Source organism: Diprion similis, chromosome 6 (assembly GCF_021155765.1).
Source record: "Diprion similis isolate iyDipSimi1 chromosome 6, iyDipSimi1.1, whole genome shotgun sequence".
NCBI classification, from domain to species: Eukaryota; Metazoa; Arthropoda; class Insecta; order Hymenoptera; family Diprionidae; genus Diprion; species Diprion similis.
The window spans coordinates 1,172,809-1,309,206 of record NC_060110.1 but is presented as its reverse complement, the minus strand read 5'-3'; the positions used below and the strand labels follow the sequence as shown (position 1 = coordinate 1,309,206).

The following is a 136,398-nucleotide window of genomic DNA, read 5'->3' as shown; positions in this document are numbered from 1 at the left end:
ATTTTATTTCACCAATGTAGAAGGAAATTTTTTCTCATTATAATTTATAGTCATTTTTAATCGATTAAAAACAGTAACCTTATTTATCTAATTTTGAAACGCAATTCGAAAACATTAACGTAACTATTCAAAAATTGATTGATTTATTCTTTCTTATAGTAAATTGTAACCAGTTTGAAAATTCTTTGCAATTATTATACTGGTGATAATGTATGCATGAATACGTATGCATTCAAATATTTTTACATGTTACTTGAAGCAATTTATTAACTTATAAAAAAGCTATCTGAAATTCTTCAAATCGTGTCTCCCACTCGCATGGGGAGGAGTTTGACATCCTCATACTTATATTGCAAAGATCATTTTCAAATCTGATATTTCCTCTTTAAATATGCAATCAAATTATAGTGTATTTCAAACACTACTCAATTTCATCTGTTACAATTCAGTACAGAATTGTCCATTTAAGATTGTGAACGTACTATATGAAATGTAATAACGGAAGATTGTATCAAGAATTCAGACAATAAACTTGATCACAATCGAATGATGACAATCATGATTTGTACGTCAGGTTTAATTTTTCATCTCACGATAATAATCGTGGAATCTGCGTAATCCTGTAAAAGTTTTTGAGAATCATTTTCTTCCAAAATTTCCATACAACTCTTGAAAATGGGATGTAAAATACTTAATTTTTGAACGGATGATCACATGATTATCAAGATCAAAAAAAGAATATCACATGGAACTCCACATTTTCACGAATCGAAAAAATAGATTGAATTTTTAGTCAGTTAATTACTTCCAAGTTAAGGGAGGTAAAATGGAGTAGCTGACTGTAACATATCGGTAAATCCTCAGTGATTTTTGGTTTCAGAGTTAGCGAAAGAATTCGGCGGATTTGGGGAGTTCTTATCCAATCCAATCCAATAATTATATCGATCCGAAAAAATCGAGGTTCATTTTTGCCACAGGAATAAAATTCATTTAACCAAAGAGGTACAAAATCAGAAGTTATTGGGTTGAATGATCTTCGGTGATTCATGCGGAGAATAAAATATTTCTTTTAATTGAATAATGCGAAGAGCTCGTGAATACATCGTCCAATTTACTTTTCTATCTAATTGCAAATGGGCATCGCAGCTTCACCCTCATCGATTGAAAGTCCTAATTGAATAATTATTCGATTGAATTTTCCGCGGCATTTGAATATTTACTTTTCCGTGAACGATGGATATACCCAAGTATAACTCCTTATTTTTAATTCAGGCAGAGAATTGAACGCAACACCTCCGCCAGCTGTAAAGGAAAAAGAAAATTATCAATTTTCCTTTATTCCTCTTCCACCCATCGATCATTATTATTTGAATGAAAAAACGAATCAAGGCGCAGCCGACTATATATACATGTTGCGGAGTGACAGAGAATTGTAATTTGGAATAAGCTCATTTCTCCAGTAATAAAAAATGCGGAAAGACTCGGTGATTCTAGAACTCACACCCAATGTACTGCGAACTACGTGCATAATAATAATAATCGTATATATGGAAGAAAAAGTAAACTAATAGTAAAAGTGAAAAAAAAAAATAAATAAACATAAATAAGAATAGAAATCAATCGATGTTAGACTCGAAATAAAAACTTGTACACATATTATACTCGGATATATTTGTACATATTTACCACCCAGAAGCACTGTAATATACACCAAAGATAATCGAACGTCTGTGTAATCATCTGTCAAGCATAATTATACATGTATCTTATTAATACGAAATAAAATATTACAAAAATTGAAATTTGTGAATTTGGTAAATTCTAATGGTTCGTCATTTGCGCCTTTACCCGCAAGCCAATCACACAGATTCCGAAAAAATACCGGAAAGAGAAAAATCTTACCAATTTATGTTTCTCGTGCAGGATTTATACCGGACCGATGATGCGACCCGAAAATTAATGTTTCGCCTGAAGAACAGGATCCGTACAAACGACTCAGATTATATTCAAACGCGGATTTCCTCTCAGTCGAGATCACGCGAACCAAACATTTCAAGGCAAACTATGCAGAGAAAGCCTTAGCGGGAACAAGTCTCGCCGCCATGATGATAGAGAAGCATTTCCCGAATTCCGGATGTAACGAAATAATGCTCTTCCGCAGCGTTTGAAGGTAACGTTACCCGATGCTTTTGATCATCCGAGGCATACCCCGTACGCTCAGTAATGATATCAAATATGCAATAATGCAATGGCGTTAGGCCTGGATCTAAATCGAATTACTCCTTTTTTTTGCCTGTTTTATGGCAGAATTTTATCTGAGTGAATTCTCAACGTAAGCTTGTGAATGTTCTCAGATCAGGTCCGCCGCAAATGTACAATTAAAAAAATCATGTACGAAGTTTTTATGTGTAAGGAATGATGGGGAATATTTCTAATCCTACGTACTGCTCAGAAAATGTTTTCGTTACAGAATCTGTGCCTCACTTTGTCGGCGAACAGTAATTTTACGCAATATTGTTATAATTTACGAGTCGAGTTTGAACAATGACTTTTGTAGGTAATAAAATCGGCCAACCTCTTCGAATGTTTAACAGTGCTTCTACCTGATAGGAGGAACTAGAAATACATCAGCGTTAAATCTAATTAATAATAACGTCGTGACGGAAACCAAAGATGATATCACATTTCATATTTATTCTTTTTTGATTTATTCTACTAATAAATGAATTTCTGAACAGAACATGTTCACGATACTCGAGAATTTCAAATTTAAAATCGGCGTACACCTAAAACGATAAACTTCGAAATAACAAACAAAAATAAATAAAAAAACGTGTGACCTGATCGTGACCGAAGCTATTGCAAATATTTTCTAAGAATGGAATATTCATTATTAGAATAAATTTCGATCAGTGTTGGTAGCTTGAAGAAGAGAAATACATCGAAAAATGGTATTTCCAAATTTCGTTGTGAACTACGCGTCCTTCACATTCACAATTGATTTATAAGCACAATACATAAAATCATGTTGATTCTGAAGAAAGTACGACCTCGAGATAGACGCCGAATTAGATGTTGGTTGAAAAATTACGTAGGTAACCGTTATACCCTGGGGTGAAATAGGAAAAGGGAATCGAGTCCTTTTGGGTGGGCAGCTTATCTGTCTCGAATCGGGGCTGCCCACCGCACTCTGCACCCAACACACTCAGAGAAGGCGATCTGATCGAGCGATATATCTTCGCTTTCTCCGCATTTTCACCTGGTTACATCGACAATTTATGACTCGATTTCGATTCCATTTCGAGCCACCGCGGTTTGTTTACTTATTGGCACCTACAGCTTGCACATGTAGGATCTCGGGTTATTACATTTATATTGAATCACCGACTGGGGAACGATCCATCATTTATAAAGTGAGGAGAAATGTACATAATTCATATCCAGTTGTATATTCCCTGTGCAACGCGTCGTCGCGTTTGGTTGGACAATTTCTAATCTCCCAATATCCCCGCAAGTGCTATCTGCAACCCGGAAATGCGTTTGTTATCTGAACTCTGTTCAATATTTTCAGCACTTTACCGATACGTCAAACCGCGCTTAATCAACTCCCTTCTTCTACGCTAATGCACCAGCAGCGATACGAACATCCGCTAATCTGAGTCGATACTTGATACAATGTGAGGCCCTATTATCATCCATTTCGGATCAAGATCGTGCCGTCATTGAGCCCTAAAAGCGATTTCAATCTATTTTGTCCAGACGGTTCTGATTTCGGTTTTAATTTTTTTAACAGATTAACAATCTTTGATCGCGAATCCATCATGTTACACTTGACTTACCGTTCACAGCATGGAAAACACGACCCCTCTATTGACGCGCGACAAGCACCAGTGATTGACTATTGAAAGCCTATAGCCTGTCATACACGAGCATCCGGCCAACAAGATTTGCGACGGTATTGAGTATTTGTGGATACCACTTCCAGGCTGTGCGTCAACAGCCTTCCATTTCCGAACGCGACTTGATAAGTAGGATAGTAGCTCAAGTAATCTAGGATCAAAAGGGTGTTACTATAAACGAAACGCCGGTTCCAGATGCAATTAGTCACCCAGAAGCATGTTGAACCTGTCTTTCCAACACATTTCCGGTCATGGTATTTCACCTCGGCACGGTATTGTGTTCATATAAAAAGGGTGTTGAGAGTCCCAAACATTGAACATATTATTATAGCATTGATTTTTTCATGGAGAGAATACGCCGTGATCGTAGGTCATAATATTTCTGTAATGAAATTTCCAGCATACAAGTATTTACTTGGGTGAATTATTGTTTATGCCAAGCTTAATCAGGAATCTAAAGGTTACTCGTCATCCTTGGAGCCGACGCAGTTAGTATCGACCTGTAGAATTCTTCTGAAGGACTATGAAGCGTGTTATGTGACAAATCCTTTCAAAATTTCTGATGCTAAGGGTTCTCACACATATGAAAGGGTGTCAAAATTTGGACGTGCTATTCGTCGATTCAGGTAAATTGCGCTACCTGCAAACAAGCAGTAAATACATTGAAACGACACGATTTTAATTAAAGGCAACACGGAAGTCTTTCTCTTAGTATCAATATAAGCATTCAGCCAAATTGGCATTATACCGACGGATGGTACTTAATAATCCATTTTGTTTCGTAATTTCGGTTGCTGGTAACAATCTGCAATACCGAGGGTAGAACTTGAATCTTATCAGCAGATGGTAAGCCCGTTTGACCACGGAGACTTCCAGTGAGCCGAAGTTCGCTTCTATCGACCATAACGAATATCTAAAGCCTTAGGGCTCTGGATTATTTCATTACCACGTTTTTATTAACTTGCTTTCTTGACTTTCTGTTTGTTTGTTTGTTTTTTGTTTGTCTGTTCGGTACAAATTTTGCAATATATTTTATTAAAGTATGAAGAGACGAGCTGACGAGCTAACGAGATACGACGACCACCGACACGGCTGACAGAGCTGATCTTCACTCGGTCTGCCGCGTGGCACCGCCTCCACCCATATTGAAATAAAGATTTAATCAAATTAACTTTGTTTGCTTCTCGATTTTATTTTTAATGAAAATAACAATTAAACAGATTGGTATATTATTGGTAGGTAGGTACAACAATTTTCAATTTCAGATTCAGATCAGGTGAATAGACTCTTAAAGAAACATGATATTCGCTAAATGTCTTTGACATAATTTCATCTATATGTTTGAAATCGATTTCAAAATTTCACACCAACTAGACTAAAAAGTAGAATATAATAATTTGGACATTTTTTTTTTTTTAATTTACCACTTTTTTAAAACGGACTAAAAATTAAAAAATAATTTACTACTTGTCGTCATTGCTGTCGTTTTGAAAACTCACAACAGTTCATATCATTCTTAGTGCAATGAAATTGTTAGTGATTTGGGTGAAATATTCATGCATCAATTATCTATTGCATGCGCTGCACGTTTTTCGTTTGAAATTTTACAAGTGTTTTCATAGCTATTAACAATTCATATTCACAAATTTTATGGACAATGTCTATGGGGTTAGAAATCTGTATGGGGCTATCCTAAATTATTTTTTACTTTTTAGTCCATTTTTAAAAACGTTGTAAATTTGAAAAATTTATTTTCTCCAAATATGTTTCGTAACGGTTTGGCGGGCTTGGGCGGGTTTCGGGGTATTAGCAGTTTCACATATTATCAACCAAGTCACTGACCACGCCGGTAAAAAAAGTCCTTCATAACCAACAATTATCGCGCGCTGGTAACATACCATCGTCATTGTGAAATTGTAATATTAGGAAAATATCGCACAAAACTAAACTTTAGACGACTTTGAAACATATCTACTAGAATCAATTCTTTTATGCACTATATCGAAGTAATTTTGCAAGAGAAATTTCCTTCGTCATTTTTCTGCTATTGGTCCCACGCTCTTTTTCATGTCTACTGTGCGTTCCTGAAGATCCAATTAGTCCCGAAAGCGTCAAGCAAATCGATTCTGAATCTGAAAATTCCGATTTCGGAAAATCCATTTTCAGCTAGTATCAGTCGTGAGGATCTTATATCGAATTTAGGATTATATTTAATTTATATCACTTCTCAAAAAAATTTTATGAGTGTAACTTGGGATTGACGTGCATCAAATTACGTCAAATTTTTATTTACTTTTCATCAGTGAAGTTCATCCAATAATCGGATTGATACTGTAACTTCTTTCTCTCGGACTTTCAGCATTTAACTAGTAATTGTCTGCCGAATTGGTCAATGAATGATCTTCACTGGCGTTTATTCATTGCAATTTATAAATTTCACCTCCTCAACGGTTAGAAAATCAGTAAGCTTTCAACTTTAGACGTTGACAACGAAATTGCAAGTTATATCGCTATTGCTATATACGGAGAAATTTCTTGTAACAAAATTTCCCCCACACGTGGAAAAATCGGTGAAACTTGATATAAAGTATCCAAGAAGAAGATACGTTTTCAAGTAAACAAAAACCACTAAATGGCCGTTTTTCGTCTTAGCAAACTCTTTAATTTCAATATTGTATTACTTTTACTGTCATGAGATACAGATCTAGAAATAGCGGAGTAGCAGAAATGAGACGGGAAAGTAAAAAGTAGATTCATAGTGATAGAGTTTGTATATTCATATAAATGTCATTCTTCTTCGCTTAAAATTACAAATTTTGAAAAAAACGAAGATGAATTATTTGTCGACATATGACAACATTTCTTATCCAAAACCATAAAAAAAAAAAAAAATGCATGGCTTTGTAGCATATATGTATTGTAGGACTAGAATTTCACTTGCGGCCCACTTAATAACAGTCGTGTATTTTTTAATTTCAAATAAGTATGTGCAAATACCATTTCTATGTGAAAAAGTCTGAGTTTGCTGATAAAAATGCACTACCTAAAATGAAGCATGAAAGATTGATTTTCTGTATCAGCCCACTTTTTACTGGCAAATAAAATATTAGTCATGTATCTTATTGTTAAAATTACAAGTACACAGATTACTCATTTGGCTTTTATCCTATTGTTTAAATCAAGAACCGATTCTCAACAGTCAATGGTGTATATCTATATTATTTACGTTGTGCACGTATTCAAATAACATTATTTTTGTCGATGTGACTGAGAAGCAATTAGATTAACATTGCTGAACTTTCCTGAAATGAATTGTCTTAAATGAATTTGCACAGCTGTGGAGGGTATATGGCGTCTATACGGCGATACACGAAAATTTCAATCAGCGATCATTTCATAGTCGTAATAATATCCGACACTGCATCATCCATCTGAATACACGTGATGGTAACATTAGTTCTTGTTGTCTTTAAGTACCGACCGAGCAGTTCTCCCCTACACGACCGAGTTGCTCGTGCAGGGGAGAACACAGATAACGTCACTGCCGATGAATTTCTCTCGTCCATTTTCGGTCACGGAAAGCCTCATTAGGCAGCAGTCTTTATACATCTTCAATCGACACAAAAATGTGGGTTTTCACCTGAAGCGACGGCGCTCGGTAAGATTATCCATCGTCGGTAATATCGCGTACTGCATAACCACTCTTTTCTGATTGTACAGTAGGTACAGTAGTCTAGTTGATGATGGCTTTACTGGTCTACAATTCGGAAAGATTGAGTGGCTGTTAATGGGTAGTAATAGAAAAAAAATTTATTCATGCCCAGGTGTACAAGGCGTGGAGTAGACAAGGTGAGATACAGTACAATTCATGTATGGGCTTCTCCACCAAATATAGAAACAGTTCTTCGTACAAAAAAGTGCAAACATCGCACAGACAATGAGAATTCTCTAAACTTTTTTTTAGTAAACTGAGAATAGAGTTAGAAATGGAGTCTGTAGCTTGAGGCTTTCATATCCCATAAATAGTCGCGATATCTGGCCTTGAATACTAACAATTAATCGCATGTTCAACTACACTTGGCAAAACATTTCAAGGCAGATGCAAGAACGGTACATACAAGGTTTGTTAAATACAGGTTCGATGTTATACGAGGGTAGACGTGGGTACGCGGTATATGAGTGCAATGATTCTTCAAGCATTGTTATACTAAAGGAATAATGAATCTTGTTTCAAAACCTTATAGAGAAGTTATCATATCCAATTCGAAAATTACATAGGTCAATGGGATATTATAACAATTTGATAAATAAATTCGACATAGGACTGATCACACTTCATTACAAACAACACAATCTGGTTACAGTACCAGATTTGGCTACTTTGGTAAGACTCTGTACCCACTAGTGTAACTTTTAATCCATTCAATTACTCACTTCAAACCCAAAATCTTACTTCAGGCAGGCCTTGGACTGAATTTTTGAATACTCTGTACGTTTTTTTGTCTGAAAATTTGTGTTGCACAAAGAGTGACCAAAACCGGTAGGTCTTCTCTAAGGGTACATACGTAAGATAACTTGGAGTGTAGAAGTAGTGAACATGATCAATTCTACTATAAAAAGTGACTGCCTATTCATATATATATCTGACGTTAGATCCTATAAATCATTGTTCGCAGTTGCTCTTGAATTTCTGATGGTACCTATGAATTGACACCGGATGAAATTGCGACGCCCCCTGTCCGGAAATTTGATATTTCACAATTAATCAAAGTTTACAGTCAGTCTGGAGCCAGCTACAGAACGGATCGATCGACGACTGAAGCAGTAGGACATGTAGTCAATATTGTTTATGTACAGTGCAGAAGTTGGTGTCAGTTGACCGCCCGATAGCATCAATAATTTCCAGAACTCGTAATCACCTGATAGTCCAAGTGCCAGAGCACCGAGTCATAGGGGTGGAAAAATAAAAAATCCAGATAACAGATTTTCTAAGGTTGTAAAACCAAGGTTTGGTCACCTCAGGACGCGAGCGTTAGCCATCTTGGAAAACGCGTTTATATCAATATCTTGTAAACGGTGCGTCAGACGATGAAAATGACAAAAACTGTTTTTTCTACAGTAGATCTTTTTCAAGATATAGTTAGTTGAAAAATTCCAAATATTATTTTTATTAAATATCTCGTTAACAGTTTGAGATAAAAAAAAATGTTACGAATCAAACTTGAAGAGCGCAAAATTTTCTACAAATTGCATTGTAAGCATCCTTTTGTGAGATCAATTGTTAATGAGGTATGCTGTGCTGAAATCTCAATTGGTACGTATATCACTGCTCAATAATTTGTACCGATTGCATCGGTCAAACCTGTGACAATAAACCATCAATATCATACGGCATCAATGACGATGAGCTTGTCGCTGAATGCTTCAGACAATCTTTTTCTTTGAATGACACGATGACAGAGGAAACGCGTTTTCAAAGTAATGAAAATCGTCCTTCGTGTTTAAAGCAAGCAAGATTTTTTTATTTGTCCATGATTTTCAAAATTGATTTTATATTGATTACTTTTCAATGTTTGAAGGAATTTTCATTTCATTTTCAAATATTCTTTATTCTGCGCTTGGACTATGGGTGCCAGAATCCATATCAGAAACAATTGCTTAGTGTATCGATTGCAACTCAATTGTACTACATTGTACTATATTTCCATTGCTTGCATTCGGTTAGATACTACACCCGTTACACGGACCAGTAGTGCAACACGTTGTCAGTGTTTACAATTAGTAGCTTGGGTCAACAGTGACATGCGATTTCAATGTGAACCTAATTCTGAAATTGATTGAGATCAATCAAATCACTAACAATTCACAGTACAAACCAAACAAGAAATGATGGTGATCACACACCGTTGATCAGCCTCACGAATCTTTTTTTGTTTAATCGGAACTTACAGAGCAAACAAGTAGAAACATAATTCCGTTTTATACTGTTAGTGTCATTTTCCATTTGAACAGTTTGATTGCAGATCGTGCCTATCTGATAATGGAACGTAGGTATGCTCGACGAAGCATTATTCATTGTCAAGATGATGCAGACCGAAATCTAGGGATAAAGTTCTTCGGAACTTCTGGCTTAATTGAACATTCCGCTCTTCTGTCTAACCAGCTGTGGTTCCCATGATCTCTGAATCGATACGTTTTTTTCTGTGGAAACAAGCTTGATTAATTATTCCACCAGTCGTTTACTTAACAAAAAATTTCTCACTATGCTGGACTGGTAACGTACCAAAATCATTTTCTGGGAAAGAAAGTTTCGTTCTTAGTATTTTCAATACAGTTGGAGTAACTTTTCTAGGAATGATGTGAAAAATCCTTTGATTTTGAACATTTTCCCAACTCCGCAAACCATCGCATATAATATGAAGACAGAATCAAGAGGAACCTTACCTGCAATGCAGAATGTGAAAAAGAGGTGCAGGAGTTACTTCAAAAAAGCAAATTCTGGCGACACGTAGTTAGCGTCAAGGATTTATCCTGGAGGGAAATCTTTATTTTCATAAACAGAAGAACATGGATAGGTTTCCATAACCCAAAGAAAATTTCGATGCAACATTGCCGAAGGTATTTTCCTTTTTCTTGTATCTCCCAAACCTCCTCTCATTCCATCATCCTCTTCTCTCTCTCTCTCTCTCTCTCTTTCTCTATCTCGTGCTCACTCTCCAGAATCTCTCGGTCGTTTTTTAGTTAATTTTCGTTCGTTCCCGTGACGCGTCCATTCCCCTGCTTAATTCAGGGTTTCCTGTGTTGTTATTGTCTGTTCTTTTTTCTCGTTTTTTAATTTCTCCCAAGCCTCCCGGCCACAGCACGTGCAAATACACGCGTGAACTTTGCCCCCACACACAACAAGCCACACCATGTATAAACGTATTACTTTTATCCTCTCGCTGGCTTACCGCCCAGAAAAGCTACACAGAAGCACCCTCTTCTCGCCATGGCGCGAGTCCTCGAGTCTGGTTCTAGGTTTAATTTGGCAACTGTTTATTTGCACACAGTGCGGCTGAGGCCTCGGAGTTTCACCTGCGAGCAACCAGTCGTCATAACTGGTTCAAGCCAAGTCAGGAGCTCTCCATGTCTTTTCTACCCCGAGTGTACAAGTCTACATGTATATGTATATTATAGAAAATGAATTTTATTTTTTGTTGAAACGTCGTTTCCTTCGTTTTCACCTTGAATTGAAAAGAAAATCGAATTTTACCAAGACGAACTTTCTTTTTGATTTTATTAATGTCAATAAGTAAACATCGTTCAAAATCAATTCCAAGACAAATTTTTTGTTGAAACACCAAGTTTCAAAAAAAAAAATATAGCTATATTGAGCATTTTCATGCTATTTTCGAATTAAGACGAAAAGATGAGTTTTCGAGTCCCTGATTTTACAAAAGTTTCATCAATTTTAAAAACGTCCATCTTCATGTATCAACGATATTTCGGGCTACCACATTTTTACAAAATGGCAGACAGAATTCAAAAAATTATAAGTATCATTTTTGACCAAAAGAAACCCAAAAATCCATTGGACGTCAGAACCTCAGGGGGTCAGGCCGATGACCCGTTGGTTTGACGTAGAATGCCCCATATATATACATGTATATATTTACCGAGAATAGGGGACGGAAGGGGGATAGTTGGTGGTGAGGTGGAGCCTCCCCTTTATCCCGACGACAAATACCGAGAAAGACAAATAAAATGAACCCTTTGTCATCTCGAGCTGCGTGCGAGGTTTGAGCTCGGTTCAACTCGGTTCAGCCACGGCTACGAGCAATTTCCGAACAGACTGCGCCTTGGGCAGTAAAACAGCCAGTGGCGTTCGGGAAATTTTGGTGTTTACCCCGTTAGATGCGAAACTTGGGTGGATGAGATCGCGCTCACGCTAGGTGGAGACAGCTATGGGGAATTGGGCGATATTGTCTTTTTTACGCGGACCCTTCATAATTTCAGTTTCTTTCATTAGACGTTTCCTCGTTTTATCGCTCCTGATTGCTGTGTTAAGGATACACCTTTTTTATTTCCTTTTCGCTCAGATTTCTCTTCATCCAATCGCTGGAAGCCTAATTCGTGAATTATGTGTTTGAAGGGATACTATTTTCGAAGCCTGATTCAATTTTCTTCTCTTCAATCAACTCGATTAGAATGAACACACAGATTTTTTTGATTAAATTCTAGTAATGATTCAATGTTAAGGATTTTCAAGACACACTCAGGTTGAAAAAGAGTTCGAATGAAAATTTACAAATTGTCGCTAAAGCTATTCCAGTTCATGGTGTAAAATTTTTAATGAAGAAATAATACTTTGACAGTTAAATTAAGTTTTTTAACAAAAATTTTTTACATTAAGAAAACAAAATTAATCAGTAATGGAAATGCCAATGCATAATAGTATATTGTGTAGCTAGTGCGTGAAGCAGGCGATATTCGACGAGTGTGAAGTTTGCAGCACGAGCCGACAGGCGAGTACTGCAATCACACGAGGTAGGTATCGCCTTCACGCACTAGCTACACACGCTATTTTTTGTAACACATGCGTAGGAAAGTGTTATTTGAGAGGCAAACCAACGTCGAATTGTATAGAGTGCCGCGCGAGGCTGCCGTCGACCGTGTTGTCGGTGACAAGAATACGCTGCACCGGGAAATAGAGCATATCGAATGTGCGCATGCGCTACGAATCTTCCGCACCGGGAAATAGAGCATATCGAATGCGCGCATGCGCTACGAATCTTCCGCACCGGGAAATAGAGCATATCGAATGCGCGCATGCGCCAACTCTATTATTCAGGAATAAGGCACTTCACGCACGCTACACGACCCTCGAAAATGACACTTTCCATGCAGGTGTTACAAAAAAATCTTTTTGTAACACCTGCATGCCGTCGGCTCGTGCAGCAAACTTCACACTCTTCGGATATCGCCTGCTTCACGCACTAGCTACACAATATACTATTAATGCATTATTTACAACCCTGATCCAGTTGCGTTATATAACCAAATAAAATAACCTCAACAATATTATCTGGAAAACATAATTAACCTAAGAAAATTGAAAACACTGAATTTTAAATGTATACCTTACCGTGTTTACAACCTCTGAACAATAACGTTATTCCATATTTTTTCATCGAAAAATCTTCATTGCTAAATTCAAAGTTTATCATCTTTTAAAATACCACGATTGTAAATATCAGATTTTCTATACCAAGTGATGAGCTCAAGAAAAGATTTAGATGAAACGATTTGCAGCAAGTTTATTTTAAAATAAAATGAGCTATCGTTAATGAAAATCGAATGATGTGTATGAATTTCTCTGTAAAAAATAGTACAATTATATGATTTTGCTGACGTTATTAATACTGGTATCTTTACAGCCGAAATTCAATGTTGAAACATTTTTTCCCACATCACAGGGTGTTTTTTCTGCTACAGTATTCAATTTGATGAGGTTAGTTACACTTTTTGAGACTCTGTTTGGCTACGTTTTTGTTTTATTCGATTTTCAAGCCAACTGTACCATGCATTCCAAATTGAAATTCAGTTCGACATTTAATTCTTAATTAACACTAGATTCCCTTGCAAATTTCTTAACATCGATAATCATTCAGATCTTTCGCTTGTCTCGATTGTTCTTCTCGAGAGGATTCGGCATGTCGAAATCACACGTAAATCTTATCACATCAACTTCCACTTTATGTTTAAGATCATTTTCGAATTCCATGCCATAAACACTGTGTACCAGTGACATGGTCAGCTCCAAATCAGGAATCATTCCATCGATTATTTGAACCAACATTTCAAAATAGACCACGCAATGGTAAGAAAGAGGGGTAGAAAAGTAAGAATATAGAATCAGGCACAGAAACGAAAGTGTATGAAAACAACGCGATACTTTCTGCGTAGCTGGTGTCCCATATGGATCCAACCACCCGTTTTTCCCGCAACCACTTACGAAGTATAAACGTATGGTATACAAATTGGGAAGAAAGCGCGGCAAGGGGCGGGTGAAAGGGGGACGGACAGATAAACGAAGGTAAGAACGGACCAACGGCAGAAGAAGAAGGGCAAGCAGGCTGCACCCAAGAGGGAGATGGCGCCGTTATTAGGCTTACGTCGGCGCTGGCAAAATTGAAAAATAAATTGTTGAGGGACCAAGAGGCCCAGGGCATGGAGTTGCACGCCCGTTGTACGCAATATTTACAAAAGCTAATAGAATACCTTATACACTACGCCATGTATAACTGTAACAAAGCCCTTATCATAATATATTGCCTGCTCTACTCATGTCACTTCCAAGAGAATAGCATATTGTGTAACAAGGCGGCAAACTCGATCCTTTCGGGTTGTGCTTGAGGTGCATATAAAGACCTGTTGTACATACACCTCGAAATGGCGGGGATGCAAAACTCCTATACCGCTCAAGCGATCAGAGTGAAACTTGGGCAGTCAATGACTTATTTTGGCAAAAAGTGGGCGTCTTTTTACTTTTTCAAAATTGAAAAAAAAAATTTACAGATTAGTTACCACCCACAGAAATTGGCCAAATTTTCACAGTTACACTGAATTGATCGAACTATCGGGTGTAATGCCACTCGGCGGTGATGAAACACACATTTTGAGCCCAGTCCCATGAGATTTGATGGTGAATTGACGAAATGGCAGCTAATCTGGTTTTCGATTACGAAGAACACCGAAATCTCATTTTGGCGACATTTGTTACCGACCTGCATGCCGGTAATTTCTTACCGACATTACACGCATACATTACCGGTATGCGCGTAATATCGGTAACAAATGTCGCCAAAATGAGATTTCGGTGTACTTTGTAATCGAAAACCAGATCAGCTGCCATTTCGTTATTTCACCATCAAATCTCATGCAACTGGGCTCAAAATGTGTGTTTTATCACCGCCGAATGGCATCATACCGGATAGGTCGATCCATTCAGTGAAACTGTGAAAATTTGGCCAATTTTTGTGAGTGATAACCAATCTGTAAAATTTCTTTCAACATTTGAAAAAGTAAAAAGACGCTCCACTTTTTGCCAAAATAAGGCATTAACTGCCCAAGTTTCACTCTGATCGCTTTGGCGGTATAAGAGTTTTGCATCCCCGCGTTTTCGAGGTGTACAACGGGTTGTTATATGCACCTTAAGTTTGCAATATCAGTCGTAGGTGAGCCGAAGACGAATATTGCAAATACGCGAGGTGAAAAGACCGTTGCCTCCCTCTTGCACGCGTTCTTTATATAACGAGAGTGTGTTACGTGTTTTCTCACGAACTACGAAATTGAGGTTAGGGTCGCGTAATGTGAGATTTTTGCGCGACAAGGCATTCGCGCAGTACGGAAAAGACCACTTTTATATCCAAGGACATAAAAGTGGCCTTTTCAGTACTCCGCGTATGCGCATTCACAGACCTGCTCGACCTTGATAGAAATGGGTACTTTATATGCGGAAAACGCATGGAAAAACGCGTAAAACATACTCGCGTTTTGTAATAGTACATTTTGTAACGAGTATAGATACAGTTTTTTGACAAAACGTCGAGTCAAAAAACTTTGTCCGTACGAGTTTCAACCCGTAATTTTAACCACGAAAACTGAAAATTAATTTTGAGGTTAGAGTGCTAAAAAAGTGATTTCGATACCCAGCGCGCCCTGCTGGCAGCGCTTTCTTTGTTTCCAAAGGGCGCCGGTTGCATGCGAAATAAAATTTCAATCTCAGCGCCTAGGACACCTTCAAAGAGCCCCGAGTAGGCGTCGTGATTAAAATGGAAACAATCTGTAATATTCTCTAGCTTTACGCCGCCGTTATCACGTCGCAGGACGGTTGAAAGCCGAGGTACACTACAAAGCGCCTTTGCCCTGAAGTTATTCGCAAAGTTACTAGATCGCTGTGTATCGCCATTCACTAGGAAACCCTGGAAATGAAATACGATTCGGTTCAGCGGTTATCGCCTCACGCGGACGTATTTGAATCGAGCTTGTGGGACTGATATTGCAGTAAATTCGAATTAATATCCTTCGACTTGTGTTCTAATTACGGTTCGTTGTCAGAATTCAGCTCCATGATCAGAACCCGAGTTCATGACGTTGTATCCTGGGTACACTTCAGTTTATGGGGGTTGAGTCATTCGCAATTTGATACGTGTATATATTTCTTTCAATTTTCGTTATAGAGACTAAGAAGCCTCTACAAAAGTATTTGATATATCACTTTACCAGTAGAAATAAACCATTGATAGAACTTCCGTAACAAAGGAAGTTAAAAACCTCGTGAACTATGGAACCGTTCACCAAAAATTACAGATTGTCCAAGATAAAACTTGGGCAATGAGATTTAAAAATTGCAACACCCTTAAGAAAAGCAAATTATTTCTATCTATCGAATACGTGTTTTGAACGATACAATGAAGCATGTTTATTAAACACGCATTATTCAAATCAATTAGTCCCCAGCCCCTATTTCAAATCATATTGTTGGCTGTATTATATAAACCACTTTACGTCTTCACTAAACACGTGAAATGAAACACTAGTTTGAGTTTTCTGAACCCCGATGATCACATTTAATAAGAAGGTTTTCACACAGACTCAATACGTGTAATGTTCAATCGGATTTAAAAAGAAATTAATGTAATACGGGTAAAAAAAACGTCGATGACAATATATTCAATTTCCGTGTTAACACCACTTTTGTACCTTCTATTTTGGTCGAATACACGGAAATTCAGTCTTCTTGTGTTTATTGTAAAGGCGTCAAATATCAAACTCCACGACGGAATAAATGCTTTCGGATAACGCGAAATGGCACCTCTTTTTTCAGCTTTAATTAAGTCTTACGTGATCACTCAGCGAAACTTGTTACGTCGTAAGTCGGTCAGAAATATTTCTGAACAAATATAACGATTTATAGTTCTAAGATAATTTGTCACCTACAATTTCGACCATGATCTGCAGCATCAGGCTGGCAAAACGTGTTCTGCAAATGTACGAGGCATTCATCGTTTCATGGACTGTCCAGTCATTCAGTTTAATAGTAAGAAATAAGTTTGAGTTCAAAGAAATATTCCGTATCGGTAGGCGATGATTTGAAAATCGTAGAAAAATAATTCTACTGCTAATGACTTTCGTCATCTTGAAGAATTCATGAAACCATCTGAAGTTGTCCTACTTTATTAAATTGTGAGTGCAATTCTACAGAGTTCTACCGAATTCACACAGCAGTTATCAAATATTTCAATAATTTCTAAATATTGAACTCAAAACAAATTTCTCTCGTCACTTTCAGAGTAAACTATACTTCGGCTTATCCGTGATTCAAGTAACTCTGCACACATTGTACCTAATAGAAGGTGAAAACAATTCAGGGTAAAAGCCCTCGGCGTATTGTGGGAAGCTTTTGCGCGGTCAATTTTCACACACGGGTGTATTCACTATTTCTGCGAACCTGCATAGGTACTAACCCTTTGGCATTAAAATAATACAAGAGCCAGGCAACGCGGATGGCGAGGCCGTGTTTATGCCTGAAAATTTCAGCCCCGTCCGCAACCAATTATCGACAAGTACACAGGGACCGACAATTACCGGTTGAACACAGGGGTCGGCGTCCCAAACAAGCGAATAGCAACTCGAATTGTACCGCCAACCCAGCGTAATTAGTCTCACGTACCGCTTTGGTGTCCCTCCTTCTTCAGGGACGCCGGGATTCTCTGCTTGACGATCCAGAGTCACGCGTCCCGGAGTGTCTGCCCAGGTTCTGCGTCTAAACAAGGGAAGAAGTATACCAAGTCGATCTCTCCGATTTGATTTCATTTGTAATACATTATAGTGGACGGAAAACTAAATGAGACTTACTTTTTTTTATCTGCCATTGAAAACTTTAAGGGGGTAAAACCGCCCTCCGAAGTAGGAAATGTCAAGGGCGATTTGGCGGATTGTTTTTTTATTGAGGAAAGTACTGTGACGTGTCAGGATTCGATCACTCTATTCACACAATGTCACTTGTAATTGGTAGAATCCGCCCGCTCAAGTTACATAATCTTGTCAATTTGTACAGTTTGTTGATACTCGGAACCACAAGTCCCAACATCACGGATCGTACTTCGGTCTTTCTGCCTGCCAAAACCCAATATTTTTATCAACGTGTCCTGTGTTTGATATTTGATACTCGGGACCACAAGTCCCAACATTACGGATCGTACTTCGGGCTTTCTGCCTTTTAGACCCTTTTGAATGACGAGTTAAATCAACAGTGGTGTCCGCGGATTGACTTCGGTAATTCATGCTCGCTAATCTCAGTTTTATATCATTTGCCCAGTAGAGTAAAATACATAACTTCGGGAACAACATCTTGTTGCGTTCCATTCAACCGAGAATAAAAATATCACGTTATCTTCTTAATTGCAATTTCAAAGTTATCAATCGTCAGTAGGTCCTCATAAAAATTAATAGGAACAAACCTAACGCGAAATTATTATTTATTCTGTATGTTTCCATCCGATAGTAGAGGCCTTATTTTCATTATATTTCTTACAAGTTTCGAATATTGGAAGTTCGGTATTACTCATTTTTACTTTGCAATGCGTAACTACATATATGATAGCATAAATATATCATAATATATAATCATTCGTATATCCAGCTATTCAATTACCGAAGTGGACTCAATTCTAAGCACTCACCCAGTCCAAATACACTTAAAATTGTGCTAACTCCTAGATATCCAACATCCTTACTCCAACCAACATATATGTATTCCAGTTACCCTATGAGCGTCTTGAATAAACGAATATTAATTTTTTACCGCGTATAAATTGTCTGTCTTATATGGTCAATTCATTGTCCACGCTCATTCAGCTAACCTAAAGTCCATTCATAGCCCATGGTATGGTGCAAACGACCTGAAAAGGATCCTATTACTCTCCGCTTCTACATTTTTGCTTTGTTCTTGAATATTATTGCAAAAAGCAATTGGCGCCCAACATAAATATATTTTTAATAAATATTTTTCACTTCTCGATATGAGAAAAGTTTTCCAGTTGGATTGGTTAAAAAATATTATGTTCTTGTGGGTGAAACTGCCAAATCGCTCCTTGACGTGCCTTACTTGGAGAGTGTTTTCACCCCAAAGTGTTAAAAATTAAACAAAGTGTTCAGTGTTTTTTAGTTTACTATAACAAATTACGAAAGAAATGAAATCGGAGACTTGGACCTGGAATACCTTCCTTATAAGTATAGTTGTAGGTCGGTGTTACGATCAAGGAGGTGCTAGATCAAAAGAGCGTTTACTAGGGCAGTTTTTATTTTGGAACGTTTTCGAAATTTAACTAGGACATACCGCAGATTCGATCCAAATGAGTAAATAAAAATCTGCTCCGAAACATACTCTATATTTAACTCAACCCTAAGCCAAGTCAAAATTCTAAAAGGTTAAAAATCAAAACCATCCACGCAGACCATTTTTCGTTAGCACCCTCTTTTTCCTCCCAACTTCTGTGAGGGACGGCTACTGGGTATCCCCATGCAAACACAACATGGCAGGGCGGTCATGATTAAGCAGCCGGAAGTCAGAGCAGCTTCTACCACTGATTTGTTTTTCCCTTGACTGAGGATGGGGGTTCAGAACACCGGTGGACGCTGCAAGGAAAAAGGGAATTGGTTGAGTGCCTGTGGGTTTGACGGCGATCCTGAACGATATAACCTCGCCTTAATTTCGATTCGAGAATTTCACCCGGATTCCTGATATTGCCCGGAGGGTATCACTGACCCCCGATGATTATTTTTTTAGGCGCGATCCCGAACTCGAGTGCCTATATTGTACCTGCCATCGCGGAAAACGTTCCTTCGAACTGTTTTCTAGAATTTATTGTGCAGAAAATGGTATATACTGTCGAATTTACAAGCCTCTTGCCACTTCCGGTTACTGAATGCGCGAAATTTTAAACTTTTTAATATTCATTTGATCTATGGATCCACCGACTTACCCGAAAATTTAGCGATAGGCACATCAAGTATTTGGTAGAGAGGTAACAAAAATTTGATACGTTTACTGCTCAGTATCATGTATGCCTTGAATCGGAAACAAACGGTGAAATCGATTCAAACGAAATTTGTAAGTACACAACTATTCGATGGAGATATGACACAATATTTTTGAATTTACTTGACATCCCCTTACAAAATGATGATAGTTCTAACGTCAAAAAAAGTTTCATTTCCTTCTAAATCCTTTAGAAATCTCTCTTTTTTACCGTTACTTATTCGAATATAATAAATTACCAAATCTTGTAAGTAATTTTCAAAATTGTTTCTTATATTCACCGTTTCGAAAATTTTCTTGAGCTATTGAGTGCTAGGAATGCGACCGGTGATCGTTGCTATTGCGTAAGTAGAGAGATTTTTTTTCAACCAATTTACATATGTTTCGTCGTCAATTTTAATTGAGCAATAGCGATCGGTAATGTTCGTTCACTCCGCGCTAATTAAGGGATGAAGGGTTACGTTCCTGGTGCCAACAGATGCGGTTTTAATACCGTACCACTCGACGCCTCATTCAAACATCGATGTACAATCTCGTATACGAGAAGGGGTTTCCCTTAATTCGAAAATCACTCTGCGAGGGTGGAGAGATTGTAAGTATTATGCCCGAAATAAAATCTGACGCCAGAATTTGCTCTTTATGATCCTGCTTCTGACATGTATATAACAATAATAAACCTCACGCAAAACAATCGCTGATGAATAAATTCACCTATTTAGTTTGCAGCGTAACCTTTTACTACCTTCCAATCAAATTTTCTCTCGCAACTCAATTTCAAACGAATTTTCAACAAAATTTCGAAAAAAAAATACTTAATTTCTATAACCAACCAAATCAAAGTGGGCAGGAAAAACGGCAATTTTTTATTAATTCTTTGAGCAGTTGATAGCTTGTTTCAGTAGTTTTGATTTTTATTTAATATTCAGAATTCAATATATCTTGTCAGAATAATAATTATCTTGAAATTTTTGTTATAATTCGAAAAAAATTCTATATTCTGCAAAATTTTTTTACAGTCATCTCAATTCTTCATTTTTCAATTTTGATTCAAATTTCGTGATAGTTGTATCAGGAAAGATATTGTTTCGTCCGGCGCACTCTTTTTCTCACACCAGTCACACTTCAACACCAACTTCCGTGGAATCAACTTCAGTTCCATCCTCCATCAAATAGAGTCCAATTCCAACATCCAAACGATCTACTTCGTTCAACTATTTATTTAAATTCGTCAGTATTCCAATAAACATTAACCTAAAAGTTCAACTATTTATTCAAATTCGTCAGTATTCCAATAAAGCATTTATCCATACAATCATAAGCCTTATATCAATTCTTACTAGTTCCTCCATTCCTTGACTCGAGAGCAGCGGCGAGATCGAACCCAAAGGTCAGGCATGGATTTAGGGCCGCCAAGAGTGCCACTCATACTTCAAAAAAAAAATTTGAAGGCTCTTTCAAAACGGATTACTGAACGAAATTTATTCAAAATGATAATCGATAAGGAGTTAGTATCTTTTTTCCAAATACGTTTATCATTTCAAGATTATCGTTGTCAATTCCCATTGCCATTGTGAATCGAATTGTGAAGTGGCTTTTATGAAAAAAATAAATACAAAGTATGTATGCAGAATGATAGACTATGAAGATTATATATTCGTTGCATTGGAAGTGTTGTACCAAACAGTATCGATCACTCTTAAATCATTGAAGATTTCGCCAGCGCTAAAATTCAAAGGAAAAACTTGTAGGCAAAGCATTTCAAGTTTTATCTCATAGTGGTGGATAATTTTATCGTTTTTTTATGATCTCCGATCTCTGATGCTCTGGTCACTCAAAAACTATTACATAATATGAAAAAAAAAGTGCTATGAATAAAAATGCGTATCAATCTATCAATATCTCCACTCTATCTCGTAACAATATATTAAACAGTGAAAATTCGAAAAAAAATCAAAATTACTATAAAGAGTTATCTTGTAATTAGTTAAAAAATTAATAAAAAAATTACGTTATTGAATCAGCTTTTATGGTATCGAATCATGTTGTATCCAATGATTATTGATTTACTGACAGCTATTGGGAGGATTGAGCGGCCAAAAATACAATTTGTAAATAAATACCGGATATAGTTCTCAATTCAAAAGGTGTACAATAATTCGATAGAATAAACATAACATAAAGCGAGTAAAACTTATGAAAATATTGCCTTCAAATATCTGTAAATCTTATAAATCTCATTTTGCAGGCAAACCCGGGTCGGAAATATAAGATATCTCCTTATTAGTAAGTTTTCAAGGACTTCGAGAATTTCATCGGACGCAAATTATACATCACTAGTGTAAACCGGGCTCCAAGATTGATTAATCCCTGCAAGCTTTCGACCAATATACCGAATCCTCGAAGTTCAGTCCATCGATCCATATAGCAGGCGGTAAAATAAGCCAATCACAGTATTTTTCATGAATTAAAATACGATTTTCTGCTGCCACTGCCACTGCCACGACCTTTTCTGTGGTCGTCATCTCGAAAACGGTACTTATCAGACTTGGACCGTGCAGGTTTTAGTAATTCAAAAGCATAAAACCACGCCCCACGTACTTGAAATGCAAGACTACGCGAGATGCCTGAAAGTAGATGCTTCGCGGCTGTAATGACGTTTATTGATCAGGGGTAGAGAGGCTCGATTAATAAAACGAAGAGACAGTGGATTCGGGCAGGGAAGCAAGGAGAGTAAAGGGGAGGCGGAAACGTGAAGCCTGCGTTTAATAAAACAGCCCGAGGAGACGAAAATACCAACTGGATGAAGGAAGCGAGCATGGAGAGCCTGGTGCCGGAGTAATAAGGATCGGGCGGGGCGCAGGGATGAAGGGAGCGAGTGGGGGAAAGGGGGGAGGGGGGAAATAACGAGGGAATCAGAGGACGGGGATGACTGACGAGAACGGAAAAGTGAGCAACGCATCCCCGACTTGGGGTTGTAAAACAGTTTAATAGGAAACGATATGCAACGCGAACATCAACCTTCCCCCCCCCCCCCCCCCCCCTTGCTGCTCACTTCGCCGTTTCGCGGACATAACTGCCTACAGAGAAAACGGTTCGAGTTCCAGGGGCCCCGTCCGTTCAGGGTGTTCGAGGAGGCACAATACCGGCGATAAATTACCCTGAAAATGGAGCATTAGAATATGCCGGATACACCCTTTATGCGGATTTCTCGCTTAATTGAGCCTTACAATATTATAATGCGACGAACACTGCTTTAATATATTGTTCTCCTTCGTACCTCTCTCTCTCTCTCTCTTGCTCTCGATCTATTATCTCACATTACCCAACCAACCCCCTGAGCTGCCGCACTGCAGAGCCCTTATACAAATGACGAGTTCTTATCCTCGTATCCCTGGACAAAACTCGGATTACCACCCAGCGCCACCTACTTCTTATACATTTTTCCTGCTTTTCTACCTCACTGCTATTCTACGGATGATAAGAAATGCAAAAGCTGTGTGGCGCTGCTGATTGCTCTCGCTGTATATGAAAATCGTCGGACGCGTTCATGATGCGAAGTGGAGACTCCGTTTTTGTAAAACCATGGAATAAGAAAAAATAATATAATTTAATTGTTGAACAACGATGTATATAACAATTGGAAAGAATATTTAAACAATCGCTTATTCAGCATGAGGATCTACGTGATACACACATGATTATCAGTAGAACTTGAAATTACTCTCCTTACTTGTCGCAGGCCAACAAACTAGACCTGATAGTCTACTATTAATCCGAAGATACAATAAATAGTATGCGATAAACAAAAAATTTCAGTACAATTATCATAAAAGAACATGAAAAACGAATAAATCGGCATCTCAGACAGTATCGTCAAAATGTATATTAAATCCTTCAGCGTTTCGGAGAATATATATAGACACAATTTTAAGGGAGTACGATTGTATATCTAGAGTGTGTGTTGTTCATTAAATCACGTGATTTTCTATGTTTATTATTTTAAGTGTTGTCGTATTTGACATCTTAATTTGTTACCTGATCAGGATCCACTTTTATGACACTTCACAGGATTTTCGTTCTACACTTCTGAAATCGAGCTCTCACTTTCGAACGTGTAGGCTTAGTGATCCACTTCGATCGTCTGTCCTCACCATGTTATGAATAGATACGGAACATATTATCAAGAAATTACGTCGTAGAGAATGCTTAACGTGGGAAATTCAGAAACAAACTCCGTTTGGATAATCTAGCAATATAAAATTTACCTTTTGTCGACTGATCTGTTTCGCAGAAAATTCTCCGTTAATTGTGAAATATAATCTTTATAGATCGCTGAAGACTGTCGAACTTTTTGATCCTAGTTTATTTTCAACAATCGAAGTTTGTGCAAAATTTCGCTTTTCAGCGTTGCTACGTCCGTCCGGTGCATACGTCGTACGCGAAATTTGTTTGAAAGTTTTGAAAAATGGTACGATACAATCGGTATTAAATTTTCTTCTCAAAAACTTGTCTCTCCCAGCTTAATAGTTCTGGGTACAGAAGAAAAACGAGATATGTAACCGTAACCAGAAGATCTGGCATGCGTGGTAATTTTTTTTTGTTATAATTAATCGTACTATATTTTCTTGTAACTACTGCGATTATCTGATTTTGGTAAAACCAGAAATATTTGCTATTAGACCTGACATTATTTGACTAAAAAATGTAAAAAACCAAACAAACAGTTCTGACGTTTCATTAGTTAAACGTAGCATAAACTATAAGGACACCCACTTTAATAGAATTTTTAAATAACTATAAAAAATGAAATTTTCTTCATTGTATAATCCGGTGGCCTTCGAGCCTGGGACATGGAAGTGTAAAATACACAAACTCCTGAATAGATTTCCAACGGTTGGGCAGCTGGACGGAATTCGTTCATAGCCAAAACACGAATGAGCGTAGGTTGGCAGTTCGTTCGATGTAATTTGATCCTGAATGCAGGAGAGACGATAAAATAAAAGTGAGAGTAAGAAATGGAAAGTGAGAGAGGGGCAGGGAGAAAGTCGGATGATTGTGGGGCTTAGGAATAAGAAATTTCCCGGAGAGTGATTTATGCGTTGTGTTCCCAAGAGAGGTTTTAAAGAGACCGCGAACTAACGACTCGCGATAAATTTTACACCAGGTGTACAAATCATTTATTCGTTATTTATATTATAAATATTCATCTTGTGTGTTTGTTTCTGTGAAGCCTTCCTTCGGCTCGAGAATTACGGAAAGGTAGGTTGGTACATGTAACGCGGAGTGTAGGTGTGGAGGATCCCCTTAAAACTTTTCCCCGAGTTTGCGACGAAGTTTAAAAACTTTGTATATCGTTTGCCACAGCGAAGGCAACTACAGCCTGCGGGTCCTGGCGAAAGGGGGTTGTTGATATATTTTTGAAGGGACTCCGTCGTCCGTATTTAAGCCGTTTGTCAAACAAAAATCGAACGTGAATCTCGTTAGCCGAACGTGGACTTTGCCCTCCGCAGTTTTGTTTGCCAACTTTCGCTCTTATCCCGATGTTTATTCTCCGATTTCTAGTTTCCCAGCGCACCCTGCGATTCCCTTGTCGATTCTTCCCTACCAAGGAGAAAAAAACTGACGGAAATGGCTCGTCTTGAGCCATTTTAGTTCTCTCCTGAAAGCGAGTGGGCTTAAGTCTGACACGTCCGGATGGGATGCGCGCTGGTTAGCCTCAATCCTCTTTACTCTACCTCTACCCATTAGACACGTAATTACATTCCTCTTAACACCTGCCAGCCAAACGACCCTTCGCCAAATTCGATAGGTGTACTTCCCAGCTTTGACTAAGAAAATACTAGCAGGACCTCGAAAAAGAATTTCTACCGATAAAATGCCACTCTTTTTTATCTTCAAGGAAGTACAAATCAGCTACCGTTTCTCGTATGATCAGGAAAAATTTCTTCTGGTAACGGGAAGGCGTGGATTTGCGAAATGTGTACACACGATGGAAAATTAAGACAAGAAGAAAATTCTTGTTTCGCTTTCAGTTACTGTTGATATGTATCAACGCAATATCTTTAACATTCTTCTACGGCTGGGACTTGCATGGAAGGTAGATCCCGAGCCAGGTCAAGCCATCTAGAAGATGACATCTTCTTCCATTCCAAATGGAATTTTTCCAAAAATTGATTCCACAAATAATCCTCAATTAAATATATTCATTCTACTAAAGTCTCATGCAGGACAATACAACTGTGTTAAAACCCGACACCATGCAATACTATATTTGATAATGAATTTTTACTACTATAACACTCTCCCAATTTAATAAGTCAACAACTTTCAATCGTATTGAAGCTTGACTTTTGGAGATGAGACAAAAAAAATCAGTCGATACTAAGTATGTATTGATTTTGCGATAATAATTTGCAACCCGTCAGTTCAAACTGCTCTGAGGAATTACGGCGTTTCAGTTCTGAGAGTCGTATTTAGCTCCGAAATGATAATAGAGTTCTATAATACAAATAGCCAAAGTTACGAACAATGTTATTTTCAATTATTGAACATTATGTTTCGTGAAAGTAAATGGTTAAGATATCGTGAAATCCCAACGAATGAAAACTCATTCATGAAATAAACTCCAAAAATTAAACATAATCATTATTATTCCGGATAACTCTACGAATAATAATGCATACATATTTTAAAATTCGTTATTGTGTGTGAATATTTTTTACTTGTTTGTTCCTTCGTTGAATCATAGACGTTAATTAATTAGTGAAACTGTAATTATTTCATCGGTTATCTTCATACTCGATCAATTTTGCAATTATTACACGCAATTTTGACATCCTGAATAATTAGAAGAGGAGAATGATCACGTTTTCAATATGCAATAACGCTAAATCGTTAATACATGGACGCATTCACCCCGCGATAATATCATGATTATGTACGATCAGCCTACCACTGGCAGTTACGAGTATACCTGCCCACGTGGACAAAGTATTTTCCATAATTTTGGCAGGGGAAGTTAATTATCCTGATAATACGTAGGGATTACACGTATGATGACTGAGCGTAATTTGCCGTCATTTTCACTTGTCGATATATCAATCATTCTCTCTCTCTCTCTCTCTCTCACTCTCTCGTAGAGCCCGTCAATCAGTGGCAAACCAAGAGCAGGACATTAATAAGGTCATCAACTCGGTTTCAACCACAAGGATTTTTAGCTGTGCAGTTGACACAGTTCGCACAGTTTTTCCTGACTCTGAAAGCAGAATCACTCTTACATAAAAAATCGGAGGCTTAACCCTTACGGAGACTGGAAAATCAAAAAAAAAAATAAAATAAAAAAAAAAAAACGGTAGGCAAACTACCAATGAAGTTTCCGAGACTTTCGCTACATTTGAACACGCCTATAACTTCTCATAACCTGTCAAATTTCAGTCTTTTGTCGAAACAATTTTGTTTGAGAATCTGTTCGCTGATAATTTCACCTCAGAAGGAGATGTTGCCCATCTAGTGCTCGACCTATTTAGTAGGATCGCCCGCCATGAACGTGAAACAACCCTCGACAGAAATCAAGGATTGGAATCTCCTCTCCTAAAATTAAACTCGAGTGTTATCCGTGTTTTCGGATTCACCTGCAACTTTAACTTTATTCGCAGCTGATCCCGATAATCGAAGATGAATCAGTGAATCATTTCATGTCTGAAGTTTTCGGTTTGAAATTAATGAAAAAAATGTAATTCATGCCAAGTTGAAATCCTTTCGATGCCTATCAATCTGAAATGTTCAGAAACGAGATTCGCCGATTCATCCTCGGTTATTGGGATTAGCTGCGAGTGTTACTCGTAAGATATATTTTGCCTCCCACAAGTGAGAGTTACAGTGGAATGACCTATATCGTTTTGCACCGAACGGTCTTCTCACTATGTTAAAATAAAAATTGGCCTTCATTAAGTAACGCAAAATTATGAACATTTCACAAAAGTGGGATCTTGGCAGAGGAAACAAACCATTTAAAAGATTGTCTCCAAATTCGAACTAAATCAGTAATCGTTTCTGAAATATATGTTGAATAGAATACATTCCAAACGAATTGAATAACTGGTTTTGCGTTTATAAGTTTTCAAAACTTTTGAACCTTTTGCGTCGTCCAATAGTTCATTTACAGGCCTCTTTCCCGTTCTAACGTCTTGAATAATTCCTCAAGTCCTGATGACCGGAACTCACTGGAGATCCAGTAACTCCAATTCCAACAAAAGGACTTCCCGTAGCTCCACGAAATACTTTGTCTCAGTACAAATTTGCTCAATAGGGAATTGAATACTTGATTTCCAATTTCGCGTGTAATCGACGTCCGCTTCTTCTCTCCCGACCCACTCCTGAGGATCTTGAATCATCTTCTTCGTACCAACGAATCGTCGCTTCGACACGGCGTTCGGCTAAATCCCGTAGATTCCACCCTCGATCTGCGCGTTCCCCAGCCATTCGGATTCGCACCCTCTTTTACCTTTGATTAACTCGCTCATTATTAATTCGCTCCAGATTTATTTCTTCCCGCAATTCCAATTGAGTTGATCTCGTTTTTAAATTTCTGAGATTAAGCTTTTCGCCACCCCAACAGACTTCTCCTCTAATCTTAATCCACATTTCAGATTCTGATAAGAGATTATGATTTCGCGTACCAATTGAACCCCGGTCATCTTGTCTCGTCACGAATCAGCGACCCACGAATTTTTACCATACCTATCATTTAAAATCCGCTTTTTTCTTCAGCTTTCGCATCTCTCTCGTGAAATTCGCAATCACGCAGGTAACAGCCGGCGAAATTCAGCTGCTTGTGAATTATTTCACGAATCAGAATACGTAATGAAGAAGAAGAAGAAGCAGCGATATTGGCTTCCCTTTGGCGGTACAATTTCCGCCCCCGCACAGGCAGTAAGTCTCTTCCCCTGAATAATCGCCCGATCAAACAAGGGGTTTTGCAGCGTTAGGCGGAAATATTCCCGATTGCATTGCGGACGAACCGACGGTTGACGCAAAGTTAATCAGAGTGAAATTATCGCCGCGCTTAATTACCGGGCTAGTTATTGGCCGCGTCTGCAGCCCGTTCTGCCTCCCGACCCGATGGCCCCTAATTTCAATTATTACCCCATCCGTTATTACCAGGGCCCGCCTCTTTACAGGCCTGTTTGCTCTGCCAGCCACACCGGCGGCTTCCAGCTTCCCTCCTTGTATATAAATAAGGCAGCGGCAGAGAGCCGCTCGCGAATAAGTGCGAGGGATGAACCGGCGCTCAGACCGCGGTCCGTGTCTTCCTAAAATTCGTATGAGGCTGTCAAGTGAAGAGCGTGTAAATAAGAGGCGGAGGAAGCTCTCCGTTCCTGCAATGCAAGAACCAACGATCGAGTTGACCGTCGAGCAGAGTCGAGAAAAACTACCCTGCAATGGTCTATGAAATTTTAAAAATACTCGGAGTAAGCTCGGAGGGAGGATGATTACGAAACAAATATATATGTATATACCATGTTTGCTGCGAGTTTATATACGATGTGTGGTAGACTGTTTCGAATTCGAGAAATACTTTGGTTTTTTTTTTCAATTTTTTTGTCGCTGGAACAACGTCTGAACGTCAGTTTGATCGCAGAGAAAATCCTCTCGAAGCATAAAATTTTTAGCGCAAGTTTAACAACGTACGAAATGTACTTGACTGACTTTTCTCATGTCCCGATATGCTTTAATACATAAAAAAAAACATTAGACATGTATTTTTGGGATGTTTTGATTCGGCTGTTCAAAGAGTAAGAGCCGTCCCTAAATATTACTCCCAAGGTAATAAGTTTATTAAAATTTCTCCAGTCTTCTCTGTCCAGCTTTTGTTTCTGTCCAAATTTTTAATTTGTTCTTTGTGCAGGAAAGTAGGAAATAAGGCATTTCTTAGACTTATGTTGAGAAGCCCATATTACTTAAGGAGCACTTCGTTAATTCGGAAAACACTAACCTTGTATCAGCAAAATAAGAAAAGACATTGCCCGAATATAAAACAGTTTAATGGGATGATAATCGGTGTTCACTCCTATTGCATATTAAGTATCTACCACACAATAATCCCTTCTATTATTTTGGTTAAAGAGATTTGACTCTTCGCTGAATGAACTCTCCTCGTCAAATATTACCTCGAGTGTTACAACCCGGCTCCACGTGCGGTTTCCGGGTCGTCTTGTTACACTTTTTGTGTTGAAATTTTTGAATCTGGATCTCGAGTGAATAAGTGAGACCATCATGGGACCAGACTCACCATGTTTGAGAGAAAGACGAACGACAGCAGGCGATTCCAAATTTATCGAGGTTCTTGCGACGACAAGACAGTGTGGGTACGCTTCGAGGTGATGGATTCGAGACGTAATATTGGACAGGTCTGCGGCGTGCTGGGTGAAAAGGCCAATGCTTTCCGAGATAGACATCTCCAGACAGCCACTGACTCGCCCAACGGGATAATAAACGACTGTTTTACGAATAAAGTTGCCACGGAATGCCTGTCTGCGTCGAAGATCGCTCGCTGATGCCTCGGCATCCGCCTCACCTTCACCTCGTCTTACATCCTACTCCAACATCTCGCCACTCCATATGGTAGCCGTCTATACCTATATTCACGGTGTACACGAGATGGGGTGCGAGTCATTTGTTTTCTATGATTAGCATGGGGTGACATGCCTTCTCTTGGAATATGACAAGTCGCCATGTCTTTTCGTTATACACATTGAGGGAATTGGTCTGGTCGCTTGTTCTGGGACTTCGAAATACATTGCAATCGAGTTGGCGGGCTAGCAGATCAAACGTGGCGGGCCAGGAAAATAGTCCTGCATTTGAAGGGATCCGAATTGAAACCCCGAAGGTATTTCCAAACGGGGAAATACAAGCCAACGTTTAATATTAGGATTTCAATATTTTCGAGAACGGATGATGTTGACTGTAACGTGATCGATTTCTCCGACGTTTCCTTTTTTTTCGCCGCTCACCTCGCTTTCTTTCCGTATGTATACATAGCGACGGCTAAATCCCATCCCAAAACGACCTTGGGTACCTCTGCTCGAAGGATTTGAGAACGGGAAGCGAAAAATTTAAAATTAACAACTGTATCGTTTTCTGGAAAATTCGAAGAAAGAAAGGGATTCTGAGGGAACAAGGGTACCCGAATCGACCGAATACATCTCTCTTCTCTGGAATTATTACCTTGCCGACAAGACGAAACACGCGTCATTGTCCAAGTAGATAAATATCGGATGGAAACAGTCTGTGAAAAAAATGACGAAGGTAAATTCACGGCACATTGAATTCTGAAGACTTTTGCGAATTGACGGTGATATGTTATTTGATGTGTAAAAGTGAATTGAATCGTACTCACTTTAAGCTGACAAACTGATTTCGACCTTCAAGAATCTTGGAATAAGGTATAGACAAAAAATGGGAGACTGTGTCCAAACACTTTGAAAAAACTTCTGTAGCGTGAAGAAACTTTCAAATGTTTATCTTTCGCCCGATCTTGACTCGTCAAACTGTACAAGACAGTATCACCCTTAGGCCAAGGGTTCTGGGTGAAAAACAAACCATCGATAAGCACCGCGATAATCAAATCAGCAATAGCAAATCCGACCCTCATTCCGTCGTTCCATGTCGCCGACTAACGTGCAGTCTTGGTTTCTTCTCGCTTTTTCCTGTGGCTTGAATTGCAGGAACGGGCAGCTTTGGTATTGAACGTTTAACTAACAGGGGAAAAAATTTCAACGACTAAAAGTCCGCAGCCTGGTTTAATATCAAGTTTGAAAGAATTTTATGCAGTCATTACGCACACGTTGTACGGGCAAGAATCTAGTTTCATTTAACCGTAGCCTCTTGCTCACCTCTTGGGGGTGATGAGGTCACCGTTATTGAAGCGAATATCTCATACGCGACGCAGACTCACTGGAAAAAACACAATTCTTAAGATCGAAGTAAGTATAACTACTCTCTTCGCTTAACTAGAATACGTCTCATTCTCGTCCAAGACGAGGATCGTCTGGTACTAATCAGTTTTACTCGTACCTGTAATAAATGTATTAATTTGTTGGACTCAATTGAATATTTCACTGATTGTGAGTGAAACTATGCAAGTTACACTGATATTATAGTAAAGACTGTCGAAAATTTAATATGAATTTGTCTGTTAGAATTACTTTTTTCTCGGTACAATCGAACGTTTAACAGAATTAAGCAATGTTCATAAATGAAAAACGAATAACCCGATTACAACATGTATTTAATCGTACTAAAATAAAATTTAATAAGCTCGACTGATTTCAATAAATTTTCAAGATCGTATAAAGCTTTATCTAAATCGGACTTTAGTTAACTTTAATCGTAATAAAAGCCAGTCAAGAAACAGGATCAAGTTGTCCCTTGGAGATCAGGCTTGAGCTGAACTGTTCAAATCTATAACCTCAAGGCTTGCGCCGTTTTGACGTTGCGATTTATTTTGTACAATAGTTTACATTGAAAACTTATTTCCTGTTAAGTAATCGGGAATTTCGGAAAAATTTCGGTATGTTTCAGCAAAAAAGATAGCATGAACTTGAGAAACATTATATTTTCTTCATTTTTCAACCATTATTTCATAGTGAAAATGAAGAAAATCGTGAAATTTGACACAACTAATATTTAACCTCAAATAACTCTTGAACCAGTAGAGTTACGAAAGAATTGCAACAGACCTTTTTTGTAGATCGTTTAATTACCTGCAAAAATATGTATTGTTCTGTACGATACGCCAATCTGTTGTTGAGTAATAAAATTCAAAAAAAAAAAGAAAATAAATATTTCAAGTGTTATTTAAACCAGAAATGCAAAATCGCAAACAGGCACCTCATAATATTAATATGAAGAGTTCAAACTTTTAGAGAATTGTTTTTCCGTCATCTTGAACGATATTTTCACGGTGACTGAGATGAAAAATATTCGTTTTTTGGCCCGCCTTAGTGTATATACACGTATACATACGAACACATACATATATAACATATATACGTATATAAAACCCCTTAAAAAGTTTTAAAAAGTTTGTAATTGAAGTTGTCGTTGGCTTTCCGGAGCAAAGCATATCCGCCGTTAACGTTCCCGTCTCTCCGGACACGAGAGCGATAACAAAAGAGGAAGAAGGAGAGAAAGAAAGAGAGAGAGAGAGAGAGAGAGACAGAGAGAGAGAGCTGGCTCGCTGGAGACGCGGAGAATAACGCCTTGCTGATCGCCGCTCCGTCCGATCCTACGCTTGACATTACCACTGTCATTTTCGCCGGGACGTCGGCCGACCAAACGCCTCGCTATCACTGATTTCCCGTGGCACCGAGGCTCGGCCAATAAAAGTTCGGCTTCTCTGGCGCCGAAGGAAAAGCGCCTAAGCGCGCATGTTCGCGCACCGCGCATGCGCTCCCCTCCATCCGCCCTTTCCGCGCCGCCGCGGCCCTTTTGTTTTATCTATAAGGCTCGCACCCCAGACTGCGGGTGGTTAGTATCAGCCTGAGCTGCCCTGAGCGAACGTTTAGTACGCGGGTGAGCTCGTCGCGAGGCTGTTGTTATCGTAACGAGGGTTCGTCGGGCTTTTTTAAGGGGTACTGAGGTGGATTTAGGAGCTTTAAAAATTGAAATTGTGCGTCGACGAGTCGTGTAAAACGCTGACTCGTGGGTGAAAAAAAAAAAAGATTCGTTAATCAAGGAATGCGTAAATTAATCTGAGCACATGTAAATTGGACAGAAGGTCTCGGAGCGCTAGATTGATAATGAGCTCGAGTGGAGCGATTTTTGCAACGTGAGTTTTGGTTCTGTATTGCCACTCAATTTCGCGGAGAAGCTTGGGTGTAAGAAATACTGAAACCTTGTAAGGATCATGGAATGATACACGAGTCGATCTTCTCTCGACTTTTTATCCGATCTTTGATCCCACCCTCTTCTGTCTCTCGCCCACTTTTCTCGCGTGTGTTTTCTTACGGAATTACGGTATCTGTGGCGGACCGATGTTACGCTTGGTGGTGGTAAAAACCTCGAGGGATCAGTGAAAGCAAGCCAAAGCAAACCGTCGGAAGTGACAGCTATAAAATGGGCGTTCCTGACGTCGAACATGCCAAGAGACGTCTCCAGGATATTCTGAGACGTGCTCAGAAACTGGAGGTGTCAACACAGGAGGTTATTTCCACCAGGACCGCACAGAAGCTGCTGACCAGGTCCAAGAACGCCCTCGCCTGGAGTATTTGGATAGGAATCTTCCTGCTGACACTATCGGCGGTCGTTTATTCTCGTTGGCCAGTTCAAGAGGTCGAAACTGTACGCACGGTACTGAGGAGAACGGTAAGCCTCGATTCTGATACGTGCGATACAAAATGAAAAACTGTAACCAACTCACAACTCGTTACTTGTGACTACGACTTTTGCAGGAGAAAATACTATTGTGATCTAATAACGAACCAGTCAAAATCAATTATTTCGAGTAGTTCCCAATAGTATCTTCTTTTTTCTACAAGTATTCGTCATTGAATCATGAGCTTGAAGCTTCCGTAACTTATAGTCACACTTTAGAACTCTTGAGTTCACTTTACGAAATGGTTCTGATCCTCATCGTGAAAATTTGGTGATGAAATTGTAAGAGTTCAAGTTTTTTTCCACCGTGCCAACATACATAAGTGGGCTTCTGGAAGAGAATTTCGCTCATCAAGCCTCTTCAGATCAGGGCACACTTCGGCTGGATAATTATTGTTTGCATGCTTACGTGAGAGATTATACTTTTCTTCACCCTAGAGGATTTACCTCCGGCCATCTTTTTGTATGCTAATTTATTCGAGAGGATAAGTTTGCAGGATAGACAAGCACAGCATTTAATCGAAATTGATTAAAGCCACGTATCGCTCTTTGCCTCTCTCTCTCTCTGTCGTTTTGGTGTGGTTAAACCGTTCAATCCAAAGTTGTTAAACTCCAATTGAACCATGTGATTGGCTCTTCCGTAAAGCCGCAAAATATACATACACCTTGTAAGAAATGGGAGCGATCGAGTTGCGTCTTTCGTTCCTCTTGGTCGATATTCGTGTCTCCTTTGATACCCTCCTCGTCGTCGAAAATAGCAGCTTGTTCTTCAATATCGTGAAATTGTTATTTCGGCGCGTCTTTATGAGCCATAAGTCCAGATGCCGCGGCTCGTACCGACATACTCAATGAAATTGTACATGCAGCAAGACGATTGGGCAAAAGCTCTCGCAAAGGATGCAAAAGCCGTTCGAACAGACGAAGCTTGCACTCGCCGAGACTCGAAAGTCACACGTGTTCGCAAAACGCTGATCGTCGATGGAGGGAAAGGAAAGGACCGGAAGTTCAGCCGGAAATTGCCATCCACAAGGATTACAAGCGACTTATTCTATTCCCTCCAGCTGCACTCAATCGCCACTTTGCACAAGATTAGAGAGCACTCGATGCAGGCGATAAAACTACGCTGCGGGGTCCAGCGGGACCAAAGAGTTTACAAAATGCGTTCGAAAAGCAGTGTTCATCCCCAGGAATTTTCTCGGCATTCGGATATTTTACGGCTTCGAGCTTCCGCGTTGATCGCCAACTTCCTATTTACCGGGGGCTAAGCTCGCGTCAGGTATGCTTTGATCTTCCGCCCGTTACATTCAGACGCTTTGTTGCCCCGTTTGGGTCCCACATACACACACAGGGACGACGGACAGTTCACGAGGCAGAAAGGGGAAGCGGGCGTGCCTTTATTTCTCCGCAATTTCACTGGAGTTGAAATTGTGACCTTTGACATATATTTCAATGCGTAATTTAAGGCAGTATGAACAATTTTTTGCTGACACAAAAGCCAAACGTTACTTTTCGCTGTACAAAAGTCCCAACCGAAGCATAAGATCTTTGGCTCAAATCTAACAAGGAAAGTACTTGAGATGTACTTCACCGATTATTTTTTTTCTTTGATATGTTTTCGTGAGCAAGAAAATATTTGACACGTGTTTTTTGCCACGTGTCAATTCAACTGTTCAAGGGGTGAAAACCATCCTTGAAATTGACTGAAAAAAAATATTCTCCTTACGATTCTTTGATAATGACGCTAAATTTCTTCATCAAACCAATGGGACGTTATTCAATAACGCCAGGCAATAATATGCGCAACGTTTCTACATTTTGAGATTGCATCCCAAAGTTTTTGGAACATACTTTCTACTTCTTGAACGGCCGAATCTGCACGCAAAAAATCCGTATCTGATGTGTTTTATGTAGTACATGAGTACATCAAAATGAAAGAAATCGCGGAAGTACACCCTGGGTACTTTCTTTGTGAAATGTGTAAAATAGCAAACCGTTTCAGTAAAGTTTACAAGTTTCCGGCGCATTCACTAATTATCATCACTACAGGAACGAATTCGCGTTTTTTTTTCCTTGGCCCATGACTTTCGTGTGCCCACGAAGCTTGGGCAGCTTTTTCATTAATAATTTCGTCACCGCCTTCCCAAAAAAAAATCCGGCAATTCAGCACCGTTTTCTGGGCAATCAGGCTACTACATAGCCGAATACAGATTCACAATAAGTTAGATTCTGGCATTTTTTTATATCTATTCTGGTTCAATTATATTCTGAAAATGTTGATGATCATTTACGATTGAAGAAGTGGTCAAACTTTGTAAAACGATTCACTCAAAAGATCGAAAAACGAAATTATAAAAAGCATGTTTCTGGCAAGAAAATACCAATCATATGCTTAATTGTTCATAAAATTTTCAACAATCTATAATGTAAGTAACGTGGAGATTGAGAATGGACTGAAAAATTGACAAACAGGTTAAAAAAAAAATGGTAGCCCCAGTGGGACTTGAATTTGATTTTCTCGGAAACGGCTGTCCGTTCGGAGTTTTTGCTTTGTGGAATTCAAGTTCGAGTAATTTCATTGAAATCAGTGAGTAACAGATCGTAACGTCTGCTTGTCAGTGCTATTCAACTGAGAATCTCGTTCAATTTCAATCATGCTTTTCAACTGTTTGGAAATGAAACCTTTAACGGATGGATACCCGAATGCAAATTTTATCAATTGCAATTTTCGAAGTTGATGATGGGGTCGTTGAATATCGCGAAAGATTTTCATTTCAAAATTAAAAAATTAACGGGGTGCTTGAGAAAAAGTCAAATGATATGGTTTATTGAATAACGTCGATTATTGGTCTAACCTGAGATTCTCTATTTCGAAATAAGTATTATCAGTATGTGGTACTATGCCAAATTGATATAGTTTTACTTCTCGATGAATCATATGCCTCAAAATTGGTCGAAGAATTTCAATTTCTCCCAAAATATAGATTACCCCTGTATGTTTTCCCGTTTCATGGCGTCCGCTTAACTAATTTCTTGTAGATATGTTTCAAACAATAGTGGATACATAAGAGAAATCGAGTGATTGACGCAAATTCATGTCATACTAGTTACGCTATTCGACGGGTGATGATTTCCCGATTAAACAAATGTGGAAATAACGACCGAGTACGTAAATCAAATTTCACACTTCATCTCCTCTGAAGCATAGAGATCGTTTCAAACTTTGAGAACCTTTAGAATTTTCCAGATCAGTTTTCAACCCTGTTTGCAACTCCGCTTGCATTGACGATGATTCATATGAACAATTTTCTGTACCTTCTACACTCTTGTTGAGAACAAATTGACAGTAATTTTGGACCATCACTACCGAGCCCTTCACTGCCATAACTCGAAGCAAAAGGTAACGTAACAATTTCTCTTGCTTCGCAACCTATTCGCAACTTATTTCAACATGAAGTGGCTTGAAAAAGACATAGAATCTTCGGATTTTGGTAAACAAGTTAGAGTCCAGGTGTCGATAAACGATAAAGATGATTCAGATTAAAGAAGTATTTTTTGTCTATTGAAACAAGGTTTAAATGCTAGTTTTTGCGGATCTGCCTACTGATGTATAGGATTTTTATTTGGGGTTTATAAAAGGTGCTTCAAATAATCGTGTAGTACACTTTGATGGTTAAATTGGCCTCGTTTTAATGTTGATAATACATATTTGTTTATTTGAACCTTAGAACTTCTGCCTCAATTCGCCACTTTCATAAAAAGCTACAAATAGTTCATAATTTTTTAACACGTGGTGTTTAGTTTATATATCCAACGTGAAAAAGGCTAGCATCAATTCTATCATCCCTACGCAATATCACACGCATATAAAGTCTTGAAAAATGTTTGTCCAGTGATTAGTTTTTTAACCCGTTATTTGAATGAGAAAATATTCGAAGCTTTTTCCAGTATAATCAAAAAAAAGGTAAAGGTGTCGCCGTGAATTTGAAACAGTCCAATCTACAGCAGGAAAAGGGTAACAAAACCTGTCGTATTGACCCATTCTCGGCTTCTCTTGTCAGCGGCTCGATCTACGGCTTCCGGTGTTTCGAGTTGGGCAAAACGCAGACATGATCGTTCATCAAACGCGGTGCGGAGATCAAAGCTTCGCGATAACGCATCGTGTTTTGGGTTTTGATTAGAAGTTAAATACCGTCGTTTCTCCTGCAGCAACAGCCCACTCCAACAACTTTGTGCTTTCGTACCAACCTTGACCCGAAAATGGCGTTTGCGATGAGCGAGTATTTTGTCAGGGTTGTAACTTGATGACTTGCTGCCTGCGCTGGGATGAAACGCGGCAGGGGTTAATGCATTTTGGTTATGGCTTAGCGGCGAAAGGCTGGAGGAAAATGGCACAAAGGAATACACAGGCATTTAAATTGTCTCCTGCCGTTCGTTCCCATTTGCGATAACGCGACGTAATCTTCCAACGAAGGTTGGCCAGGCGTGCGATTCCGGCTCCGGAAGTCGGGAAAAATGAGTCTCGGGAGCGGCGTGAGGGGCGAAGCGATTAACGCCGGAGCACCTCACCGAGGATCTTTAATATCTTCTTCTCCTCGTCTTTTGTTCTGTTTGTTATTTCCTCTTTAACGTGTTCCGACGAAGGAAAGGAAAAGGGGAGGAGGAGAAGAAGAAGAAGAAGAAGAAAAGGAGTGAGTGGTGGAAAGGTCTCCGTTATCTCGCAGATAGCGGAAGCTCTCGATGAGGGAAAATGCGTCGGGCCAATATCGCCCTGAATTCTTTATTCCGCCTCTCGAGATGAAATTTATTAATGACCTTTACTTCCCAAATAAAATGGCGACCTGTATACAGCTCGTCGTCCTTCCGCGGAGAAAAGTAATTCCCAATAATTTACAACCGCGAGAATGGCCGCCCCTTATACGCGGTTGCGGTTGCTTATACGCTTACTTTTTCCCTCCAAGACTTCCATTTCGAACTTTCCAACTGAAACCTGTATTATTTACGTCCTCGCTGCGCTGATCGTCGTTGGTACGTTGAACCCTCCGCAAACTTGTATTATCCTACATCAGGAACTCGGGTCACCTCCACTATATCGGTCCCAATCGCGGAGGTAATTTCCTGCAGGATATCCCGGATAAATTTCTAACCTGTGTATACATGTATCCACGCGAGGGCAAATAACGAAATAAATGGGAATAAGACCCGCCGAGCGGGAAAAGGCTGCTCTTTTTTTTTTTTTTATATACAGGAAAATAATCTAAGCGAGATAGTCGCAATTGAATCGCCGTGGCTTGAAATTCAATCGAACTTTTTTATGCAGAGAAGATTTAATTGGAACCTAATTCTATCGAAACTTGTTGCGTGTGTCGTGAGCTTCGTACGTGCTTGCGATATTTTTTTTCGTTTTCTTTACTACGCTTCGTCGGGTATTTTCAATTTCGTATGTTTACCAACGTAGCGAATATAGTGAAATTCCTGGGCACATTCTTTTGAAATGAGCTGCGAAAAGATCACGGAATATCGGTTGATGTAACTCGTGGAATTATGGGATTACACAATTACCTCAATTTTTATACTTCTGTTTTCGATTGTCGTTACTTTACTCGGGTAAAGTAACTTTCATCCTATAGTGTAGTACAAAAGCTTATGCCTCGGACGTATAATTGGCAAAAATACTGTATCATTACGGTAGACGTGGATTATACAGGGCGTTCCATTTTAAATAATACAGTTAAATATCTTGAGAAGCAATCGACATAGAGAAAAATGTTTCGTATAAAAGTTGTTGGTGGTGATATTGGTTACCCTGTAAGTGAAAGCGCAAAGTTCATATGAAGGTCAACTTCGGTTTTATCAATGGATTCGTATGTTTTTCATTTCTTTATCCGATTAAGCGTTCAATAGCCCTTGGTTAGAGTTTTTGGGCCAGATTTGATCAAATTTGAACGAATAGTGCGCCACGTTGGATCCGGCAACTTGAATTTTCAAAACCTGATTTCAGATGCGTAATCAGCGACCCCGAAAACATACAATTCATGTAAAACACGTGTATGGGTGGAGGAGTAACTTTCTCGGAAATGAATTATGTCTGCAATTTTGAGCATTTTTTCAATAAAATTATTTCTAACAATGAGAATTTACATTATATCGCAATAATGACTTTCAAGTATCGAAATTTTATTAGCATACTATCAGAAATAGTGAAAAGCATGCAAAAAATGGATATAAGACAGGTGAAAAAAAAACCTCCCACTATGAATCAAAGGGTTAAGACAATAGAAACTTAAAAACACCATGAAACTAGATGAATTCATCTAAACAGCTAAACGTCGGCCCTCCGAAGGTTAAAAATAGGCTGCGACTAGGTATGTATCAACCAGGAAGGTAATGTGTTCGAGCATCCTATCAATTCAAGATGGTTGATTGTTCGTCGACCGACACGCACACGCGCTCAAATATGAGTGTTCAAAATATTACTAAAAATAATTGTATATCTTCGGAACCATTCTTGTTTTAGTGTTTTTTATGTAAAATTGAACACTGAATCGGATAAAGAAATAAAAAACATACGAATCCATTGATAAAACAGAAGTTGACCTTCATATTAACTTCACGCTTTCACTCACAGGGTAACCAATATCACTAGTATCTGCCCCTCTTGGTACCCTACAACTTTTATACGAAACATTTTTATCTACGACCATTGCTTCTCAAAATATTGAGCTGTATTATTTAAAATAGGCCACCCTGTATAAGTAAGGATATGTCAAACAGGCGTACAGATTTGATGTTTCTACCCAATTTTTTTTTGATACCTGTATACAAAAAGAACGAAGCGAGGCCTCGATTAATTTTCGCATCGATTCGCAAGACAGTGAAGAACGAATATGTATACTATATCACTTGGTTTTCTTTTGTCCCACGTTGAAGGCTCTCCGCTTCAGTTTCCTTTTTGTTTTCCTCGATATTGTGTACGGCCAGATTCCATTTTGTCGTACACATAATGAAAACACGTTAACCGAGGATTCAGCCAAGCATTATAAGATTTCGTTCTACTACAGCTTCGATACTTCTCCGTGAAAACAATTTTCCTTCTCTACTTATACGTGTGCCTGTGTAACTTCGAGGATCCTTTTTGCGAGAAAAAATCGCTTAATTCTCACTTTGATCAAACTCGCTGCGTATGTTGAATATCTTCCTCTGGTTTCCCGAGGTAATTTATTCGTACTTTATACCGACTTGCTAGAAAATTAATTATCACGATAGAATCATTCTATTTTCTGTAATCATATATATAAATGAATCAGCACATTTTTAGGATATTTTCAAACGTCGCCTTCTATATTTTTACATGTAACATGTACATGTAATTAATGTAATTAGTAATTACAACATCATTTCATTATTATTTTTATATTACACTATTATTATATTATTACATCATTATTTAAAGGCAAGCTATTTGTAATAATGATGTAATATTATTTTGAACAGTTCAATGGTTGAGGCTTGATAACTTCGAAACGGCTCGCCGTACGCAAATCTTCATTCAGACTGTTTTTATGGAGCGTTCAATTCCCTACAAAAATCCATCTAGCTTATCATTGTACACTGATTCATTTACGAGTAATAACATTCCAAAGTTCAGAAAAAATTTTCCCATGTTATTTAAATGGAAATGGAAAATTGAGAATCCTCATCTTCAAATAATAATATTAAGGACTCATATTTTAACATGGCAGGATCTTTGTTTAGGCATAGTCTGGTGATTTTTCAATGTTGTTTGAAAGAAAAAACAGTTTATTTTTTTGAAACACTCCAATGCATATGTATTATACTGAAGCTTATATAGTTTTTCACAACCGATGCTGAGATACTAAAAACAAATTTATACTTGCACACTTTTCTGCATGACTAGTATATATATATATAACCACCAACTTACCGCATAACATATTATTATACCAATACAAATTTTACAGCAAGTAACGTACTATAAATATGTATAATAAAAGTGCGGAGCGTCTTGCAAATCTATCATAAAGAAAATCTTCACCACCATTGCTTGAGGCGATTGCGAATTGTGCGATACACGCGATAAATCCATATGGAATTTGTACGAAACGCTGGATTTATGTCAAATATATACATGTATGTTTTGTGTACACACACATATATACTTGTCATATGTATATATATACATCTACTTCATATACGCTCATATCGAAGTATGAATCGATCCAAACGAGTCATTGTACGTATAGCGAATCGGCCAGAACATGTCAAGAGTGGACAATAATGTTTTATTACCAAAGCCTGAATCTTGTCCTGCAGGCTTGTGGACAGTCTGTGCGGAATTGCCGAGGTGTAGAATTGCGCAGCTGGATAATTTGAGGCTTTCTTCATTTCGACTTTTATTTGGAATGATTTTTCTAGGCGAGTTTGACGTAATATACTGTGCTTCGTGTATACGTACTTTTAGTTGGTACTTTTTTCGGTCACATTGCATGCAGCGAAAGGTACCGTACACGTACTTGCAATATAAATGAACGCGTACAACATCGGCCGAGTAAGCAAGATAAACTATGTTTTTCTTTCTACAACCGACTCGACCATGAGAAAATTGCACTCCGATACACAATGAATCTCTGTCAAACTTAGAAAGCGTTGAATTTACTCGAACGCTGCTCAGAATCCGGTTCGATCAACCTGCAGACTAGCTCACTGTGTGTTTCTATTCTCGATGCTCAAATGCTTCCGCAAACCAACGATCTTCCATTAATCTTTTCTTTATTTCGTTTCCTATCTTTCTTTTTTTATTTATTTATTTATTTTTTTGTTCAATGAAGTACCTCCTAATTTTTCTATTCCAATTAAATGCTTCCTAATTTGAAAAAAAAATTTGGTGTACAGTACGATTCTTAGAGAATTGACTCGATCAACAGATTTTTATGAACAATGTCTGAAAAACCACGTTTTCGGTGCGCATGCGTATCGTGAAATTTTGAAAACTTCCTTCACGACTTTAAGGTGCAAATTTTTGATAATGGTTTGGCACCTTTGAACCAAACCAAACAACCGATTCTTCAAAGCTTGAAACGTGAGTTCTTCTTTCTTTCACTAATTTGTATTCAGCTGCAAGATAATTCAAGATACCAACGAAGTAAAGAAAGGAAAACTCAACTCGCTACAATACCTATACGGTGATGATGAATAGATCGTCAATACACTGATACACCAGTATCAGACGATGCGATGGAATTAGCAGACCGGTAATCCGGTCGTTCAGACTCCCAAGGTGAGTAGGGTGAAGATGATGTGGTTTGAGGCTCCGTTTCCATTCCGTATAAATCCGGCTAATTGTTTGTCAACATCGTGGGAGGAATTTGTAGGAGAGATGAAGTGGCGATGATGAGAATAGAATAAAATTTGAAAGAATAATCGAAATTCTTGGTAGTACCTACCAAGAAAACGAATAAATGGGTGAATACCTACAAGTTCCGGCGAAGCTCCGGGCGTCCATGTTCGTTTGACGAGGAACAAGTTGGTTATAATCGCAACCAGTCGATCAATCCCGGGTGAATGGGGTCCGCGACGTTTCGCGTTTTGTACCTCCTCGTAACCGGCGTCGCGGGGAACGACGGCGAAGCTTCCCTCCCTGGCAAATAGCTGTTATTTACTACCCTGGAGCCACACGACATTTCCATTACCGTTGTTATTGTTATTATCACTACCGAGGTTACCGCGCTCTCTCGGTCCTTTTAGCATTTAAATAAGTGCGCGCACCGTCTCCTCCTCGTCCCAACTCCCTGCACCACCACCACCACCACCAGCAACCCCACACGTCAAGTTATTATGTGATGCATAAATACGCGGTCCCTACACATTAACATTCCTCATATACCCGGCTTTGGAATTACTAATTCACGACCATATTTTAAACGCCTCATACACGTTGCTGCCATGCCCACGTCACTTTTATTATTAACGCATACATGTATATCTACGGTTATAATTACATGCCCGATGCTTCGAGGGTCGACATATACACCTTGAACTAATAAATTTGATGTCATTTTCCAAGAAACACAGTCGATAGGAGAATAAATTTTATTTATTGTAGTTTCACTCTAGTTTAGGATCATCTTTGGGGATTATTTCCATGGTTAAACAAATATCCTAACTATATTTCGAAGAGCGGTTCAGCCCTGGAGAGGTGCCGTCGCGATTTTCTTTCTAGATCACATTGCGCATAACTGCGATGCCATATTTCATCTGAAATGATTGGGGTTTTGCATGAATAAAGTAAACAGTTATGCGCATGGATTCCACCAACAATATTCGGAATTTGACCATTTTTTATCATTTTTTTCAGCCCATGTTTAGCAGAGTACTTCTAATCGCTGTGTTTGTGACCCTAAACTAGGGTGAAACTACAGTGAATAAAATATGTTCTCCTATCAACTGTGTTCCTTTGAAAATTACTTCGAATTTATTAGTTTAAGGTGTATATGTCCCCTTGACGAAAAAAAAATGTTCAGCTAATTGGGTCTCAGCGTCTCTGGCTTCTCACCCTCACTTATTGCTTCAACCTTTAATTAATCGAGTTGCTCAAAAACGAACACGAGGATACCGCGAATACTTTATTTTTCGCGATGAATTTCTCGCCATCTATCCCCGAAAATACTCAAATTATCACACCCCTCCCTGAAAGCTTTTGATGGTAAATATATATGTATACATAAAATATCGACACTTACTTCAACACGCGTTTCAATTGAACCTGTATTTTTCAATATATTTGTATAGTATAAGTATATATATTAGACTGTATCAAAAAAATTGACTATTTTTTTTTTCAATGGTATACTGAAAATATTGTTCAAGACAACGAAAAAGAAATACCATAAAAATTTCAGATTTTAATATTGATATTTAGAGGTGCCTCATCGCGATTTTCTACTTTCCATAAGAATAACATGGCAAAAATGGTTCTTGCTCCTTGCGATTTTTATAACTAAATAACGACGCGTCGTACAGAAAATTCATAAACATGTTTTTGTAGGAAATTTAACGTTCTACAAAAAAGGTCTCTTGTCATTTTATGATAAATCTACTCCTTCAAAAGTTAATTTGAGGTCCTTTGCTGATGTTTGACCTCAAATAACTTTTGAAGGAGTAGACTTATCGTAAAATGACAGGAGACCTTTTTTGTAGAACGTTCAATTTCCTACAAAAACATATCTATGAATTTTCTGTATATGGGGTTGGAAAAGAAGGTTTTCTAAAAACCTTGTTGATAGTCGCGTTCTGACCCCGCAGACTTTCGGGAGACCGAGACAACGTCGAGCCGGAGTTTTGTCCAGGTATTCGAGTTGAATACACCCAAGGCTGTACACGGTCTGCATATGCATGCATGTCTGTATAATGCGAGTAGCATCGCTGCATCGTCGGGACACCGAACGGATGGAATAAGGAGAGGAGAGCGAGTCTGGAAGCCGGTATGAAAACCTGCGAGGCTTTTGGAGCAGTGCGATGCTTCGGGGAGATTTTAATTAGGATAACCACGAGCCATGCCACTGAATATTACATTAGCACCGTTCGCTGCCTTTCCTCCTGCCACATTCGGACTCCTGGCTGAGCAAACATTCTACCCTGTTACGGACAAGTAGAAGGTGGAATCTGGCGCTTGTGCTCTTTTTCCTCATCCTTCTCCTCTCCTTATCCCGTCGAGCTCGTTTGACCGACGCTTCCTTTTCAACCAGAAGCTTACTTTTCCTACGCGAGCGTTAATTCCATTCGTCAAAGAGCCAGAGGAGCACGGACCTCGCCAACTTTACCGAAAACTTTGTACAAAGTATCGGATGAGCTCTGTTCGTTGAATGGGATGAAATTCGATACATCTAATTGTAAGTAACTTCGTGACCTTTCGTCGTTGTGGATTTTGGGTTGGTACCCATACTGTAGAAAACACAGGAGTTCCATTCTCATATTGTGTATCCATACCAAAAAACTTGGCGATTGATAATTTATTGAAGGACAGAGTGGGTGTTCAGCTCGCTCTTGTACCAAGGAAAGGATTCGGTAAAAACCGATAAGATATGGGCTTCCGAACTAAGCCTGGAGAAAGAATGGACAAAATCATTGGCTTCAATAAGCTTACAAGAGTCTTGAGGGTCTCGATTCTTAAATCAAACCAAACTTCTGCAAAATAGATCATTACTATCGTTTCACTAAGGAAAGCCAGCGTGACGTCAAACTAATGAAAAAATTCAGCAGAATATCGGCGAGAGTGTGAGTTTTTGCCTGGAATGAGGCAATGACTGTTAATAAACCCAAAGTCGAAGCTGTGTCTTCAAAAATGTCGAGATCAAAATAAAGTCGGAACTAAAACTTGCAGAACTTGCAGGAATTCGTGGAAATCTGGTAGTTACCGAAATGACAAAGTTTTTCTTGACTGTTTTTTTTGATGACAACAAGTTAATTCACAAATCGATTTGTAGACTGTTTGCTGTAATTTAACAGCCTGACTTACCGACATACAGTCAACTACTGGCTTAAAAAAAAAAGAATTTTTCATGAATCTTTGATTACACTCGACCTCATTTTGTCAAAGCAATGAGTCAAATATGGACCGAATACCCGTTACTCAGATAAATTCTTGTCCAATTGAGGCTTCCGCTTTAAACGTCCGGTGAGTTGTCGTAAGACCTGGGCTAAAAAAACACTCCACTACTCACACAGGAAAAAACGCAGAACCCGAGTCCCTGATCCCGGTTCTGGTCTCCATTCCCAGTCACGACTGCCGGACATCCCCCAGGCGCAGGAGCCGAGGGAGGAAAAAAAACGATAAAGAAACAGAGCGAGAATCCGTTCTTCCGAATGACCCTCCGCCGCCATATAGTAATGAATGTCTCCGTAAGTCGAGTCCATAACTGTCAACTCAGACCTGCTTGCGTATGATATATGGCTCTGGTTTTCGGCGTGGTTACACGCCGCGCAAGCGAAAGCTCGAACCGCCCTCCGGATCGGCCGACACCCTTTGGTAAAATCCCTTGGAACTTGCACCCCCTCTCTTTCGTTCAGCGAAGCCTGGCCGAAGTTAACTGCCATTAATTACGCCATTGTGCGTTAGATTAGGGCGAGTGTGAACGGTGGTCGTATCAATCACTCGGTGACGCAACGTGCGTGGAACTGAGCCTATGGGTCGGTTTAATTTTAAGGGGTTAACTGGAATTTAGGCGGTGTGAAATTTTGGGGAAAAGTCAGACATCCGAGTGACTGAAACGAACGAACTCGAGCTCGCTCCGCGGGGCATCCCCCTGATACGCGAGGGATTCCCCGCGCTTTAACTGACACGCATGTGCCTTACGTGCTCTTCGGGTACCGCAGATTTTTTGCCAGCTTCAACTCGTTCCGACGAAAAATAACGCAACCGAATTAACGCAAAGCGACAAATCGAACGATAATCGTGTTTCCGGGTGTGTTTGCTCAAGAATTTAACGAAAGAGAAATACGCGTGTAAACCAAAGTTTGAAATGTTAAACTGAAAGCTAATGAAGTTGAAAATACTTGAATATGTTTTTGTGATCCAGAAAAAAAATTTTTGCACTGAATTTCTAATTTGAAAATCCTGTTGTTAAACAATTGTTTGTTTTGTTCTTTCATCAAAACATTCATGTGCATACAAGTTTGTACGATTCCGATAAAATACAATTCATTCTGTTCATAAATGAGTTCTCGACGAATCGTCTGATACCGATTTTTTTCTTGATATAGCTTGTCGGTTTTGATAAAAAAAACTTATTCACAAGCTTTATGATTTACGGAAGATAAACTTGTGACTTAGCAATAAATGTAATGTAACTGTTAACCAAAGACTAACTCGGGCGATCTATGGAGAATTTATCTGCGAAGAAAATAAGCTATTGCTGTGGATTAATCAATCGATGTGGATAGTCGGAACAAAAATAATATAATAACGTTATTTCTTTGAAGTTTTTCCTAACTTGATTGTACGTCCCACACATTCGTGTACGATCTTCGCATTTTACACGCATCATCAACAGTCAAAGAATTAAAAAACGATGATCATATTGTTACGTACATTAGTTCATAATCGTAATCGTTGATTTTCACCCTTCAATAATATGAACAACAGACAACATTTTGACTACTAAAAATTGTTTTTATCATTCCAAATTTTGACGCTTCAAAAATTTCAACACCGGGAATGATTACAATTCGGGATTTCGACACACACATGTTCAATGACCAAGTATAGATATATTTGAAACATATAATACGTCCAAGCTCTAAATAATTCTTCCAAGCTCTATTCGTCGATATTCGCAATTTGATGCTCTCTAGTTCGTATTGGAGCCAATTTAAGTTGTGCTTAAGGACTAGCTTAACGGCGCTTGGAATTTAGTCTCTCTTAACTTTGGCGCAAGATCTTTCCTCTCTTCCCTTCCAACTCCTCCCCTAACTGTAATTGAAAGATAAAATCAAGCGTGCATATCCGGGTACCAGATCTCTACACTACAGCAATGCACGTACAGTTTCCCTCGGATTTCCCTCTCCGCGAGTCTATTTGGCATGTAGTCTGTTTGACGGAGACATGCAATCCCTGCGACTCGGTCTGCAGTTCCGCCTCCTGCTATCTGAAATAGTAATCACACACGTCGTGAGAATAATTAACAAATACGCCGTAGCCTCGAAACGCGGGCTTTGCTGCGGCAGCGATGGTGACATTCGGCGTAAAATTTAGAGCCTTGCTCGCAGAGCGTAAAGTGTTACGAAGTTTCGAGTAAAGGGTCTCCTCGTCCAGGCACGTCTTTGTACCCCAGTCATGTTTCCCGGTTGCTTTGTAAAATGACCTGCGATTCCCACCAGCAGGTGGGTGAAATCCTCTCAGTGTAATGTGGATTTTACCCTTGAACAACGATCCGCGCAACCCTCTGTATCGAGAGAGAGTTTCATTGCGCAATAGCTGCGCTCAAGCCGACCGTAAGCAGAAACACGACCGTCAAACGTTGGGCTGGGCAAATACCGATATGATTAAACACGAATCACGTGATCTTCGACAAAGGGTGGAAAGCCTCAGTCGCCCATCTCTACTTGCGACTTACCTTTTCATCTTTAATATCACCGCTTCGGGCGTTTCGTTCAAATATTCAAAAGTAATGGTGTCGGTTGTACAAAGTGTACAATACATATGGATACATGCACGTATACAAAGTAATATGTATACCTGGTCGGACGCGGAGAAAAGCTCAACTTTGCTCACCGTCAAAATTACACTCGTCCTGCAGTTCTAGAGCTCCGGGGGAGGCTACATTGTCTTGGATTGTCACTTTCGTCCCTCAAGGCTTATATCTTTAAGTTTACGCTTCGGAGAATATTATTCCCTGTTGGTTGAAACTTCTCTCACCTCAACACCACAAGACAAACTTCTATTTTTTGGCACATCTGCCATGTGAGGATTACATCCATTACACACTGTCTACTCTACAGAAATATTTTATTGCACTATTCTTGATAGAATTGAAATTATCTTCCTCCAAATATTAGTAATTTCGAAGTGCAGACATCATGTGAATAGTTAAGTACTGAATGAACCAGAACCAGAGAAGAAAAATTGAATTCCCTTGATCATCATCAACTATCGATTATAAGGTAAAAATTATTCACAACTCTTCCTTCTCTCGAATCTTTAGCAAAAGTGTTTCAATTGCAACGGAATTTTTTTAACAGATCACAGCAAACTGCAGTTTTATTTAAATCACCAACATTTTTTCAGGAAGAAAAACTCGCGAGCATCGAACAATTAATCGTTCAAAAGACTTTCCGGGCTGTGTTTCAAAGTGTTGGATACTGTAAGAATTGAAATACTCCAAAAATCTGAACTTGAAACGACATTGCTACCATAAATGTTAGACAAGCAATAAAATATAAAAATTAATTCGGGAAAATTTGAATTTCCATTTTTATCAGTAATTTGTCAGTTGATATCAGCCTTCACGAGGTATTCCAGAAAATAATTAAGTCACTGTATACTGAGCTTACTCATTTTTCCAATTTATCAAAGTTAACTCGTATTGATCCCCTTAAAGACGATAGACGGGTACAGCAGAAGGAGACAAGAATAAGAGATATCAGGATAAGCGAAAGAGGGTGCTGATCACCAGACTGACCCATTGTTTCAAAACAATGCGGAACAAATCACTTCCAACTACGGGTTCAAATCAGATGGGTAAAAAAGATATCGCAAAAGTTTGACAAACGAGAATGAAGTCAAGATCGCGGATTGCAATCTCCAATTTGACTGGTCAGATAACCGATCACAACTGCTCACGATTCCAATCACCACCACTTTAAAATTACTCGGCTTCGATATATCGCGCACATATTCCGGTTGCACAAGTTATCGTATATCACGCTCCAGGGTCGACCCAAATGCTCCTCAAAATAAGGGGTAACACTTTGCACGAGACCCCATACATAACATTGTATAAAATACAAATGGATCGGATCTCATAAAACAGGCTCCAGATACGGGAATATCGTCTAAAACACGGAGGGTTGCCAATTCTGTGTTGATCTCCGAACCACGTGACCGTCGGGGCGAGGGTGGGGGCTCTCGTTAAAATGCATCGCCGGGAAGACAACAAGTGACTGTGAAGAAGAACGGCGATAGGTCGAACAGATAGCGTCCCGGCGCTCCATTGTTCGGCAGGCAGCTAGCTTGCCGATTGGAGATTAGACAGTTCTCCGATTCACGGGTTACTCGGGCGCAGTGCGTTATCGGTAAAAATTATTCAGGCTAGACGTTCAGAGGCTCGATCACCTTTCGTATACAGCAAAGTGGTAGCCATCTTAATTAACATCTTATCTCTTTTGTTTAGGCGCGTGGCGTATCGCCGGCAGCTCTCGTGGAGAGTTGTTTCATTTTCATTAGGATTATTTGAAGGGTGCTTACTGGGTGAAGGGGTGAAATGCCGGGGTGAATGGCGGAGGGGGGGGGGGGGAGGGGGGCTGTTAAACTAACAGATACTCTTCTGTCGGGGAAGGGATACCCGCTTAATGATAACAACCGAAAATTTAGAGAGAGAGAGATACGCCCTGCGTTGGGAAGTAGCGCCGAGGGTGAAGGGTAGATAACGCTTAAAGTTATGGCGGAAAAATAGCTAATTACACTTCTTTGAAGTTGAAAGTCGTTTACTTCGTTGAAAAATTCAGCTCTCTTCAATGCAGGTTTTGTGTTGTTATCAAATTCTGATCATAGGTACTCGAAGAGTGAGAAACTTAAAACGTTTTAATTATCAATCAACTACTTTGACGAAAGTTACTGCCAAGAATAGTTCCTTCCGAATATCACAAATCATACGAAAAACTATCATAATGGCTGAATTTGATGCTTTGAATATAAATTGTATATTATTGGGTTTGCCACTGGTCTTTTGACTCTTCAAAATTTTCCAAACGAAAATGTAATTTTTAAGATACTCTTTACGTCTGTTAAAATTGACGTAAGGAACGAAAACATTAAATCGATTGTTAAAAATCATATTTTATTAATTTGAAAAGTCTTATGCCAACTATGAGTGTTTGATTAAAATTGCAATTTTCGACACGAAATGAAAGCTCGTATTTAAAATTTTTATTTTTCCAGAAATTCGAGTAATTTCTGAGACTTTCTCAAGATGTGTTTTGGTAATACAAAAATCCTTGACTATTCCAGGTCTTCCAATAAATTATAAATAATTTACGGTAATTAAATGAACGTGTTCAGTATTAATATCCAATTTATTCACATTGAAAATAAATATAAGTTTTTGAAATCGTATAAACTATAAATATAAGACACTCGAAACTGCCAGGGCTTAAGATTCAATTGTTCCATTTTCATTCTGCAATTGCATATCGGTCTAATTAATTTTATCTCGTGAAAGCGAATGATATATTTTTCGTCAATCATCAATGATCTCGTATAAACTCAACACACTTGCTTGCACAGTTTAATCTTCCACTTTGCGATACTAAAAGCGAGCTCTCGACTAAATTTTGCAAAAATTGAAAGATGATCTTCAACCCGATACGTCCTTTTAAGACTGCTGCGAGAGATTCTCTTTGTGGGGTCTTGTTTAATCCGAGCATAAAGTCAGGTGGTTTCATTTTGTCATCTTCCTCGCAGCCCGGAGGGCAAAAATATTCGGCTCATCCCGCTTTGAAATTAAATAATGAAACATAATCGCGTTACGAAAAAAAGCGAATTAATCCCAACGAGAGACGGCACACCGGATCCATGGAATGCGAGGGGGAATTAGAATGCGGCAAAAGGAGATCCGCTGAGGGCGTTCGGATGCTTGGCAGTCTTGACAGTTCCGAGCTAGTGACACAAAGCTCTGCAAGCACATTCGATTGGTTCTTACAAGCGATTGGAAAGCGCTGTGGAAAACCTCATCGATGGATCGAGTTGCGTTAGCTGAAGGCAAAAATCCCAAATTCCCTCGCCCCTTAGCCGCCCCTTTCTCGTTGTTTCACGATCAGCTCGAAAGAGAGAACTCGAGCCGGTAATATAGTGACTACGGAACATTAGGACAAAGGTGAGTTGGACCGGAGGCACATTAGCGCTGGTCTGAAGTGGGTCGCGTCACGCGAGGGTCAGACTTTGAACATTTCTGGCTTGACGCAAGTCCATTCGACGCGAAATTAGCCAGGCTTTTACCTCCGGTCACGGTGCGCCGTAAGCCAAAGGATCTCACGGTTCCCACGTGTGTGTTCACCTACCGGCACACAAATCTAGATAGGCTTACGTTTACCCACCTACTTTGAAAAGGGTCGACCTGAAACAGTACCTGCATCTTGTCCTGGGATCTGTAATGCAGCCGGATTTCGAACCGGAGGAACCGAGCAGCGGAATTGGTGTAGATATTACGAGAAAAAAGACAGACTTGAAATGAGAAAATTACACGAGTACGAAAATTGTATTTATTTGTTATAGATTGTATAATAAATGTATTGTTATGAACTACTGGTAGAATTAGAATTCACTTGTTAAATTAGTCTGTAATTGCTGCTACTTAATGACTCGAAGAAGTAGCTTAATCCTTACGCGGTCACTGGAGACCCCACCACATCAAAAATCATTTCGTAGAAACAGAGATTCTGGAATACTTTTTAACTATTATATTTCAAGGCAAATTAGTTATCTTTGGCGGAACGAAATTTCGAATACGAAAATTTATATAAACAACAAATTACCGGAATATGGATCATTTTATTGAGAAAAACGTAAATCACTGCATTTTCGGTATTTTGAGCTGAGAATTGACTGAGAAACTCTCAACACACAGATATTGAAGAAAAAAAATAAGGAGATGTAGGGCGTTAAAAAAAGGTATTAATTTGAATGAGTGGAATTGGATTTTTGAAAAAAGAATGAAATAACGATTTTTACGATATTTCATTAATTATTATTTTGGATCAAATCAGATTATTTTTCATATCGAATTCACGGTGAAGATGCCGTGGGGTCATTTTGACCTTAGTGTGCAGCGCAAGGGTTAAACTATTGGAAATTTCTACTTCTCTTTAAGGAGTAATTATAACCTACGTATCTGCCAAATATCAGATGATAACTAGATCTCAGAAAACCGAATTCTCCTTGCATTTTTCAATTACTTCGTACCGCGATGTTGAGTTGGTTGAATCCCTGTAAAACGTAACTCAACTCATCACAGGTCCGTATATTTTATGACGTACTCTTTAATTGAAATAAATCGAAATAAAAAAAAAGTTTATTAGTTTCAATTCAGTTTAAATTACGCAAATAGTTACTCTAAGCCATGCAAATCTATCCTAAATATTCTGTATTGAGGTGAACTGATGACGCGAAGTTATCGGAATTATAGTCATTTGGATTCTTTTGAAATTTTTCGAATCAACAAAGTCAGTAGAAGTGTTGAAGTCAGTTGAAAGTTTTACTCAAGAAGGGTTAAGTCCTCGTAATAAATTCATTCCACTCAGAACAAATTGTGACAACTTCATAAAGATGAGCGACATTCTCGCCGTGCCACCATTACTTTTCTGCTACAAAAGTAATGAATGTTTAACTTAAATTTCTGCATACTTATTATTTTCGGTAGTAGTCAGTAAGTTGACGAAAATTTAACAGTTGCTCTGAAATTTGACAAAAGTATAAGTTAGCGATGAGTGATTAAATACGGTTTTGAACTAATGACAGGACGGTTGAAAAACCAACTTGAATGAGTTTAGGTGCGAATCACTCTTTTTCATGCCTCATACAGTGTTCCTAAAAGTTTTGCTTATACTTGACCAAAAATGTGATCAGTGATCCTGATTTCTAAATTTTCATGGTATCATCTTAATTCCTTGGTCACGCATTAATCGAGAATATTTTCATTTTGAAAACGTGCGATTTGTTAAAACATTTATTAATCACAGAAATTAAGGGACCACACACTTTCACTCGAAAGGCTAACAATTCAAAGCTGCTTAACTTTGCGAAAAATTCATGTAAAAGCCTTTATTGAGGAAGCATTTTGAAACTTAATCCATCAATTTCAAGATGCTCTTTATAAATTTGGTGTAGATCAGTTTTTTTCAGTGTTACGCTACCCTGAAACGACATGTGTCGAATTTTCAAATTGAACTTTTGAGTTCAGATTGCTGCATAGAGCACAGGAATTTTTTTTTTATCGATTTTTGAAGCCAAGTATCCTTTTCAAAACGCGTTTTTTAAACACTTATTACAATACTTTTTCGTTTGACGGTTAAAACTCGACAAAAAAATCGTTCAAAGGATTTCGATATCCTTAGCCCAAGAAAAATATGATGTGATGGTGTTTTCGATGTAAAAAAATTCGGTCGTCTCGTCTCGACCCTAGAATCGGTTTCAGGAAACTTGGAAAACCACTTTTATGAAGAAAAAAGAGTTTTTTCAATACTCCACAGCTTCAATCAGAAATTTGAGTCTTTTATCTGAAATCTAACAGTCTTTTAGCATAGACATTGCACATCAGGGTATCGAGCTTGAAGTGGGATCAGGTGATCATAAAGTGACCATTGTTTCAGCAAAGCATATAAAATTCGGCATTGTCAATCTGTTATTAACTTCAAACAAAGGCAGATGCAAAGAATAGATGATTGATCACACTTCGTTGACATTGATATATACAGGCACTGAAGTGAAGAACCAATGGAGAGAAAATGAGAATGGATAAACACAGGCACCTATCTACCCATTCACCTTTGACTAATAGCTTTGACTGAATTCCGCATCTATACTCCGTAGAAACATATGTATAGCGTATATGTATACATTCACTTTTTGCGATGAAGGCTCGTCGTTAATCATTGGTGGACACTAAGAATAGGAAACAGCTTGGCCCCTCTCTTTTCGTACAAGAACTTGGAAGACATGAGGACTGTTCCTAGAAGAGCATGCCGTTCATCCAGGGGAGGAAATCGTCCGTTGTTATCACTTCCGCTTTGTCATGTATTTTTCACCTGCAGTATATATCACAAACAGGTATGACATGTAAAGTTCGAAGGGTGCTTTCGGCGTCGATTTTCATTTGTCAATTCCAGTCTGTCTCCGCCATTTAAAGTGCTTGTAAAGACGCGTTGTACACCTCGAAAACGCGGGGATGCAAAATCCCTATACCACTCGAGCGATCAGAGTGAAACTTGGGCAGTTAATACCTTATTTTGGCAAAAAGTGGAGTGACTTTTTACTTTTTCAAAATTTGGAAAAGAATTTTACTGATTAGTTGCCACCCAAAGAATTTGGCCAAATTTTCACAGTTGCACTGAATGGATCGAACTATCCAGTATGATGCCACTCGGCGGTGATGAAACACACATCTTGAGCCCAGTCCGATGAGATTTGATGGTGAAATAACGAAATTTTTTTTTACCGACATTACACGCATACATTACCGGCATGCGCGTAATGTCGGTAACCAATGTCGCCAAAATAAGATTTCGGTGTACATACTTCGTAATCGAAAACCAGATCAGCTGCCATTTCGTCATTTCACCATCAAATCTTATGCGACTAGGCTCAAAATGTGTACTTCATCACTGCCGAGCGGCATCATACCGGATAGTTCGATCCATTCAGTGCAACTGTGAAAATTTGGCTAATTTCTGTGGGTGTTAACCAATCTGTAAAATTTTTTTCCAATTTCTGAAAAAGTAAAAAGACGTTCTACTTATTGCCAAAATGAGGCATGAACTGCCCAAGTTTCACTCTGATCGCTTGAGCGGTATAGAAGTCTTGCATCCCTGCGTTTTCGAGGTGTACAACGTGTCCTTATAAGCACCTTAACATGCTGACACAACTGTCTTGACTGTATGGAGACCAAAACTGGTTTTGCCATAGCGCTTCCCTCTTCCTCTCCCTCTTTTCTCTTCGAGCCTCTTTCATCCCCGCCCACTTACTATTCCACGGGTCAAACTACTCGATTAGTAGGTCTTCTATCAAGCGGGACTTCCGCCGCGCTGACGTGGATAGTTAACCAGGAACGCGGGCGTCGCACTCGAGGGTTCATGCCGCCCTTCTTCCTTCGCGAGAACCCTGCATCCCACGGACGTTGACTGATCAGCCTCCCCCTTTGATATTCACCCTGTGTCCCGAAAAAAAAATATCGTAAGCCTTGTAGCTTGAACGTCGTAAGCTGACACGATCGTCTCACACCACTACAGCTTTCCAGACCAAGTTCTGCCTCATTTCAACCTCCTCCTGCACCGCGAAGGATCTCTCCCCCACTTTCTCTTCCTCCCTCCATCTTTATATTGCCCCTGCTCTTTCCTTGTCGTCTTTTTCTTCAAGAAAAGTTTATATCAGGTGTGTTCACGCGCGTGTTTGACTCTCTGTGTGGGTGTGGGGCGGATGGGGGGGGGGGGGGGGGGGGACAAGGACGTCAAGCCTGCAGCGGGAGAGAACCGCTGGATTGTGAGCATTGTTCTACAACCTCGAGAAACTCCTGAATTTTATTTAATACGTTATTTTTTATCGTTTTTTTTGCTTCTTCTTCTTTTTTTTTCGTTGACAGTTCAAAGTGTTGCGTGAGATTCTTTTCGTCAAGTTGTGTACTTGTTGTGAATTCAAAGGGGTTTTTTTTTTAACTAAAGAACGTGTTATTTATTTGTGTGTGATTCACGTCCGATGGTGTTTCATGTTAGGATTTATTTGATTTGAACATCACTTTTCTTTTCTTTTCACAGTGCAAAGAGCAAAAAGTAACTTTTCAATTACCTCCTTTTTTCATTCTCTCTCTCTCTCTCTCTCTCCTCTTCTCTTTCTCGTTGATAAAATCAAAATCAGGTTACACTCTTTGCGAGTCTATTGTAACAGGCTTCAGGCACACACTGCCCTGAAAAGACAGAATTTTATTATAAGAGGCGGGGTTCTTTTTTTTTTTTAATATTTGATTTCCGGCTGGGGATCAACCTAGTCGATACATTTCCCCTCGTGCTAAGAAATATAAAAACAGGGAGGAGGAAGCTGCTCGTAATCAAATATTCCACATATTTTCGTATCTCGTATATATTTCGACGAAATCGCTATTGTCAATAAATAAGGGTGGAAAAAAATCTGAATTCAAATCTATCGATATATGGACGCGATAGCTCGATCTGAATTTTTTACTCTGAACCTGATGTGTAGGCGTCTGTTGTATTATCAGTTTAATGTATCAACAATTCAATTAAAGCACGGCACAGGATGTAAGATATGAGTTAAGCCAGATATGTAACACCACAGCTCGAACTTTATAATTCCAGCGTGCAGGCGAGCACGGGAAATATTTTATAAACATGTCAGGGTAAAATAAACGCGACACAGCCATGAAATCTATTCGTATAATGAAAATTTACTGAATCCTTTTGTTGAGCGTTCTCAACGCAAGTCACGTTTACCTTTCCACGAACCTGGGATTCCGGAAATTTTCATTTTGTCGACTCGACAATGGCGCAGGTGTGTATTCGAGAAAGAAAGTGAAATTCAGATCACACGCGTTCCATTATTCTCACGCTTCTATATTTCGCTCGCGATTGGGGAATTTTAACTCTCCCACAAGTAGTTAAATTTTGTCGTTGTTGGACCGAATCGAAACACTTACATTGATTAGTCTACTCTTTTCACCATCGAGAGAGAAGTGGGACAAAAAAGCTAGAGAGAGGAAACCAAAGCACCCAAGCATATAATCCAGGCAAAAACCTCACAGAGATTAATTATAAGCCTCGCCAATAAAACAACCACATCATAATAATGCAGCTTGCTTCTTACCGAGACACAGCATGGTTTGTGAAAACTGGGAGATGAGCCTCCAGTAGTAATGGTATTTCGGACGTACAGTCAGCTCAAAAATGTGTCCAAACAAAGGCTTCGCCAAACGAGGGTTTAAATTGTTCAATTAAACCTCGTCGAGTTAAATATAATTCAAAAAGCTCCTATGATCCACATAATAATGTTTAAACAATAAATTTTGACCAATGAACAAAACCCAGTTGCTAACAACGTCTACAACGAAATCACATTATTGATCTCCTATTTTTTTTTTTTTTTTTTTTTTTTACCGGAAACATTTTATAGTGAGTTCGATTGAGGCGATCAATTCCTTATTTTTTCTGGGGCTTATCGATTGGTAAAAGAAATTCAAAATGCACAAGTTTTGTAATTCACAGACGATATACTTGTGAATTAGCAATCAATGCATTATGGTCACCGAAAAACTAACAGGGACCATCTATGAAGAATTCCAAATTTATTATTCAAACACAAAAAATGCTATTGTTAATGATAATCTGCCAAGAAATGTGAATTTTTCGTTGAAAGATAACAACATAATATCATTTCTCTCAATTCGTTAACACGATCATGGGCTATTGACATTTAAGATTCAGTGTTACAAAATTTTTCTCCTTAGACAAATATAACTAGACTCAATATTACCGTCAGAAAGACGTTTAAATTCTTTTCTACATACCGTTTTTTTTTCAAGCAATCTTCAACCCGATTGTACCTGACTATCCAAAACCCTACAAACCAAAATGCAACCACGAAATGGACATTTTGAATTCAGACCTATTTTGACTGGACTAATCTGTCGAGGCCCGATGCTGGCGAGCTGAGTGCTGACGTGGTCACCGCAGAGAAAAGAAACCAATTTGCATTCTGGAAGGCGAAGAGCCAAGAGGAAACACCATTGCGTGATCTATGGTGCCCCTCGCAACCGCACGCCAATGTATCCGTGAATGTGTCTACCAGCAAAGCAGATTTGATATAATACCAACGGGTTTTACTTCCTCTGAACCCACCCAACGTTGCTGCAGCGGTGTAAAAGCAGCTCATGCAAGTGTATGAGCCGGAGTTGAAGATTCGATGAAAGTCTAATTGTCTGAATAGTGTTTTCTTTTCTTCCTCATTTTTTGCAAATTTACAATCCTCTGTATTCCGAAACGATTTTGTTTATTCTTTTGTGTATTGTCTGTTCAAAATTAGAGCGATATTTGACCATTTGTTTATTTATTTGTGGTTGGAAAAACGACATTCTGAAATCACGTCTTTGATTCTGTTTCAGACCTTCTAGAAAACTCGATGCAAATACTCGTTATGGTGATTATTTTAGAACACCTCCAATCGTTTTACCTCGGAAGATCTTTTCTCTCATTTTACAAACAGAAAAATCATCGGCCTGACTAATTATTCTTAATTTTTAACCGACCGTGGTGCCTGACATAAATTACAATGTTTGTGATTTTAACATTTTTGGTAGGTATGACATGATTACTACTAACATAAAAAAGCCAGGTCAAGATGCGAATAAGGGTAAAAAGAGTTCGATGCGCCTATAACTATGTGGAATAGAAAATGCAGTAAGCAAAGCTTGTTGCGTTTTTTTTTTTTTTTGTTCTCTTCTTTGAGTGACCATTTTTTATTTTATGTTCAAAGTGCTAGAATATATTTTCCAACGTGTCAAAAGCTCGTGGACGTGTTGAGGTAAAAGCTGGCCAAGCACGATGCCCTGTACCTACCTATTACTCGCTTTGAAAAAAAAAAAGAAAACAGAATAAAAAAAATCTCCAACAAAAAGCGGTACTCCACTCTGTACGGTACGAAGCCGACGATCAAACGAGTGAATTTATCGAACCATACATGTTATGTACAGAAAACTCGAGGTGAAACATCCTTTTATAACAAAACAACTCTGCTCGATACGGGTGGAAAAAAGTTGAGCCAAGAAGAAGAAGAAGCAGGAGAAAAAAACTCTCATGAAAACCAAGCAACGGATAACACAGCAGAGGTTTTGACCTACTCGTATAATTTCTCAAAGGCAAACAAACTGCGCGCTAACTGCAGTGCCCCAGTTTCCTCTGTCTCAATTCTCTCGGAAGGTGAAGGTTTAATACCCCTTCGTCTAGGGCGTGATTTACGCACCAGGTTGGAGGTGGTTTTCATTCGAAATATTTTTACTTCAAATTTCAAAAATTGGCTGAATATTGACATTTTTCAGGGAACTAATTCGAAGAAGGTTACGAAAAATTATTATTTGAGACAAGTGATATTCGTTTGATTCGACTTAATGCTATAGCCAAGTGCGGTAAAGACGGTACTTACTTAATTCAACTAAATACTTTTGACAACTTAATATAGAGTTGAATCAAGCCGGTGAATAATCATACTAACTATAAATTTATTCAAGATAACACGACGTGAGTCAAAGCAATAATTTGAGTTTTGTATCAAGAAAATGTGTGATTGAAATGACTAAAATTTTGATTGAACGCGCCTTAATGGTTTTGTTTTAAAAATATGAAATTTTTGTAGCAAAACAAATTGAACTTGTTCTAATTCATGTTTTGTTAAGTCAAGAGTTCAATGGTTGAAACAGATAATTGAATTTGTTGTTGACAAATTAGTGCAATTGATTCAACCAGTTGCGCCAAACAAGCTCCGATTCGATCAACAAAGAATGGCATTCAATTGATGTGAATTTTTATTGGCTAACTACTTATTTTATTTGAAGTACCTAATTGTTTCTGTCAACGAACATCCGTCTTGGAGGAACAATACGTAAACTTTGAAAGGAATGATAGGATTAGTTGAAAGGATTTCGGAAGCACATGAAATTCCATTCACTGGAATCAATACTTTACTCGATCACGACAAGAAAAGATTTTGTTGAATCAAGGAATTCGCCTGACTAAATCGTTTTGACAAATTAACTAAATCGAAATTGTTGAATTGAAGTCATCGTATCAGTGTTTCTTCAATATTGACATTTACTGATCTAATCAATATCGGTACAACGTTATAAATCGACAAACTAAACCATGCCAACATGATAAACAAAAGTACGAAAATTTTCCGAATAAAACGAAAAATCATAAAGAATGAAATAAGACATATCCACCAGATTTAAAAAAAATTTCAAGTAATTTCAAATTTAATTTATAATTTTTATATATTCGATTCTCTACGCAAGCTTGCGATTATCCATCTCGCGATAATGATGAGTAAAAAGTATTAAGTTTATGTTCACCAACCTCTTCAACCATAACGAAGGGAGCAAATGATGGAGAACTGCGAGCCAACTCGAATTTTCTACAGAAAGCATACCCTGTATATTCGGCCTTAATTCGGTAACGCCGAAAGCTTTGAAACTTCGCCTGCAAGCAGCGCCCCAAGAGGCGACGGTACCCACTGCGACGGAAACGCGATTCCCGTCAGGGCAGCAGCGGCGAGGCGGCTCAATTAGCAACGGCGTCTCAAGGCGTAGCTGGTGACACTTAGAGAGGCGACAGCGGACACCTGAGAAGAGGATTTAGTTGGGGTGGAACAGCGGCACTGACCCAGATACGTGAAAACGACGGAAATACCAGAAGCTGCGCCTGCGCACACGCGTACGAAGGATTCGTTAGATCTTACCAAATATGGCGAAAGAAAAATTGATTTTCCATTTGATTAAAAAACGATGAGATTTGAACAACAATCACATTCGTTATAATTAATAAAAAGTTTATATCGATAATCGTTTGTTCAACGTATTTGGTAGGTTGCAAATCAAATTGTGAATCAAAGCAAATCAAACAATAGATATAGTTTTTTGCAAAAACGTGGAAATGCTACGGAGATAACTGAAGTCATTGAAAATTATTTGATGGTTTTAATTCATTCACATCGATGTATTTGTTATTATTTGATAGTATTTGTTTTTTATTAATTCCACTTGATTTCTGTCTCATTATATACTTTCGTTGATTTCCAGGTTACCAGATAATTTCCAATTCTTTCCCATCGTTCTCGGTAATTTCCTGTAATTCCGTCATCTAGGAATTCCTAGAAATCGTCTAGAACGTTAGGAAATCAATGGAATGATATTACCATGAAGTGAAAATGAATAAAAATCAGATGGTCAGGGAGAAGTAACTAGAAATGAATAAAAATTACACGACAAGATAGAAACCGCTTAAAGTCAATGTTAATGATTCGAATCATCCGCTTGATTTCCAACTGAATCGCACCTCGATAGAGACTCTGTATAACTTCTCGCTCGGATCGCGGAAACTTACGGAAAGTCTATTGTAAATACTTTACAGTTGGAGGCGGGTGAGCGCGTATCACCCTGTGTGTTTCCTGCGACGGGATGCAGATTTTACGAGGGTCACGGGTCACTCTATCGTTACCGCTTTTCGAGCTGGAGTCGCGGATCGGCGTCTCGATTTATAACTCGCAAGGGTACATCTAGCGAGGGGCTCGAGTCACGCGCAAGCGCGATCAAACGCCAGCATCCGCCCCCCACTTTCATAATCTAAGAGTTTTTTAGCTTCAACTAGGAGATTAATTTTTTTTTTTTTTTTATAAGCATGTTTAGCATTCCTTTTCATTTGGTCTCTCATGTTTTATTTTATTGTAATGATTGCGTTAATTTTATGTTGGTGCAAGAATTAATCAATGTTAAAGCTTTGTTTGACTTGAAAAAAAAAGAAAAAAACAGATTTAATGTTGCAATAACTAGGAAATGTAGACTTTCTTTTCACTCTAAATCGTTGCTTATCGTTAGTACCAAATTGTCTCGTAAAATTCAAACAATATTTGAACCGTTATTGCGAGAATAACCGCTCTACTATAATTACCTATTAACTATGACGAATTAAATTTTTCGCAACGTAAATACCTGAATCTTCGACCACGTAATGTGGATTTTCACATCAAATTCGAATGTGTGTAAAATTCTGATAATGTACCAAATATGCAGATCGAATGTAATACCGCGTACCTACAGATTGAATCGAATGTATGTTGGACGTGAAATTTCCCAGAACTGGTCCGTGAATCAACTGTGCGAAATCAATTGAAAATCATGATCGGAATGCTCTGTAGGTATTGAAATTGTTTACACGGTTAACTAAGGTAAACATGATGTGCGAATGCGTGGTAACCGGTATACGCTAGGCGTGTGTATTTAAATCGTGACACGGCGTGTTCACCGAGGTATAACCATTCATTCGGGAGGATTCAAATATTTGACTGTTTGTCGCCAATCATTGCAAGTCCCCTATTCCCGGAAACTGGTTAGGTACGTCCAATTTCGCCCGACCTTGTGGAAAATACCGCGATCATTCTTTCGGTTGAACGTCCAGTTTTGAGAACTCCGTTTGAGGTTATGTCAAGGAGGTACCTGATGTATAAAATCGAGTGATCAAAAATGAGTGAAACAACAACGACTGAAGTCTGTTGAAGTGAATTTCGTCGACATTTAACGAAGGGTAAACGTGAAATTGTAGCGGACTAAAATTCAGTCAACAATGTCACAGATATAATATCTAAATATCTAAAAATTCTGGTTCAATGTTTTTCTCGACGCGATTAAATTCGTCGTACATCAGAGCATTGAAATGAAATTCATGAGAATTTAGGTTTGAATTGATTCGAACTTGATTGACTTCGGTGTCAGATCTCGGCTCTTTGATTCGTCGATGTTTAACACGCCGAATACGTTCTTATACAACGGCAATTCCATATCACTCTGACACGTGGCATTAAAGGGCTTCTCTGGCTTAGACATTTGGCCAAGAGTGGCTGAAAGCGATACGTGTATCCTCATATTAGTCTCTAATCAGTGATGGATAAACCGCAACTTATCCCACGTACTCTACAACTGGTGTAAAATAACACGCCGCAGGTGTTTCGCGATGCACATTGTGTATATATAAGGTACAAAGTACAGATGCTGGGCAGGATTACACGCGCATAGAAACTAGACGGCGTGCTATCTGGCTTGAGAAATAGATAAAGATGAACGCATTATTCTGCCCGCGAGGCAAGAAGTAGGAGAAGAGCCCCTATAAAATGGGCGTATCTTATCTGATCATCCGAAATCTGTCACGTGCGCTTCTTCGAGAGGCTGTACGGAGCGTTGTAGCTATGCAGGGAAAATCTTGGTGCGGAAAAACTTTCCAGTTTTGATCCTCGGATCCAGGTTATCCTCGCGCTCATACCCTCTCCCGGATTTTGCTCGGCGTGCCAATAACGACCATCCGCCCTGCACGTATCTCCACGTCTAGGTCTGTATAACGCAATAACCTATACGTGTGTATCGAGAGAACCGCGCCATCAAGGCACAGACAGCCGGGATATTCTAAAATCCCCATCGGACTCGTGCCGGAGACCATCTGGAGGAAGGTATGTATTGGGAAAGCTTCGTCGGAAGTTTGCCTCAGTTTCGTTGAGAGTAATTTGAATACTGCGAAACGGCAAGAGGGGAAAGAAAAAAGCAAACCCTCGTCATGTCGGAAACTGGACCTACGAACATAGAGCCGCCTAAGGTTAGACTGTCTCAAATTGGGGCAAGATTTTTGTCATTTTTATGGAATTCGGCTTAAACATTAGTTTTGTTGTATAAAATATATCGGAAATGGTCACACGACGATGAGCCACCCCTAGACTAGAGCTAAATATCATGCTTTGCATAACTTTGGGAAGATTTTTAGTTCGGCACAAACAACGGTTCAAACCACTTGCTGGACAAAAAAAAAACGAATTAAAAAATGTTACCCTAATCTTGAATAGTTTGGCTATTGATTATTAGAGAATCAAGGAAAACAGTAAAAATTGACACGCACTTTTGAACATGACAACAGCAGGTGTGGAGCCCGCTAATGAACACGCGAACCGTTTGTTCGTGGCATCTTTTTGTAACCTTTTTTCCGTTTTATCGGTTTCCAACTAGACATGAAACTCGAAGCTACGCGTCTCAAGGAGCAAGCAAAAAAAGGGGAATCCATGCCAAGTTTTCAAGGCCAAATTTAATTTCCCCAATTTGCAATATTCACAGATTTTTAATTACATATTTGTTGCTTCGTTACAACGAACCAGATTAGACGTCATTGCGTTCAGCTGGTGCGTCGTGATGAAAAATATCCGATACTCGTATTTAACAGCATTTTGACGGTTTCCCTAAACACTGAACCGAATTGACGACGAGCTGAGTTTGAAAGAGAGAAAAAGCGGAAGAAAAGCGCAAATACCGCCTCGGCGATCATCTCGCGTTCCACCGGCGTTTTATTTCTCCGTATTTTTTTCCCCGCTTTGACCCGATTTCCTCAATTTTTCCATTTCCGTCGTTCGTCTTCCTCTACTTTCACCCCCGCTTTTGGCCCCGTCACCATGGCCGTAGTCCGATTCGTTTGATATCCCCTATCATTGAGTTTCCCTGTTCAGACTCCACTCGTCTCCTCTCCTCTCTTTTTACCACCATGTCTTTCACCCCGTCCCCCTTCCCACTACCGCCACCATTTCCACCTAACTCTACGTTCCCCTCCAGCTCGTTCCAAAGATTTTCCGTCTACATAGATAAGACTATTCGTTCTCCTATCTCCGGGGCTCGTTCCCTCTTTATATTTTACCTGAAAAAAGAAGAATAAGGAGAAAAGAAGGAAGACGAAAAATAGTCAGAGGTTAACGCGGGAGTTCGTACATGAATCCTGGAGAGTCCTGAATGTATGTATAGATATATATGTATATGTGTGTGTGTGTGTGTGTGTGCATACGTAAAGAGGATCGGGGAAAAAGCGCTACAGCGAAAAGTAAAAGCTGGTAAGAATTTAGAGGGATAAAAATAAGAGGCGAGAGGAATCGCGTCGAGTCGAGGAGGGGGTGAGAAACGCGTTGCAGTTAGAGAAAATTTATTCCTCGCAACTATCTAGCCTTTACGGCCGGCCGGTCAGCCAGCCTGCAGACTCCAGTCGAAATCCTGCTTGCCCGACAAAATGTGCTTTTCCTGAACCGAGAAATAAGGTGTCGGTTGGGATAGGAAAGGATGAGGGCGAGTGAAAAGCTACTGCATGGGAAGGGGGATCATACCGGCGAATCTTCTTATACGTATAGATGCGGCAATCCTTCGACGGATATATCAAGGTGTACGGATTAACTTTTCCTTTCTTTTATCTATCTTGAAGACCATTTTATATCGAGAATAGCAATCCCGGCCACGCGTTGCTGTGGCTGAGCTCAAAATAATGCCACGCGAAAAACTAATCACATGCGGTGTTTATGTCGTATATCTGTGGAACACGTGTGACGTGCAATAAATTTTGGCATCATGGAAATGTTTGAAATTGAAACACGGCCCCATCTATTCAATACTGACACAACCCAGCTAACAAAGGATACTTGAGAACGGTGCTAGATGCTTAATACAGATGTCACACCGCCATCTATTGAAAACTTATGGAACTCAATAGATTGACTCACACCGCCGTCTATTGAAAATTTATGGAACTTATAAATGAATTACAACCCCTTTTCCTACCAAAACTCCTTAAATTTGCAATAAATAATATCGAGGGTCACTTATCGGGATAAAAACTATCCTATCTCTCTAGTTGAACCAAGCAATACACATTTACAAAAATTTCATCAAAATCGGTTATGTGGTTTCGGAGATTAACGTAGACGAATATCGTGATACGGGATTTTTATAGATAAAGATATCTACAAATACTTTTATAATTTTCAAGTACTGATATCGACGCCTTCAACATACCGTATGAACTAGTGAAGTGAATAAATCAACCTCCGGAACAAATGCTGCTTTTCGCGTTACAGTTGAAAAACAAAGAGCTTTTTTGCAAGAACGAATCACTGCAACTCCAACAACAGCACAAGGAGAATCATTTCATCAATTTCAGCTGCTGCATTCTGTTTCGAAGCAAAAAGAATATAGTGTCGAATACACTCCTTATCTGCAGAGGCCATCGTGTATACATATATTTTGGAGGATACGTTACTCGCTCCACTAACTTACATACCCTCAATATTTCGAAAGCTCATATCTCAGCAATTGAAAATCAAGTAATGATCGGTTATGAATCTTCAAATTTAAGACGGTTTTCAAAGGTAGTGAAAATGAAAGCAGATATTAGTTTTTGCACTTGATAAGTAACTTCTCTATTATACACCAGCGAATCAACTTTGGTGTGGAAGCCGGCTGCAGGATTAGATCCCCTGTATCAATTATTGACAATTAAGCGGCAATTGAACGGACCGTGCAGCTTTTCATCCCTAATTCACAGTCCGCGAGAGCAAACGCGGTATGCAATCTCGCGATTCACCCCCAAGATTAACGACCCCGATGCGCTTTCTATTGCGTTTGTCCGTTACTCCGCGATTACGCGGAAATCGCAGTCGTCAATCTACCGGAGACGGCATCTAGGTGGCGAACATGCGAATTGGACACGCACCAATTTCACCCCACACACCATCGGTGGCGGCTATCACTAAACCACTATTGCACCTGCAGTGTGACGAGTCGTGGTGAGCTCGAGTTGTCACCGCAAAAAGAGGAACTTCTGTTCGTAATTGCTGAGCGAGGTTATCTACCGAGCTTGTATGCCTTTCCTCGCCACCGTTTTTTACTCGCTTATCTGTCTATCGTGGCAACACTGATCGCACGGGAAATGGAATATTCATGCACCTTCGTTATGTACCCATGTATACCGCATATTTATTCCGCAGGTTTTGTCCATTCTTTTTTATAGAGAAAATACAATAACGTCGAAACGATGTAGAGGCGAAAAAATGTGACCGTATAGGAGAGAAACGCATTCGTACACGCGATGTGATATAATCTGGTTTCAAGATTTTTATTCATGTGAAAAACGTCGCGTCGAAGAAGAAATTTTCTTAGATTTGGAAACACGGCTTAGCGCTCGTACTGACTTCTTCTAGCATTTTTCTACATGTGTGTACGTGGAAAATATTGTATTCTGAATTCTGCTCAAAGTTGGGTGAATAATGAAATGTTGGGTGGTAATGATTCGTGAAACTTGCTAAGCTGTTACCGCTCTCGCTTTCCGAATGGCGAATTTTTCAACTTTAGAATTGTGAATTCGTCTATACCAAATAACACAGGAATAGCTCGACCGACTTCAACGAAATTTCAGTGATACATAAAGTATTTTGTAGAGACGTGTCACGAAACTTTCGAAACTTCGACTACTTCCTAAAAGCATTCCTAAACGCTTTACACAACTGTTTAAATCATTTTTTTACGCGTATATATCTGTTCTTCAGCATCATTCACCACTTCGAATTTTCTTTTCGTTCAAGTTGCAACATCATGGCAACGTTCCACTTGATATTTTCACTGTAGAATGAAAGGAATATTCCAAGTCACTGATTTTACTTTTTAGGGATGTGAATGAATCGTGCCAATGGTCATTTAGAATCAGATGAAACCAACATTTAATCTCATTTTCATTTGAAATTCGAAACTTAATTAGTCTATAAATCATTTACCATACCATGTCAACATTTGTGGAGTTAATTTATCGATGAGAGAGCTATTCAGGTTCTACCTACCGCAATATTACGCTGAATTTGCTTTAAAATATATTTAGGAATTAAAAATTGCATGTTTATGAAATGCTTCTAAAACATTCTATAATGCATGTATTGGGATATGAGAAATGTCGTAAAATTTCTGTACAGCATGACGGGAATCTGTTGGAAACATAGAAATACATCCGATTCCGGTGCAAGTTTCTAGAACGTTCTGCATGCGTAAATGCCATATTGCATTACGTGGTAAGAACGAAGCATTCGTGCCGTTACAGAATCTCCGAACTTCTGCATGCCTGGGATATGCGAGAAATATACAACTCAGGATCGTGCCTTTCGGCATGGCTTTCATTAAACCGGAAGTCGAAACGCCATAGTTTTGAATAGATAAGTCCATGTCACTTGTTGCACATTTCGCTAAGTTAATTCGTATATTCTCGTACAAAAATCTCGTCAAGGTTAAAAGAAAAAGAAATAACATCGAACACAAGCCCTTGCCAACGATTTCTTATTCAGTTAAACTCAGGACTTAACTTCTCTCTTTTTATTCCATTAGACAAACTTGCATAATCTTTGGTGCGCGATGCGAAGGAAGGGCAGAGGTTGAGGTATATAGAGGTAGAAAACTGTGCGCGAACACACTGCCACTTTAAATATTCACGGTTTGATCTAAACTTTCATCTTATCACTAAAATCCAAGCCTCAACCCACGACCTGAAGTCGAGGTACGCAAAGAGGCAAGCGGCAGCAGCACGGCTTCGATTGCACGTAAACCCGTTACGGGAAAACCGGGCTGTGAATTCAAGCTAAGGTCCTTCTTCCGGGCTTTGAATGGCACTTTTAAACGCGCCTCAGCCTCGATCCGCAAGTGGACTCCATTTGCCAACCATCGAATGGGTAACGCGACTAGCAAGACGTGACACTTTCGCCGCGGTGCAAGTTGCGACTGAACGAATCACCGCTTCGACCTTAATTCTGTTACTTACCCTCTTTTTTCCCTATTTCCGCAAATCTTCGATCCTAATCTTGAGAATCAGGAGTGACCAAACAGCGGACATTGGATGCAACTCATGCACATTAATAAAACCTAATTTTTCCAGACCACTGATGTTATACCAGTTATAAATCTCATCAGAATTAAGCCTAGAAGTTTCTCATACATGCCTGCGAAATTCAAGGTCCACACATTCCTCGCGGGTTGTGTTTGATGACGTGATTTTCCTCAGGGAGGGTGATCAACCATAAACCTCATAGTAGCGGTTGATGTTTTAGATAGAGTTTGTGAGTAGTAGGTGATAGTCGCTAGTGCCGGGTGGCTTTGATGTTGATGAGAGTGGTTCCGTCGAAAGAGCTATCAGCGACGCATTGAAGCGACGTGTCAAACGTGTGAAAAGCGAACCCCATCTGATTAGAACCACCGGCATGATACCATGATCAGCCCAGTTTCAAGCGTTCCTAGTTTAAATTATCAAAGTCTGTTCCTTGAATGTCCCGAAGCATACCAAGACCCGGAACCAGACATGTTATACATGATGTACCCATTCCGATAAAGGACGCTAACCTGGTCGATGGTCCGAACGGTTAACCATCAAGTTGATTCTTACACAAATTAATTCTTAATCGTTTCAACCATCAACCGGCTAAACTGCTTGTCCATTTTCAACAATTAATTGATCTTGGTCAGTTTAGCGGCTCAACCATTGGCTAATTAACCAGGTAAACCGTCTTGGCCGACTAAGATGGTTGGATTGTCTAGCCTCAATACACGGTATATAGAAGCATCGGATAGGACTGCAAATTTCGGATGCACTTCATTGAGGGACGAATTTCATGCAATTTGTAAAAGGTTTGAATGGATCCCAACATGTGAATCTGAGACTGTTTTCTTAGTGCCTTCTTAGGTCTCCTCATCCCCAGTTGCTCAAGGTCCTCGAGTTAGAAGTGTTTCATGCTCTTGGGGAAATCGAATTTCGCAAATACACAGCGAGTGTGTGAGCGCATGGAACGGTGTCTACAAGTAGAACCAGAGTAACTTTTATGGGTCCGATAACTACATACGTATGCTCTATCCACGTTATAGTCACATCACATGTTTATGCATGTTTAGTTAACCCTTGTATATGCCGCGGCATGTGAATGCCCTAATCTCCATAATTTCCCACGTTTCTCTATGTTAATATCAAACTTTATACTTCGCCCAACGCCAACCTGCAGACTCCACGATCGTTTAAGCTCGCAGAAGCTGTCCTTTAGACGAGACGTATGCGGAGTCATGAACGTCGAGTATATAACTCGATAGGCTTCATCCACGTGAGTAGGGAATATCAATTATCGCGAATTTAACAGACTTCCAGAGATATTTAATTTTACTGGACACTATCAGCCATTTAACATCATCAACGTCAGTTGAAATCAGTGATGGTTATATACTGACCGTGCAAAACCATGGTATAGAACACTGAACGTACTTGAACCCGCGATTGTTTCTCTGTTTGGCTAAAAAGTTTGGCAGGTATTATAGATATGTTGTATAAATTTATGTGATTAAACGTGATAGACAACGCAAGTTTGTGCAAGGGATTTATTAAAGCTTGCATTGCCGTCAATGTAGCTGGCGCCATGACGAGTTACGACAGTTTTTACCAACTGATTACGATCACTTTCCACCGGAACCAAAATGGAGTTTATCACCTACTGCCCACACGGAGTCGTTCGACTAATTGAGAGGCTTGGGGAATAGGTAAGAGGGCTTGGGGTCGGTGAAGAGTAAAGAGTCACTCCTCGCCATTGAGCTGTAACTCACAGGTGGAAGAGAGACCGACTTCATTCTTCGAGTCACATCGTCAACCGGTGTGGAGCAATTCAACCCCCAAAGGGAAGTCGAAACTTTTTTCTACGTCAGCGCGATGCGTGGTTTCAAGGAAAAACAACTCGATAGTGATGTTTGCAAGCTCACTTGGCGTAATGAGACGAAAGTTCAAATTTCGACTTTGTACATGCGATCATCTGATGAGTGGCAAAGAATCATCTGCGTAATATCCGCTATTTCCATTCGTCTGAACTGTGTATAACAGTTGTAGTGTAGCCGCGTGTTATTGACTACTTTGCGATTCATTTCGAAACCGAGACTTTAAAACTAGTTTCAATGAATAACTCGCATTCAATGTTCTCTCCGAAGACGTTCGGTGAAGCGATGCAGAAAATTTCTGAGGTGAAATGAGATTTTAACATCAGTTTTCCCGTTCGCGAAAACTACGGTTTGGCATCGACGAGATAACTCTGAAGTCTCCCAATTAACGACCTTCTTGTTAACGATATATATATATTTTTTTTTTCTTACTGATGTTTCATTTTTTCTTCTTCTGCCTACTTCCACTTCTCGAGAAGGCTATAATGAAGAATCTTTGATACCCGGTAACTTGAAACTTTAACTGAGTATCGACGAAATTTTTGGCTCTTTCGTAAGTTACTATATAACTTGTCCAAATGATAAGGATTTGATTTATGGCGTGTATCTATCTTGGGGGGTGAAAATTTATTGTTTCCACGCCTTTCACAGCGAAACTGTTAATTCTGAGGTGGTCAGAATTCTTTAACGGCTGTAACAAGTATGACAACCACGGTTGTAGTAGTAAACTTTATAGGCTACACACAAATTCCATAATTCGGCAAGTAGCTTAACATCCCCGGTGCAAATTAGACGCTCCAAAAGTTTCTATGATTAATAAATAATTTGAATTTAATATCTCCAAGTAATCAAAACCGATATTGCAATGAAAATCGCACTTTAAACAGTGCAGAGTCAAAGGCGGTAATACAACTTCCCGTTTGAAACCGAAGTTGCGACGAAAGTTTAAAACGATTCGGCCAACTTTCTTAATTACACAACTTAGTCGCGTCGAGGGTTATTATTATCATTATCACTCTTAATATTATTATTATTATCAATATATACATGTATAGGAAAAGAGATATCATTCTACATCTTTTATATTAATACTGATTTTATTGCAATAATTTTGAAACGATGTTTTTAATCTCAAAAATGAGATTTCATGGTTCTTCACTTTGACACACTTTCTTACACTTTGTACGTTAGAAGCGACATAGTTTTGAAAATTCTTACGAAACAAGCTAAGGAAAATGGATAAAAGTAAACTTCGAGATTTAGTTATTCATTTTCCTTTGCCTTTTTTTATTCTAATTTTTTTCGTATCCTGTATCTTTTTGTTGCATAAAAAATGCAACAGATCTTGCATCGAACTTGTTTAATGTTTAAATGAAAAATAGAGTCAATACAAATTTCGGTTTGAATCTTCGCGAACTAGGTGGGTTCGATTTAGTTTACAGAATTGTAAACATGACAGTATGCCAAGTATTTCGAAGTAAGATGTTAAACGTCAGCGAGTCTGCTTCCTACATTTTCTTTTGCTCGGTCATTTATTTATTTAAAATATGTGCAGCATATCCACAGTGAAAGGATTTGTAGAATTTCCCTAATATGGTGACCACGAGTAGTGGAAGAAATATTTGATTCAACCAAAAAGGTAGTAACAACAAATATAATTTGTGTTATCAAGTGATATACCACATTTATTTGACTTAACAAAACCCTTATTGCACCGTATTTCATGGCACATAATTGGTAAAGTCAACGAAAAAACTTAAAGGTTTGTTTATGTTCTATATCAACACGAGTTTAACATGATTTCAGACAATCCCGAGGACAATCCTCAAGTTGCTAAATAACGATTATTCTTAAAATTGCATCGTTACTCTAGCGTTAAAAACTTCATCATCATGGTCTTTCAAGGCAGGGAGAAAATTCTCCCGGCAATCAAGGGTGCACCGAGAAATAATAAACCACCCTTACGCGGTTCTGCCATGGATGAACATAAAGAGGGAAACGGGACAAGAGGTATCCAGCAGTGTCGAATATCCCTGAGATTGGCTGTGAAAACTGCAGGTGAATGGGATATGAGGTATAAGATATGATCCGTCGGGTTGATAAAAAAAGAAGAAGGTAAATGGAGGGAGGGTGAAGTGGTTCACTTGAAACGGTCACGAGGAGTTAAACTCCCGGGGAATACGGTACTTTAAAATTTTTCACGTTTTGCAAGAGCTTGAGAAAACGCGGGGAGTCTGTCGACGGTGGTAGGTTCGCTACGTCGACTCCGAACAAAACCCACTTCCACCTACGTATCCGTACCCTTTTAGAAGGGTTAACATTTTTCATTATAATTAGTGAAAAAAAATAAAAAAATAAAAAATACAGAGAACCAAAACGCAACTCCCTTTCCGCTGGGATTTACCTGCGACAACTACACCCTCGCATATATATCACACTTTACCAACATTATAACCACGCAGAGGAAAAAAATACTCGCTCACCTCGCGTTTATCTTGCCTCGAAAATTTTCCATCGGACGGTTCGCGGTGAAACAAAATACTCGAATCCAGTCCATTTTTTTTTCCCATTTATATATTATATGATATTGATTCCTGTAGATTTCTGAAACATTAATTGAAACTGATGAATCCGTTCAGTTCTTCCTAAATGGCAGATTCAATTACGCGTAGATAATTATATCCTCTGTGTATTACTCTCTGAATCAGGGTATAAATTTTAGATTTAAATAAATAAATATAGTCGTTGCTAACTAAACTTTGATTGGGATTCCAACGCATTGATCAACTTGTATTTGTACAGCTAAAATAAATCAAGTTTTTTACTAACAAATTATCTGGTTTTCTTTCATAGTGAGCTAAAAAATGTTGTCACCCTTCATATACAAATCACTTTGTCGTACATAATTGCTTCGAAAATTCTTGACTTTTGAGACTGGACGTGTCGGTTAGTCTAACTTCGAATGTCGCCTCTCGATGCAAATTTTATGCTAGCGGTTGTCACTTCGTCGCTCGATACCTTGCCTCGTGATAATAACGCATCGAGAAATGGCGTGTTCCTAGCACAGTGATCGAGGATCCGGCGGTCGCGACTGGTGGGGTCTGGTACCAACTAACAGAGAAACGCTTGTAGATACCGCGATTTGATAAACGATTATGTTTACGGGAGGATAATTTTCATGTTGATTTGAAAAGTAAAAAAACCCCGTTTCTTTTCTTCTCTTGCAAGAAAAGTATTTAAATATTGTAAAACCCAAGTTTGAGAAGGAGAAGGAAAATATTTTCTCCGTAATTCTGATGTGGACTTAGATTTCTATCTGTTTTTGATCAAAAAAGTTTTTTACCTTTTTATTATGCACTGCGCGTCATATTACATTGGTGCATAATATGTGTATCTGTAGTAACGTTAAACGTAACGAAACATCAGGAAAAAACCGTTCCTCTGCAATCTCTGTTACTCTGTGTTTTACGATCCTAAAGGTACGAAGTAAAAATTTCTTCTAAACATGCATTACTACAGAACCGTAACTAACTTCATCCTCATGATATCATACGTAACTGCAGAGAAAGTATATCATCATATCAAAAGTTTTACTCGACCAAGTTTAAGGTCAACACAGTGATTAGTAAAATATTTACAACTCAAGGTAATGGCGCCCAGTTTTTAATGAATATGAAAAACATTTGTGGGACAAAAAAAAAACTTGGCAAAAATGAAGAAACTGCACTTTTTAAAGCTGCTACGGTTAAACTCTATTACTGATTAACTCTGAACAGTGTGCGTTGAATTATGGAGTGCGCAACGAATGGTGTCCATTGCTTGTGAAATTTTCGTACCTATCAGCGTTGCTGGTGGCCTTGGTTGTTGGTACAAATATTCGTTTTTTCGTGATACGAATTCCTACATAATTAACCGATCTAACGATCGCGAGGTTTTAATGCAAGCAACAAATTTCACCGCTTTTCCAATTACTGTTGCAGAAGGAAAAAAGATCAGCATTGGATATAAAAACCAAAACGATATTCCGACGAAGATTGCCTACCGAGAATACTTTAGAAACAGTTGTTACGCTCGTCTGGATTATATTTAACCAACGAGAGAAAAAATCATTCCAGAAACCGCTTTAGAACCACTATCGGTAACTGGCGTGATCATATAAAGTCCAGCTTGAATTTTTACGATTCCCAGTCTTTATAGGCTGTATCGAAAAAATATCGCTGAATCGATTCGGAGCTTTGATTACCCTCCGTAAATTTATCATCTCTTTTTACGAGGTAGAAATATATATTATACGGCGAAAAGAATCAGTCTTTGATCCACAAAGTAAGTATGTACACAGAGAAGAGTCCTTATTCTTTTTTATTTATTCATCATTATTGTTATCATTTTTTTATCCAGATCAAAGTGACTCGCAGGGACCAACGACGCCGTCGAAAGAACTGCATTTACTTTGGTTCGGTGACACGATGTGGAAAGCTTTCCTTTCTACCATTAAACCAACTCCACAGAGGGACCGATTAGTGAAAACAAAAAATATGAAACACACACAAGCCAGCTGTCGTTGGAGAGACACGTGTATTCACATCGTAAAAATATAAATCACTCGCCGAAAAGCAATTATTCGACGTGTGTTTCGTTGTATCATATATACACGTGGATGTATGCATATAATACACCCGCTTTATCGAGACGAGGTATCTGACACGCGGAGCTTATATTCACTCCGCGAAGCCCTTAATCGCTGTATACCTTATGGACGTAACGAAGCTGCTAAGCCCCCGAGAAAGCCTATTAACTTTTATAGTCAAGGGCGTAGATGTGTCCGGGGATCCTCGAGGTAAAGCGGAATGCTCGAAACGCGGGGAAACGCGCGGCTCTTGGAAATCAAACAGTTAGTCGAGGCCTCCGAGGGTGTCTTCGTCGCTCGTCTCCATCGGCCCAGAGCGCAGAGGCCATAAACGTGGACGGTTCTTTCGTTCCCTTTCGCCAAGGGCAGTTTCCCCGGTTTAGCAGCCGGCCATTCGTTCCGAGCGGCGTCGAGGATCGGGGGTGAGACGTTTCGTTATGTTCGATAACCGTGCCTCCGAAGTATCCCGTAGCAATAAAATAACGGACTGCGGGGGATGAAGATCGCGGATCTCGGAATAAACAGCCCGGCTCTGTGTCGAGAGCAAGCGGCAGGCGTGAGCGTGATTTACAGGACCAACTCGACTATGGATCCTGGATACATTAGGGACCAGACGGGCACGGAGGTGCCGTTCCAACGATTCAAGTGCCTCAGTCGGGTCTTCACAGCGATGACTTAGCGCCGTTCCAACTCTCTACGCCTTCCTCGCCAGAAGATGGTTTGTCATTATAAACACGCTGGCTCATTTCCTCCGCAGCGCCATCTTCCTACAGTCCTCGAGACTGATTTCTGCACTTTGTAATCGACTTGAAACAGGTCAGCCGACAACTTTACTCACCTGAAAACTCACCGAGCCGTGCACCATGCAGGTGTGCTCGCGCTGTTACTACTTAAGCCTCTGTTGACTCGGTGTTTCGTGCAGGACTAGTCAGAGCTGGTTCTACCGAAAGCAAGCCGCTACATTCCGCAGCCCCCAACCATTCCAACTTAAAATTTATCCGACACCTCGGAGTTGTTACCACCGAGCAACGCTGCTACACAATGCTAACTACAGGATTCGTTACAGTCGTTTCCGACCACTGTGAGACATTTGTATTTGTAGCGCAGAACGGTCGTGTTGAAGTTTAGAGTCTTGTAACTACACGAGTAATATGAATTTCGAAAATATATTTTGGCAATGAGTTTTGTCCACTGTTTGAACATTGTGAGAAGGGATTCTTTGGCAAGCATCTTGAACCTTCTTCAGCTCACACACGTCTTTGAGTCTGTGTTCTTTCTCAAATAATGCGTTCCAAATGTGTAAGACAAACATGATTGTACAGAAAGCTTGTTGCAATTGCAATGCAAACCTTAAGAAGGATTTGTGGAGTTACAACGTCATCAAATAAGGCATGATTGCTAATTGAAATGTCAACTACCAGTACAAATCACATAACGCGATCCAACGGAAAGCACGAGAAATAGCTGATATATGTCAGGCGCTTAATCTTGTCTAGCTCTCTCCAAGTCAAGAGACCTTCAAGACACATAAGGCACATATATTCTCAGCTTTGACAACGATGAGTCAACTCTGACATGACTACTGATGTTACTTGGTGGAATTTCGGTGGAATACTGGAAACCAGTGAGGCCTGCACTAGTGACTGATCCATTAAGTATACCCCGAGATGGAATTTCAGACTCAAACCGAACTCTGTAGTAACCAGATGGACGGACGTTGGTTGAGTACCTTACACTACTAGCAAAGATCAAAGCCTGCACCAACGACGACGGAAGTCAGATGGATGCAGTCGCTGGCCCAACGATCAACGATATGGCAATACTACGTGCGTCGAAATCCCAACCCCTTGGATTTGCCAACTTTCAGAAAGGTCGATAAGCTGAATATTTCAAGAACGAAATCATCTCGAAAGTGATGGATGGAATTGGGACATTCAAATTTTTGACTAGTCCTCAGTTCTACGAGCCTCGTGGATTATTCAACTTGATATTCGAGTTTCTCAATTTCTAATTCCAAAGTTTCAGAATTGAACACACCTGGCTGACGTGTTCACGAGTTTTTCAAGCGCTGTCAAAACGAGAAACGGAATTAGTAAATAAAAAAGAAAGGAAACTGGACGTGTTGAACTGTTTACTTCCATAAAAAAATTGATCGATTTTTTCTGGCGTAACTCGAATGGGAACGACGCCTCCGGATTATACAACGTGTTTCACGAGGACGGGAAACAACTGCTATAAAATTCACAGAAAGTGTCAGTGGGAACGTAGGAGTGGTCCAGAGACCCCATAACCCCCGACTTTCACCGCAGTAAAAACAAGTGAGCGTGAGACGTGGCATCTACGACTAATGTGAGTAATGCTTCGCACCTAGACGTGGTCCTAACAGCTGCAGGTACACTCTACCTTTAGACATATGTTCACACAATAAAATGAGTCGTTTGATACTTTAGTCGTATAAGTCATATACATATATATATAAACTTTCAAGCAGTAAAAAGTCAGCTTCGTTGGACATTCGACGCAATGCTGCAAGGCAGCTGCCAGAGTTGCATCGATGGATGTTAACGTATCAGTAAAAAAGCACCAGCGGAACCTTTAGGCCAGATGAAATACAATATGTTTTGAGGAAGTAAGAATGGAGACGATGCATTGTGAAGAGAACACCTGCACATGACCAAAAAAACTACATGCTTACAGAAACTCCATTAGAGCGATAGATTCGTGGTCCATTGGCCAAACCTCCGGTAGTGGAGATAAGTAAAGGTAAGACATTTTGACTAGTTTCGTGTAAGTGATCGGATTATCATTCACGATCTACAGATTTTGGCTCGTCTCAAACAATGGATACGTCTTAAACCATCCCCTCTCAATCAGCTATCCGTCAGTGGGACGTTTATCAAATGGACCGTCTCTCCAACGGTGATTGACCGCATGGAACATATCATTTTATATCTCCTTTGAATCGCAGAATGTAAGTCGCATGTGAACTACAAAAAACTTGGGTCAAAATCGAAGTACTCTAACTTTCTCCTTTGAATATATAACCAATCGGTAAACACCGGGTTTAATAGACGTAGTCCGGTATTAACCTGCAGCTAACCAGAAATGGATCTTGATGCAGACAAACCAGAGCGTTTCACAAGAAACACAAGGGCTGCTGCCATGTCTGATCCAGAGACCAAAGTTCCGCGGAGATAAGGAGACATCAAACAGCCGGTGATATAAAGCCTTTGTGAAGCTCAGGTACGTGCAGGGTACAGCTGCTGGTACTGCATGGAATCTCGAGGAACAATAGTGTTCTCGCGGAGTACCGAGTCACCAATTAACCAACGGCTTGACGTCGGTCATTCATATTGGTCCTACCAGTATCGACAGTCACTGATCGATACTGGAGGTCATCTCACGGGGGAAGCCTGGGAACTGAAAGACTTTGAAGCAAACACAAGGCAAAAGCATAAGACATCTGAACGCATATGTATTGTTGTGAGGAATTTTACGACCACTTCATGATCGGGAGTGGGAAGGAAAACAGAGAAGGAGTGTTACTCGGTGTTGAGTGTGAGAGCAACAGTATATGTCACGGAAACTCATTATCATGGGTTGCAAATATCGATTCTTCTCTTGAGGTTCTATGAATGCCAAGGGTTTCAATAAATTCGTGAACGATACATTGACTGTTAACATATCAAAAACGACACTTTACTTAATCAGTCTATAGTCTCGTCGGTTCGTTTTTCAGCTAAGCCAGTTGGTTGTCGTAAGGTTCAAGGTACCTACATCGTCAGTCCAATTTGACTTCATGAGGTACTGTTCTCTTAAGGAAATGTGACAAAATTAAACAAAATTTAACTTGAAACCATTGTCAATTTACCAGGTTTTGAAGAAAATTCCGGTACTTTAGTGAAAATGACCTATCTTATGAAGAGAACAGTGGTTCAACAAGTCAAATGGTACCAATGGTGTACTTTCAAGTTTGAGACAACTATGGCTCGTTTTGCTGAAAACTGGACCAATGTGCTGGCCTATGTATTACTCATGAATCAATCATATGTATTGTAATTTTTGATCTTCATACTGTAAACATGGACTGTGAATATTCAAAAAGCTTCAGAATTCATAGAGGTGTAGAAAAAATTAAGATTTGCATCCTATAGTAATCAGTTTCCGCAAGTCTTCTTGTTGAAGAAAACTCTTGAATTGCTGAAGTCATTCGAAGCGAGTGTTTCGGAATTGCTACCCTTTCACTGAACCTGCTGAACAAAGAATAAAACATATTTCAGAGCCTTCCACGTCCCCCTATGAAAAGAAACGAAACACGGCCAGAGTCAAGTTTCTCGATATTTCTAATCGAGCCTTAGGTATCGTATCGCAGAGGCTACTTTTGCATCACGTACTTGTTACACACTGCAGTGATACCGCAGCATATATAAGTATCTACAGACGTGACTCTCTCGCTTCGTTTCAACGTTGGTGTGGAAACTGGGATATACACCATACATGCGGAAGCCTGGGCAATTTTATCCACGCGATGTGCTTTATGTATTCGGGACGCTCGAAGGCGGGCGGTTTTTATTACAGTGCCAGCCGTGCCTAGCACAACGGTTCGATGCCACTACGAGTCGGGTGGAAGCATCTGGGGGTTGAGGGGCGAATTGGGCCTGATATTTCGCGTTATTCATCGGTCACTTAATCCCCGACAGGTATCGGTATCGCTCGCCGATACTGATTAGGCGCACCCCGATTTTCCCGAAGGATCCTTTGTTGTCGGGGCCATTGTACAGCCACTCCCGAGGAAGGAAACGCGAGTTTGTACAATACTTAACAGTGATTCGATATACACGGGTACACCAAAGTACCCGATGTCTTTGTGTTGCATCGGCTTCTCATCGCATATATGTACTTACAAGGTACACCTTTAAACGCAACGCCAGACTGAGATCCTTTTACCTTAAAGGTACACTCGTAAATCTCGAATATCAACGCAGCATATATTTATCCCAGTCCGAAGAATAGAAGGTTTTATTTCGGGTTGCGGACTCAGGAAATTGTATGGGAGAAATAGCTGACTCATAACTTGACTCGGCAGAAGTTGAATTCTACGAAGCAAAATGTGAATCGAGAACATTTGTGCCATTTGATCTGTTCTAAGCTTTGAACTGTCTATTCGAAATGTGGTAAAATTGATTCGTTGGTCTTTTCTTATCTGTTGCTTTTCGTTTTTTAGTTTCATCTTTCGAAAAATTACCGACCAAATTTATATCCTAGACAAATCAATCGATTGATTGTTTCACTCCTCGCGATGTGACCCACATTTCATCACCGAGTTCCGGCACTGCTGAGAAATGTACTACCAAATATAGCGTGGAGTGAAATTTACATAATTGCAAGGAATTGATTTGCGCATTACATTTAGCCACTTGACCTAGTCTTATAATAAGCTACCGTTGCACTAATTGCAGACCGCTAACCTATTAGTGAGTTTCAGATGATATTGCTCTTCATTCGTAACGAGATGATTTTCTAACCACTTAGTGAAGCTTTATAGAATCTGAAACTCTGAACCACCGTGATATTGCATACCGACGACTGGATAAAGTTCTTGGTAATATTCGTGCCTGTATAACGGTGAAATGGTGATCGGGATTTATGAAAATTTTCAGACCCACCGCCAAAAATCTTGTCCGTATTTTTCACCCGCAAAATTTTATCCAATGTCTACGTATGAGATGAGATAGATAAAAAGAGAGAGAGAGAGAGAAGAGGGGCACCAAAAAACTCAGCAAAAATTATTCAAGAAATATATATATATATATATATATGTATATGTGCAAATACCGATATCGACGAAGGCATTCATATTTGGAGCTTCCAAAATGTTGTATAAAAACAGAGTGAGCAAGACGGAGAGGAATATAGGCAGAAAGAAGAAAAAGAAAGTCGGATAAGAAATATCCGCCGAAATCGCTTAAAATTCAGAACGTTAGGAACGGCTGGATTCCTGCTCGACCTGGATCCAAGCCCGACTTTCCGCCGATATGGAACTACAAAATCGGCAATAAAATATGTAATTTAGAAACACGCACATATTTCCGTGGGTCATAACATTTTTTTACGCCTATGGAGGTTCTCTCGATTCGACCTTTTCCAGCGTCGTCACCCCTGAACAAATAAAATTCACCGAAGTCTCGAACTGCTGAATTTTTTTCTCCCCACCTGCGTATATTTCTACGCTGGTGGAATTCGCCTCACCGGTAAATCCGCGAAAGCACAACAACTTTGCCACACCAGGTAAAAGGTAAAAAGAAAAAGAATGCATACAAAATGAAGATATACAACCAAACTCTCACCCAGCCTTAAGTGCGTGACGGATTACCAACTCTTTGCATAAAGAAAAAAATATACATACCTACTGACCCGTGTACCCAGGCTGCTATCTAAAAATAAGTCACATTACTTGTTACAAAACAAATCATTTCAACCGGGAGTCCCGGCACGAATCCAAAGCCACGAATCAGACGAGCAGCCAGCCCCAAATAATCGATCACCCTTAATCGCCTTTGCGCTCCCTGACTGCTCCTGGATTTCGAATGCCTCAAACTCCACCTCCACCTTCACTTCGCCTAATCCTCCCAGCGCTTCCCGTGACCCCCTCAAATACGCGGATAGTTAACTACGGCCACCGAACCAACCGCAACTTCGGAACGGTCACTGAAGCAGCTGTGTGCCAACCTTTGCAGAAGGAGAAACTCTCCTGGATAAACTCACCGCTGTTAACGTCCATGGCCAGAGGCCTCTGACCTGGACGTGATAAATATCTTTAAGTATAACCACCAGCCCGTCCATGTGTCCGTCCGTGCTCACTTGAGCGCGAAAGTGTTGAGGTGATTGACGTTCAAATTCTGCAGGCCTGCCCTCGATCCGCCCTCAACCACCCCCAAATCATCCTCAAATCTATTTCGCCCTCTATTTTTATGACATTCCGTTTACCTTGTCATGGAAATTCGTTCACCCGTTTAAAAGACAAGGACGGTTCCTATGTTTATTCCCTGCAGCCGTAGAACGATATCCTGTATAGCTCTGGGGCGTTACTCCATTTCGTAAGATAGGAATATAGGTTAGGCGTTAAATCGTTATTTTGAAAAACGGCACAATTTTTCCTAAAGAGACATACAATGTGAATTACTGACGACAAAAGGGTCCGTCACCTGCTATAGTTTAATGCGCATGCGCTACAATCCAAGAACAGTTGTTTGCCAGAGCGACCAGCCTTCATGAACATAACCTTAAAAATTTTCACAATTCTCGCTGGCACTTGTGCTTAACACTGATAGCTATCCCATTTTTCGCGGTTACACACGTCGCGGCGAATTTTCGACCAAATTTATGACAGTTGGCTACCCTGGCAAAACACTTTACATACAAGTAGACGGCTGAAGAAGTAGGTGAATTTTTATATCGACCAGCGATTATTCAATTCGATTGGGGTTTGCTTTATTTAAAAGTATGCAAACCTGGTTTCATTTGAATATTTTTACTACGGAAACCAGTCAATGGGAAGCATTTTTATTCACAATATCGTGAATCATTTCGCACGGGGACATGTTTTTCGGTGCCCACGATATCTTAAGGGGGTGCCCTGGTCGATTTTGACGTTCACGCAAAAAAGGCTTAACAGCGCTATTATATACACAATATATACACAAGAAAAGACTGTATTATTATATGAAAATTTATATTTTCATTTGATGCAACAATAAAGAAATGGCACAAAAACTACGAAATCGCAATAGTAAATTTGCAGTTTTCGTGCCATTTCTTTATTTCTGCACCAAATAAAAATGCATTGGAATCTGTTTGTTCAGAATGTTGTATAGAACGGGGCTGTTAAGCTCTTTTTCCGTTTAAAACACGTGGACTTTGATATCCGAAGATACGTACGACGATTTTCACAAAATCTAGTCACATTTTATTCGAAAAAGATAAACGAAAATAAAACAATTTAAATGAGTTTATAATATTTCCAAATGACAAGCCATCTACGAAAACCAAGCTTATCCACAAAAGAATATGGCACAGCGACCTGACGAAATTTCTCAATAAAATATCAACTTGCTCGAGCACACAAAAAATATACACAAAACAAATTAGAAACCTCTAAATTTGAAAATGACAATTTATGTCTGTAAAAAGGGTGTATTTTAGCTTTGTGAATGAATAAATATGAATTAATGATTAATCAATAATTCATATTGACAGTTTTATTTTTACAAAATTATACACAAGTGATTTTGTAAATTATATAACTGAAAACAAATATATTTACAATTTTTCTCAAAGAAAGAAAAATTCACTCATAATTAGAAATAAAAATAAGAATTTGATTGATTATAAATCTGAAAATACATGTTTAAATAATTTCCATTATAGTTGAAGCCTGATATCCTGATTAATAATTTTTTTTTTTTCCTTATTTGTGGAATATTTTTTGTGATAAATAAAAAACCGTTACAACACGGAAAAAAATTTAATGTAGATTTTACATCTTTTGTGGTGAGTGTATCAAATCTACATCAATTCTGGAAGATCTACCTAAGCATATTGTAACTCTTACTATTACTTCCTCATTCTTATTTTTTCACTTGTAAATCATGCCTCAATCGCAGTAGACTCAACTCGAAAAAGTGCTGTCCGTCATATATTTACCACAGGACATGTAAATCTACATTATTTTTTTTCCGTGTATGCTCTTCGCCATCGTCTTAGGAAAAATCGAATTTCCACTTCAAACTGTCGCCACTTCGTTGGAAAAAAAAAATTTAGATCATGATAAATGGCATTAACCATCCAAGAATACCGTCACTAAATTTGAAGTAAATTGTTTCAACTATTTTCAAAATATCATAAGCACCGGAAAATTTGTTGACACATTGTCCACAACAATATTTCCTATGACCTAATCATAGACGAAAAATACATAAATGAATTTCGGTTAACATACTTTTTGATAAGACTAACACGAATTGAACGATCGCTTGTCAACGTATAAATTCTAGAAATAAATCCACTTTTTCAGCCGCCTCCTGGGGATTTTTAATCTTGACAATTTCAGGATAGTGAACGTTCAACTGCGCCGTCACACCCGTTATGTTGACTTGACAGCATTTCCGTCACATTTTGACTGCCTCCGATTCTCAGCTCATGTTTTCTTCAAACCTCGAAATCTTGACACACCTTGTAATTCAGCTATAGTCTGACTGTGACTGACGTCGTGAACCTGACAAGTAGACGAAAAACTCAGCGCTAAATTAAGCAGTTGAATCTCCTAATGAAAGCACGTGATTTTGCGTATGCACATTCGGGTGTTCAGTTTCCTGAGACTGTCACCGTAGAAGACAATGGATGAGTCGTAGTCGGAAAACAGTACGAATAAATTCAACGACGGTGATAAGTGGGTGGACGATATGACCAGAGATGTGTTGGCGGTCATGGATGAAACGCATTAATTTGTGACAGTCCTGGGCACCATCGAGTACTAATGGAGGTGGTTTCTGTAGGTCGAACTTGCACCGGCACTCCGCCTCTGTTATAGTAGTAGATGAGCTCCTTTGAATATTTAACCCTTGAGGTATCCCGTTTACGTTAATGACCGGGAGCTGTTCCATCCACCGTTGCCTAATGTTAACTCTTGCCCCTCGTTTCGCAAAACGTGCACAAAATAAAGAACTCCAGAATTATCCAGACCCCAGCTCCTCCTTGAGGCGACTTCCCGTCATAAACCCTTTGCGTTTAATTAGTCCACGTTACACTGTACCGAAGCTATCGACAGGACCCCAAAAAAGCCCTGAGCGTTTGAGGAGGGGCTGAAAGAACATCTTGCCATCATAACCTTCGCCATTTTCATTCAGCATAGTTAAAACACCGGGTGTCTAGCAAGCGATTGCCGGTTATACAAATATCTGCAAATAGGTCAGGATACCTCGTTACCATGGCTCTTGTGGCACACTCGGGAGTTTGAAAGCTCCCAGCGTTGCTCGTTGTTAAACTTTCCTGTCCCTGGTACACAGTTTCCGGTTGACGGTAGTATCATTTATATCGTAAATAAGGCCAGTCAAGCTGCCAGGACAACGCCTATAGTTCGTCTGACTTTCTCGGCTCCTGCACCATCAGCCAAGCTTCTTTACGCTGTGTGCTTTTCTCTCTCTCTCTCTCTTTCTCTCTCTGTGCAAAAGTGGGATCTTTTATTTGTGAGGTGGCCTCATTTTCTCTGTGCAGGGCAGAACGCGGCTGAAACCGATTAGCTCTGGTCGATTTTCGTTTCTTGAGAGAATAAATTTCGCCCTCAATTCTTCGCGGTGAAAACGAAGATGATGAGAAGTAGGATAAGAGAAAGAAGTGAAGGAATGAAATGTAGAATTAAAGGTAAAGAATGGGGAGACGGAGTGGGAGAGGGAGAACAAAGATGGGGGAATCCTTATTTCAAATGGATCTACCCGACTGTCAACTGTTCCTGATGCTGACAAGTGAATAGCGTCGGGTGATATACAACGTGCAAATTCAGCGAAGAATTACGCATTTATTTCAAGCCTAGTGCCACCGCGAAGGAAAATCTTTTTCTGACTCTGAATGGAGAGAGTAAGGGGAGGAGGTAAGTGTGTGGCGGGGGTTGAAGGGCGAAGGATGAAAGTAGGGAACACCCGGGGTTGCCTTGAAATATACGCAGCCGCTTCTGCTAAATCTACCGGAATTAAATATCGAGCGTTGGCATTACCGCTCATGAGTTATGTGCTGTTTAGCGAGACAAACATCGGCGAAGGGTGGAAGGAACCCTGAAAGCTAAAAGCCGAAGGCTGAAAGCTGGAGACTCGAAGCCGCGCGGTTTACCTCGCCGAGCTACTTGTACCACGCGATTAAGTTAAGTCGCACATGACCATCCTCTGTTTCCGATGATAAAATGAGCTCGAGTTTCAACGAAAAGAAATTTGAATACACCGTAAAGCATTTTCTTTCTCATAACAGTAATAAGGATCTTAAGAAACTTTCCCACAAAATTATTGTGATTATCGTACTGCATTTATCCCACATATGTTCTCAATCATTTTTCACAAATTTATATTTTCCGTGTTCACCCGACGGTACAGTAGTATTAGAAACTTGCCTCATGTATAGAATTATCACTTTGCCATGGCAACGCTAGCCTTTGAGTATACATCGTGAAAGGTTGAAAACCAAGGAAAGCTCCTGCAAAGCTTCCGTATAAGTATCCACGTAATACGTATGAAAATAGCATTCAGAATCTGGGTTTACCTTTTACCCGTTTTGTTCTGTTTGCCATTGGTGTACTTTCTTTGATATGGAATAGTACCTGGTTCCTATTATGGAGCAAACCAAGCTTCATGATGGAACAAGTTTCTCGGCTATTCGAAGCTTTTTTGAACCTGAAAAGCGGCCTATGAATCATCACATGTACCAACAAATCATACAATCCTCGATTTTCATTACTATTTCACTATCATCGCATAGAATTGAAAAACAATTGCGTAACTTTTTGAATATACTGAAATCCGACATCTTCTTTAGCTAGTCCACAGACGTTGCAGAAGCGAAAAGAAACCAAAAAAGAAAAATAGTGCCACAGTTTTTACTATTAAACAGTTAAACGGAAGATTTTTTATCGACCAATTGGATTGACTTGAATGAGTCTTGGGAATTTTTTGAAACAACACGCACGCTTTTGGCCGCAGCGGAATACAGGCGAAACGGAGCGGACAGGCCGAAATTCATTTACAGCAAATTCCAATCCCGACGGTAAACTCAGCCGGTGAGTTTAATTTTCGGGAAACTAAACCGTTCGTCGCCATATTGAACCCAGCGACAACGCCGCGAACAGCGCCAACGGTTGGTCCGTAAGCAAACACCTTGGCTTGATTACAATGCCTCGGGCGGGCAGTTGTATCCCGCAGAGTATTTCTGCTGCCTGTATAGAGGGGTTGCCGTACGCTTTACCCCTCAAATTCGTATCCACCCTCCCGCCTACGACCCACAACGGTTACACCCAAGCCTCGGAGAGCCATACACCGAAACCCATGATACACATTCCCTGTAGCTGTGTGCATCCATCTACACGTTCCCGTCCATGTGTTAACCACCGCGAACCTGAAACATGCTCGTTGTACTTCCGTCCGTCCCATGTTTGCGTTTAGTCTTCGCACCTGGTGCCCACACCCGGGGACCTTCGTACATGACACCACCGCCAGCGTACACATATAGAAATATCTAATTAATATACGGTATCCAGAGATTTTGCTCGTGTCTAGCCGGGCGCCGTCTGGACACACATGCAAGCCAAACAGAATCCACCCATCCCCCCCCCCCCTGCATGAATACCATCTGAGCAAATAGCCGCAGGTCGTTTACATGTGATTTCGAAAATTTTTTACATTTTGGAAAACGATTGCAATTCAGTCTCGATTTGTGCTAATAGCTGGATTGTACTATTCACGTGTTTTACTTATTCAACAGTTTTTCCAAAGTTTCATTTACGAGCGCAGTGACAGAATAGGCTGATATCAATCGCTGAGAGTCTAGTTATAAGCCGAAATTGGTAACTGAAGATTTTTTACGTTGACCTGCTGCCAGATGCAGGAATTATTGAAACGTGAGCTGCGTACTGCTGTTGTACATCGGGTCTTTGGAATGGTAATTTTCTCTGCAATGGAACAGAATGAAAAAAAATGAACAACTTTTTGCAACGGAATGAAAAATTCTTTGCGTAAAAATGATTGTAGATTGTTCGAAATTGGGAACCACGAACACCAATTGAATTCAACAAGCAGATCAAAGCGTCGTGTCTCTTTGAAATCGGCTTTAACGACGGTTAATAAGATTTTCTTTGGTGGTACGTCAAGAAACAATATTTCTACACTTGAAATTACGGTTCTCTTACAAGTCTTAGATTTACCTAACAGTATAGCTCTCGTTGAAAAATATTTCGCGTGAAAGAAAGTTGTCAGCTTTGGTGAAAAAATATCTCAAGATATTTACAGAATTTCATGGCAAGTAACAGCTATGAGCAGAAGTATTTGAGCCATTGACTGTGAGGCTATCCCGTGAAAAAATTGCGACGTTCTTGGACCGTATTGACTGGTTTTTGTTCCGTTTTGCCTGCATTTAGGTTTCGAAGAAGAGAGAAAAATTATTTATGATTCGTATCTCGAGTGGAAGAGGTTGTTTAAAAATCCTGTTCACGACCGAGTATCCTCGATGTTGAAAATCTTCATTACTGAGTGGAAGCTGGGAATCGCCTCCAGGCATTTACCTGCATCTGCGATGTGGGACGTTTTCCGAAATTCAGGCAACGTCGCGTCGCGGTTCAACACGTTCGCATTTCTCACGTAATATCTTTTCACTTGACAGACTGAAAACTTTCGCTCAGGCCTTATTCGATGTGGAATTCTCCGAGCTTTCAGAAGCTTCAACGACGAAGTTTTTGAGACTTTTTTCTCGTATCTATTTTTTTCCATTTTTTCATTTGCTTCCAAAGTTACCCGAGGGAACGACACATGTGGCTTTTAATGGCTTTCAGATAAAAATGTCAAGTCTGATGGAAAATCATCAAGCGATCCAATTGAAACGCCGATTTCTTCTTCGTCATGATTTGCCTTCGATTTTCACGTTGCTTTTGACATTCCAGTATTTCAAATGCAGAATCTATCGTCACGTTATAAATAAAATGTGTCAATCTTTAAGTCGCTGACATTTCGTATAAACAGTTTTCTTTCACATTCCGTGTCTATACCTATATATGTGAAAACTTTGAGCTCTTTATTCAACTTTATAACTGCCATGCAGCTTTTGGGAGTGATAGGGTAATATTTCAAGCTATACGTTAACCGTTATCGTTTGCCGAGGCACGAATTTATGCTCCAACATTGCAACAAACATACGACCGTGCTTTAACGACGCGTGCTTTCGCAGCTCTTATCTTCATTCTCTACGTATTCTTAAAATTGAAATTTCTCATTTGCGAGGTAATGGGCCAAAAAGCGTAATTTTGTTCACAGTATTATTATTCTGGGTTCACTTTTTTGTCTCTTTGTTACGCAACCGACACGATATTCATGTCCGCCAGCAGTAGAGATGGCTTGGTTAACGAGCACTCGGGGGGAAATTTGAAAGTTGACACCTTTGAGCATAGCCGTGGTGGGTAAGGGCGAAAATTTACGCGTGGCAGCACTCGTTCGTCACCGCGTTATCACATATGCGTGAATAATTACTTACACGATATTGCTGTCGAGATAGCTAAATTAACCGAGCAAGAAAAATTCACTAGTGTAAACGAACGAATCCTAGAACCTCCCGCTGTTTACGAAAATAAGAATTTTTTTACAAAATGAATTTCTTCTCGAAAAAACCGTGTGATGTCCGCAGATTGTGCTCAAAATCCGGTCAATTCTATAGTTAAATGAAGCCGAACCACTGAATCAAATTTCATCACAATCGTTCCAACCAATATCATTTCTTTTTTTTCAAGTTAAGTTTTGGAAGAATCGCAATGTTTGGGATGAAAATCGTCAAGTTACGTTCATTCTTTCTCGAGATATCGTGGAACAAAAATTAATCACATCCGCAGCCTCACGTTCATCTGAAAATAGTCAGGAACTATTTTCTACATCTTGAAACGTCGAAACCAAGTAAAAACTCAACTTTCCATTTTTGGGATGATTATATTAACTTTCCTTCTCCTAAGAATACAGAAAAGTGGTGGGCCAGAAAATCGGCACAAAGACAGCACTGTAAGAAGACCTAATTCGCTCGGTGAATTATGTATTGAAAAAAAGGGACCGTCGCTCGAGGAGAACGACGGATACAAATTGGTGTCATTAGCATTACCGTCGGAAAATAGGTCGAGCTATTGAAATACTCAAATATATAATTGTCAAAAGAAAGCACGATACGATACAAGCAGATGTACCAATAAGACGAGTCATTGTCGAGCTCTTTTGATGCAGGAAGCAAGAGCCTGGAGTGAAAGAGAACCAAAGAAGGGAACCAGGGAAGAAGAGAGGGAGGCAAACGGGAAAGGGAGCGTCAAGTAATGGGTAATTGGAACACTCTACGTCACTTAAAAAGAATACCGACACCCGAGCTACTTCATCAGAATTTCTCATATTGATCGGACGTGACCAATACTCGCGACGCATAAAGAAGCTCGAACGCTATGCGAGTACCAATTATCTGTATACATTTTCCACCCACCACATTTACCAAATTTTGTCACCATTCATTCGGTGCTCGGTACAAAAAATTTTTTTTTGTGTAAATTTGACGACACACCTTACGTGTTATACACTGACCTGGTTAACAGAGAAGGCTGACAGAATAGAATGGGCTGATTTCAATTGAAAAAACTTTATACACTTTTGGGTCAACCAGTATAGACACGTGTTTCGGCATTTCACTGAATCAGCATTTATTGGAGCGGACAAAATATCGGAGACTTTTTTTAAATATCTTCCGAAAAATGTTCTATTTTTATGAGAATCTTCTTAAAACTTGCTGCTCATTTTTAGCGTTCCGTATCTCGAAAGGAAAAACCGGAACCCTTACAGGATCACTTTGTTATCCGGTCGTCCATCCGTCGGTCAAGACCCTTTTTCTCAATCAAGTTTAAATTAATATCAAATACTAAAGTCCACAGTCCAGTGGAGGTGTAAAAAATTCCAGCTTACAAGTCAACGCGATCAAAAATTACAGCTATTTATGTCACATATTTTGATACTCGCAAACTCACTTAACAGAATTTATAGAGTACTTCCCGTTGACGTAGAATAATGAAATTTGGAGAGAAGCAAGCTCTCACAGCGCAAGTGAAGGAAAAAGTCAGAAAATGGTTAATTTGTAGTTATATCACATAAAAAAAAAGTAATTATCTTTTTTCGAAACTCTCAAGCAAATTCTACTCGCACTTGTCCAATTTTTTTTCAACCATCTCATATTTTCTAAGTATTTTGCACCCAACGTAGCCCGGGCATTCGAAGAAATATTTCTTTTCTCGCTATTAATCGCCCAAAAATGGGTTTCCTCACTTTGACATCGACCCAAAAATGTGAAAAAAAAAATTTCCATGAAATCAGCTATCCTAACACTCGACCTCTCTTCATAAAGCTTTATATAATATAAAGCTTTATAATATCTCGCTTCTTCGGGTGAACTGATTTATTTCCTGTGATAAGCTTTACGGTAATTCCGAGATTATAACGACTCTGAAAGCCCGCTCGGAATCCTATTAAGATCCGAGACAAATCCACGGCAGAAAGAATCATTCGAAACGGCCTTCGGTCATGTTCGTATTTTGGCGTCGGCACCTCGCCCTCTTGGACAACCTGGAACAGGGTGAACGGGTCTTGTAATAAAACTTTATATTGGTGGTCGACGGCTATCTTTTTCAACCCTCAAGCCAACCCCGCGGCACATATCCCTTTTCCGCGGATCTCCGTGCCACCTTCGAAGCTCGGGAAAAAATCCACCCTGATACCACTGGCAGCTATAACGAACGGACTATATGCCCCTAACAATTTCTTATCCCGCTTTCAATAACTTGCAGAGGTAAATTTTTTGCCGTCCATAATTCTTTTTTGTAAGTCGTTATTGTTACACAGAGATTAGTGAATTTTCTTCAAAAACGTTGGTTGCATTTTTTTTTTTTTTTTTTGGAAACCGTCAGAGGATGAATTACATTAAGGTCGATTTGTTTTTACTTTTTTTTTGCACGGGACAAAAAAGTGAATATCAGCTACACGTGTCTTTTATCTTCCGCCATTGGTGCAAAAAATGGGAAACGCGAATTTAGGCCACCGTATGAGTTATCGTTTATTTTTACCACCCCTTCCACATTGGGTGTAAAAAATTTACGACTATACGTGCATTTAGCATATTCGACCCAGAAAACTGTGGAGTCATTGATGAAAATGATGGTGGTGAGGGAGACATGTGAAAGACAATTAAACGATTAATGCTAATGGCATAACAATGGAAAGCAAACGATTCAAAAATTTTCAATAACAAAACTCTGTTTGAATAAAGAGTGTCGATATCGTTAATTTTTCAACTGTTCAGTCCAACTTCACGGTTCATCTGGAATTGTAATCGAAGCTGCTATCATCCACACATCGGTACCAGATCATTTCATTATCTATATTCTTTTAGCATATCGTCTAAACTTTCAATATCTTTACGATAAAACTATTTCTATCAATCAATCTTGATGAGATAATTCCATGCTTCAATAACGAATGCCATGATTCAATCGTGAGTCACATGGTAAGTAAACTAATTAAGCCTCGAATGAAGAATGTAAGATGACACAGACGAGAAAATCTCATTTGGTTGTACCAAACCACGGCGAATCGCATTCCTACGCAGATGTCGAGACCATCTAGGATCCATTCGCCATCATGAAAGGTTGTCAGGGATGGAAGTGGAGTCATGGAAGTAGTAATAATGGTTCAGTGGTATTTCATCGTCTTGGCATGATCCTGACGATAGAAGCATTGAACTCACCCTAAGAGAACTGAAGGCGTCGAAGTGAAATGACAGGCTCGTAACAACTACACGCTCCATTGAATCGACTCGCTCGCTTGATTCAGGCAGGCTAATATACAGGATGGAATTTCCATGAAATTGGCATTGCCTGCAAATATTAAACAGCGTTGCTAGATCTGGAGGAAAAATTTTGGTGATATTTCATCCAGTCATGAAATTAGAACCACGTGGTAACAATATTCGTAGCATTCAAATTCAGACGATACAATATGCTTTGAGTTCACATCAATCAAGATTCCACTAAGCGTATCAGACAGCTTTTTACGCATTGGAAAATCGGTTCAGTTCAGAAAACACCTCTCACAGGCATATTGTTTACCGTTCGGTAAACTTATCGGTGACCATTCACTGATTTGTATTCATAGAGGAAAATGTCGGAGAGCAGAATCAATCTGTTACCATTTGAGCGATAAATTTCAACTCCTGCTGCGTACATTTCGGGGTGAAGCGATGACAAGATATCTTCCACCAATCGTTCGACAGCGAGCCATAAAATTTCTAACACGAAGAGTAAATGTTTGTTTATGATCTCGAGTTACTCTCAAGCACTGGATGTGAATCAGCGAGTGAGCGATGCCTTTGAGAAAACACGAGGTAGTTGACAAACGAACAATACCGGAAGTTGTCCGGCGATCGTTAACGGAGTTGGTCAAACTAATGACATTTTTGACCCTTTCCGGTTTCTTCTACTCTCTTTAGTAGTTCGGTCACGCTACCCTCTGCTCTTAGGGCCGATATAGGCGCGACTCGCTTGACTCCGGGAGGAAAAATGCAAATGGAATTCCAATTCGCGGTGTGATTTATGGCCACGAAGCTGGAATGTGAATGTTCGTATACAGCGGAAAATGAGTCGTTGATTCGACGTAACGTTTTACCGCAAGTGCGTAAGGACGAAAGCACGTACCTAGTGATGGAATTCCATCGCATCTGGATCCGCATGCGAATAGGTAGAATCGCTTTGACTCTCGCCTCGGGGGTTGGTAGTGGAATTTGCAATCGTTCAAGCCCGTCGCCTTTTCTTTTGACGGGTGGAAAGGCGAAGTGGTAGACAAGATTCGATTCGAAAAATTGAAAAGTTTCAAGAAACGTAATTTCAACGCGCAATATCCCGAGTTTCGACCTTTTTGCATAGTTTTTGTTTCTGTGAATTGACGTTTCCGCAGTGCCCATTCTTGTTCTCCTCTTTTCTTTGCACTTTTCTCTCGTTTCACAGTGCCTTCGACACCCCGGTTTGAGATTGCGAAACTCCACTTTCATAGCGCTCGAATCTACACCGTAATTGACAAATAACCGGTCTTGCTTTCGAACGTTCCTGGAGCGGTAAAAAGCTCGTATGAAAAAACTATGGGGAGGAGTGTAAACCTCCAGATGAGCGGAAAAGCCCGGATGCATTAATTTTATCGTTACAAATAAACATTTTAATGGAGTACCATTAGCGCATGGTAAAATATCCGCATCATACGAATAACTTCCTACCGCAATAATCCCCGTATCTCCGTAGTAATAGTAATGACTATGATAATAATATTCATCGCAACCACAGCGGTATTAGCAATGGATCCGTAATAGCGGGAAGCCGGATCCGCACATACATTATTGATGTGAAGTACATAGAAGAGCGTCATTAATTTTCGAACCGATCCATATACTCGCTCCGGTATACGCGATACCCACTGCTTGATGAATACTCTATATATCCTGCGCGTACCGTTGCAGCCTGTTTACTTGACCAGACACTCATGCATTGTTTGCGAATCTCGGGCGGTGACAAAATTCAATCGATATACTATTTTCCTATCGTTATGACCTGTACTTTCTACTGTAGGACATTCACTGATTAACGAGCTCCACACGAACAAGAATCGAATGAAAATTACGACCTGACATTACTACTGAAAGCAATCAGAGCAACTAATGGACATTCATAACCTATTTGCTTGTGGGAACACTTCCGGCAGTTGATGCAGCGTTTGTTCGTGGATTTTAATGTTCGGATCGGGAAATATCGTGTAAAGAATAAAAAAAAAAAAAAAACAGAGACAGACAGAACAAAGGTAATCCTAGAGGTAAAACTGCAAATAATGACTGGAGCATGAAATTTTTCCAGAGGATAATAGAAGTCATATTTGAGAACACCGGAGCACTGCTTCGGTATACTAGAATATTTCAGCCACTGCTCCATTTACGGTTTTTCTTCAACATCAACGTTAACAACTGCAGTGTGAGTTTGTGAATTCTTAAAATAAAACGGCAAACTTGTGAGCAAGACCATCATATGAAGTTTACTTCCTCGAAGTTGAGATCTACTTTCCAAGTATATAACGCACAGTTGACTCATACGTTACACTTATTGCTGACAGGTAATGAAGTTAAGTTGTCAAAGACTGATGAAAAGAACGCATTCGAAGCCAATAGTTGAGTACATGTCAACCAAACCATCCCAAACATGTCCCCTGTGTTATCAATTTGAAGTCAACATTGTACAAGGGACTATACATTGATTTTTCAATGGATAGTAGATCGAAACTTTGAATATTCGGTAATTACCAGATTCTGTTGATTAGCTTATCACCGTGTGGATTTAAACGTGATATTTAGCTTTTGTTTTATCTTTATCTTGATCTCAAAGTTTTTCAGAACATTCGTAAAGATACGGTAATTAGGCTTACCAACAGTCATTGCCACATTTCAGATGAATAGTCACCGTTCTGCCGACTAGCTGCCAAATCAATCAGTCAAACTCAAGTGTGCTACGTGTGTTCATAAAAGCTTTCCTTAAGCACTTTCCCTCGACCTAGCTGAACTTCTTCACTATTCTCTATAACTTCCCACCTCTTATCGAATGAAAACGCTCTCGGTTGACCTGAGTGTCCAACTTTGATGGTGGGTAGTCCTCTTCAGCAGATACGTAGAGATATGTGGGCGCGTTATAGGACAAGATCCATTTCCAATAAATACACTTGGGTAGATTTTATCTGGGTGGGATAGGGGTCGGCAAAGACATATTGGGGAATAGATACCCTCATCTTGGGGTTATAATTTGGCGCCATTACCGAAGAACACGTCCAGCATAAGTAACTAGCCCGGATCCCCCGCGTCTTCGTCCGCTGTGCGTGCCCCTGTGTTATCCAGGTCCGTTAAGCTATCGAGAGAGTCTCGGTTTCCACATCCTCCGTGTCTTCTGCTCAGTTTCTAAGAAAACGTGAACTCTCTTCGTCGGCTCCCGCCTCGCCCTGTAACTGCAAACCTTTGCGAGCACAGACATCTGTTCACCAGTATGCAAACTCAATATACACTGGCGTCATTTAAATTTCAAATGAGAGTTATAAAATATTACTAACTTTACCTTCGGCACATGCTTCAGCTTTGCTTAACTTTGAACCTTGTTCTTCGGTTCATAAATCTTAGCAATTTAATCCCTGGCTCGGAATTTATTCCCATATATACCGCTACCTCTTATACCCATATGTCACATCTGTGTTCTACCTCAACATTCAGAATGTAAAATATGTTGGTGTTACGACTAAGTATAGAACAGTTTTTGTGGCCTATTAGGAAATCCAAAATCAGATTAGGTATAGTGCATCTTGTCATCAACTTATGGTGTATCGAAGTCCACCCCCCATTTCTCTTCACCCTATTGAAAGCCTACGTGGCAGAACACTATGTATAACAGAATTTGCAAATTCGCTGACGCTTTATACTGACCTATCAGCAGATTTCCCAAGCATGTGTCTCCCAGAGCCTTGAACACTGCGCTGAGCATGCATGGTGTAGTTTCTCGTACTCCGTTCCGATCGCATTATACGGATAAATTTCTATCGGAAGGAAAAACACGGACGACTGGCATCGTGCCTCCGCACCATCAAACCCTCCACCTAGCGCCTACTCAGAGCCCATTCCATCTTCTCATCTATTCTCTGAGTCCGTTTGGCGTCGATCCTGATTCCAACAGGATCGGAACTGCTACTGCGACTTTGACTGTCCCCATACATAATTCAGAAGTCAGAGCTGCCTCCTTCCCCTCTCCTTTTCCCTCTCCACAGCCTCAACCGATGCTGGAGGCGACCCTCGCCAGGAAGAGAGCCCAAGTGTATCCTCTCGGAGTCTCACGCGCGGACCTGTATTGATTTCGAGTGCTTCTCTCCAAAGCCCGTCCCCAAAGCCACGCGACTACAACAACTCGAATCATCCTGGATCAGTGTCCTGCTTCCAGCAAAGGAGGAACTTGATGACGAGGAGTAATGACGAGGGTGTAGGTCGGGTACATTTGTACGTACGATGCCCGATTTGTTAGCCAGTCTGACGAATAACCCGTGTTTAGTAAACCACACGTAGGGAACTCCAGACCTTATAGGGACGCCACGAAGTACTTTGGCTAATGGTGTCACCCGCCCTTTTATCTACCTACCGCTTGAAGAGGGGTGAAAAAAAATATGTGAATCCATTTAATGCACCACAAAAACGGTGATTTAGTGGACGTTATTTGTCAACGATTCTTCCCTATCAGGTTCCGACTGCCGCACATCGTGCATGAAAACCTCGTGATCCAAATCGTTAGAGTATTGAATTCTGTACCAGTCCCGGGAACAATGCTCATTCGAAATAGCAGTTCCAGCTCCGACGTACAATTCCCACGTGTACGTGCCACTTCAACTTCTGTCATTACTTCTACCATTATTAACGGTGGTGCACTCTTAATCTGCTCAGGATCATTAGTCGTCGGCTTATCGCTACGATCCGTCGACGTGAGCGTGCGGATACATTTTTAAGGTTTACTAATACCAAGAGAGTTACTATGAGCAAAAATTACCTGGATCCTACCTGAAAAATTGTAGCCTAGCAGTTTCCTACAATCTAAAACTATTGAAAATTATCGTATTAAGTACGTAATGATTCCGCACTTCACATTCGGTCAAAGGATTATCACAATAGTGGATAGGTGAAGCCGGTTCTGAATACAGATTCCGTTACCGACGGTAAGCCAAGACACAAACCTCTTTCTAGAATGCTTGGAGGTGAGGAATATCCAGAATATCTGACTTTGCCTGTCTACTTATAAATCAACATTATATTGCATTATCAGTAGGATTCATATTGGATTCATATTTTCAACCCAGTGAAAATTCGGGAAATCCCCTGCATGGCACAAATACACGAGAACTGATTTCTCATTGAAATTTTTTCTCATCAAACCAATTAAGATATCGTTCGTTTCATCCATTTCGAGTAAGTCATACAGGCATTTTAAAATGTAATGGTATCAATTGGAAGCGGAAAAATTATTATTAACACATTCGCGAGATCAAAGAATAATTTGTGTGTAAGTTTCGATAAAATCTTTGGAATTCACTTGAAACCAGCGACATGAAGATGGAAATATTCAAACAACATTACAACAGTAGTTTTTTCCTCATTGAAAACAATATAATGAGCATTCATATTACGGCGGCAAAGTGAGAATTGAATAGATTAAAGTCAGCAATAGGTGTCTGAAGTTCAGCAGGCTAAAATTGCAGAAGCGGAACGGCTATTTAGAGAGGCATCTGTTCAGGCTGGTTATAAGATACTGTTAAATTCAGCGCTGCCTGAAATAACCTGAATAAATTATTCAAGCATACTTCTCGCTGATTATATCGAGTTCCTCGCGTTACAAACCCTTGAGATATTCAGCACTCCCAAACCTTCATTCCCATAATCCCATCACGTTGTCGCCACGATTTTGACGCTCTAAACAAGATAGCAATTTTTTCCGCAATCCATAAATTCCAGGCTGTAAGGATGGGCCGCATGATTCGCGAATCTTGGGGAAACGATCTACGCACATGACGGTGAAAAATCAAGCAGGAATATATATGTATATATGTTGATGCGATTTTACGATAAGGACGAAATATCCAGTTTGGAGTAATTTGGATCAGAGTGAGCGCCGTTTCATTTCCTTTATTTATCTGTTTCTGAAAATTTTATTTTCACCTATACTTTCAATGTTGTACTACCACATAGAATAGAGGCGATGATTTACAGTGTCGTTTATGGTGGTGTTTAAGTCGTGAAGATATACGGCCTCTGTACACGTGTTCGTTCGTACATATTTGATGCTTTGATCAAAGTTTCACCTCCTGCAGGTATATATATATGTATATATATATATATATATATGTATACGCTTGAGTCATAATTTCTCCGAGTATGTTCATCATGGGGTGAAAAAATTTCGCGGTCCATGATCAAATTTTGATAAAAAAGTTATAAATACATATAAAATATTCCGACGACGGTTCTAAGCTCCATTCGCGTTTGAATAGATCCTGAAATTCAACTATATATAGTTATGTGCCGAATTTCAACTTATTCTTCCAAACTTGACGAAAAGGAACCCCCTCGGTACAGTCCGAACCTCCGGGCTCTTCGCCCGCAGGCATCTCCTTCCACTTTGCATTTTTTACCCTGCGATGATATTCACGTCTCGATATATATCCCAGCGATTTCAATCGACCAATGGAATCGCGAGCTCGACGAAACTCGGAATATCTAATTGTCGGCCCGGATACAATTTGTACGCGATTCGTCAAACTTGTTACGTGTTTCTTTTTCCCTTTTCACCTTCTTTTCGCCTCCTTTTCCTCTTCGCTTTTCATGTCTCACTTTTTCTCATCCTTTATTTGTCTCATTATTTTTTTTCTTTCTTTTTTTTTGTTTTTTTTTTTTCTTTCTTTCTTTATCTTATTCTTTTTTTCTTCACCAGCCGCGCGACAGAATACCGCGTCCGATGAGGAAAAGAATCCTGTGTGCTTCACTGGGTCACGTATTCGGAATTTCTTTTAGAATTTTCTGCCTGAAAATTCACCCTTTCCAATAACTACTTTCGTGTCAGGATTCTCCCTTCATATCCCATCTCCTCCATTTGCATGCGTGGGATTGTACGTTTTGAGTCAGGTGCAGCACACAGCTTATGCGATTCACCCGCGTGAAATAAGCTACGTTTTATATTTTACGTACGCGCTAACAACCCGGAAAATCTTTTCCCACACGTGCATTGACTTTTTTTTTCTCTATTGATTGTATGTTTATTATAAAATCAGGTACAATCGATATTGTTACAATAACGACTGAGATGTCGTCTGAATGGCTGCGGAATGTGATACAAGTAACTCGTAAGTGTGATTGTAATCGTTAATTATACATTTTCTGATTATTGTAATATTAAATCCAATCGGTCGCTTTGGATGAATTACACCCCAAACATTTTTCACTCCTCGTAGAGTCTGTCAATCGTGGAAATGAGCCTCATGACGTCATTCCTCACGCGAAATGAAGGCCTATTTGCGACATTTTTGGATTTCAACTTTGTAAATTTTTTACAATATTCAAACAATCAGTTTCGGTCGGAAAAACTAAGAGAACTTTTTCTGCGATCCTGAAACACCTACATATTTTTTTTTTTTTTTTACGTTCTCAGAACTCATTTTTGAAGCAAAAAATCACTTTTAGGGTAAATTTCATCCAGTGTGACCTTTATACGATACTATTGAGGTGTGACCGAGTAGAGTTAAGTTCGTATGTCTACTTCACTGCATTTCTTCATTTCAAACATCGCATTATCGCAATCGTTGTGAGAAAATATCGTACGAGTAACCATGATCGAGAACAATCGTAATACATAATAAATTTTCTGAGTATGTACAGTTACAAAACGCGTTTTTATATTGTAGATACTCAGAACCATACCTATCGATTGTGACATGAAAAAGTGACTGAAGACTGTTTAGAAATCACAATTATAAATTTCTCTTGGCGTAATACTTTTCATTCGAGTTTTTTTCACCGTGATGAGGATGAGTTGAAATAATGCCAAAAATCACTGGAATAATCTCAAAAATATTCCGACCATCCATCAAAATTAACCTTTTGCGAAAATCTGCGTGACTTGAAATTCCTTTGAAATAATGCACATGCACCAGAATACTTTTCATTTCAGTTTTTCTCACCGTGATGAGCATGAGTTGAAATACTGCCAAAAATCACCGAAATAATCTCAAAACTATTCCGACCATCCATCAAAATTGACCTTTTGCGAAAATCTGTGTGACTTGAAATTCCTTTGAAACAATGCACATGCACCAGAGGATTCCGTATGAATATGCCATATGTGCCGCACTTCGAGACACAAAGCCAATTGTATTTACATCCGTGAACGTGCCAGGCTTGGATCTAGCCACGTGTAATTTGTGTCTTGCAAATTTAATTAACGCGATATAGCGAGAGAGAGAACCTTGCACGGATCTGCAGGTGCGTCTATAAAGAGATGGCGTGAAGGTAACGGGCTCAGCTCTGTTTTACATTTACGTGAATAACGCAAGCGTGTATTTGCGTCTTTCTACATGCAACCGAGTAGATCAGCGGATCTCGTTAACGGCTCGCCGTTTTTCCTCGTGCAGTGTTTTATGCGTCTTCTTCTTTTGACGAAACTGGGGCAGTGTTCTTTGCTTTCTCCGTTCGTATATCACGTCGACACTGTTACACGTGTGAAACATAATATTTGGTCACGGGGTTGGTTATCGGTATAATGCTGTGTGTGTACGTATACTCAGAATGCAGCATGGATCCTGGCGACGCGACGCGCGAAGGACTCGAGAGGGGCTTCGAACGCCCTTTTTTGTTCCGGTTACATTAACACACGTAGAATCCGTCTTTATATCCAGATCAGGTTTGATCAGGGAAAGCGTTTGTCGAGGGAAAATACCCGCGGGAATCCTGTGACGTATTTTCAATAATCTTCCTCCTCGCTGTCGTAAATCACCATTTGATGTAGCGTGATCGAAACGATGCACAAATGGCGTTTGAAAGGGCCCTTCGTTTTTGCAAAACTAAAAAAGTGGTTTTTGATGTGCGTTCAGGCAGGTAATTGGGTTTACCTGCTTCAAAAATCGGGTATACATAAAACGATTTTAAAATCGCGAAAAAAAGATCAACAGTTTTAACACAATTTATGAATCAGCAAGCTTTCAAAGATAAAAGTAATATTATTATTCTATCATTATATTATTATTGTATTATTAAAAATGGCAGTGATCATTATTGTTATTATTATTCCGCCAAGCGGATAATAAAAATATTGTTTGCTCACAATTTCAGCTTATGGTGAACTAATACTCGATTACACTCAGTTCAACTACCAGTTTCAATATTGTTTTCAACCCATTGACGAGATATTACAATAAAAATGTGTCACCCGCATATACAATCTTGAGATTATGTCCATCCTGCATGACACGTTCCATTTGTCGTACGAGTCATACAAGTTCAGTGTAAATTTTAATCAGAGTAAAAAAACTTACAGATGGACTCGTATTTGAACAAAAAAATTGCAGACTTTGCCTCAAGTTTTGTGAAATATGATACAAGAATATTACACTTGGATTTAATTTTGATATTGATATATTTTTACAAAGATTTGATTATACGATGCACTACTGTAAATTTCGAGTACTTTGTATTAAAAATTGGACACACTTTTAGTGGCCGATATGAAACCGGAAATTTCTTTGATTCCGTTTGAATTTATACACATACGAATCCGTGCAAAATTTGCACCAAGTTATAGTAAAGTTAGCGCAAATTTTCTTGTTCGGAATGAAACTCGTATATAGTCTTTCACGAGCTTGAGTAAAACTTATACGATTTAATTCCAAATTGCACGAAATTTACACAAAATTATTTTACACTGTACGTACTCATGGTTTTATAAAACTAACGTTGTTTCAATAATGTAAGAAAAGAGCCAATAAAAAAAATAACCTCAGCCAGTATAATCAGAAATCCGACCCGGTGCTTCGTCTCAATATTTTCTGCAGAAAGAAAGTTCACCCTCATGTCTTTTCGAGACAGTCCAACACCTCGTGTATATCCTATACGTATGCATTTGTGTGTGTATGTATATATGTATGTATGTATATATATGCGTACGTATATACCTGCGCATACATACATGGATACATAGGGTTATATACATACATATATATGTACAGGACCGCACGCGAGGTTCCAGAATGAAGGCTGCGACGTGAGAGTTTGGTGGAAACGGGGCGAGGGGTTGCCTCAGCCCATGCAATATGTATTGCCTGTACGTGCAAGATATTCTATTGCCTTTTATTGTTATCTATTTGAGCCCCGGCATCCTCCCTACGGACCGTTCTCGGCGCACTTAGCTCTATCCGAAAGTTTCGAGGGGAGAGTGTTAAAAGTTAAGCGAGAAATTTAGCAGTTTCCCTTATTTCGGTGTTGGTTTTACACCTCCGCGCCGCGGCAACCCCTGGATAAGTCTGATGGTAGGTTACAATGTTTCGCCGGTAGATTATACCCGGTTTTATCTTGTGGAAATTCAGCCGCAGCGTTATTAACGAAAATAAAGAAAAAAAAAAAAAAAATTAAACACGTAATAACTGAATAAAGAAGAAAAGGAAAAAATTCCCCCAACCCAGATCGCCGAGTTTTAATTGCTTTTCAACACCGTTATAGTCGTTTTGCTGTAGCCATATAACGCTGAGATGAGACCGTAACGCGGTTACTACTGTCGGAACCATTTCTCTAAATCTCCGCCGCGCATCATTCAATTGTATCTCCAGCCCTTGGCCCTTCCGTCACACTCCTGCAGGACCCGGGAACACCGTTTCGATCTCACGAATTTCGAGGGTCTGATAATCTCTGATAACATCTGCAGCCCGTCCGTACCCATTCTTTTGATTTGAATCCTCCAAGTCCGTTGGCCCGTGTTTAACTGGTGCGAACAATTTTTTTTACCAGATATTTATTTGCGCACCGAATTCCGAATCACTTATTTAAAGTTTGATCAGCGATCGACAGCACTTTCCATTCATCGCCTACATTTACTTCTTGCCATTATAAAATAGTAACTGAAGTTCCTCTTTGAATTATCTGCAGTACATCAATTCGTTTGCTTCGAAAATTATCGTTCGCGGCTCAAAGCCTTCTTGTCACCGAAATCGATTCAATTGCCCATGTCTTTGAGAAGGCTGAACAATCCGGTTATTTACACCGATAATTTGAAAATGAGAAACGTCTCGAGTTGGTGGAAAAAATAAACAGCTGCGGTACTGTTCACCATGATAATACGCCATATAGGCTATAGAGCTGATGGAGAACGTGTCTGCCGAATTGGATCTGTGCTCTCCACTTCGACTCTAGCTAGTGTGATTTGCGAGAGAGGATTTAACACTCCACCTCAGTAGCTGTTATATATTGGCGAAAATGGTACAGATGGTAGCTAAAGCGAACAGAATCGTATCCAGGTCGAGTGCATTTTACAGAGGGAAATACTGCCGGTATAGGTAGAGCATATACATATAGGCAGACTCTGGTGCAAGAGTCGGAAGACAATCCCATGAAGGCTTTCAGTCTTGAGTCCACTCTCGGGAGAATTTATACTGTGACGGGAACGTCGGGTACATTACTTATGCACACCATAACGGAGCGTCGGCATATTATAAAATCGAATATATAACTGTTTGCCTCCGAGATTTAAGTGCACGTCGTAGAAGAGCCGAGATGTTCCGCAGCCGCAAGCTCGGTTATCATTTAATCTGAAACCCTGGGCGGAATTGATGCAGTCAAACAGCCGATTCCCAATAAGTCATAAGAGGACGAGAGAGCAGCGAGTCTCTCCTTGTCCCAGGAATCAGTATGCACAAGGAATACGTGGGATGGAGTTCCCTAGTGGAGTTCGAGTTCAGGGTTGGCGAGTTTCGAAGACTCGAGATTGGTAGCCTAGGTTCTTGGATGTCGTGAAGGGTGGTGGTGGTGGTTGGCGGAATTGCCAGGGCATAGGGTGGAGGGTGGGCAGCTGTGGGATCGCCGACTGGTAGTGCGGTTTGAATTCGACTCTCGATTGAGTCGCAGTTGGAATGCGCAAGTGAATTGATACGCGAAATGGTGCCGGGACTCGGTCAGAATCGAGTTAAAGTTACAATTCAATATAACCTAACTCCGCTCTCAATCTTTAATGAACAACGTCAAAGGGTCTTGTTGTTCCAGGATCAACTATCCCTGTCCGTTAGTTTGAACATCACCGGCTGTCGAGAACCTGGAGAAATTGAATTTTTCACTCAACAAGACAGCTAAGCCTCGGTGATGTCCCACCGTCGTGTTTCAACGGTAAATGCTTCTTCTCTACCCTTTATGCTCTCTCTCGAATCCGGACCCAATTACTCGGTATTTGGTGGATGTTTACTTATCCCACCGTGAGCCTGTCGGTCGAACGTGAGGAGCCGTATTCAAAATTCCTTCCGAACCCGGGTCGACTGACACTATAAGAGGCCTTAAAAAGGTTCATCCCCTGGGAGGTTCTACTGGCCAAGGGAGCGCATAGGTTAGCGAGATCTCTCGCGTTCTCTCTTTCCTAAACACACAAAACCATTCCTCTGAACCGAAAAAAATCTTGGAAGGTCCGATAAGGTCTCCACATTTTTCATTCGTCTTTCGACTGTACGTCAGACACAAATCTGTGCGAGATTTGTATATGCAGGCTCGTAGGAGAGAGTAGCAGAGTAAATCCGCAAGCATGGGTGAACCGCTCAGATGAAAATGTAAAAAGTACGCTGCCTTAATATACCGTTTCACTTTTCCCTCAATTTCCAACGTCGGACAGAAGGGAAAAAAGGAAGAGGAGAGGATTCACTCTGTTCTTTGGACTGCAATTTCTACCCTCATCGCTAACCAAGTCCAAGTAGCAGTGGAACAGAGGCGAACGAAGACGAACAGCACTGAATAATGCATTTTGTTGGATGGTCGTGTTTCTATGCCGAGGAAAACGGCGTCGTGCCCAACTCTGAGGAAGTAGAGAAAGAGAAGTAGGTACCTATAACAGGAAGGAGCTGCCGCTTAAAGGAGCCACGGTAAGGCCAAGAATGGAAGGGTTCTGAGGAGAAGAGTGAGCAAGAGAATCAGAAGGGTTTCGTAGGGGAAAAAAGAAGAGGAGGGCTAGGGCGAAGTGAAGTCGCACCCGACCGTCTGTCTTCGATCCAGGAGTCTGCGGCTTGTTCCAATCTGTATTTATGCAGAGCTGAATCGGAAAAGATACATTGCTTCACCAAGGAAGTGGCATTCCTTCCTCAACCCCAATTTTCTCCGATGGCAAACCCCGCAGCACTCTTCTTCTTCTTCTACTTCCCTCCCACTCTTCGGAGCGGTCCTTATTCGCCACAGTCGAGAATCGATTGGACGATTGATTTTCAAATCAACCCTCACCGTGCTAAGAACATTAGCTATCCGAAGCTCTGTCAGCCGTGTCATTTGCCGGATTGCATTTCGTAGTGTAACTCGATTCCGTGACAAGTCGAAAATTGGAATAACGACTAAGGCTCAAAAGCTGCGGCAAATAAATTGGTTTCGTGTCTCAGGGTTTGATCAGTGATAGGTACGACCGCGTAACAAGCGTACCTGCCGCATCCCTCAGACAGATTATTCAATCGACTGGCACGTCCCGCGGCCGCTTTGGGCGGTCCATGTATCTTAGGTACCAAATGGGTTGTATGTGCGCAGTGTTGATTGAGGGTAGTTCGCCCCCGCCTACGGCGAGTCTGATGTTTCCGGCCCTCTTTGGTCAAACGAGCCGACGACTTGATTGAGAGACCTTTGCCGTCCGCGTATTTGCAGCTGGAGAAGGGCGGACAACTCGGGAACCGGGTACGGGCAACTAATTCATTATTCAAAGCCGCGAAAACTCGGCAAAGTCTCGCTCCCACGAACAAACTCTGCAGCTTGGCCTTGTCTGCACCAAATCTGCAGCTTGGCACCTCTCGAGCTCCTGCTGCAACGGGGTGGTGGCCCAGCTGTAATTACCGGGTGGTGCAGGCTGGAGGCTAGATGATGACGTCAGCAGTCGCTCCGGGCGGTCGAAAGCGCCTGTTTAATCCTCTCTTTCAATTCTCCACCCGCCATGGCCACTCTTACCTCCGAAGCCAGGTCGACCAGAGGGTATGACAGTCGAATCGTGACTGCAGACGCCGGCTGGTCTGTGCAGGTGCACGTGATGTAACCGTGGATCGACCGTCCTATTTTCAATTCGGAACGGTCTTCTCGCAGACAAAGGTTTGTTAGGGATAACACTGATCCAATTTCCCGGATTGGTTGCGCCAGCCTTGCCGACTGCTTGCTGTCTCCAGCGACTTCGACGAGACACAGTGCAAAGTGCAGGGCCCACCTCGCGTTTGCACTGCAACAGACAAGGTGTACAATCCCCTCTAGTCGAGTATTTATTAAGCCCCGATGATACTGGGGTGTGGATAGATGTATCGATCCCGTTCAAACACGCTACAATTTACAACTTTGCTTTGGTTCGATTGCCGCATCCTACGACGTCCTCTTCTCATCGCTGCAGGATTACTATATATGTGTCAAAAACAAACAAGCGCAGCGTTGCCGCCAAGCATCCATGTTCCAAAGAACCAGAAGACCACGGCAAATAGAACAACATCAACAATTCATTTCGTGTGTAAATCTCTTCTGTCGAGATGCCGAGACAGCATTCGCCAGCGACTCCTACTTCGGCACTCTGAGCACGAAAACGAAATTGATTGGGAATAAAAACATTTCAATGTGGTGCGATTCACCAGAAGCTTATGATGTTAGTATTTCTCCAGCAGTTGATGTAGCAACTCAACTTCCGCGGTTACACCTATATTGCATTGTCGATTGCTTACTTCAACGATTTCTTGGAAAATTATTGTACAACAGTAAGTATTATAACAACATTGACATCAGTTTCTAATTAAGACAACACCGATGTTTCGTTTAATTCCGTTTGCTAACCGTTTCTAACACCCAATTATAAATACTACAACAAAAATAATGGAGGTCTAGGTCGTGCCAGATGAGGTGTCGGATTACTGTGAAAGTCCTACGTCTCTCCTGCGCACCTGATAACCAACTACGAAATCTACTCTAAGCTCGTGGCTTACACACGTGTTTGAAGTTTTATCGCTTCAGTGGAGTTGAGTGTATAACACGGCGAGTATAACAGTTGATTACACTAGGGAACGCGTAAATTACATACGCCAGCTACTGGCAGGCAGCCTCGAGCGCCTGCGTATACATACCCATAGCATTAACCAGAGCTCATTTAAGTCAAAGTAGGCGCAAATTTTTCAAATGCAAAGTACAGTCATATCAAAAATTTAAACATTCCGTTCCCAATATCCAATTTTTCTTCGAATCCAAAAGTACGATGTGCATACATTCCGAAGTCCTGTGTGCTACGGCTCAGACACCCGCTACAGTACGTCGAAGCTCGAAGGCTTGTACCTTGAAATTGGTCGGCTTGTCCACCCATCCCTAACGGCCAACTCCACGTCGTGCTCATTTAATCCCACGAATTTACCAGAGATGTACATGTTCAGGGAGTATTTGTGAAGGGGTGAAGGTCGGGATTTAGTCACGGATGGAGGCATTGAAGCACTATACCGACTCTTCCGCGTGCAGATCGAGGAACAGACGAAAGCTGATCACGTTAGCACTACCTGGATGAATTTATCCCGCGATTCTCGGCCGCCAAACCGCAATGCACCCTTTCCTCACCGTCTTTTTAACCGACAGGCGCCCTGCAACCCCGCAACCATCACTCTGTGTGACGTGCGTATGTCAGGGTATGTAGATTCACCCCGGAAGGCGCCATATCTTGTTTACCTCCCCAGCTGTAGTCTCCGCATCGTCGTCGTTGTATTTACATTGAATTTCCACGGCAGAGCCAAGCTTTTTTCCAACGAGCTCCCGCCTCGACGGGATTCTAGTCGAAAAGCTCGGCGCTCTCTCTCATTCTTCGTCTGCATCGGTGCTTTCATCGAAACTGTGCTGGCCCACTTGCCGGTTGTTTATAGAGCTATACTAACACTGGAAGACAACGGTACACATTATACATGCTTACTTTGTACGCTGGCTGTATGCACGTGTCACGTATCGGGAAAAAGGAACGCCGGAACAACGCGCCACGTCTTCACGTCATGGCAGACTTGTACACAAGTTGACATTATACCTACCTGCGGTTCCCCTCCTCCAGGTACATGCCTGTTACGGTTTATTCGTTACACAGGAACTAAAGTGCGGCGATTGGTGTGCAAACATGGTGTATCAACCCAATATAAACAAGCTCTCCTGAACCCCCCGTGGACGTACACATTTACTGGCTTCCACAAATATTTCTGGATACGTATTTCTAGGTACGTATGTACTCGATTTTCATATACGTTTTACTGTACCTCCAGCTGGAGAAGGAAGCCTGTGCGAGGAACGCTCAGATGCAGGTGAAACTTTTACTCCGGGAGCTTAACTCGAGCTTTCTGAAATAGTGAGAGAAAGAAGAAGAAGAAAATGAAGAAGATGAAGAAGTTGGAGGCGCTGTGTGGTTTGCCCGGGTCGATACCACCTGGCAGTCTTAAATCCATCGGTCTTCATCTGTTACAGTAAAGCCAGTTTGAAAAACCGCTTTAGTATACATAGTACGATGTACATGTATAGACTGGCAGAATCCCGCCAAGTGGCCACTATTTGGAATCGTTAAGCGAGGATAAACTCCAGTTTTACTGTTTCTCAAGTGGATATTTGAAATGTATACAGCTTCTCGAATACACATCGATCACTGCGCCTCATTACATCCAAACACTAATCCTGAGGTTTGAAGAAATCGAACGAATCTCTTTGATTTTAACGGATTCATCTGTTCTCTAAAATTTCACACCGCTGTAAGAATCTCAGGATCTTGGATTTTTCGACTCAACGTCGAATCTCATCGATACAATTAGTATCCAAGTAATATCGGGTGTGTTAAACTATAAATCACAAGGAAAGTAACCGAGGTGCACGTTGTAGTACATGAACAAATATTAGGCCGAATATTTTCGTACGTACTGATTCGGCCGTTCAAAAAGTACTAACCACCCCTGAAGTTTGCCTCCAAGAATTTTTTCAACTTTTGATAGTAAAGCAGTATTTGTTGATGAAACGAATTGGAAATTATTCACTATCGATAAACTGTATTATGCACAGTATTTTTAACGTCAAGGGTTGCATTCCTCATTTTTTAAAGAATAAACATAAGGAATGGTTCTTACCTCTTAAACGTCTGATTGTGAATTGAGTGAAAGAATACATTTCTAATGTTTGTTTTTACTGTAATGCAATATATCAGAGAAGAAGGAAATCGGTGTGAGGTACACCCCGGATACTTTCCCTGTCAGTGACAGGAACAAGAAATTTCTATTCAGTTCAGGATCGTGAAGTGATATCTCTGGAAGCTGTTGAATGTTTGTACTTTTATGTGGGCGTAGAGGAGCGTTGGAGGCGCGTGTAAAAGGCACAGGATCGATACTTGTCGATTTCATAAAATTGTAAATGTAAGCTCGGTGCTTCCAACCAGGGCTTGAATTGAGAGTAATATTCTTCCCGGGGAAAAATTTTATACAGTTATTTATTCTGTAACATCCGGTGCGTGTTCAGAAACACGGAAGTCGAGTGCTCGAGGTAACGATAAGTAAAACACGAAAGGGACAAAGAGGACGAGGAATCGTTTCTTTCCAGTCTTCCTCGCGTAACAATTAAGTGAGGCTACAGGAAAGATAATTTATGTCCGGAAAGCTCAGCTGGCGCAAAACGTATGCTTGTAGTAAACTGGGCGGAAATGAAGCAGAAAGAAAACGGACAAGATAGGAAAAAAGGTAATAGTGTTACACGGGGATCCGGAGCCCTTTAATACTACAGGGAAATATACTTGTAGCAATATACTTGATTTTACAACCAACAGCAAGACGTCCGGGCAGAGGTAATAGGAAAATGGCAGTGACGAGCACCACTTCCTTCGTGAGGGGCACCCACTCGGCCCTCGAGAGCTCTTGTATCAAATATTTTTCGCGCCCTCGCTTCTGAACTCGCGTTCGCATTCAACTAAGTTCCGGGGTGAAAAATCGATGCAAATTCAAACCGCCTCGTTCCTCAAATTTAAAACTGACTTGAGTATTCCCAAAAGCGCTGATCTAATACCGCGTCAACCTTACACGATGTTGTACAAAAATCGGGAAAAGTGAACTCGACACTCTGTGTCTTCATTAAACGACTCACGTAGTTTCGATAACTATAGTTCCAAGTGTATTTGAAACAAGGATGTTCGAGTTATTAATTAACCAACGATTTAGATCAGTCACCGCTTTCGAGCATTCGTTTTACGACCAATCGATTAATCACAGTTACATAAGATTGATGATCTTTATCGATTCCTTGTAAAAAAAAAATTGATTTTTCTTTTGTAACTTGTAACGTCGAAGCCTGAATAGCTCTTTAGTCCTCCGGGGCAAAAGTGAGTCTGAAGATGATCCGAGCAGGCAGTAATTATCATCGTTAAAGAACGATTATCAAGCACACAGAATGCGATTGACAATGCAGTTGAGTTTGGTGTGTAACGTGCTTCCAGTGCCTTGAAATGCCGCATGACGAAATATGTCCACGGTTTTGTTCGCCCAATTCAAATCCCATCCAGCGGCGTCAATTACCGAGCACGCGAAACTCGTGTGAATGCTGAAAAACAAATTGAATGCAATACGCCGCTCTGTGAAATCGCGCGTCGACACACCGCAAAAACGCGAGTATATGACACAGTGAACAAACGAAGAGGTTTATGCTTTGTCAAAATAAATTTATAAAAATGTAGAATGAATAGGCAAAATTCGAGAGGCAAAGATTGTTAGAGGAATAATAAAATTCGCAAGGATGCAGAGTTTTCCCATTGACTCTGCAACTCTGACAAGTTTATTTTTGCACACCGCAATTTAAGAAATCGACTTTACGCCGCTCGGTGGATATCCGTTCGTTCCTGCGGAATGCCGTGCTGCTCGTAATAATTTGATATGTAAATCTTGGTTGTAAAAAGACCTCCAACTTGTGTAGCATCGTTATTTCCGTGGTGATAAATCTTATTCGTAGAAAAGTAAACTTGTCTTCTGTATATATAAATCGTCCGAGCTCTGTGGCGGCACCAGGTACAGATATTCACTGCATAAAGAATATTCCGAACTACCGCTGCAAGCGTTGAAACGTAAAGGTTGAACTTGAGCGTGAATTCTGAATTTCAGATTTCGTATTCCAGAGATTTTTAATGCTTTTTTTTCACAGGTATCGCTTGCAATACGTTGCTAAAATGAGATTATAAAGTACAATTCATAACGAAATATCAGATTTTGAATCAAATTTTTTTTTTTTTTGCTTTTGCATGCGGCCAATTCATGGAACAACTTTGAATTCAACGTAATCAAGTTCACTTGTCGTTTGAATGTTTCGAAATTCAGAACACAGTATAGAATTTTGCAATAATGTAGACAGACGTGTACCTGCCGTTAAATTACTTCCAGTTAAAAAACTCGAGCTGGAAAGTCGTTGGGAATACGGTAAAGGTGTCAACACTTAGACAAATATCCCGAGGGCATTCCTGGCGAGACAACACCGAGGAGGGAGAGAGAGGAAGGGAGGTAGCGATAAGGGGGAAAAGGGGGGTTTTTAAAATGTAAACTAGACGTTGGAACTGCAGCATGGAATCAAAAATACAACGCGCGAGGGCAACATGCCGGGGGCTGAATGACTGCGCTCCTTTGGGTATAGATTTATGGATGTGGCATACGTCCCGGGGGAAATCAGCATTTTGCTGTACTTACTTACTTTTCTCCGCTCCATCGAAATATAGGCCGAGTAGTTTGAAATATTCAAATAGAAAAGCCCAATTTTGGCTCGAGGTATTCGCAAGTTATTACACTAATTAAGTAAATCGAAAACCAAGATCTGGCTAACAGTAGGAAATTTTCATTGCAGTTGCTTCCCCAGTTAAATATTGTCCGATTCTTTATACACAATTCAGATAAATCTTTTCGACTGATTTCTATCGATTTCTACTTTATCCTGTGAGTTGTTGCAACTCTAAGCAATGGTCAGTGAATTCCGGGATTGGATAATAACGACAACAAGCTACTGATAATCACGCTGGAAAATTACTAAAAAATATTTGTTAAGGTGCCGCTGACCTGACTTGAAAATATCAAATCGTGACGTCATAAATACGTGCAGCGCCTCTGAACGTTGAACGGTGAACTAAGGCCGCTGATTTCATTGGCTTGTTCTGTTAGATCCGACCAATGATGTCAGTTACAGATCGAAACATACTTCTTGTGGACCATAAACGGGCTGCTGTCACATGACAAACGCGTATACGAATCGAGCCATGTTTACAAAAAAATAACTGATAGTATAAGTTTTCCCTGATAACGTGTGTGCTTTTGTACGTGTGAATCTCCCTGGCGAGGGTGAAAGAAATTGTGGAACAGTGCAATCAGTGATTATTCAACATGCGGTAGCTCCGATCGGCCATGTTTGTTGTCGCATGATTTTATTCACTTCATCATTCTTTATTATAAACATTATCAGCGATTTGCCTGAGCAGTGACTGAGATTCACACGTAAACTATTATTCAAGCTACGATTTAAAATATTTCCAAATAAGATTCATACTCTCGTTATCGCAGGATTCGTATAGGCTTTTTCACCCAATTTCCCCGCTTCTGACGTCACGAAATATATATATGACATGCCAGGTCAGCGGGGCCTTAAGTTCGAATTCAATGAAACTGTGTGGGAAAATATAAATGAATAGAAAGAACTGGACATCGATGATAATGTATTGAAAGCATGAATAACATTCACTGACAGATTCCCAAACTCACTTCACGATTTCTTCATGTGAACTCCAACGATTTCAGTCGCCTGGATTGATTTCCCGTGATTTGAAAATAAACTCAAGTCATTCGAGATCCTTTAATTTACAACTTGATTTCCGACAGTTGAATTTATGACTTCCTTGAAGGAACGCGGGACCCTCGTATTTACCTACCCTCGTGACGGCATCTCCTGCACCGCTACGCTCTGGTAATTAGCGATAAGACATGGTTGACAATTACGAATCAATTAAGTCACCCCGCAGCTCTTAGAAACGGCCGTGGTTCCTTTTACCCTTGGCGTGCGCATTTCACTCCGAGTAACAGGGATTTAAACTCGTAAAAAGAGATGACACGATAACACGGTAATAGCGAGTTACGGTTGGGACTCGCGTTAGTTCTGAGTTCGTGACAGCCAATGGACACGGAACGACGCAACCTTAAAAAATGAGAACGGTTATCTTCCCATCGAGACACAGGTCACGCCACAACACGCGACACCGTTGTGTGTACCAGCTTTCGCTGTTTCACGTTTTTCATTTTTACTTTGCTTGAGTGACGGGGCCGAATTTTAATACTTCTGTACGATGCACGTAAATTGTCCTCAAAATTGCATCCGAACTTCTCCTGAGGACATTTTCACGGTGTTTTGTATCTCCAGGCTACTGCAGGCAGCTGCGGGTTAAGGTGCTTATAAAGACGCGCTGTACACCTCGAAAACGCGGGGATGCACAACTCCTATACCGCTCAAACGATCAGAGTGAAACTTGTGCAGTTAATGCCTTATTTTGGCAAAAAGTGGAGCGTCTTTTTACTTTTTCAAAATTTGGAAAAATATTTTACAGATTGGTTACCACCCACAGAAATTGCCCAAATTTTCACAGTTGCACTGAATAGATCGAACTATCCGATATGGTGCTACTCGGTGGTGATAGAACACACATTTTAAGCCCAGTTCCATGAGATTTGATGGCGAAATGAAAAAATGGCAGCTGATCTCGTTTTCAATTATGAAGAACACCGAAATCTCATTTTGGCGACATTTGTTACCGAGCCTTCACGCATGCCGGGAATTTTTTACCGACATTACACGCATACATTACCGGCATTTGCGTAATGTCGGTAACAAATGTTGCCAAAATGAGATTTCGGTGTACTTCGTAATCGTAAACCAAATCGGCTGCCATTTCGTCATTTCACCATCAAATCTCATGGAACTGGGCTCAAAATATGTGTTTTATCACCACCGAGTGGCACCATACTGGATAGTTCGAACCATTCAGTGCAATTGTGAAAATTTGGCACTTTCTGTAGATGGTAACCAATCTCTAAAATTTTTTTCCAATTTTGATAAGTAAAGAGACGCTCCACTTTTTGCCAAAATAAGGCATTAATTGCCCAAGTTTCACTCCGATCGCTTGAGCGGTATAGGAGTTTTGCATCCCCGCGTTTTCGAGGTGTACAACGCGTCTTTATAAGCACCTTGAATACCTCATTAACAACATTCCACCCTGCAGAACGGTGATGAGCTCATATGACCGTTTTTTTGGTCACCTTAGAATCAGTTATAACCATCGTTTGATATAGTTGAAGTCATAAAAGGTACAAAGGTATTGCGATCTACGTGAATACTAATTTTGAGACAGTAAAGTGTTCGTACGAAGTATTAAAAATTTTGGACCAGAGCTCCCTCAAACTCAGACTTCAATCATGGCTGATCCCGCGAATGAAGATATTGAAAGTTAAATCAAGTATGGATGTTGAGCATTCATATCTCAACAGCCAATTGTTCAATTCGATTAATCGGTATTTGTTTTATTCTAAATTACGTAGATCGAGCTTTACTTGGATATTTTTTTCTTAGACACAATAATTAAGCAGCATTTTTAGTAATCAACCATTTCGCTCGATGACGTGTTTTGCGTTGCCCACAATATTTCCAGTACGGCTCGAAGGATTAACTTGAAATTTTTAAACGGTATTTTGGGATACTTCATTCTCTATACAACAATTCCACTTCTTTAATTATTATAATTTATTGTCCCTAAGAATTTAATAAATCCTGAAACTTTGATGAGAAATCGAACTTCAATTTCCAACGGTTGGTATTGTGATAAAAATACATGGACAACCTTCTTTAAATAACGTAAAACTATGCTGTTTACATGAAAATCAGCTTATAAAAAAAGGGTTGATTGTCCAAGATTACTCTCTACAAATTTGAAGTCAATCGGTCAAGTCGTTTTCGAATATCGAGCAAAATAGTTGTCGTTATTTTCAATATAAAAATACTTTCCATCAGTTGATTATAATTTCAAAAAATATATAAATGCACGAAGTTCGATCTAAATAATATTTTTCAGTGTCAAGATATAAATTCCCAAAATTCATTAACTTTTTCAGCCACGTATACTCCCACATAAGTAAACCCGTAATGAATACCATACAGAATTATCATAAAATGGTCGCAAGTGGTACAGTAACCATAAATCAATGGCACTGCATCTCTACCCTACGCTTACATCTAACTATGCCACAATTTATCAGCAGAATACTGACCGCGATTTTTTCTTCTTCTGTATTTCAGTGCGGAGCCGGAAACAGCGGAGACTTTTCGGAAAGGGTAGCAGCGCTGTTGCACTCTTCAACGCAGGATGACTGCTAGTCTACGTCACGGAGACGTAGTCCCCGTCTAGAAAAGCACCCTGAAGATATCTCGAGGACTACTACTGTTAATACTACATCTTAAGGAATAGATTATGTAGGAATAGGCAAGACACTGAAAAGGTGGAGCGAACGGAGAGAATTTACGTGCGTCCCTTTGTGTATGTGTGTGTGTGTGTGTGTGTGCGGTCGTGTAAGGAGGGGAGTTGAAGATGGAAAAGGTGGAGCTTCGCCTAGGAGCAAGAATTTGTATTCCGGTGAGGACCGGAAGGAGATGGCGTCTTCTGGCTGAAACGAAGAAATAGACGTGACATCGGGTCAAAGTGCAGCGGGCGGGGATCCAGTTTAAACTTGAATGAACTTCTCGTTTGTTATATGACGTAACTTTCGTCTTTCCCTATCCTTCCCCTAATTTGCACAGTCCCTCCTGTGTTCCGGGTTCGACTGCGTGACACTTCAAAACGAATATCGCGATTAAAGCTCACCGAGTTTCCACCCCGTTCAATGCTACACCTAGTTTTCAATTTCCGGATTGGCGCGTCTACCGCGAGCGTAGAAAAGCTCCGATAACCCGAAAACTCAACGCGGTTCCATCGCGGGAATTTTCCTGAGAATGAAAAAATTTTCACCACCTTTCAGGCGGTCGTTTTCAGCACTACGTCACGTCCGGGGCACGCAAACGTTCGGTCGAGGGCCATTAACACTGGGTTTAATAATTCACTGCTGCACCACGTCGCTGCTGCATTGCCGCAGTTTTATCGATAATTATCGCGGAACGCGATTCAAGTGGTGTTTCAAATTTGTCCGCATGAATCGCAACCCTTCTTCCTCGACCAAATTGAGCATGGACGATGCTGCTTATTCAATAGGCAATCAGTCGGCGTTTGATGTATTGACAAAAAAGTGAGAGAAAAAATTAACCGAAGAGTAGTTTCGCCCTAGGACTTGAAGTGAGGTAGACTAAAATAAGAATACAATGCAGAAAGAAAAAAATCTCGTCCAAAAAAATTCAGATGAAACATTCCCACGCCATTGTATCACGGTTTTGTACGATATACCTACTTCGTCCGGTGAACAATTGGCTGCTCGTGAGTAACAGAAGTAAAAAAGAAAGTGTAGGAAACGGTATCGTGCCCCCCCCCCCCCTTCCATTCCCCAACAACTGTACGATCGAAAAATTGATCCCCGTTCTCGCCGCAAGCGCAAGGACGAACTTTTTATCGGACGTACTGTACTCGAAATCAGAGGGAAAGAAAGAAGAAGAAGAGCGTGCAGCCGAGGATCGAGGTTAAAGATAGGTCGAAAAAAGCATGGGAGGGCGCAAGAAACTCGTTAGCTGGAACTGAAACGGGGCAAAAAATGCAAAAATGAAGCTGCGAATGGGGGTAGAAAAAATTCACCCCGGGACGCCGGTGAAGAGGTGTCCGCTCGAAAGCCGAGAGATTGTCGTCTCGAGTAAGAAGAGAATGTAAGGAGTGAGCTTGCACGGCGAAAAAACAAGGGACTGAACGTTTATGAAATTGCTTGAAACTGGAGCAAGCGATCTCTCGGCTTTGAATTTCGAGATGAGTGAGAAGCTTTCGGTGCGGATGAGCATTAAGAAAAATTCTCAAATTGGTGCTGATCGTGGAAAGAAGAAACCCCGTCGACTTGGTGCGAAACGGCCAAGAGTCCACAGGGTTAAAAGGACTTTTAAAAAGCTCCGTCGAAATTTTAAATTACATCAAACTTGGTACCGGAACTGTACATGGAAATAAGCTACAAACTTCGAGTGGAATATTGTCCATATTTTTGCTAGCCCTTTTTCTTTTTCAGAGTTATAAACGTGCGGGGAAGGAGACAAGAGAGAGAGAGAGAAGGGAGGTTATATGTCTTGGCCGCTCTTGGGAATAGTATAGTTTTAGTATAATATTAACTATAGACCATAATAATAACGATCACTTATATACCTAAAGCGTAATCAGTGATTCCAGGACCACGATTGTGAATGCACTACCCACGTGGTACAGTAGTGGCGGGATGGATTGGTGCAATGATAAAGAATCAATCGATCAAATCACATCTTCGAAAAGATTGTTACATTATATATAGCCTTTACTAAATAATAGCTTTTTTGAAAACAGTGTTATATATTATATATGTATGTATATATATATATAATATGTAACTATTCCCCAAACTGAAGCTATTCACGTAATATGGTTATTAGCAAAAATTCATTATATATAATATGATAAACATTGCACTCCTCGCCAGCATGATGACCAAGTAGAACAGTTGAAAAAAGTATAATGTAATTGTCGTAGAAATTCATTGGAACAACAGGACAAAATATTCTCGATGGTAACAATTTAATATCTACGATGTTATGATTTAAACTTACGGTTACTTATGATACTTGTAAGTCAATATGCAAACTCCTTGAACAACATTTGAATGTAATGTTATTAAATCGTGCTGTCTGTTTGCGGTTAAAAAATTAATATAAACGATAAACTTCTTCTTACGATCGATTCGCTGTTGTACAAAGTTTACGGCTCGCAAAAAATTTGACGGAAGTTTGTTACACGCACGTAACGCTCATTCACTCAAAATCAGACTTTGTTTTAAATCTATGAATTAAGATCGTTTAAGATCAAGCATATCGTAGCACAGTAGGTGGCTGCAAGCTATTGTGTCATTAATTAACGTACGATAAACCTGCTGATCTTTTTGTTCGTACACAATTACATGCACGTGATATAACATCATGGCGTATATTTACTGTTTCATACTTCTGTTCCATGATTTTGTTTTTCGCTACTTTTTCTCCGTCAGGACATTTTCGCGTCATTGTTTTCAGGCTCTGAACTTTTCAAAGAAACAAACGACACAGTCTCTGTAGCACTACACCCTGCTCAAGAGATTCTGGGGCACAAAACGTTGACGGAAAAAAAATTGACAAGCATCCTCCTCCAAGCTGCTATTTGAAGGGCAGCTTTTCTGCTATCCAATGCTCTTTTGTCCTACACACACACACACAAACACACACATACATTATGTAAAAATACATACCAACCACCGATATTACATATGACTACACATACATATATAGTAAATGCCTGCCTGTGTATACACGCTTTTCGATTCTCCATTGTATTATCTCGAAGCTCTCAAATACGTCTTTCGCCATCAGTATAAGAGTGCGACAGAGCATTTTGAAAACCAATATTTTACACTTGAATGATATAATGATAGTAATGATAATGATAATGTTAATCTCAATTAGAAAAATTTATAATCCAATTAATTTTGTTAATTATTTATAATAGACAAAACGGGACCGAGATCGCTTTGGCCTATAAGACCACACGTTTTTTAGATGAAAAAAAAACAAAAAATGTGTTAATGTTAAAAGAAAGAGAAGAAAAAAACCTTAAAAAAAAAAAAAAAATACACACACATTCATATAAGAGAAATTAAAAGTAACGTTGATACCTTATGCCATATTAATTAATTCTAGTACCGTATAAGGCTTGCTCATAAAGTATATTATAGCTGTTTTCATTATATACGATCATTTTCGAGACATGTAAACTGAACTCAGCTGTAGAAGGAATCTAAACCGAGGAAACAATTCGCGGTATTGATTCTTGATATATACATATATATATATATATATATATATATATATATATATATATATATATATATATATATATATATGTATATATATATAAATGAAAGTGCATAATCAGAAAGGGCCGACTGAACTATTCACGCTTTACAAAGTATGGAAAGTAAATGCATGGATATAAATGTTATGGTTCGATCGGTACTTTCGCTTTCGGATTTATCTAGATAATTTATATCAAAGGTGGGAGAACAAGTACAATTATCTAGATGATGAGATCACACATACATACATAATAGATATTGATATTATATTATGGTACTTAACACAAGTATTAATATAATAATAAAAATAATTATCCGTTGGTACATATCGTATTCAAATTATTGAAAGCTGAAGTTTGAATCCAAGAAATTTAATAAAGAAATAACTATTAATAATAAATATACTATAATTAAATTACATTTAACAGTAATTATAAAAAAAAAAAACGATAATACAATGATATTTCAAAAGATACATCAACAATTGTAACCCGTATTGTAATAATTACAACTTTATGAAATAATTGTACAGTACTCGAAACAATTTTGGGACACTCTGTACACACAACGAATGAAATAAAAAAAAAAAAATTTCGTTTTCTACGTAACGTCCAGACTAACATTTAAAATATAAAATAACAGACAAAGTTCCAATAAATTTCCCGAGTGTCACTGCCTTTCAATTTGCTACTTTTAAGCAATATTCAATGGTTTTTGCTGGTTTTCTGTTCTTTATTTTTTCAATCCGCCTGTTGCAGTACGCAGGTAGGTAGCCATGCACAATCCACGTAATATCGAACCGTTCTTTCATCTATATTTCCGTCTGAATTACCGACTATTCGCAATCGTCGATTGTGTCCGTGGAATTTACAGATTACATTCCGAAGCACGTACTCCTGCCAAACATGAAATATGATTCGGAAGGTATCAAGCTTCTGATTAAACATTCGCTCGTACTACATCTGTCTCTGCTACTCCGTAACTATTTTCAGATGCTTACAAAATTAGAAATGAAATTGTACAATTAATGTGCCCCAATCAATTCTTATATTGTAAGATTTGGCTTCTAATAATCTTACTGATATCGTTTACTTAACCAGAGAAATGCTGTGACACAATTACCAACAAAAACTTGAAAAAATTCAATCGTGTCAAATTAGTTTGGTTTTTCTTTCATTAATTAATCACGTGCAAAGACTTGAAGCATCCGTTTAATTTAGGGACATACCTACACCTCGTTTAAACTTCGGCATAGCGTGCACATTGGCTGTTAATAATATTCCGGCACCTCCAGGCCACTTGGTGAACATATGTGGTACACATACGTATTCATGTTGATACATGATACATATCCGGGAGTTGATACAGTGGGAAGTTGCTACATGTAACTTGCAAAGTCGTTGAAAGTTCAAGCAAACGACAAACGTTGTGTACTGCGGGTGTCTCATTAAGGTGCCGCTGACCTGACTTGAAAATATCAAATCGTGACGTCATAAATACGTGCAGCGCCTCTGAACGTTGAACGGTGAACTAAGGCCGCTGATTTCATTGGCTTGTTCTGTTAGATCCAACCAATGATGTCAGTTACAGATCGGAACATTCTTCTTGTGGACCATAAACGGGCTGCTGTCACATGAAAAACGCGTATACGAATCGAGCCATGTTTACAAAAAAATAACTGATAGTATAAGTTTTCCCGGATAACGTGTGTGCTTTTGTACGTGTGAATCTCCCTGGCGAGGGTGAAAGAAATTTTGGAACAGTGCAATCAGTCAATATTCAACATGCGGTAGCTCCGATCGGCCATGTTTGTTGTCGCGTGATTTTATTCACTTCATCATTCTTTATTATAAACATTATCAGCGATTTGCCTGAGCCAGTCACTGAGATTCACACGTACACTATTATTCAAGCTACGATTTAAAATATTTCCGAGTAAGATTCATACTCTCGTTATCGCAGGATTCGTATAGGCTTTTTCACCCAATTTCCCCGCTTCTGACGTCACGAAATATATATATGACATGCCAGGTCAGCGGGGCCTTAAGGCTGCATTTATTAAATTACTTTGCAGACTCGGTGGAAAAAATTAATTGCACGCAGAGGTAAAAAAAATTCTCTCATCAAGATTAAATGACAAAATTGATCGGTTGTGTAAAATCGATCAAGTCCTTAGATTGGATTATTCAGCACAGCTGAGCCTCGCCTAAAACTGAATCCGAAAACTTTTAATCCTATCGAGTATCGCAATTATCTTAATACGATTCTGATGCACAATTTGTCATCGTCTTCTCGACAAAACCCGGCGCGCAAGTCGCGGACAACTTTATGGATATCTTATGGATAAGGAATTGCAGGTATATAATACAGACATATATATATATATATATATATATACCCATAATATAATAATCTTTCAGACTAAGAGATGATAAATTTTTCAAGTTCAAACAAGTTCGTTAATTCGAATCGATATCCGATCACTCAGAGCCGTGATTCGAGGAATAAAGTTCAGCAAAGCGTTATTATCGCATTCGATTCAGAGGGAAAAAAGATTTCAGCGTATTCAAGGCGCTTTACTGCAAGAACCAGCTAAAATGAATTTAAAAACTTTCCAAATTGAGAAACCTAGGGGCCTGTTTAACTGACCGTATATTTGGCCCTGCCGGCTTCTGAAGAGCTCGCAAAAACAATGTTCAGTTTGAGTTTCGCGAACGGCGGCAGCGGCGCGCGGGCAGCGGAAAGAAACTTCGCCAAAGTTTGCAACACCGTTAAGTACTCGAGCGGTTCGTTAGGTCGGACATCGTTCGCTCGGCACAACTGCTTCCGCCACCAGCAGTGGCCTGGTTTTAAGTCAAGTTTTCGACTAACCGATGAATCGTTGGGGGTGGCCTCCCCTTCCGATACGGTAATGACACGTGACCGTGTTTGCATTTACGACAAAACTCTCCGCATCACTCCATTTTCCGACAATTCCTACAGCGCAAACTTCTGTTCGCGTTCCAATTATGGGACGCAAATTGCTACGCGAATTGCGGGAACTCGACTTTTGTTATATATATACATGTATAGAGGTGAAACAAATTTACGCGGGGATCTCGTTTGCTACTGTTGGTGAAAAAAAAGGTGGGGGGAGGGGGGGGGGGGGGCACCAACGAAATCGATATTTTTTGTAGAGTCAAAATTTCGATCTGCATGCAATTCGACCGTACTTGAGTGTCTACGAAGGTGTAAGAATTCTCAAATTTGAAAGTCCCTGGGCTTCGACATCTACAAGAAGCACTTAATTTTATCGATGTGATCACTTTTTTCAATTGAATCTTTATTTTTGAATTTCCAGGTCATCCTGCCGTCTGCAAAATAATACCCAACGTATTTTTCGTGTGAAAAAGTCTAATCTATCCAAACATGTAATTAATTTTGATATTTAGGCTTTCGAAAACTGCGAACAATAAGTCTTTTCGGTATTTTTAGTCATGCAAAGGATAAAAAAATATAAAATTGTTTCATTTTTTGTAATTAAATCGGCATAAATATTCCACAGATTTCGAATTTTATGTACATGGATTCGATCATGATCCCTCTTTAATCTTAGTCTAAAAATTTTCAGAACATCATTTTACGTAATGTTCACTCCTTTACACAAAAAAATTGAAACGATTCGTTTTCTTAAATTGAGTCACATAGACTGAAATATTAAACTCTTTCACCGAGTTCCGAAATTTTAGGATTCCCCTATTTCAGTGTATTTTTACCCTAAAAAACCTGCCGAAAGTTGGTGGATCGGCCAACCTACATTTAATTTATTACTCGCTTTACAGATTCGCGTTATCTGTGTAAGAACAAGGTGAAATTAAGCTATTAGCAATCAGGAAGGCAATTAGAAAAATCCGTCGGTCGCGTTAATCTCTTCGAGAAACGGGAAACGGGAAACGGTATCTGCAGACGGGCCGGAGAAAAGGGAAGAGGAGAAAAGGGGAGAATCGGGGGGTTAACTGGTTTCAACCGAGGAGGGAAACAGGTGCGAGAAAGAGGGGCGAGAATCGCCAGAGAATAGGGGTGGAAAATACGGTTGAAAAAGAACTGTGAAAATAGTCATAAAAATATATGAAAAGTAATTTGTGGTCTTATAATGTGCAGCAGCAGCAGCAGCAGCAGCGTTGGTCTCGTGCACCGAGCGTGCGAAACGCGGGATGTGGAAGGAGCAGGATTTCATTTTACACCGTCTTTCATTCGGGAATTAATTATTTCCTAAGAGGAACGAACGCAAGGTACCAGCGCTCGAGCAAAAATAGTTAAGAGCAAAAGAAATATATAGCTCGTCCGTGTTAGCTGTATATAGCTGCATCGTACAGGCGTGAATTAGAAATTCCATGTGCAACTTTATCAACCTTATAACTGTCTTTCATTCGTGTAAAATTATGTCAATTTTCGGGTCAAAGGATCGCTCGTGATTCTTTGAGCTAATTATAGACACGTGGTATGCGATGTTTTTTAACCAATTCTTATACGGCTTTGGTTTCATCTATTCGCCACGGGAAATCATAAATTGGATGGGAGATAGAAATGAAGATGGAGAAAAAAATTAATCGATCACAGGATCAAAAATCTGTCTCGCAGAATTTGGAAATATGTAGTGACTGAAAATGCAGAAAAGCCAAATTGACTAAGAGTCTATAAGTATGGAAAACCAAGTTCTCACGATTCTATGTCTGGATTTCCTGTACTTTACTCTTCTCCATAATCCGTTTCGTCTCATCGCGACTTGTTGCTTTCTTGGATGTATTTTTACCCCGCAAGGATCAAGCAATGGGGCGGTGAAGGAAGACGGAATTTCGCATGCTGGTCCCTGCCGAGCCATCGATCAATCGTCCGCAGATGACCGTGGCTCACGTGTCTCTTGGAAACAAGTTCTTCGGTGATTTGGAACATCGTTAAAGTTGACGTATACATCTAAGCCCGTAAAAGTTTCCAGACGAACTTATTTTTACAATATAGGCATGCAGTCAGGCAGTAAACGCACACAAGAGTCGTCGGAATAATTTATTCTCACTCATTCTTGAAGGGTCGTGAAAGCGGCTTTATTGCTCGGCAGAAGTATCTACCATATGTGCATATTTTTGTATAATACGTATATCCTGTAATGTACCTACGTATGCCGCATCGGATGATCTACTTAGTATTCTAAACTCGCGCCAATATCGGTTTACCATATCGGCGAAAACACTGCCACTGGGTTTAATAACGAATTCCGATATTGCCATTATCCTGAATATGGAGGCATTGCTTTCCGATCATACAAAGCTCTCTTCTGATCTGTCTTGAAATCGAATCTCGAACCTCTTGAGACTGATTTGCGATGAAATTCGCGTCGATCATTCAATCGCAAGCCAAATAATGAACCACGTTCATTCGAAGTTACCTTCTTCACGTTTTCACTTTGTATTGGAGCGACGCTAGTAGCTTGATTATCAGTTCACCAATCCATGTGCATCCTTGCCTCGTCCTGCCGTCGCCGTTGTTCACTTTCAACTTTCCATCGCCAAGCCTAGCACTATTCTCCTCACTAATTTTTCCTCGTTTTTTCCACCTTTCTCCTGGCTCATTTTCCCTCTCCTCCCGTTCTTCCTCCTCATCCTTCTCATCCCGCAAGAGAGTCGGCTTTTTCGGAATTAATCCCAGGGTAGCGACTATACGTTTTCCTAATTGCTTCCGACTGGTAATACTTTCATTTCCTTTCCTCTCTACTATCCAACGTTTCTCTTCCTCTTTTCTTGGTACCCACGCAACTTTCTCTTCAACCATGTTTATCCCTTTCATCATTTCCATTACCTGCCTAACGTGACGCTAGGCACTGCAAAAATTCCTCTCTAGTTTTCTGTTCTGCACGGGTCACAGCGAAACCCTATCATGCCAAAGCAAGTAACTGTCTTCGGCAAGCATAATTACTATTCAAGCACAGAGAATACGGAATACCAGTAAGCTCGAATCGTCACAAAGAAATTTGTAATTCTCCACAGCGCATGCGAGCACAGGAAACGTACCGAGAGGAAACGGTGAAACTGAGTAAATTGAATGTCCGACTGCGCATGCGCGAGCTTTATCATCATTTCACGCAGGCTGGCCACCTTAAATTTCAGCTATCAAACACTGTTTAACGAGGTTATGTAGATGATGAAAATTTGTTGAGTTAAGCAGATCCGAAATAGTTTACGTAGTGATTCGAGAAGACTTGGCAAGACTTTTATTGCTTACTGACTGGTGACTGATAATTGCTGCGAGTCATCGTAACAACATAATTTTAGTTCGCTATTTTCCGTGGGAGATTCTGACGTGTCATGACCCTTTTCAATTAAGTTGGCTTCCCTGCCTTGCAGACGAAAATGACCAACACAGTTCAATTGTTTTACGCATGCGCGTTCGATCGCTCAGCTTGCTACGTTTCGCCGCTTCACTGTTTCCTTCGCTTCTCTTTCAAATATTTGCAAACGATCTCGCCCTTCCTTTGAATCGTACAACAAACAAGCCTCCAACTTATTTCCGCCATTATGTTCCTCCCTGACAGACTTTTTCCCGCCTGCTTCTCTTTTTTCTTCGTCTCATCGTGCCAGTGACTATTGCAATTCAACTCTACGATCATATTGCAATCGATAATAGCAGTTAGATTAAGGTTCTAGATACCCTAGCAGATCTATACAATTTTTTCCTTTCTGATCACTCGACACAAGAGTAAAAATGAAAGTCTACAATAGCTCTTGTCAATAATATTCATCGCATTGTTCAAGTATACAAAAGTATTTCCCCCTTTCAATTTCTAATCATTCATTTTCATGCATACCTTCCTACCGATCAATCGATTAAACGAAAAAAATTTCAAACGCGCCAAAGTACCTGATCCCCTTACTTAAGATCCGTCCTCACACTTGGGCGGGTCTTCAACCCTTCGCAACTCGGCACAGCAAGTCTCGGAATTCAAAGGTCGAGATCGCTGGTCGATCGACACCGAGGACTCTAACTTCGTACATCGGTATATATCGACGAAGGTCCGAACGCAGGTTCGTTCGATTGATGATTTGATCGTGCTGGTCGGGCCGGGTCGCTAACCTGTTATAAATTACCTGGCTCGTCGGGGTCGATACACCAACACGTAGATTCGTCGGTTGAATTCCCTGAATGAGGCAGTGGCTGCTCGGAGATTCCTCGGCGGTATTCTTCTCCTTCTCTCATTCTTTCTTGAGACCGTTTCTCTTTTTTCCTTCCCCTCACCCGCTTCCACTCTGCTTTTACTTCTATTTTTACTATCAATGTCATTTTTATTTTCTTTCTCGTTTTCTTGCCGACGACGTCAGTCACGTCGGCGGGTCCAAATTCTAGCAGCTTTTTCAGGTAATAGCCAAACGTCTGGCAGACGTGTCGTCGATTCTCTCGAAGGCCGAATTCGTGCATCGTCGCGTACGTAAGCCGCTACGACGATCTAAGATTGCCAAATCGTGCATATATTTTACCCACCTTGTACTACATTTGAGGCTTTATACTGCTTTCTTGAAACTTTTTACGTGAATTTTTATTCAAATTTTTATCAATCTACATCCGATGGATACCCAATCAGATATTTTTTCTTTGAACTGAGTTAATACACGCAGTGTTATTAGCCGAATGGCTAACACAGAAAACGGGGTTCGAATTTATCGATTAAAAGAGTCTCCAAAGCTTCTACCGTTGGTAAAAAATACCAAGATCACAAAACAGTTATTCTTGAAATTCAAACGATTCCATTCAATCTTGGTGAAAATGTAAAGTAATTAAATGATTTGAATCCATTCTCTTTTAATACTGTTTTTGACGTTATACGTCATTACTTTAATTTATCGTTAAATAACAAAACTAACATCTACTAACAAAATTACCTGATTGAACTTTGCTGTCGAGAAGAAACAAGCAAAAATGGTATTTTTCGCGGTACTCTTCATCACTTTACAAGCCAATTCAGTTACTGGAAGTATATATAACATCAAGTATCATCAAAATGTTTCACGGGTTATTAAATGTAGCGAGAGCCCATCTCAAAAGTAGGTATCGTGTTTATTGCGATGTACAAGATGCGTCATTTGACTCTGACACAGCCTTGCCAGAGGCACTCATCTAATGTAAATCGTACGGACAACGGAAATGAGTTTGCGACAGCAGCAAAAGGCAAACTGACGTACTGCGGGTGGATATTGGCAGGATTACAATTACAAATCGTCTTAGAGAGACAGGTCAATCAGTTCCCCGTTCATTATTCTCGAGCTGCCAACCTCTTCTTCCTTTCAGACAGTGCCTGTCTTAAGCATTGTAACGTGGCATTTTGGAATGGCCCATCACAAGGACCCACAACTGAAGGAAACTCCCGTAAAACACAAAATACGCAATAACTACTAGTAGCTAATTATTTTTGGTAAATTCTGCAATTTTGTGCTTCGGCGTAAGCAAATAAGATGCCACGACGACAATACCGACCACCGAGAGACCAACAACTACCGATGACTACCGTTTCCGTTCCCGATGACTTCATCTACTGACCACCCCATGTGGGTCTCACTGGTGTGCTTCTAGAACACCTGGGCTAGGGTCTACCTGAACCTCTCGTACTACCTCGACTACTTCGCGACAGCCGAGTGACCGCTTCTCCAGAAGAAGCGACTTCCCTATTACTGTAGGGAACTACTGTCCCAGTCTGATACCACTATCGAGAGATCTTCGAGAACCGATGCTGAGTTTCTGTCGGTAAGAACTATAATCATTGTGAGTCATGGTCCACGACTCGGAATTGCTGTAGGCCATCGTGTGACTGCATGGTCTCATTGATATATCGTTGGCAGATGGCCACTGTGAACCGATGGAAGCGATCACTGAGTTGCTGTAAGCCGTCGTGTGACTGCATGGTCTCTTGATACATCGTGGCCAAATGGCCACGGCCTATACGACAGAACCTATGGCAGGGAACACTCAGTTGCTGGAAACCATGACTCTTCATTCGACGACTTTGACCGGGAGGGATCCTACCGGATTTTTGGCGGAAATTTCGCCTTACTTTTATGGTTAGCCTTACTTTTTTCAAGATTTTCGGAGCTAAAAATTTTTGTCCTCCGAATCGATTTGTACGACCTTTTCTTGTCTAATTGGAACCCCATTAACTTGAAAAACAGCGTAGGACCAACGGCAGAGAAATGACTATGAAAATCCGCAGTTTGTCGGCTGTAACTTTTCAGGCGTTGCTCGCAGCGTACTAAGACTGCGCCCAATCAATTCGTCTTGCAAAATTACGTCAGAATGGTACCCTGAAGAATTATTTCCAACAGTTTTCAAAGTCATCGAAATTTTTGACAAAAATCCAAAGGGGTTTCGAACATGCCTCTGTGAAAGGGTCCCCAACACTGGGTAACCTGGACAGTAAAGTGCAGCGACTGAACACTTGCACTAGAGGGTATCAAAGACGAAATCACGGGTAGATCATTACGTCTCATCTATCATCAATCTTCGAAAACGCGTGACGCAATCGTAACCGATATTCGCCACGAGAGGGATGATCCAATTATGGTGGAGAACAAACGACCAATCAACACGAAGAAGAACCACCTGACGACAACGGCGAGATCGGTGAACCGGACTCCAAACTCTGCACATTCTATACTCAACCCGTCAGGACACAGCTTCGCTAATATCTAGTTCTGGTTGACTTGGATTTCCTTCAGCTTTCCTTCTTCTTTACCGCTATGGTTCCTTTATCGTTTTTGTTCCTTACATTTTCGTACATTCTACCGTTTGCTCTACCTGCTAACTTCAGCTGTAGCTTTCTTTCTCAATCCCTCTTACCTCTCTTTTCTTTACCTGTTATATTTTTTATAATCTCGGATCTTGATTATCATTTTTAATTGCGTCGTGTGTTGCATTCCAGTCGCTGTAAGTCGTCGTGTGACTGCATAATTTCTTTGATTAATTAATTCCGTTAAAGATTATTATTGAGCGACCTCGTAACTCTGTCAAATAAATATCTCTGTCGTATCTTTTCTGTTCTCTTAATTTTCTGTGCTAGTAGTGTTTACTGTATTTTACTGCTTATTCTATCGGATTGCTTGTTATATTTTATTTGCTATTGTGCATGATTTTGTATCGTAAATCGAGTTCATTGGCATAGATCCGAACGTAGATTAAGCTACTAAATACTAGCTTACCTTTTCTATTTGTTTGTTATTGCTAACTTAATCATAATAAGATGTATTTAGTGTATTTAGTTATTTTGTGAACCCTTCTCTAAATCTCTCACTCCCATAATTTTGTATTCTCTCGTTAATTATAAGTCCGAATTTCCTTGATAATTTCATCTCGAACTTCTGAGTATTTGAACTATCATTTCAATTATCTGTCGACAACACTTTGTAGTTTGACCTGTGGACCTAACAATGACCTGTAGTTTTTAATTAGGCCTTGCATTATGTCGTTTACTCCGACCTACATCAAATTCTTTTTGTTAACTATCGCCTTCGTTCAAGCTACCGCTTGACTTGATTCCATTCAAAATCTTATGAACTATTCTTGTTGACTTATTGTTTATTGCTATCTTGTATAAAGCTTGTAAAAAACCGCCACTCTATTCTCTAATTATAATATCGTATCATATCTTTACCGTAAGGATTGTTTTATTGTTGGAACTTATTAGAATTCAGAATAATTAGAGAATCGCGCCAAAGTGTCAACAATAAGTCCTCATCTGAGGGTAACAGAATTTAGCGCTACAGCATAGGAGCTCACTTTTGGCAGATATTTTACATGCGACAGGTCGTCAAGGCTGGAGAAAATTACTTTTTACCCTACGTAGGCGTAAATAGGATTTGACGGTTTGTTTTGCGGGTGTAAGATCCCGTTTTACACACCGGTATGTTTAAAATGAAAAAGAACCAAAATTCCCCGAATCGTTGTCTCTCGCACTCATAGTTGTGGTCAGATTGACTCTAAGAATTGTCAGTTCAATTTATCGCAAGAAGGTGGCGCGGGAATCGTATTTTGAAATCACTTATTTGCTAATTTCTGAATTGAGTTCATTTTATGTTTAGTCAAGAACCTTTCTCTGGTGAAACAAAAAATTTATATTATTATTACTTTTGATAAATGTGAATAAATATATTTTTTAACAATAAAGTATTATTCCCCCCTTCCCCAAACATCGCCGTAGGAGCTTTGTCCTTGGACCCCTTCTTCTTCCTGCCTTCTTTCGAAATTTTGGTACAATGTTTTCCAATTTTACGGGTTGTAGAGCAAAAAATATTGTTTGCATCACGAGCGTAACGATTTACACCCTCGTGGGATTACACCGAGTACTTGGGGTGTAAAAGCGTGTTTTACGCTCTAGATACGAAAACTACTAATTCTCATCTCAGAGTAGACACTGAGTTTCCTGAATTCCTGTATCTTTCAGTAATTTTATCAGGATACCTTTGTGCGCTGTTTTGAATGCTTCATTGTGAGACCTCAAGTAATTCGACGGAAATTTAGGTGCTCGTTCTCATTTACTGTAATTGTTTTTTCACTCACGACCATGCGTGGCTTCAAAATGTCTCCGTGTCACGCAGCAAATGTGTCTTGACTAAAAAATGGGTCAATCTTCTAATTAATTCTATCTCATTGCTACGCATGGAATTGCATGTTTTTTGCGTTTTGTTTGTTTGTTTTTAACTCAAGCCACCTGTACCAAGAACCATCGTAGATAGACTTAAAATTGTAATCGAATCGATGATTGAATTGGAAAGTTGTGAAAGTCAACTTCCGTGAGAGCGAAAAAAATTCAAACACCGGCATTATTTCCTTGTTTACAAATCGAACAGCGATGCATCGTAAGCTTCCTGGTAATAATTAGTGGACACGAGTAATGCCTATTAATTCCAATGGACACCATGATTTTCGATTCTCGGTGCGTCACTTGATACCCATCGACCAAAGGTAATATCGTAATCTGCATTTACCCCGCCTGGCAGAGCCTACCTGTTTATGAATAATTCTGGATTTGTGACTTGCGATATATTGGCTCCATCGGTGGATGTGAGTTTAACTTTTTACCGAGTCGCTGAGTGCATTTGCATGTTTCTACTGGCACCGGTAAACGTGTCGATAAATGCACCCTGAAACTGCACATCGGACAATCGCCCTCGTTTCACTTGCATCGACACGCTTTCTCCAATTTCTTCCATTCCTGTAGTTGTTTAGATACGGAGAACTTTCGCTTACTATAGCGCTCGAATTCTTGTCCATTTTTGCCTTTTTTCTTTCTCTTCTTTTTTGACAATTCATTCTTCTCTCGAGCGAATTGCGACCCTTTAGCCAACATGTGTCCAATAAACGTCAAAACGTCCTTCGGTCACCCAGTGAAAAGCCGAGAGACGCGACAAAGCAGCTTCTTCAAATTTCTCCAACACCGGCAAGGTAATTTGAACGTTACGTTAACCCTCCTAGGAAAGGAATTCTCAATATTGTAAGCCAACAGCGACATCAGGGTCTTTCCAAAATTTTGTCCCGTCAAGGTTAAATCTATTTCAAATATCTTGCAATGAATTGGCAAAAGTATGTGCTGATGATTAATCTTACTTAGCTTATAGATTCTTTTTCTTTTCATTTCACAATTACTATATTTAGAAAATAATTTGCCCGGTATTTTCAATTTTGAATCTATAACTAACCTCTTGGAGACAGAATCACACTTCATCAATCATATAAGAGTTGCCTAAATTTACGGTGCTGCCAACTGTACGAGAGTAATAGAGTTTAAGTTTTAACAAGCTCACGTCGACTCACATGCCTGAAGAAATTTACAAGCTTATGTTCAATTTAATTTAGCAAAGATTGATTTTTCTGCTGTGTTGAGCTGCCGTGTACGTTCAAGAACGTGATTCAGGTTCATATAATCTGATCAGAAACGTTACACGTTAAAAAAGATTACACGGAATAACTGTTCGAAAGTTACAACTGATAAGCTAGTCGCGTGAAATTTGCTGAGAACGGTTGTGACGCTTATAAATTGTCCAAAAAATTTAAAGAATTGAACCATGAATTTGAATTACGTACGAAAACTTTATGGTTGTAAGTAACAACGTTGAGAGATCGCATTAGTTAAATCAAATCTCTTCATGAGAAACAAGACATGAAAAATTAGCTGCAGCACATCATAATCGAAGAATTAACTTTTTGAGAGGATATTAATGAATACTTCTTTGAGTTATTCAAAGGCGTAAAAACCCTCAGGGATTAGAGAGAAAAGCCCGTGCATGGCAAGCCAATATAAGATAGTGGATCCAAGCACATGAAGGTGTGAACAAACCACGACAAGTTCTAGATTTAATTTCTAACTCAATCTGTTGCAGTTTGAATGATTATTCGCTTGACTAATCGACTAAGAGAGCTCTCTTACCTACACCATTCTCACAAAATTTAGAAACACACGGTGTGCGCTGCGGTGCCGGGACCGCCTTCTTCTGGGTCAGGTCACTGGGCTAAGGAGGATCTCCGGATGGTAAAAGCTGAGCTCGTTACAGGTCCCCAACGTTTTGAAGACTCCCTGTAGACGACTTCGGACAACACGCTGCTGGTTCGTTGTCGCAGTAACCGGAACCTCCAAGAGACGACACTATGGTGTCTACACAATTACAGACACACAGTGATAACTACCAGAGAACAATGACTTTACGTGGCGAAACAGCCGAATACCAGAATCGGTATATCAGAATAGAATCATAAAATTATCTAACATTGAAGTTGCATACACAACCGTCCTCTGTGGAATCTCTTTTCCATCTGTCCTGAGTCGAGTGTTTTCGGAGGTCCTGACCGTGGGCCACCCTCCCTACACCCAGTGCAGTGGATAACCACATGTCCTCCTGAGGACATGCAAGGAGGCAACCCAGGCCTCCCCCAAAGGTCCCAAATCAGGCCGCCCTCTTTAAAAGTATGGCTCATAGGCGAACGCTGGGTGAGCATGCCCTTCAGGGCTGGGTTCTGTTATTTCGAATCCATTTTGCAATTGTTCTTACATGCTAAGACGAAGAGAATGGTTCGTCCGACCCGTCGCAGTTAGTTGCAGTCTCTTGCGACCTTTTTCGACTCTGCTGGTCGAACCATGCTGGCTCTCACGCTACCATCCCAGGCTCGTGAAAAGGCATTGATAAAACTCAAAAACTAGGGGAAAATGTAGAATGAAAAGAATAAGTGGAATTAAGCTAGTTAGGAGGCACGAGATCCCCTTGTGCTACACTTTAAATCGTGGGGGTGTACTAGGTGCTGACATAGTTGTTTCCTGAATAACGAAATTGTTTTAAGCTTTCAAAAAATGACGGATTTTGCAATTACGCTTGTGTACTAGCTACGAAAAAAGTTTAAAGTAATAACGAAAACACTGCAAATATATTCATAGCTGATTCTTACTCGGTTTGAGGTTATAACACGCTACTGTAAAACTGAATCCTATTTGTTTCTATTCTTGCATTAATTTTTTGACGTGTTCTTAGTGGCCACGTAAGAACGAATAAAAAATCCTATGACTTTATAAATTTTCAATCAATTTAATCTCTCCAAGAAAAAAGAAATTATACAATACGACTTACTGAACTCGAAGGTTCAATATACGTAGAGGAGGTTGGTTCGCTAAAAATCTATAAATTTCACTCATTTTCTTAGAAAATAGTCATGCACTGGGTATTCATCGAATCATTATATTAGTGAATAACGGAGATCTCTTTAATATCTGAAAATACAAGATCCGGAATTATGAACATAAGCTTAATTACCGGTGCTTCACCTTAAGTCGATCGCTTCAAAATTTTTGAAAATCTATTAAATTCGTTCGATTTGACCAATTGGGATGGTTTATTTTATTCCGAAAACTGTTCTCTAGAAATTCGCTAAAAAGCTTATTTATTATGTTGGC

General features: G+C 39.8%; 1 protein-coding gene and 1 long non-coding RNA gene across 2 annotated transcripts; both read left to right on the top strand.

Annotated features, from left to right (window-relative positions):
- Nucleotides 1-33,516: 33,516 nt before the first annotated feature.
- Nucleotides 33,517-118,658, top strand: LOC124407133. The gene is made up of 2 exons (XM_046882983.1): nucleotides 33,517-34,350; nucleotides 117,715-118,658. The coding sequence occupies exons 1-2, from the start codon at nucleotides 34,102-34,104 to the stop codon at nucleotides 117,790-117,792; spliced, it is 327 nt and encodes a 108-aa protein (XP_046738939.1). The 5' UTR covers nucleotides 33,517-34,101; the 3' UTR covers nucleotides 117,793-118,658.
- Nucleotides 79,972-84,094, top strand: LOC124407134. Its single transcript, XR_006929292.1, has 3 exons — nucleotides 79,972-79,983; nucleotides 82,744-82,746; nucleotides 83,963-84,094. It is a non-coding gene; the product is annotated as an uncharacterized LOC124407134 (long non-coding RNA).
- Nucleotides 118,659-136,398: the final 17,740 nt, after the last annotated feature.

Excerpts from the sequence above, each read along its gene's own strand:
- LOC124407133 (XM_046882983.1), top strand. The coding sequence starts at position 34,102 with ATGGGCGTTCCTGACGTCGAACATGCCAAGAGACGTCTCCAGGATATT. Across the intron at positions 34,351-117,714 it reads GCACGGTACTGAGGAGAACG|TGCGGAGCCGGAAACAGCGG; the intron begins GTAAGCCTCGAT and ends TCTGTATTTCAG.